The sequence below is a fragment of the Anopheles coluzzii genome, chromosome 2 (genome assembly GCF_943734685.1).
Source record: "Anopheles coluzzii chromosome 2, AcolN3, whole genome shotgun sequence".
NCBI lineage: Eukaryota > Metazoa > Arthropoda > Insecta > Diptera > Culicidae > Anopheles > Anopheles coluzzii.
The window spans coordinates 93,089,281-93,223,870 of NC_064670.1; the positions used below are offsets into that span (position 1 = coordinate 93,089,281).

At 43.6% G+C, this 134,590-nt stretch overlaps 11 protein-coding genes and 1 long non-coding RNA gene across 37 annotated transcripts in view; 7 read left to right on the top strand and 5 right to left on the bottom strand.

Moving 5' to 3' along the window:
- Positions 1 to 1,057: 1,057 nt before the first annotated feature.
- LOC120953738 (phospholipid scramblase 1-like) lies at positions 1,058 to 21,112 on the bottom strand. Of its 3 annotated transcripts, none has more exons than XM_040373955.2 (6): positions 20,772 to 21,112; positions 3,153 to 3,307; positions 2,955 to 3,072; positions 1,706 to 2,193; positions 1,465 to 1,623; positions 1,058 to 1,400 (listed from the first exon to the last, which is right to left on the bottom strand). In XM_040373955.2, the coding sequence occupies exons 2-6, from the start codon at positions 3,294 to 3,296 to the stop codon at positions 1,353 to 1,355; spliced, it is 957 nt and encodes a 318-aa protein (XP_040229889.1). In that variant the 5' UTR covers positions 3,297 to 3,307; positions 20,772 to 21,112; the 3' UTR covers positions 1,058 to 1,352. The 3 variants fall into 3 exon arrangements, with proteins under 3 accessions (XP_040229889.1, XP_049463355.1, XP_040229890.1); XM_049607398.1 differs by lacking the exon at positions 20,772 to 21,112 and adding an exon at positions 4,409 to 4,477; XM_040373956.2 differs by lacking the exons at positions 2,955 to 3,072; positions 3,153 to 3,307; positions 20,772 to 21,112 and adding an exon at positions 2,300 to 2,413.
- LOC120953739 (farnesol dehydrogenase-like) lies at positions 4,483 to 5,363 on the bottom strand. Its single transcript, XM_040373957.2, has 2 exons — positions 4,760 to 5,363; positions 4,483 to 4,666 (listed from the first exon to the last, which is right to left on the bottom strand). The coding sequence occupies exons 1-2, from the start codon at positions 5,324 to 5,326 to the stop codon at positions 4,493 to 4,495; spliced, it is 741 nt and encodes a 246-aa protein (XP_040229891.2). The 5' UTR covers positions 5,327 to 5,363; the 3' UTR covers positions 4,483 to 4,492.
- On the top strand, positions 7,938 to 9,079 carry LOC120953742 (farnesol dehydrogenase-like). Its single transcript, XM_040373960.2, has 2 exons — positions 7,938 to 8,730; positions 8,804 to 9,079. Exons 1-2 carry the CDS (start codon positions 8,164 to 8,166, stop codon positions 8,972 to 8,974), a joined length of 738 nt encoding a protein of 245 aa, XP_040229894.1. The 5' UTR covers positions 7,938 to 8,163; the 3' UTR covers positions 8,975 to 9,079.
- Positions 10,582 to 12,431, top strand: LOC120953741 (farnesol dehydrogenase-like). Its single transcript, XM_040373958.2, has 2 exons — positions 10,582 to 11,271; positions 12,138 to 12,431. The coding sequence occupies exons 1-2, from the start codon at positions 10,705 to 10,707 to the stop codon at positions 12,312 to 12,314; spliced, it is 744 nt and encodes a 247-aa protein (XP_040229892.2). The 5' UTR covers positions 10,582 to 10,704; the 3' UTR covers positions 12,315 to 12,431.
- Positions 12,638 to 14,972, top strand: LOC120953743 (farnesol dehydrogenase-like). The gene is made up of 2 exons (XM_049607401.1): positions 12,638 to 13,309; positions 14,736 to 14,972. Exons 1-2 carry the CDS (start codon positions 12,743 to 12,745, stop codon positions 14,901 to 14,903), a joined length of 735 nt encoding a protein of 244 aa, XP_049463358.1. The 5' UTR covers positions 12,638 to 12,742; the 3' UTR covers positions 14,904 to 14,972.
- LOC125906825 (farnesol dehydrogenase-like) lies at positions 15,069 to 16,117 on the top strand. The gene is made up of 2 exons (XM_049607400.1): positions 15,069 to 15,775; positions 15,861 to 16,117. The coding sequence occupies exons 1-2, from the start codon at positions 15,209 to 15,211 to the stop codon at positions 16,032 to 16,034; spliced, it is 741 nt and encodes a 246-aa protein (XP_049463357.1). The 5' UTR covers positions 15,069 to 15,208; the 3' UTR covers positions 16,035 to 16,117.
- A 2,966-nt stretch (positions 21,113 to 24,078) lies between the features above and the next one.
- On the bottom strand, positions 24,079 to 36,944 carry LOC120953737 (phospholipid scramblase 1). 9 transcript variants are annotated; one of them, XM_040373947.2, is made up of 7 exons: positions 36,814 to 36,944; positions 33,810 to 34,038; positions 31,477 to 31,500; positions 31,209 to 31,362; positions 25,895 to 26,385; positions 25,666 to 25,824; positions 24,079 to 25,594 (listed from the first exon to the last, which is right to left on the bottom strand). In XM_040373947.2, the coding sequence occupies exons 2-7, from the start codon at positions 33,942 to 33,944 to the stop codon at positions 25,535 to 25,537; spliced, it is 1,023 nt and encodes a 340-aa protein (XP_040229881.2). In that variant the 5' UTR covers positions 33,945 to 34,038; positions 36,814 to 36,944; the 3' UTR covers positions 24,079 to 25,534. The 9 variants fall into 9 exon arrangements, with proteins under 9 accessions (XP_040229881.2, XP_040229883.2, XP_049463353.1 ...); XM_040373949.2 differs by lacking the exon at positions 31,477 to 31,500; XM_049607396.1 differs by lacking the exons at positions 33,810 to 34,038; positions 36,814 to 36,944 and adding an exon at positions 32,454 to 32,606.
- Positions 36,945 to 44,470: 7,526 nt separating this feature from the next.
- On the bottom strand, positions 44,471 to 52,487 carry LOC120949054 (RNA-binding protein 45). 2 transcript variants are annotated; one of them, XR_005751008.2, is made up of 7 exons: positions 51,804 to 52,487; positions 50,547 to 51,449; positions 50,217 to 50,462; positions 49,845 to 50,119; positions 49,656 to 49,775; positions 46,813 to 48,037; positions 44,471 to 46,775 (listed from the first exon to the last, which is right to left on the bottom strand). XR_005751008.2 is itself a non-coding variant. In XM_040366025.2 (6 exons), the coding sequence occupies exons 1-5, from the start codon at positions 52,003 to 52,005 to the stop codon at positions 49,701 to 49,703; spliced, it is 1,701 nt and encodes a 566-aa protein (XP_040221959.1). In that variant the 5' UTR covers positions 52,006 to 52,487; the 3' UTR covers positions 44,471 to 48,037; positions 49,656 to 49,700. The 2 variants fall into 2 exon arrangements, 1 of the variants encoding a protein (XP_040221959.1); XM_040366025.2 differs by having other exon boundaries at positions 44,471 to 48,037.
- A 2,758-nt stretch (positions 52,488 to 55,245) lies between these two features.
- Positions 55,246 to 56,971, top strand: LOC125906750 (uncharacterized). Of its 2 annotated transcripts, none has more exons than XR_007452098.1 (2): positions 55,246 to 55,632; positions 56,847 to 56,971. It is a non-coding gene; the product is annotated as an uncharacterized LOC125906750 (long non-coding RNA). The 2 variants fall into 2 exon arrangements; XR_007452097.1 differs by lacking the exon at positions 55,246 to 55,632 and adding an exon at positions 55,756 to 56,607.
- A 268-nt stretch (positions 56,972 to 57,239) lies between these two features.
- Positions 57,240 to 117,204, top strand: LOC120951803 (protein boule). 8 transcript variants are annotated; one of them, XM_049607126.1, is made up of 7 exons: positions 63,829 to 64,130; positions 96,568 to 97,415; positions 97,579 to 97,831; positions 98,612 to 98,765; positions 98,945 to 99,173; positions 99,345 to 99,404; positions 101,419 to 117,204. In XM_049607126.1, exons 3-7 carry the CDS (start codon positions 97,731 to 97,733, stop codon positions 101,433 to 101,435), a joined length of 561 nt encoding a protein of 186 aa, XP_049463083.1. In that variant the 5' UTR covers positions 63,829 to 64,130; positions 96,568 to 97,415; positions 97,579 to 97,730; the 3' UTR covers positions 101,436 to 117,204. The 8 variants fall into 8 exon arrangements, with proteins under 8 accessions (XP_049463081.1, XP_049463086.1, XP_049463082.1 ...); XM_049607124.1 differs by lacking the exon at positions 63,829 to 64,130 and adding an exon at positions 57,240 to 57,355 and having other exon boundaries at positions 96,568 to 97,831; XM_049607129.1 differs by lacking the exons at positions 63,829 to 64,130; positions 96,568 to 97,415 and adding an exon at positions 57,240 to 57,355.
- Positions 117,205 to 119,716: 2,512 nt separating this feature from the next.
- The window catches only part of LOC120961648 (vesicle-associated membrane protein 2), a 25,053-nt gene continuing 10,179 nt past the window's right edge, over positions 119,717 to 134,590 (top strand). For 3 of the 7 annotated variants that reach the window (XR_007452182.1, XM_040385563.2, XM_040385568.2), the window contains exons 1-2: positions 119,754 to 119,872; positions 121,778 to 122,194. Coding sequence is in view for 1 of the 7 variants with exons in the window: in XM_040385568.2 (XP_040241502.1) it covers positions 122,193 to 122,194 (2 nt within the window). In the remaining 6 variants the exon portion in view is untranslated. Of the gene's footprint in view, positions 119,873 to 119,945; positions 120,045 to 121,777; positions 122,195 to 134,590 lie in introns of those variants that run through there. The other 4 variants (XM_040385565.2, XM_040385564.2, XM_040385566.2 and 1 more) reach the window with 4 other exon arrangements.
- LOC120961649 (nuclear protein 1) lies at positions 129,865 to 131,013 on the bottom strand. The gene has a single exon (XM_040385570.2). The coding sequence runs from the start codon at positions 130,828 to 130,830 to the stop codon at positions 130,642 to 130,644; it is 189 nt and encodes a 62-aa protein (XP_040241504.1). The 5' UTR covers positions 130,831 to 131,013; the 3' UTR covers positions 129,865 to 130,641.

Consider the following 134,590-nt stretch of genomic DNA (forward strand, 5'->3'; position numbering starts at 1 on the left):
GTGGGTCTGAAAGAAATGAAGATGAGTTCGTACATCGTACACAGCAAACACAAACAGGTAGCAATGGTGTGGTCACACTATAAATAATGCTCTGATTACGCTGCATACTAATGGTGGTTTATTACACCTCGTAGCATAGCACGATCGTACCTGTATCATATTTATGATTGTTAGTATTTAAATAAATTAGTCTACTATTTATCGCGCGATGAATTATTCATCGTGTTTCCGAAAACGCGTTTTGGAAAGCATCCTAACTTGGCGCAACCTTTGAAACGTGCGCGACGTTCCAGCACAGCGCTGCTCAGGCGATTGCATACTTTCAGGCGTTTTTGTTAGCTGCTCGAATGAGCGGACTCGAATTTCACTATGGACCAAATCAATGTGGCAGGTGCAAAATTGTACGTTCATTCTTTACCATTTCCTTTGCTTTATTCATTTTTGATGGCTAATTCGGTACAGTGGTATAAATATATTTAAAAAAATACCCTTGAAACCAAATTAAGTACCAAGTGGTGTTTTATTTATTTTTTTTTCTTTCATATTACAACATCGTTAGTAGGAAAGGAACATGTGCCTTGACAAGAAAGTTGTACATTTGCTGTAAACTCGTTAAGCTACTCTCGATGAAATCTAATCTCATTAGAATCCCTGTCCCAACAACAACAAATAATCCTGTTGGCAGTGTGTTTCTGTGTTGGCACTGTTCGGTAAGGTGTAAAGTTCCGTTTATTTAGTGTTTTATGAATTTTAAGCTTTTCTATCTGAATAGAAGATCAAATCGATGTTTTACTGTATCGGAAAGAGTACGAGCAGTAATGCTGCTATCCCCTTCTAATAATTCTGGTTGCGCGTTCGAGTATTTATTTTCCCTATCCTAGTAAACAATACAATTAAGCGATATTATTGTGCAGTAGCTGTAAATTGTTGATTTCGTAAATCATTCATTCTCTGACTGTAGCTTAGCTCATACAGAGAAGGAAATTAAAAGAAGTTGAAACTTCACATTGATCATCAAGTGATATTTTATAAAAAAAAGTCATCCCGAAATAGAGCCTTCTCTTCAAAATACATCTTTCACTTTGTGGCACCTACGAATTGTATATCATCTACCTTTATCTGCATCAAATGTTTAGTTTTCCTGAGATTTATCGTTACATCAATCCACTCCACTCTCATCTACGGCACGGTACGGTAAGGCAATATTTAAAAACCTGAATTGTAAATGCAAAGTTGTAGTTAAATCTCATCTCAGAGTCCTTTTGTTGAGGTTTGGCGAGTTAAATTGTAAGGCTCCGCAGCATAGCAAAGAGTTGTTTCAGAAACAATATAGCCCAACTCCAACTGACCGTTTAACGGCGTACTTTCTTGTTGTCGCTGCTCTCAAAGTACATGTAGTCCTGCAAGTACATGAACAGACGTTAATATGGTCTCAATTTCCAGCAAGCTAACGCTACCACTTACAATCAAAAACAGTGCCCCGAGCATGGTGGCCTTCACCCTCACGTCCAGATCCATCGGGAAGTTGATGCCGAAGTTGTCCGCATCGGTAAAGTGCTCCTGCACGAAGCCGGTCCACTGCTTCGTCACCTTACCGACCTCGGTACCATCCTTGGTGAACACCTGGAGCATGATTCGTTGCAAAAAGTGTAACACACACATATTAACATCTACACATCATACGCTCACGACTCAGGAAACTTACGGCAAACTTGATATCGCTACACGGACACTGGCACACCGGGCCACGGATCGTTAGCACCGTTTCGTTGTTGCGGTCGCGTATGTCAAAGACGGGCCGGCAGAGGCTCCACTTCTGCACTACCGTGCCGATCACGTTGCCGGGCGGTGCCGACACCTCCAGCTTCTGCAGACAGCACGGAAAGCAGCAGGACTTGCAGCGCAGATCGCGGCGCAGATGCAGCACCTCGTTCTGGAAGTTGTCCATGATCTTGATGTCGAAGGGGCGGTCCGGGCCGCAGCACATGCGCGTGCAGCAGGTCGTGTCCTCCACCGCCCAGTACACCTTCTGCCCGAGCGTGTTCTTCACCGTGTACTTGTTGGCCGTCTCGAACCCGGTGAAGGCTTCCAGCAGCTCGACCTGCTGGTGCACCAGCAGCTGATCAACTGCTGTCAGGTATTCCAAGCCAGGCGGACAGTTGGGAATGCCCTGCGGTATAGGCATCCATCCAGCTATTTTGCAGGGAGAAAAGTGAGAAAGATAAAGAGAGATTACAAATGAAGATCTCACGGTCACTTCTTGTTCAATTTCCCAGAACCAGTCAGAACCCTCCAGCACCTTCGCTCTTCGTCCGTTAGCAATCGCTCAAACTGTTGATCACGATCGTTTGCACACACTTCCTTCGGCTTTGCCTTCTCCGTGCGCTTCCCAAGCCGAACACTTCGCACAAAACGCCCACATTTGGCCAACTTTTGCTCCAGCACGTGCCAAACAACGATCACGAGACGGCGCGTTTGATACTGTTTCCGCTTTCCCTCATCGCGACGGGCTCGCGTCCGATCGCTTCCATCTGTCCCAGGTTCCTCGCTCACGCAAAGCCGATCGACCGAAACGCAGCTGGTAAAGTACTCCTGGGGCCGCTTCTTCGGTGTCATCCTGCGCGGAAGTCAGCACTGCAACTGGCCTGACCGGTGTGGCGTGTGGCCACCGTACCGTAGAAAACTTTGCCCACACACATACGCCTGCTATCTAGGCGTGATTCTTCCACTCCATCCCCACGCGCTAGATTCACGTACGCATCTTATCTACCCGATGGTGTACCCCCTATTGCCGATTACACCGCGACCGCGACTGTGTCGGAAGGGATCGAGGGCCCGTTATCAATTGGCCTTTTTGAAACCGTTCGATTCGATGGAAGCGCTTTTGTGTTTTGCAAAACAAAAAGGGGAGGTGTTGCTGAGTTTGTCTGTTAAAGGAAGGGCGTGCGACTTACTGACTTGCTGCTGACCGAGCACGGGCTGCATCTGCATGACGCCTGGCTGCGTCATGATCGGCATGCCGGCCATCTGCGGCACCGGCATGTAACCGGGCGGGGCTGGTGGTCCAGTAGCCTAATCGGAAGATTGAAGATGTTGTTACAGTAGGAGCCAAACAATGCAAAAACTTAAGCGCATTGGTGTTGTAAGATTACCATTGGTGCCATTGGATACCCTTGTGGATTGGTCTGCGGTAGCAATGGATTGGCCGCCTCTTGGCCGAGGGTAGGGTATAAGGGGTTGGCCGGCGGTTGCTGCTGCTTCTCCTCCAGGGGAACCTTTTCCGGTGTGTCAGCCATTGTAATGCGCTCTGTAAATGGCAAGATGATGGAAGAAACTGATGAGAAGTGGAAATCGTTACCTAAAAATTATACAATGCTCATGTTATAGAAGTTGCAATAGCTTTGAAGCCTTTTAAAGTAGAATAGTTTTCTCTAAGTAGAAGATCCAGAGTAACTAAAATGCTTGTATTCTTCGGGAATATCATCATTCATTTGTGATCATAAAGATTCTCAAATAGTTTTAACACTTTTAAAATATAATAAGATAAATGTTTTTAGATTGGCTCAAAAGAGTGTAATACTGAAATATTGCAAACTGAAAAGCGATTTTACATCAATGTTTGGTACCTGTTGAGTTAAGTCTTACTTTAGTTGGCATTGAAGATCAGTATTGAATATTAACGATTCTTTGCTCGATTATTGCTGATTATATTAACTATTTGTGTACCGATCATGAGGCGACTGCGTGACCTAGTTGTACATGCGCTAGGTCGCGGCGAAGGCTGGACATTGTTTGATCCCCATCTGGACAACCGTCCCGAGCAAAAGATGTCTATACGGTTATCTAGTACAAATAAGTTCAGAAAGCAAGTATAACGCTGACATGACTGTGTAAGTTTATACACAAAGAAGTGCAAGAAGAAGAAGAAGATGGTGGACCTATTGTGTATTCCTATTCCAACCTCTTTCATTCCCGTATACCGGTACTAGCGGCATCCAATACTAGCGCCACCTGACGGAACACTTCAAAAATTCAAACTATGAACTCTGAGGTGAGGTGATTTGTGAGGTGGACAAAAACACTAATGATCATCATTAGGAATATGAGTGTGCCACTGTGGGCCACTGTTTCCACTACAGAGTGATACGGCAGATTAGCAACTCCTATTCAGCAGTCGTTGCATCATATTAACGTGAAGTGGTTCTCACGTGTGCACACTACAGGTTGCGCAATCTAGGCATCGTTAATAGTGTAGCTTCTTGATTCTACTTCAATATTCTTTACGAGTGATTGCTCAGCACGTTCACGATAGTTTGATCAAACAAACTAGATTTCTGACTGTAAGCAAAACCACTCTACTGTCTTTGGAGGTGTGTTTTGAGTAAAAAAAAGTTTAGAAATTAATAACCTTTATTGTAATGTTATGCTTTTACACCTTCGCAGTGCAACATTCTGAATGATTGTTGATGAAAAGAGACAACTTGTTTTGAATTTAATTCGTTTCGCCCACCGGCTTGATGATAACCTCGTGCACCTGCACATGAGGAGGCGTCCCGAGCGCATACAGAATCGCACTGACAACATCGTCCGCCTCCAGCATGGGCGTATCTTGAAACTGGTCACCCTCCGGGACCATCTCCGTCCGCACGATGCCCGGGCTGATGCTCTACGAGAAACGAAACCCAAACACAATTCTCAGTATCAGTTTTCGGGAGTACATTCACATCCGACAAAAATGCGCCCGGAAATTGCCACATACCGTAACCTTCACCCGCGTACCTTCGTTGCGCAGGTCATTGCGCAACGTTTCCGTTATCGCGGTAACGGCATACTTGGATGCACCGTAGATGTTTAGGTTGGGAAAGCCGATGTACTTGTGGCCGAGGATGCTGTTAATGTTCACGATATGGCCATCGATCGAGCGGCGCTTCATCGACTGGAATGCCTCGCGACTGCACAGCACAAGACCCATCACGTTCGTGTCCAGTACCGTGCGTAAGTCTGCCCCATTGCCCGCCGTCAGCAGCGTGCAGGTCAGTTTCGACACACCGGCATTGTTGATCAGCACGTCCACACCGCCAAACTGATGATCGATCAGCGCAAAAGCGTCCACTATCGATTGCTCACTGGTCACATCACAGCGGTGGGAGTGTATTCGGTGTGCCACTTCCGGTGGGACAGTTTTCTTCAGCTCCAGAACACGCTCGGCACGGCGTGCCAGTCCGATCACGACCATGCCGGCGGTGGCCAGGGCTTTCACTGCCGTTGCACCAATGCCCGAGCTTGCACCGGTTACGATCGCCACCTTTCCGATCCAGCGGTCCATTGCGTACACTATTGGGGCGAGTACTGTGCCTGAGGACTCAAATAGGGCGGTGTATTTATGGGTGCTCATGATAGGTCTGATGTCATACGATGGGACAGGGGTGTAGTAGATATGTATCTACAGCTAATTTGCTTAACTGAAGGCGCTCGCCTCATGTACTTGAAATAAGAGATGTTTGCCGGGTTGAGAGGAAGGAGACACGACAGAGGCGCTAAATGACCCTACGTTCGTTAATGATTCCGCTGAGATGCGTTTTTGTTTCATGAATTGAAAATTGTTATGTAAATCGTTCATTTATTACTTTATTGAAAACTTAATTCGTTATGACATGATTTTACGATATAAATTTTTTTATAGATGATTTTAGGATATATTTTTTTTATAGCATACACTAAGCCTTATGCTTAGTACTATAACACTAATAATCACCTTTGCTAAACTTTAGTAGTCAGCATGGAGATCATCATACAACACCTTGGGCCAGGAAATGCCTACACTCAAATTTGACCTTCAATCTTTTAGAATACGAGTGAAATTATCAGACAGGAATGTATATTTATAACAAAGCATGGGTCAGCTCTTTCTTAAAATAGTGCTGAAAGCATGAATAAACAAATCGTTAAGTAAACATAGGTAGTAAACATCTTCATATGTAGAACTAGCAACTAATTCCGCTCCAGGGTACTTAATCATTGCACAATGGGCGCTGGTCGTAGCAACTGGTGGTAAGAATGTTTAGTAAAAATCCATAATAATGTAGTTCAAATACCCTTGGTCGTGTAGTTTAAAATTATGTTTTCATCTTCCTCTTGCTTTAGGTAGTTTTTTAAGTTAAATTATTGTACCAATTTACTAACTTAGGTTATTAAGTATGGAAAGCCTATGAATTTAGATGGTTTAAATGCTGTGTTATAGTATAATTACCATTTTTTTCAACTGTTTATAAACCAAAATTTCACTCTAATTCAGTCGAGAAAATGAACTCCAAAATAAATGCAGTGTTTGATGCACAAAACAGTGGTATCATTTATTATTTCGTAATAGATGAATAGTTTAGGAAATAAAAGTTGTGCTAGAATTGATGCTATTTTGACCGTCAAAAACATACAGCGTTTCCCAAGTTACTTTCGAATGTAAATAACATTTTTGACCGCATCCAAGATGCTTTTCAAGAGCAATCAAATGGAGTATTTGGTTCAAAATGAAATTTCAGTTTCAACACATGATTTTCAACACATAACAAAGAACTGTCAAATTCGATCCAGCTTGAGTCGTTTTGAAAATCATGCTGAAGAAATTTGTAATCATTACGATGGAAAATAAACATCAGATTGATGTGGATTAGCATGTTGCACGCGCGGAATAGCAATGTTTACATTCAAAAGTGACTAGGAAAACCCTGTAAAAATTGGTGAGAAACTATTTAGAAACAAAAAAAATATAATTCATCTAAACACGCATTCCAATTATCTATATTTTTTATGAAGAGAAAGTTATCATTTCAATTTATATCTTGAACTTTAGTAAGCAATATTTTTAAAATATTTCCATTGGATCAAAATTATCACCTCATCCTATGGAAAAATTGTCATTCCCTTTTGACAGAAAAACTGTTATACAGGGATTTCCAAGTCACTTTCGAATGTGCACATAATTATTTACCACCTCCAAGATGTTTTTCAACAGCAGCCAAATGGTGTATTTGATTCAAAATGAAATTTCAGCTTTTACACATAATTTTCAATACACCACAGAGAACAGTCAAACACAATCTAGCTTAAGAAGTGTTGAAAATTATGTGGAAGAACCGAATCATTATTATGCTACAAATACAACATTTGAAAACTGTTGAAAAACATTTCACAAGCAATGAAAAAATTTGTAGACATTGGAAATTGGCTCGGAAAACGCATAAAGGGTGTGGTTCTGTATTGTTAGGTCGGCAGACTGAAATATGTTTTGACATCGCATTAAAGTTATTAAAAATAGACCCATTTTACCACAATCTATGATCATAATTTTAATAGATGATGCGATGGAGATAGCAGCTTTACAGAACGAATTTTTTATCTGAAATTCATTGTTCTGTTGTTAGTTTTTTTTACAGAAATAAAGTGCGACTGCATGGCCATTTTGCTCCATATTCCTCTACAGAATTTTACTTCATTGAATATCATCAAGATTTTCGTTGGTAAAATAAATGAAAGATACATTTCCTTTGAAAGATGCACACTGCCACTGGTAAATGTGTTGTTGTTTGAATGTCTGATACTGTTTACATTTACAGACGAAAGTACGTACTTGTTAAAACAATCGAAAAGAAAATGTAGAATTCATAAAAATGAAGATAGGAACAACATTTGTTCATGTTTGCATTAATATAATTTGTAGAAATTTTAGCAATTTAATACATTTTAATAGACAAAATGATTGCATACGGCTGAATAGTAGAGCTGTTTTCATAAATGTTGTTGTCATGCTGATTATTTATTGACTGTATATCTACGATAATGTTGCTCCTTTTTGGACAATAATACGGCTAAGATTGTCTATACCAAGTTGCTACTGCTTCTAATACTGTTATCTCGTTGACCCTTTGTTATGTGCAACCGACTAGAAAATATAACAAAACAAAAACCAATAGCCGCTGAAGAATGCAAACGTTTGAATCAATGGCTCGAAACCACCACAGTTTCAATGTCAAGGGTGCGCAGCATAGCTACCAGAGGGTATATAAACCGACGCGTACGCTGAATCTTCATACTCGTTCATTTTGCAACCGGTTAGAAGCCATTTTTTAGCATTTTCTCAACCACCCCAAGATCCCCATCCCCATCATGGACCGGTGGGTAGGTAAGGTAGCCGTTGTGACCGGTGCCAGCTCTGGCATTGGTGCCGCCACTGCCAAAGCCCTCGTACGTGCCGGCATGATTGTGGTCGGTCTAGCCCGGCGTGTCGAACGTATCGAAGCCCTGCGCAACGAGCTGCCAGCCAACGTTCCCGGCCAGCTGCATGCCATCCGGTGTGACGTCATGCGGGAGGAAGACATCCTTGCGGCGTACGCTCAAATCGAGCGCCAGTTCGGTGGTGTTGATGTGCAGATCAATAGTGCGGGGATTGCGCACCATACGGTGCGCATACTGCAGCCGAACAACACGCAACCATTGCGCGATATCGTGCATACGGATCTGCTCGGGCTGACGCTGTGCAGTCGGGAAGCGTATCTATCGATGCAGAAGCGCTCGGTCGACGGTCATATTGTGCATCTGAACAGCATTACCGGCCACTCGATACCACCGCTCAACACGCTCAACATCTATCCGGCCGTGAAGCACGGTGTGACGGCCCTGACGGAAACCATGCGCCAGGAGTTGCGTTTTGCGGGCAGCAAAGTTAAGGTTACGGTAAGATTGAACCATATTTGGAAGGGGTGTTTAAGTAGGGAGGATTTACGAAGAGTTAACGTTCATTTTTCAGAGCATTAGTCCAGGATTGACTAGGACGCCCATCAATCCCAACAGTGACACCTACACGGGACCGATCCTCGAGCCGGAAGACATTGCCGATGCGATACTGTACGCACTCGGAACGCCACCACGTGTACAGATCCACGAGTTGACGATCAAACCAGTGGGTGAAGTAGAATGAGAAGAGTTACAAACTGAAGATCTGTTGGATCGCTCTCAAGAGGAAGCAATACACTATTGCCCAAATTTGTTGAAATAAACTTTCTAGAATGCTTCTAGAACTTTCTACTGCTCTTTTAAGTTAATTTTATGCTATAAAATTAATTATACGATCTCTAAAAATATTGCAAAAAATAGGAAAAATCCTTAATCTATCCCTGAAGACATATAGAAACATGTTAAAATCGTCAAGTTCATCATCTTCTTCTTCTTCTTTTGGCACAACAACCGCTGTCGGTCAAGGCCTACCTGTACCCTCTAGTGAAGTGAGCTTGACTTTCAGTGACTTCTTGTTACCGTAGCAGGATAGTAGTCAAGTCCTACATATGGGGGCACGGTCTATTCGGGGCTTGAACCCATGACGGGCTTGTTGTTAAGTCGTTAGAGTTGACGACTGTACCACCAGACCGGCCCCGTCAAGTGCGTCAAGCTCATACCTTTCATTAAAATCGTGGAACCTCTTGCAAATCATTAGATTGATCTAGACGAGTTCTGTGACGAGGGATATTGATATATAAATTGATGAATTTCGTGGATTCCATGATGGCACTTTAAAATTGAATGAAAGATAATAGTGTGGGAGCATCTGTATGATTATTGGCAATAGGCGTAATATGAAAAAGCATTTCCTATTACTTTTCATCGCTGTTTGAGAGGCTCAAATCCTAAACGCGAACTTAGTTGCTTTACTTTGTACGGATTCTATTCCATTTAATCACACAATTTAGCGTGATCGGCAAACATAAGAACTCTAAGTTCTCCTAGTTATAAGTCCGATATCATTGATGTATGGCCCTAATAGCCACGGACCCAGGTTGCTCCCTTAGACACCCCAGAAGTGCCATACACGATGCTTAGATGTGTTATTACGAATTGTATTCTAATACGAACGTTCGGTTAGTATTGTTTCAATTATTTCACATTTCAGAAGATCCTAGATTTTCTAAATTGGTAATAAAAATCAAAATGCGGTTAAGTTATGTCAGCTTTTAGATAGGTGTAGATAACGTCGGCCTGACTCGAGATTCCCCAGAAGTTCAAAGGCTATAGATGCAGGGCCAGGTGTACGACTCCATGATAATTGAAAACACACGAATGTTTTCCCGTTTCGAAGATTGAAACTAAGGTATTAAATGTTTGTACATTTTGGCATGGAAGACAAAGCCTCAACCAACTAAAGGGCAGTGAAGTGTACTAGACGAATCTTTAAATTAATATCGATGCTAGTTAAGTCTAAATTAATAGAAATCATTCAAAACATAAACGTTATGTTTCCGTGATCTCTTCCTATTAACAAAACCCCCACTATAAAGTCCAATGAACTCGCCAAATTGGATAGTTTCAATTTGCTGGCCACTGCCACTGATCGCGCATATCTAAAACAACGCACTCATCGCGTACTGGGCACGGTCAAATGGGTAGGTGAACGACGATAACGACGCAACCCCCTTCTCCTTCTCTTCCTCCTCCCCATCGATAACAACAGTGATTAGATTGCATCACGCGGTAGTTTCGGCGTGTGTTCGGCTTTCTAAACGGTGTTCGTCTTCAAGTTCAAACTCCAACCAAACCGTGCATTGCAAAACAGTCGCAACTGAACCGTCGAAGGGTTTGTATCGCTTCTTTCGGCGTTATTGTACCGTACTTGTGTGGCCAGTAAGTGTCAAATAGAACATTCCAAACGATAGCACGATGGAACGCTGGCGTGGAAAGGTGGCCATTGTGACCGGTGCTAGCTCCGGCATTGGGGCAGCAACGGTGAAAGCTCTCGCCAGTGCCGGTATGATCACGTTCGGCTTGGCCCGCCGTGTCGAACGGGTGGAAGCACTGAAGGACGAGCTGCCGGAGGATGCCCGCGAGCGGCTGCACGCACTGCGCTGTGACGTTACGAAGGAGGAGGACATTTTGGCCGCCTTCCGGGAGGTCGAACAACGGTGCGGCGGTGTCGATGTGCTGATCAACAATGCCGGCGTGGCGCGATCGAGTGTCGGCGTGCTGGATGCGAAAAATACGCAGGAGTTGCGCGACGTGATCGACACGAATCTGGTCGGGTTGGCGCTGTGCAGCCGGGAGGCGTATCAATCGATGAAGAAACGGTCGGTCGATGGGCACATTGTGCACATTAACAGCATACTGGGACACAAGGTGATCCCGATGAACACGCTCAATGTGTATCCGGCCACCAAGTACGGTGTGACCGCGCTGACGGAGACGATGCGGCACGAGCTGCGAATGGCGGGGACGAAAATCAAAGTCACGGTAAGTTTGGTTGATTGCTCAAGGGCAGGGGGAGGAAACAATTGCTTGTGGTTTTTGCTTATCTTATCGCCGAGAGATATGAAAGACGATGGCAATGAGCACATTGCTACCGGTAAAGCAGACTTCTTTAAAAAACGCCTCAAGTTATGCAACATGTGTAACAAATTCATAATTTTGAGGCGTCCGTCGTGTTTAGATTGCAGTTGTTTTTTGTTTATATTTTAGTCATCGTTTTAGAGCCGTATAAAGTAGTGATGAGCGTACCGGAGCGCACCTAGTAGGTTCGTTCCGTACCTCAATCGGAACGATTGGAACTAGGTTTAAAATGTTGAACCTATTAGGTACGATCAAAACGGTCAGACTGATCGAAACACCCAGAGTGTCAGTGCCGAAACTAAAACCATTACTACGAACCTCAGTGCCGCCATGAAATAACTTTTATATGTATCAACGTTCCATTCCTTTTTCAAATGAATCTGATTCTTTTCTAGAGATGGGTATACAGAAATATTTGAATTAGATTATAAGAGTCACTATAGAGATTTGAATCATTAACTCATTCTTTAAGGATTCATAAAAACAATGCACAGTCTTTTACAAATTCATTGCGGTTCTAGTCAAGAGAAGAGAGTAAGATAGTAGAATCCGAAAAGTTTGAGTAATGAAAATATTTTAATTATCTGTTCGTGCTGATTTGAATCCACATATTTACTTCTAGGATTTAACTCACTCACTCACTCTTACTCAGTGTGCACATCTGTATGCTGTTCCGTTCTTATATTTAACCTTTTTCCTAACACTCCTTACAAACACCTTCACAAAGCAACCGATAATACTGAACGATCTTTTACTTTCCTTTCTACCAGAGCATCAGTCCCGGTCTGGTAAGGACGGAGATCATCGGTAACAGTGGTGTGCTCAACGATATGCCCATACTCGAACCGGAAGACATCGCGAACGGCATTCTGTACGTGCTCGGCACCCCACCGCGTGTTCAGGTGCACGAGCTAATGATCAAACCGGTTGGCGAATCGCTCGGATAAGTCACCACGTACCGAATTTCGATGCAACAAGCGATCCCAGAAATAAAGAAATTGTTAATAAAATACCATTTGGTACATATTTCGGAATAAATAGTTCGATACCAATATTAAACGAGATATGATGTTGAGTTCTACCTCTTACTCCCGACAATCGATTGAATGACAGGCTTAAAGTGAGTCGTCACTTTACCTTATCGCACGGTAAGAAACAGCAAAAGCGAAACGTCACCACTCAAATGAAACCTCGAGAAGATAAGCAACGTCATCGTTTGAATGTGTGTACGATCAATCTGTAGCAACACCAGTGATGTACTGAAACGGCAGAAACACTTCAGTCTCGAACCGGCTTCCGAACGGAGCGGAACACACGCACGCTTTAACAGTCTGCTCCTTCCTTCGTTTCTTATCAAAAAGCCCGTCACACAGCCATGGAACGCTGGCGTGGAAAGGTGGCCATTGTGACCGGTGCTAGCTCCGGCATTGGTGCAATGACGGTGAAAGCCCTCGCCAACGCCGGTATGATCACGTTCGGCCTGGCTCGCCGTGTCGAACGGGTCGACGAGCTGAAGAAGGACCTTTCTGCCGAGGCTGCGGACCGGCTGCACAGTGTCCGGTGTGACGTTACGAAGGAGGAGGACATTTTGGCCGCCTTCCAGCTGGTGGAGGAAAAGTGTGGCGGTGTCGATGTGCTGATCAACAATGCCGGTCAGTTGAAGCGCGCGGTCAGTGTGCTGGATGCGGGCAATACGCAGGTTATACGGGATGTGATCGAAACGAATGTGGTCGGGTTGGCGCTGTGCAGCCGGGAAGCGTTCCAATCGATGAAGCGTCGCTCGGTCGATGGGCATATTGTGCACATTAACAGCATCCTTGGCCATACGGTTGCGACGACTGGCAAGCTTAACGTCTATCCGGCATCAAAGTTCGCGGTGACTGCACTGACCGAAACGATGCGCCACGAGCTGAGACTGGCGGGAACGAAAATCAAAGTCACGGTAAGTGGAAGGTGTGATGGGGGAGAACCAAACAGACAAACACAAACCATGGGTAGGGCGTACTTTATCTTATCACTGTGTGAAGAGTGCACCAGGGTGCAAATAAGTGGCATCTCGTTAGGCTGGTTTCTACGGAAGTTTGTGCTAAAATGTGTAAAACAGTATGAAAACAGGGAAATTACCAAATTGAGGTCCCATATGAACCAAGGAACAGGTATCTTCCATTTACGTTTGTCTGACGATCAAAGAGATTGTATGCTTTATGTCGAGGACCTCTAGGCTTCGTCCAAAAACTGTTGTAATCTACAAACTCTGGTTAATATCTATACTGTTTGGTGTCGATGAACAATGATCTTTTCCTTTGTCCACAATAAGTGTGGTGAGATTTCGTCTCGGCCTGGAGCAGATCCCGTTGTACAGACGCCAACTTCCTCTACTTATCTGACTGTCTATCCTGCTTATGAGTACACCAACAAATTTCAGCCAAGCTCATTAGTAACTTAGACGGACCTAGACCGACTTCAACTCGCATGTTGATCACGTTATCAACAAAGATAACAAATAATTAGGACTCATTGTTGTGTTTGCGTCCGAAATCAGAGATCCCAATTTGTCTCAAATCTCTATACTGGTGCTAAGTTCGATCTACTCTGGAATACGTCGCTTTTGTATGGTTTTGGTCAGGCTCACTTTCAACATTCATTAGGCCCCTCTTTCTTTTCCCAACCTTCTGTTGTTGCCTTCTTGGGTTACTCCCCCTTGAAGAACTATCTTTACACATCCGTTCAAAAAGATTCATCACAGGTCTCCTGTTAGTTGAAACTTGATGTTCTTCCTCTCCTATCCGACATCACTCTATATGACCCTTCTCGATGACTTCGTGACAGATCTCCCCATCCTGCCATACTCGCTGCGGTACGGAACAATCTCTCTGGAAGAGTCTTATCGGCCTTCAAAATTTGTTTCACCCGGTTTGCTTACAATGTCCCAGTGTCCTGCCTTCTTTTACATCTTCGTTACCTTTACCTCTCTCTTTTCCTCATAATCTGTACACACCTTTCTCCATCTCTACCGATCATTAGTAATACAAGGTTTCTTATGAGTTTTTGGTTATTTCCCGAAATTTGATGGATTCGTCTCACAGTTTATTAAGCGTCTTTCACACATTGTTCAATCATTTTCACGATTTATTAGCATCGTCCAAGCATTTTTGAAACAAAATTCAAAGCAATTAAACAACAAACAAAAATCCTAGCCATTCATAGCAACCAAAAAACCAGTAAGTAGCGCCATCTATTGTCGAGTGGCAATACTATCATCCCGTTTCTTCGTATTGTACATTTTCTACAAAATTAAGCAAATAAAACCCAAACCAACCGATTTGCACCACTTAACCTTGTGCTTCCTTTTGTCCCATACTCAACAGAGCATCAGCCCGGGACTGGTCAGAACGGAGATGCCGCCCAGTACGGTCTTTGCCGAGGAGCCCTGCCTCGAGCCGGAGGACATTGCGGATGCCGTTCTGTACGTGCTCGGGACACCGCCCCGGGTACAGATCCACGAGCTGACGATCAAACCGGTTGGTGAAAAGTAGGGGCAAAAGGGGCATATAAAATTATACACCCAAAAATGGCAATAAAACTCGACAGCGGAATAAATGGAATATGTTTGTTGTGTTTTGTAAGTCACTATTGGTGTGCGAAATGTATTAGGATGAAAGCATGAATCGTTATCGAATAGAATTACAGATTGATATCAGTTATCATTTAGAATGAATCCTCCAAAGTATTTAGACCAGTGCCTTGATGGATTAATTTCTAATCATCCGTAACAACACACAGCACCGATAAGATATCATCCGTTCCCAAAAAACGAACTCCCTTCTAACAGCATTCCAAAATGGATCGTTGGACTGGCCGGGTGGCCGTCGTTACCGGTGCCAGCTCCGGTATTGGTGCGGCCGTAGTGAAATCACTCGCCAACGCGGGCATGATCGTGATCGGCCTGGCAAGGCGTGTCGAACGGGCGGAGGAACTGCGCCAACAGCTCTCCGAACAGGCCGCCCAACGGCTGCACGCGATCCGGTGTGATGTAACGCGGGAAGAAGATATAGTGGACGCTTTCGACCAAATCGAGCAGCAATACGGTGGTGTTGATGTGTTGATCAACAATGCTGGTATTGCGCGAAGTGGAATCAATCTGTTCACTCCGGGCAATGCCGATCCGCTGCGTCAGGTACTCGATACGAACGTGATGGGTGTGGTGCTGTGCAGCCGGGAAGCGTTCCAATCGATGAAGCGCCGCTCGGTCGATGGACATATCGTGCAGGTGAACAGTGTGGTAGGGCATACGGTGCCCGCATTCGCTAGCTTCAACATCTATCCGGCATCCAAGTTTGCAGTGACGGCGCTGACAGAATCGATGCGCCATGAGTTGCGGATAGAGGGAACGCGCATCAAAGTGACGGTAAGGAATGGTTTATAGCGAAGAAGGTGAAGTGAGGTGATGATAGCTTATCGTTTTTTTTTTTCGTTTTGCGGTCTTTTGGTAGAGTATTAGTCCGGGACTGGTCAGGACGGAGGCGGTCCCTAGTGAGCTGAAAACGGGCCAGACACCAATACTGGAACCGGAGGATATTGCGGATGCCGTGCTGTACGTGCTGGGCACCCCGCCGAGGGTACAGGTCCATGAGCTTACCATTAGACCCGTTGGTGAAATGATGTGAAATGAAACGTACAACGCTTCAAAATGTGGCCATGCAAAAGTCAACTGGGTACTGGTAGGTGGTCTTCAAATAAAGAAATGAAGCAAGAAAAAAGCCTTTTGTGTCGAGTTTCTTAAGGAGAAATGTTGATGTTGAGGTATTTTCTTCCAGCCCTATAGTCATCTTCTTGAGTTCTGATGTTTATAATATTGTAGTACCGGTCCTAACATAGGGTTATGCATTGGTTTTGGTTGTTTTTTGCAAGGATTATTTGATACTTCCCCATTTTGTGCCAATGCAATGCCAATAAATCCTAAAACAAATGCAAAAAAACTGCAATCAACCAAAAAACGATGGGAAACCCTGTAATGAAGCCATTCACATCTCTTCCTTTATCAGCCTGTTTCTGCCCTACCCATGCGTTTTTGGTAGTGATGACAAAAAGGACGGATCGAATCTACCAGGTTCATTGAACCTTTTGCAAGTGAAATAAAAAAAAATCACAAAATTCATACAGGGCTTTCCATGGATTCTCTTAGTTGTGGGACACTATCTTGACTCTTTCTTATGGAATGGGAACTTCATATGATGGAAATTGGACTGTATGGTTCCCCTTTTTGGGTAGGCTTCTTTGGAAATTAATATTAGAATTGTCCAGCTAGGATGCTATAGAGTACAATTCTCATTACATTAAGTTTATTTCACGTTAAAAGTGACTATAAGTAACTAATAAGTATACTTAAGTGTAGACTCACAATTCCTCGCAATTAATTTCAGTGCGATATCATTATCGAAATTTTCAGGAATTTCTTAATAATTTTCGGTACAGAATAAAAGCATTGAGCATATGAAAAGGGGGTTTAATTACATTATAAATCCAGAAAAAGCCAAAGACATACAAAGAATCTGCAATCACTAACAGTCCATGAAATAGGAAGTAACTGCTTGAAAGTTGTTTCATTTCGTCCACTCGTCAGTCGTAAGAAATGTTTTTTTAGAAACTCCAAGTGTTTGTATAATTTTCAAGAGCTCATCGTATACATAAATACAATATGTTGTTTGCAGATGGTTTACGTGGTGCAGGTATGCTAATGGTTATGACATGTTTGACTGTGAAAGTCCCGATACATCCCAATATGTGAAACTTGTACAGCTGATGTGTGGCACATGGACAACAGAAGCTCACTACATTTCCGTAGTAAGCAGTGTTCAGGAAAGGACACAGTGAATAGTGTTCAGTTCCTTGCTTAGTGATCGTTCTTGTTCAGTCAGGATTGGAACGAACATCGACCTCAATTCCTTTCGATTATCCCTCTGGCGTGCCTCAAGTGAGTGTCTTGCGCCTTGTACTGTTTACCCTTTTTGTCAATGACGTCTATTCTGTCTTCCCCAATGAATGTTTCCTGATGTTTGCAAACGAGTTAAAATTGTACCTCCCGATCTCCTCCTCCACTAATTATTGTAGCTACAATGTCATCTTGATTGTTTCTCCACATGTGGTTCATCCAGTGGTCTTTCGTCATCCCTTCCTAAATGCCACTTTATCTCCTTCTGTCGTTCTCTTAGTCCTATTCTTTTCAACTATGAATGTTGTGATACGTCTCTCCAAAAGGTATCATCGGTGAAAGACTTAGGTGTATGGCTGGATGATAGGCTTACCTTTTCTTTGCACCTTGACAATACCATAAGTAATCGCTCATGGCGCTCTTGGTATCCTCCGTCGCATCGGATTCGATTTTTCAGATCCTGCACGATTGAAAGCTTTATACTGAAGGCCTAGTTACAAGAGTTGGCAAACATAAGGTGGTCTCTTTCATATTTCTCTTCCATACTTAAACTCGACAGATAACTAAAATCATTCACGCGTTTGGCACTTCGTAATATCTTTGGCCCTGGTTACCAGCTCTCTCCTTATCCCGTGCGCCTAAAGCTCCTGGGACTTGACTTGAGTCAATTTTTGTTATCTCTGTCCTGCTGTGTCCTCATCTACTTTCCTCTATAAATCTGTATGTCCCGCCCCATTTCTTATGCTATCGTCTTCCTGTTCCTAAACGTCGTACGCAGTTTGGCAACAGTGATCTCCTCCATAAAGGCCTACGCCTCTCCTCCATAAATGCCGCCTTTATTGATGTGGCCGGTCAGTTTGATTTCAATTCATCACTTGCTGCATTTAGACCTCGACTTCGATCCCATGCTTTCCCTCACCTTAAATTCCCTCGTTTTCTCGCAGTATCATCGTCCACTCCCACTCCTTACTGGGTTTACTGGAGTTTTGAGACATATTATTCGTTAAACCAACCATTCCAGACATAATAAACGACAAATAAACGAAAATTAAAAATAAAATCTCAAAACTAAAAGTGCAATTTTTACAGAAAAAAAACATTAACCAATCGTTGACGCAGTTAGTTAACATTTGAGAAAAGCAAGAGTGCGCCTTTGAACGTGCTGATAAACAAAAATAAAATATAAATAGAAAATCTACATTATTGGAACCTCAGCACTATAATTTCATTGAAGCAAAAGAACGATCCTAGTAGGTTCGGACCGATATTCCCATCACTACTAGTTGCTTCTAGTCCATAATCGCTTGTAGTGGAGTGGCAATTCCGTGCTATTTCTTAGACATTTTACCAAACAAAGACTTAATATGCTTAGCCATAGATACAATTATAAATAGAAAAATGACGCACCGTACACAAAACACATGTTTAGGAGGAAGCATATGCTACCCAGCATTGACGATCATTAGCAAGATCGCTGTTCAATGGGTGTTATACGGTCGATGTCGGTTCGTTTGATTTATTACTATGCGGCATTCAAGTGTCTCCATAATTAATGTTTCAACTGACTTAAGTTAAGAGTACTTTTTACATTCCTAATGTTAAATATTTTCCGCAGTTAGGAGATATTATTCTTTTGATAATTCTTTCATTTGCTCTAGATTACCAATTGATTTATTGAACAATCATTTTAAAGTCTTCCCCTAATCTTAATGATTGAAAATTCTAAGAATCGTTCTCTATCGCGGAGAATTGTTCTACCGAAAACTGGCTTGCCCTCTTTATGTGTTTGTGTATGTGAAGGTCAAGCCCCATAACTTTCATCACATTCCTCCTATTCCGCAGCGCCTTCGGTACGGTGCATCTGGTATTAATTTAACTTCTTAACCTCTCTCCCACCCCATGACCACCCCACACAAAAAAAGCCATAAAGATAACCGGCACACAACGTTCACGCACAAAAAAACCGTCCCACAATGCCAAACTGCCAAGTGGAAGCATCCCCTTACACGCCATTCAACCGGGGAAAGCAACGGGGGAGTGGGGGGGGGGGAGGGGAGGAAGAAAGGGGCAAAAAACAGCTCCATTCTCTCCGCCCGGCCGTACGCTCACTTAATTATGGGCCGCACACATTTTTACTTTCCTTTGCAGCTAGGAAGAAAAAAACGCATACGTTTACTATGAGGACAACGACGTCATCGAGAGACCGGGTGGCAAGTGTGTGTGTGTGTGTGTGGCCAAGGCCACTGTGTGTTCCTCCCTGGGAGTGTTTTCACGGCTAAGAGAGAGAGGCCGAGAGGGGTGGAAATAGTGGGGAAATTCTCCAATCGCAATGATTTGAGTTTCCCGACCGAGTGGGGTTTTTTTGGAATGGACGGAAAGGCACGCATAGGGTGTGGTTCCTTCTTGGCACACCCCCCTCTCCGCGTATATGACATTCTAATGGGTGTGTGGATGGGTTGTGACCATGCTTCGATAGTTGACGCGCGCATGAGACGGTCGTCATGAATTTTCCAACCGAATGAATCATCAATCAATCAATGGTTAACCTTCACACTGTCTATTAGTTGAAGATCCAACGTTGGAGATTGTGATAATACACCAAGACTTGGAAAATTGCTAGGTTTTCATTTGTAAAATACATAAATGGTAGTTCAAAGCATAATCATAAGATTAGAAACAAGATAAATAAGAAATTCATTTAAAAAAATACATAAAAAAGATAAATAAGTTAAAATAACAGCAAACAAAGATCAGAATCGTTAAATCAACAATAAAAAAAAACAAATAAAAATAGTAAATACCAAAAAGATACTGGAAAACACGGAAAAAGACAAATAGAAGACCAAAAAAGTTAAGTAATAAATGAAAAAAGAAAATAGAATAGAAAATACAGCCACCACAATACGAAAATATAAGTAAATCAAACCAATCCATCTCACAGAATATACATCACAATAATTGGGCAGTCCGTTGCGAAAGCCACATCCAACGGCTAACAGATCGTGGAGCATATCCAGCATCATGCATCTTTTGTGCACAATTCGTCCCTTCCCGGGCATGAGACTAATGTAATTGTGTGTGTATGTGAACCGGTTCCGGCATTTGTTTCGGACGCCCGGCAATGGGAGTAGGAGTCCAAAAAGTGCACAGCAATAAAAGAAGCAGCATTTGAGGCAACATTTTGCACGCTTATTGCCCACTCTTAAACTTGGGAAGAATATTTTTAAGACTGAGCGACCTAATAAAGACACTAAACTGTTCCCATTTTGATATTTATAAGACGAATTTCACTTACAATGATGCTTGCACTTGCTTATTCAATGATAACACATACAAAAATGGGACTTGATTAAACACCTAACAGTGAATTACATTGTATTTGTGTTTAGCTTTTGCAACAAACGTATGTTTTAGAAGAAAAGAAATCAAATTGTGGTAAAATAATTATAATAATGTCACTTCATTCACTTACCTTATGGAATTCACTCGCTCTCGTTTAGCACGCTTGACAAAGCTTTGTTAATGTTGCACTCGCGTCAATAAGTTTGGAATTTTTCCCACAAAAAAAAGTCTAATTTGGTCACACAATTTGGCCCCCCATAAACACACACACACACACACAAAATGTTTCACCACCTACTCGCTAACCTACACATGAACACAAAAAAGGCACAACACAGTATAGCTTCCTCAAATGCACAAGCTTTGATCGAAAAGCTGTGCATCCATCTATCCCCCGGGCATACGGAACAAAACACAACCAGCCGCCACTGCGCGATGTTCGTCTGCCGAAGCGCCACAGAACATTAATCGAAACGATGCGAAAACTCGCCGGCATGTCGCGCCGACACGTCGCGCAACCGGTTGAATAATGCTGCGAGGGGAGAGGGTGTGGAGGAAATGGGCAAAGAGTGGTCGAAAGAATTGGCAAAAAAATCAACTCCCGGCTCTAAACAAATGCCTATGCTGGTATGATTTCACCACTACTACTACTACTGCGTAATGTTACTACTACTACGAATGCAAGCAGGCAGAACTGTTTGCAAACGCCAATAGAAAACCCGGCTAATGCGTGAACATAATAATCCTTTACATGCGTCAAGCAGCATAGGGTCGTTGAAATATTTGACTTTTTTCGCTTTTTTTAATGATGACAAGAGGCGTTTATTTTTTTTATTGTTATAGTTTTAGTTTTTTTTCTTTCTAGACTTTATTTCTCATCCTATTTGTACAAAATTTATGTTATGTATCATTTATATTTGTTTAAGATTGTTTGTAAATTTATTAGTTTTTAATATATGTTCTTACATTTCAGAACATTGTTTGTTCTTTTACATAACAACTTTAATAGCTTTTTCATATAGTAAAAAATAAATATTTGAAAACAAGGAAAAGAAATGAAAATAAAACCAATTAGATGAACAAAATGAAATTGAAGTAAAAACAACAAAAACAGAAAATATTATCATAAAATCTAGGAAAAGGAAAGGAAAATATAAACAACAAAAACATGAAATATTATCATTTAATTTAATGTTAATAACATAAACTCATTTAATAAAACAAAAACATAAGCAAATTAAGTAAAAACGGTAATGAAAATGGCTTAAAACACAACAGAATCACAACATATACAAAGAGGTATGTTATCCAAGGGTTTATAGAGCATCGTTCGCGGGTGATGATCAAGTTAAGCGAAATTAAACCGGGCTCCAAAATTTGGCCATGCATGCATGCGTGTATGGGTGCCATTTCCATCCCTCCACAACACACAGGCGGGTGGGTGTGTGCGTTTACCGGTTCCAGAGATTGTTTTTATTTTTATTTTGGGGAGCAGCTTCATCTTTTCGTGTTTCATTCCGGACGAAACAATCCGCCGAATGTGTGCAGAAGGAGGGTATTGAAAGGGGTTGACCGTTACCATAAGCAGCATCACAGCAACACGCTACACAGTGCAACCCGTCGGTGGAGTCTCGGTGGACAAAATTGCGGAGGGTTTTTGGATGTTGGGAGCGGTTGTGGAGAGGACGGTTGCTTCTTTTTTTCGGTTTTTGGTTCGGGTTCGGGTTTTGGCAACGCTAAGGTCACATTCGGACAATGTCAAGAACGCGAATATGTGCACAATAGCGTGGAGTTTGCTTTTCTTATGCGTTCGTTTGAGAATGAGCGCATGAGAAACAACAGCCCGGAAGAGAAAGTAAAGAATTGCTTTTGATTTAGATGAAGAAAACATATTTTTAAAGGCTTTTCTCCCGCTTTTTTCACTGTAAGAGAAAGAAGATTGATTGTAAAACATCACTTCAAGTCGTTAGCGCAGCCTCCAGGGGGATAACCCCCCCCCCCCCCCTCCCCCTCCTTCGAGATCGTGATCATTCTCCCGTGCTGATCGACAACTTGCACCCCGAAACGATTCGTTCTAAAAACGCTGAACGAACAATCAATGCTATACACGTTCTTGGTCTACCTTTCGGGTTTCGCTCTTACTTCCTGGACCCCTTTTTCGTGGGTACGCTAACGAGGCACCCAAAATATTGCGACTCCTTCTTTGCCAATATGAAAAAAAAGAATTCATCGATATAATCACCGAGTGAAGGCAACCAGCATAAGCCGTGAATAAATAAATAAAAAATCAACCTAACAGAAACACTGAGCACAGTCAGCAGCAAGTACCTACAACAGCAACCAGCCGTGTGCATAAATACGCGCGATCGAGCGCAATACAGAAAGAGTAAATTATCTTTCTGCTCAACAAAAAAAAACGAAGAAGTTTCAAACCCCCGCAAAACCTGAAAACGGACCGCCGTTGAGAGGAGAACGGATACAGCGCGGTCAGAAAGCATCCATATACCCGCAAACCAAGCAAATAAAATAAACATTTAAAGCAGCAAAACAGAAAGGCAAGCGCGCATCGTTAATGTTTTGTGGTGGTCGAGTGTGTGTGTGCGAGTGTATGTATGTATGAAGCGCACCAGGCGCACAAGGAGAGCGCATAAAAACGCATAGGCGCGCGCGCAATACACGTTGCAAAAAAAAAGAAAGAACTGCTTTTCTTCGCGAGAGCATGTTTTTTTCCACCCCCAGAGCAAAGCGCTTGCGCAAGTGAATTTTGCGCAAGAAGATTCGCATCGCATGCGGCGCGCGGAAGGTTTGCGGTAGATGGCCGGTACGAAAAGCGAGGAAGACTTTCAAGACTTTCACTCAATAATATAAACGGTTATAGCCTTTCAAATGAAATGAAATATTCCTAAGCTGTTTTAAGGTCTTCCAAGCGTTACTTACAACGAACCTTTCCCAAAATATCTCCATATCGCCATGCATTTGTTTTTTTTTTTTGCCAAAATAGCCCCTCTCTCTCTCCCTGGTTAGGAATGAGTGGCAAAGAACAAGCGGGTGTTTGCTCTACGGTCAAAAATACAAAGGTAATAAAAATCCCATCCAATTCGCGCTCGCGCATGCATACATAATGAAGAAGGCGCACACAGAAGGGTACAACAGCAGAACAAACCTGCTTGAATTTATATGCAAAACGTTGGGAGGATGAAGAAGTCGAATGCCATTGTTTGCTCCGTTCGATAAGTGCCAATGGTGGTCACGGCGGTGTCATCACCGTTATTCTTCACTGTTGGGGTTCGTTTTCGGTGGTACGTACGCTTAAAAAGCGAAGCTAAAGTGGAAGAAAAAGTAACTTTAATTAATAATGGAAGTGTCAAAGCAAAAGATTGTGATGTTCAATAGTACCGCGTACGCATACATATACATACGACAACGAACACCGTTCATTTCGGTCGTAAGAAAAAACGTATTTCTTTGTATTTCATCACTTAACATGTAACATTCATACAGACACAGCATTTCGGTACATGGGTGGTGTGAATTGTGCACACCTTTCGATCAGCTGCAATCTAGTTCATTTCACTTTCTTTCGCTTATTAGGATTGTAGCTCCCCTTGAGGAATTCACAATTCCTACTCATCCGATAACTCCCTCTGTACGGCACAATTAGTAAAGCTTATAGACTCTTCTGCTGGAATCGTCTTCGGTTTTGGGACCAATCAATTTGGGATACACAGTCAGAGTTAAAGATGGTTGAATGTTTTTTTAGTTGGCATGCTTTTTTTTTAGTTGAACGTCCGGATGGTTTCACTAAAAATCATCCTTTTTTGTATAGAAAAATCCATCTCTCATGTCTTTTTAAGAAAAAATCCGATACTTTTTCGTAAGGAAAAACGTGCCAACAAAAAAGCACAAGTTCAATAGTTTGCCGTCTATCGAAGTTCAACCAGCGAGTTAAGGACTGTGCGTTTAAAAGGAAGTTCATGTTTACTGTAACATCCAGAGCGAGCGCTACATTGCTATTGGTTCGAAGCGTTTAGTACATTAGAAAGTTATTTAAAGGAGGCCCTAGAGCGAAACCTTCTTACGATTATTACTATTATGTGGCAAACCTTAACCGTAATTATATATCTTTTTGTGTATATATATAGGTAGAGTAAACTAGTAACAAAAAAATGTATGAGGCAGCTCTTTTGTATAGAGATGTTATTTGTTGCTATCGTTCGATGTGAGAACACACGCTTAAGTTCTTACTAGTGTATATAGTTTCACAAAATTCTTTTTTTTGTTTACACATTTCAACTGTTAAGAAGCAAATGCACTTTTCGATTCAAATTAGTGGTGCTTTTCATAACAATTGTACATTACTATCGATGTACAAACGTTTTTCTCCTGTTGCTACTCCTGGTCAGACACGAAATGCATTGCCGCATCGTCTAAATACGTTTCTTTTAAACATCGAAACCCCGGTGTTCCCTATCTCATCTAAATAGCAAACTAGGAAAGGTAGCACTATTCGTTTATTCACTGTACTGTACTACCCACTGCATTTTTAAAAACTAAATCCTACCTCTCCCTTTGGTGAAGCAGCAGTTTGATGACAAGAGGGGTTCTGTTTTGTGCATTAGATTTCCTCCTTGTACGATTGAATTTTGTGCCACAAATGCACTAAACAGGTCTAGGGCACGATTTTAAGCTTTTTTTGGTGCACAATTACGGTAACGACGGATGAAATACTTTGGGAATTGATGAAAGGATGATCATCCAAAGAAAACCACAACAACAATGCAAAAAATGATTGCAAAATGAAGGGAACGAGCGATATTAAATTACAATAACAACTGCTGGTGGCGTTTTGAAAGTAGAGTGGAGTCGATCCCAACCATCTGAAATGGAATGTGTTTAGAACATTCCGGGTCGGTCCTGCTCTTTGTTTCCAGATTTTTCAAAGAACATGTAGTCCTAAAAAATAAAGAAAACATTACATTAATACACTGTTATCCGCATCATTACTAGCTTTTATCGGCACTTACAATCAGGAACAGTGCCCCGAGCAGGGTAGCCTTCACCCTAACGTCCAGATCCATCGGGAAGTTAATGCCGAAATGGTCCGCATCGGTAAACATTTCACGGCCCAGTCCGGACCACTGCTTGCTAATCTTGCCCACCTGCGTTCCATTGGTCGACAGTACCTGTGCACAAAGAAATCGAATTTAATATCCACCCCATCGAATTTCACACCACCAAAACCACACCACTCACCTCAAACTCAACGTCACCGCAGATGCTGAACGTACAGAATGGGCCCGATATCTTTAGCACCGTCTCGCCGTTCTGATTCTTGATGCTGAACTGGGGCGTCAGGATCGACCAGTCCTGCTCGACGTACCCGATCACGTTGCCGGGCGGGGCGGTCACCTCCATCGTCTGCAGGCAGCACGGGAACCAGCAGGAGCTGCAGCGCAGCGGCCGGTTAAAGTGCAGCACCTCGTTCTGGTACGTGTCCAGTATCTTCATGTCGAAGGCGCGGGCCGCCCCACAGCACATCCGGTTGCAGCAGCCGGTATCCTCCATCGCCCAGTACACCTTCTGGCCGAGCGTGTTCTTCACCGTGTACTTGTTGGCCGTCTCGAAGCCGGTGAACGCTTCCAGCAGCTCCACCTTCTGGTGCACCAGCAGCTGATCAATGGCAGTAAGGTATTCCAAGCCGGGCGGACAGTTCGGTATCCCTTGAGGAATAGGCATCCAGCCACCTGTGAAAGTGAACAGAGAGAGAGAAAGAGATAGAGAGAGAGAGAGAGAGAGAGAGAGAAAAAGGGGAGGGAATTTTATTCTGAATATTGCTTTACATGTAAAAAATGAAGAACTATTCTTATGAATAAAACCAGTGTTGGGAAACTAGTTGTGGCGACCCAGATTGTTTTTTTTAGAACCTTGGTGCATAGCATTCCCATGAACGCGTTATCTCCAATTCAACTACACACACACACACACGCAACTAATTCAAATTAGTTACATGAAGGGTTCAACACTGCGCACGAAATCGTGCTGCGATAAGCGAATAAGGTTCTTGTTTTCTAAGCATTATTAGACAAAAATATGTTGATATTACAAATGGCCTAGAGAAGTTTTATAAAAGGCGTAGGAGGTTGCTCGCATCATTTAAACAACAACGCACAAGGCAGCCTCCTTAGAAGTATGTGAAATACTTTTTGATTTGGCTAGTTTATATGGACTGCGCAACGAAATTTCAAAGATCCCTGAAGTGTATGCCGAAATTATTGGCCTCGAAGCCCACAGACGCTGCACCCATATCAGCCATTGAAGTAATGCTGAACCCAGGAGTTCATACTGGTCCAGGTAACGACCATCAATCCATACCTGTCCTGAAACCTATCATGAACCCAAACCGGTCCTAGAACCGATTAAGAACCCATACCGGACTTGGAATTGATACTGAACCCATACTGGTCCTGGTACTACTCATGAATCCAAAGCAGTTCTGGAACTGAAAGTAAACCCATACAGGACCTGGAATTGATCATAAGCCCATACCGGTTCTGGAACCGATCATGAACCCATCCCGATCCAAGAACCGAACATGAACCCATACCGGTCCTGGAACTGATGCTGAAATCAAATCGATCCTGAAATAGCTCCCGATTTCAATTCTTTCTTGGAACTGGAATGGGACCTGTTCCGGATTCGAACCTGGCCCGAGACTGGAACCGCTACAACTCTAGTTCCAGTCGAGAAACCATACCCTGCAGTACATGTGCAACGTAGGAATAGCGCAGAAAATATCGTAGGAATTCCAAATTCGGAACGAAATTTGAGCCTAGCCTGGGTCTGGTGACCAATACAGTTCCAGTTTCGACCAAGTAACTGATTCTGCAGCGTAGGAATAGCGTAGGATTTAGCGTAGGAATTTTAGTACAATTTCTATAGTGTTTCAAATCTGACATTTCCTTTTGACAAAAAAATCTCGATCACGTTGCGCTTTTATGAGCATTTCCGGCTCTTTTTTGCACCTCACTGATAAGATAAAACCACCACTTTGATCACACGCTACCCCACCAACCAACCTGCGCTCCTCGTCCGTTACCAGATGCTCGTAGCCTTTCGCTTTGGCCGACTTGCGCACACCGGGAATGTAACGCAGCATCCGGCGTATCGTGGCCTTCCCCTGCCGGATGTGCAGCTGCCGGCTGAGATCGAACATTTTCTCCTCCAAAAAACGCAACAGAAACCGGGTACGGTACTGGTGTTGCTGTGCGCGAGCACCTTCACGATCACAACCATCCTTGACACTGCTATCACCACTTTTCCCATCCATGCCCGATGCACTCTCCGCAATGCTGACGATCGATCCAAACTCCCTAATCATGGGACGACGCACAAAACGTTCCTCCTGCTGCTGCTGGGCAAGCTGCACTGTCGTCGCACGCACCATGGTACTGTTCAAAAAGATCACTTTCTTTTGCCTTTGGTCACTACACACCACCAAGCGGGGAGCGAGTACCGAAACCTTTGACTGCACGCGGTGAAATGAAGTCTGCTCCGTTCCGGTTGGGACAGAGTAAGTGTCCACTGAGCGCGCACACACAATTGGATTTAATTTAACCTTATCATTCCCTATTAGTCGCACTCTGTCAATGGAGTAATCCCAAGCCCTGAGAAGCTCATCACCATACGGTGCTACACACAAGCGGCAGGGGTAGGACGACGATAGTGACCGTTTCTTGGCCTCTTTAAACCACTACTGCCACCCATGCACTACCTCAACGTAGGCCTGCGTCTTCTATGCTCTGCTCACCGTCGGATTCTGGCCCCAGTCTGGATTGCAAGATTCCATTTTATGGCGCGCTCGCGCGTTCACACACCCGCGATAAGAAGTGAGGAAACGGTTCACACCGCACCGACTACAACAAGTGTAAGCAAGTGCAGTGTATGTTGTGCCTGTTGATATCACAATTTAAATAAGGGTGTTACACGGTCAAAACACCGCGCTGAGACGAATTCTCTGGCCTATGGGTTTGGTGCGTTCCGTGTAGGAATCAACACACTCTCCCACCGATTCTACCTCTGCTCTCCTTGCACAGACCACTGATTAGGAGATGTAAGTAAACACATCTTGAGGCCCTTACTAATCGACTTCGAACCCGAATAGCGGGAAGAATGCATGCACACAACCTCCTAATAATCGACGTTGATGCAGCACAACGCAAGGAACATAGCTGATAGACAGCACGAACGACGCGTTCAAGAGAGTCATGGCTGCAGGGGTTAGTCGAAGATGTTGAAGGGTTATTGAACTAAACAGAGATTGCTCCTGTCTTCCTTCCCTTCCCCTCAGGAGGGTTGCTGATCGCGGCTCAATCGAAGGTCTTATCGTAGTACGCACGCTTAACACAGCATGCATCAATGCTACTGCATTCTGCGCTCATTCAACCGTGATAGGGAAACGATAACTGCGTACTGAGTGTGTGCTTGAGAGAGCGATTGAGTTTTTGCTGAGTTGCATCACAATATTAATAGCAATTGCAGCACTCCAATTATCTCATTCTTAGCTTACTTTATCGAAATTGATTTTACACTTAAGAAATCATTAAAAATTGATCATAAACTAATCTTCCCTAACAAATCTTCAGACCTTTCTGTAATACTAGTTAATTTGGCCAGATTACAGGGCTGCACAACTCAATTACAAAGATCTCCTTTACTCTTTGATAGATACTATTGTATACCGAAATTTATGGCCTCGAAACCCAATTCAAATGAGGTACTTATAACGACCCCTAAAGAGACCTAAAACCAAAACAAAACCCATGCTCCTCCTGACACCAATGCATTACTTTTTCTGGAACAAGAACTGTACTATACATAATAACGGTCCTGAATCTAACTGAACCTAAATCGGCCCTGGAACCGACACAAAATCCATACCGGTCCAGGAACCAATACTGGTTATACCGGTCCAAGAACTGATCATGAACCCATTCCGGTCTTGGAATCTATCATGAACCAATACCGGTCCTGGAATGTATCATGAACCCATACCTATCCTGGAACCGATCACCAACCCATACTGAACCTGAAACCTATCATGACCCCATACTGGTCCTGGAACAGATCATGAACTCATACTTGCCCTAGAACCTGTCATGAACCCATGCTCGTCCTGGAACCGATCACTAACCTATACTGAACTTGAAATATATCATGAACCCATACTGGTCCTGGAACAGATCCTAGAACCGATCATGAACCCATGCTGGTCCTGGAACCTATGGGAACTCATACCGGCCCTGGAACCTGTCATGAACTCATACTGGTCCTGGTACCTATCATGAACTCATATCTGCCTTGGAACCGATCATGAACTCGTATCTGCTCTGGAACCTATCATGAACCAATACCTGCCTTATGGTCTATCATGAACCCATACTGGTCCAGGAACCGATCATGAACCCGTACTGGTCCTGGAACCGATCATGAACCCACACCTGTCCTGGAACTAATAATGAACTCATACCGGACTTGGAACTGATACTGAACCTATACCGGTCCTGGAACTACTCATGAATCAAAAACAGTTCTGGAACTGAAAGTAAACCCATAAAGGACCTGGAACTGATACTGGACACATACCGGTCCTAGAACTGATCATGAACCTAGGCTGACCCACAAATAGCTACCGATTTCAGTTTTTACCAGGAACAGCACCTGGAACTGTTCCGGAATCGGTACGATACTTGGACCTGGTTCGGGTATGGATTCGATACAATTCCAGTTCCAGTCGACAAACTATTCCCGGCAGTAAATGTGCTGCGTAGGAATTAGCGTAGGAATTCAGTGTAGGAACAATAGTAGAATTTGTATAATGATGATAACAGGGGGTTTCAGCAAAGGCCTTTTGAACAGTTTTACTCTGCACTTGAGTCATCTCTTATCGATATATTTCTTAAGTCCTTTCCATTTTATCTCGATGCATTTCTCCTATACACTCCACTCCATTTCCTGTTTTCTATGGTTATCATTTGAAAATGATCGATCTCCAATCGCTGTACTTAGGGCATTGGCGATAATACTGTGCTGCAACAATGGCACCTTATCAATCCCCAATGCTGTGTTCCGGCAGAGGAAGTATTTGTGGGAAAAACAATAAATGCACCGGAAATTATGTCACCGTTGAGGCGATACCGTAAGGTAACATTTCAAATCCAATAATTACCATGAAAATTATTGTTTTCGACACACATTCTCGGCGTGCGAACGTGGAACGAAGGGGAAAGATAGGCGCCTGCTGTTAGCTTTATGTACATATGCGCCGTTCGTGTCAAGCAGCACGAACACGAACACCCTCACTTCAATGATGTGAGAAAAGGGCGACATTCCATTAAACATGTATGCGACACGAAACGAGCATACCGCGAGCGCCGTATGCGTCCGACATTGACTGAGTCAATCGCGCACAACTACTTTCTTATCATCTCTGTGGTTGAGAGGCTTGTGTGTCACTTATTGATTGTCGTGTGTATACACTTTCATACGCTTCTCGTCACGCTTCTCTTACCTGGTACCGGTTGACCCATCACCGGCGGTGGATGGCCAGGCATTCCTGGCTGCACCATGACGGGTTGGTAGCCGCCACCGCCGTACGGTTGATTTGGTGCGTACATCTGTGGCGGCTGGCCATAGCCGGGGGCAGCCGGTGGGTACGGTGAGCCCTACAATTGATTAAATCAATTAGATATTATGTTTACACGCTTGTAGTAACGCTTAAGTAATCCTAATTTTCAGTACATTAAAAATAAAATAAATAAGTAATGTGGTCCATTTACCCAATAGCCAGCCGGGGGACTTTGCTGGAGAGAAAGTGAAGTGGAATATGCACAGAACCAAACACCAAGCCACCATATTTTAAGACATCGAAGGCACACATACGGTAAAGCCAAACAAATGACCACCACCCAACACCGATGGAGAAAAGAAAAATCGGAAATAAAAGAAAATGATAACAGAAGGAAGGATAACATGCGAAAGACATTAATCTATAAAATGAACTCAAGCTCAAGCTCTCAAGCACACAAGACCCTAATCACACTCTAAATTGTCGGGCTGCTGATCGTACGTTTAACGGTTTTAATTGTGCAACAGTATCGTTATCAAACTCAATCCAATTCAGTCCATATGATATTGAGCACCGTATGAGCTAGATAACAAACGAGTATTGGCAATCGTTGTACATAGATAAAGTTAAAAAATGGGGTAATGCTGAACTCGTATGGTCGGACAAAACCGTTGTACATTTTTGGGCTGCAACAAGCTTCACCACACAGCTGGATGGAAGCGTACTTTAAAAATTGTAAAGCTAATATTTACAAAACCCATCGGAAAGATAGGTTGAAGCAAACGATACATAAAGACAACGAAGCGAGTTTACAAATACAAAGCCGGTTTGTTGAAACGATCAAACAGAACACAACACGGCACAGTAGATGATGGCACAGAAAGACGGAAACAAAAGCATATAATACATCGGAGTCAGCAAGGCTAGAATTATAACATTTGAAATAATTTCCTAGTTTAAACGTGATACTACTCTTTAAAATTGAAATGTGATAAAATTACATATACCTAAATTGTCTATGGATAGCAATGTAAAATTTATGAAATAGCGATGTTAAGACACGGTTGTGAACAAAGTTACAATGCAGAACTACTTTCCACTATTTATCGAAATAAACCCTTCTAAGCAAATGACACAAAAAAGCTCTTCCTTCAAAACCACAACTCTACTCCAACCTTAACCTCTCACCTCATTTTTGTTATTATACTCCATATCACTAGCCTGTCTCTACCAAAGAATCTGCACTGCAAGCTCACGAGCTTCTAATCCGGGATAGACACGACAGCCTTCGAACCGTTCAAAGTGAAGTGACAAATGTAACTAACCATCATGACACTCGATAAACACACTTCGGAGGGAAAAAACCAAACCCACCCAAATCGCCCTCTCTTTGTGTGTCTCTGTGTGTGTGTCTCTTTCATTTGCCACACAGTCACTCCCGGCCACCGGGACCGGGAGGAAGTATTCTTATCGTGAATTCGTTGCCACTCGTGGGCGCTCCAACATACACGCTCTGTAGCTGCGGAACGGTATGAGTTAATGGTAGGGTCCCACAATGCTACATGCTACACATGCTAGCCGCTATTATAGCCATGCATCCATTGGTCGAAATACAATGGATGCATGGCCAGTACTTTTTGGCCAGTCGAAATACAATTACTAGTACGAGTTAGCGGGCAGCCAACGGACCGTGGACAAACTCATCGCCTGTGGTGGTTTCGCTTTTCTATCGTTTCATCATGCCACACTGTTGGATGATTCATCCCTCGACAAGTGGTTTCTAAGCACCAATTCAACTATCCCCATACTCTCGTGCGTCAAACGTTCTTTCTATCATTCAGTGTTGTGCAAAATCGTGTGCTCAGTGTGTGTGTGTGTTATCAGTACGACGAATTAAGTAAGCATTACTAGCTTTCCTTACTCAGTCCTGTTACGCTTCCTCATCTGCCAATGAATGTTATTCTAATAATACGATCGAAACTGCTCGTCTATTGATATGTAAACATACAATTTTAACGTCCAATCGCTTGTTGGGATAGCATTTTAACCTTGTAGAGCTTTTTCATCGGGGATTACCCGTCCTACCACACACATACGGAACGCTTGCTGCATATAAATAGTGCATCTCATTACAGCAGACACTCGACCTCAGTGATTCATTTGGGCTTGCCTTTTCTCGCTGCCGCCCTGCCATTGTGCTATTACTCACTGGCTAAATATGCTCCTCCGCCCAAACACGTCTTAAAAGAACGGAACGGACGTCGTAAAAATCGTATTTAAATGAACATTCAATATATACAGCTTCCATCCATCTCTATTCTTTCTGGCGTTTCTAAGCGTTTTTGCAAAACAAAAACTAATCGATGCAGCTTCACGCAGAATTATCGACCACCTTCACCTTCTTATCAACTAACAAACTTAGTAGATGGTTGCTAAAAATTAAAAAGAAATCATTAAAAAGCACAACAAACACAAGTGCAGCTAAAAAGAGTGAAACATACACAAAGAAGCAACATAAAATGGGAGAGGAGCGCCACAACTTACCGTTCCCGGGGGTGGATAGGGTGCTGGTGGGTAGCCACCGCCACCGGCCGGCGGATAGCCGGGCTGGTCCGTATAGCCTTGGTACTGGGGCGCGTACGGTGCGTACGGTGCTTGTGGCTGTTGCTGTGGATTCATCTTGAATGTGTCCGCTCGGTAATGGGACTGGACAGATGAGCGCAGCTACAAGCGGCTGCTTTCGAGCGACTGAAGTTGCTTTAAAACTGAAAAACTGATGTAAAGAAACAAGAGAAAAGAGAAAATGGGTATCATTGTTATCATTCGTTATTGGTGTAATAAGCAAGCTGATATGAACGCTGATAAAAGTGGTGTGTAGAAAAAAGGGGGGAGAATACGCCAAGAAACATTTCGCCGATAAGCCTCTGATAAGCATACTGGACGCTGGCGAATTGTCTATAAAAAAAAGGTGGTGGGATAGATGATGAGGGAGTTTTCACCGAACTGTTATACTTTTTTCGCGATAAGCTTGTTAAGCTTAACTCTTGTATTAAGCACGTGAGCAAGAGATAAAAAATTAAAATGTAATGCATTTTTTAAATGATTATATGCAACAAAGTAACGACGTTTATCTTGTATTCGATTTTTACACTCCCGTTAGCTGCTCCAAACTGACCAAGCCTCTTTCTTCATTAAATTAAGCGTCCACCACCACAGTAGAACCCTTTCCATTTCTACCTCACCAAAAAAAAGGCCACCAACCAACGAAGATTTGAATGAATTGTGTGTATCGATCCAATTCCGCGCTTCCGTTGCGTGTTACGAACGTGCAGCATAAAATGACTCCCAAAATCCTCCCCATCACATCCCACACCACCCACCACCCCGAAAGCAGAAGGCGAAAGTGATCAAAAACTCGACATCCTCCCCCCTCCCCTTTGCCATCAACATTGAAACCCGCGGCGAATTGGCGGCGCCATCGTCTTACGTCATGTGACCCCCATCGCACGGTCATGCGTCTCGTTGCGTTCTCGTTGGGCTTGCCGGGCGAGCTGACACGACTACACGCAGCAGCACATCCAAAACAAATCACTAGTAGCAGCTTTACTAGCTAGCTGTAGGATAGGTTATATACCTTTTTTGTGTTTTGTTTTGCTGTTGAGTTCTAACCCCTCACACCAACGGTAGCGCTTTGCGTGTTTAGGAGGGGACGAGAGAAGCTTTTGCTCCATGCTCGTTACTTAGAATTGACCTTCGACACGCACCGCACAGCAATCCGCTGAGAGAGGGACATTAGTAGGTTGAAGTTCCATGGTCGAGGTGAACCATTTCGCGCCATTATCCCCACAGGTGAACCACATTAGACGGCAGACGGCGGCGGGGGTAAACGGTTTGAGCAATGATTGAAAGTGCACCCCCTCTGATTTTGCTTACTGAAAAAGGTCAATTTCTATTCAAGTAAACTGTATAAAACCTTTGAAATCTAAACCATTTTTGTGGAGTAAAAATCATTAAAAAAATATTTTAATGATCACGTGCGTTGCACAGCGTGCCTTATCGATATCTAATGATGGGAAACAGTCAGCCCTCCCGGGGACGGACCGGAAGGAGAAAGTGGATCATTTTACGATAAGGCATTTTACCAACCATACAACCCAACCAACCACACACACACATACACACATACGGTTTCGTGCAATGAAACGCCCCCACCACCAGTTGAACATGCCAGCGTGAGTGGTGGTATGTTCGTTTTGGTATCGAAACATTCCGTAAACTTGGGTGGTGGGTGGGTTAGAGTCTTAGGTTGTGTATGCAATGTCGTCATATTAGGCTCGAAAAGACGTACATAAAGTGGGAAGTGAAAGTGACACTTCTTGATTTATGGCCACTTCAGACATTGAAGGCAAATCGTGTGGCAAATATCAAAACGATTTAGCCAATGTGCAGACTTCTCGTATGTACAAAATCAAGCTAAAAGCGTAACGTATTTAGAAACGTTTGATGGTGTTGTATTTCTGTGGCCACCAAATCGATTGCGAACAAAATACAATCAATGTTGCTGCACGTTCACGGCTACGGAGATTTTGCCGTGAGTCAGCAGAAATTAAAACTTAACAAAAGCAGGGGACAGAAAGAAGCGCGGACGTCATTTCAAATTGCTGATGAAACTCGACGCCGCTTTTTGAGCAGCCGTGAACGTCGTACTGGAAGCCCCCACTGGCAACATAAACATTCTCGCCTCATGTTCGAGACACGTCCGTTCCAGAGGGGACCTGTTTTTGATTTCATAAGAATGGTACTTAATTGTTTGCTCAAGCAGAAGATGGCAACGAGAGCTAGGGCGAGAGTGTTTCAGGAAATTCTTCCAAGCGAATCATTTTCAGCGGTTCGTGTTCTGTTCAATCTTCGTTACGAATGCAAGCTTATTGTTCATCGTTTAAATTCAATGCTTATTGTTCATCGTTCAAATTGAATGCTTTGCTCATTTTATTCATTTTCTGAAACGGAAAAGAAGAAAGAAGAAATGAAACAAAATAATTTCTAGCGAGAGGGCTAACGTTACTGCAACACTTGTGCACGCCCCGCCGCTTCTGGCAAGAGAGTCTCACACTTTCGAAGGCCGATTTTCCCTCTTACGATCCTATACGCGCAGTCAGTCCCACAGGGGGTCCCCTAGTCGGCTAAATAAGAAAGTTCCTACCAAACAAACAAACAAAAAATACCCGGCTAGTACACACTGGCGTTATATTTTTAGCTCCGGAACTGAACTGTACAGTCACGCACGGGGCTGTTCTTCCCTTTTGAGGATAAATTTAAACACTTTAATCACCACCAATGCAATGCTTGCACACAAATGCAAACTCCACAAGTGATTCGCTATCAATTAGCATGCACATAACGCAACGCCACTTGGTAGCTGCGAATTTCTCAAATCACAGAAAGAAGCACCGATAAGAAACAGCTCGTGAGCCCATTAACTCTGCACTGTGATAATGAAAACAAAAGGGCAGCACAAATACACATGACCGGCAGGGGATTTTCTTACCCTGGAAGATATAACTGCTGCAAATCACAGCTGCTACTCGAGTGCACGCAATCACACTTCACTGGCCATGTGCGTACGGTACGAGGGAAACAACTATACTATTTAGCGAGAAAATCTCCCGACTGCATCCATTCCGACTGGATGCCAAATATAGGTAAACATTGCACGGATTAGAGGGAGGGGGGCAAGGAGAGGGGTGGTTACCGTTGAAGTTAATTCAGTGCGTTTACCAGCCCACGTTGAGAAGTTCGACGTACAGTGGCGGGCATATCTTGGCTTAGTTTAATCGGCACGTCGTTAGAGAAGATGAAATTTTCAAAATTTTTTGTGATTTAATGCACATAAAAAACATTGTTTTTCTTTGGATGAGGCTCAACATTTGTTTTATATACTATTCTGTGCAATAAATAAGGTAATATTCGATCTCAAACGGCGATCTCAAAGAAATTGACGATTTCTTTAGTGCTGTCAATAGTAGCATTCATCCGGGCAGGAGATATCATTTGTTTTTTGAGCTGCTACCCGTATACTTTTCCCGCTGTTGCGTTCTGGAACATGGTTTGTTGGTTCCTTTCCCCCTTGACGCCTCTACGCCCTACGTTGTGTTTTGTTGTGTCGTCTTCGATCGCCAAAGGAGACAAAGTAAAGAACACGTCCGGCTCGTATCGAGTTTCATGCGCTAGTGCCGCTTTATTCGCACACATACTTAATCACAAATTGTCGATCGGCAGTGCTGCCAGAAAATACATTTAACTTTTAATTCCCAACTGACAAAACAACCGCAAACAATTCAAAATGACCGTTTCATAACCCTTACATTCCAACATAGCGGCCACCTAAATTTACCAAATTTACCTCTTTCCATTACTTCACAAAATGCCTGACTTTATGATATCTAATTCACTCTCTCAAACGGAAGAAGACTAATCCTATTCGCTGGCCTCTTATACAAGCCGTTCCTAGTCCTGATACTAACGACTCTCACTACGCCATCTGGGCCAGGAAATACCTCAGCAATCCGTCCCATTGGCCAATGGTGAGGAGTCTTCCCATCCTCTTTCAACAGGACCATTTGTCCTACCTTTAGCTCTACTACTGCCTTGCCGCGTTGATGTTCGTTATGTAGTTCGCTAAAATATTCCCTACGCCAACGCGCCCAATGATTCTGTACCACTCTACGCAATTCCTCATACCGCTTCAATCTATTGATTGGTACATCACCCACGTCAGGCTCCGGTAGAGCGTTCATCGGAGCCCCGATTAGAAAATGCCCCGGCGTCAATACATCAAGTTCTTCCGGATCCTCCGACAACGGTGTAAGCGGTCTGCTGTTGAGTTGAGCTTCCACTTGTGCCAGTACCGTCGACATCTCCCCAAACGCCAGCTGCCGATCACCAACAACCTTCAGTAGGACGCGTTTTGCCGCTTTTACCGCTGCCTCCCAAAGGCCGCCAAAGTTCGGTGCATGGGGTGGGATGAAGTGCCACTTAACGCCAGCGCCAACAGCATACCTCGATATATCCTCCACCGCCGAATCGCTGTTCATCAACGTGTAGAAGTCATCGATCACCTTACTCGCTCCTTGGAAGTTGAGACCGTTATCGGAATAGACCTCGCTGGGCAAACCCCGTCTTGCCACAAACCGACGAAACGCCGCTAGAAATGCATGAGTTGATAGAGACTCCACAAGCTCGATGTGAACAGCCTTTACTGAAAAACACACAAAGATTGAAATATATGCTTTTTCAGCTGCTGCTCGGCGATGCACCGGCTTCAAGTAAATGGGTCCACAGAAATCAACCCCTACGATCGAAAATGGTCGAGCTGGCATAGCACGCGACACGGGTAGCTGTCCTGGTGGTTGTTGAACTAACGCGGGATTCATCCTGAAGCATACCAGACAGCCTCTGCAAACACTATTGACCAAAGATCGTCCTTGAATTGGCCAAAATTCTCTCCTGAGTGCGCTCAATGTTGTAGTTGGCCCACCATGAAGTGCCAATCGATGATAATATTCTGCCATTAGCCTAGTAAATCGTGACTTCTTGGGTAGCGCCAACGGAAATCTGCTACAAACTTGCATAGCTTTAGCGCGATGCAAGCGGCCACCAACTCGGAGTAAACCATCACCGTCCAAAAAAGCTCCTAATGTCTTCAGTGATGATTTGGGACGTACCATTTGTCCAGCAGACAACTCCTTGATCTCAGCCGCAAAGTAAATCCGTTGTTCTCTTTTCACCAGTCGAATTTTCGCCTCTGCTAGCTCGCTCACCAACAAAACACCTTTGTGTTTAGGATCCAGCTTTCGTTGGCAACAACGAATAAATCTCATACAATACGCAGTGATCCGCAGTAATTTGTCATAGTTGGAAAACCTATCACACCAATCATCGCTCTCGCTACTTACTGCGGCCACCAATGAGCTCTTCCTTCGTTCCAATAACTCCTCTTCGGGTTTTGCCAACACACCGCTAGCATTCTTCTTCCATTCTTCCTCTGATAGTTGTAACCACCCTGGACCATGGAACCACAGCTTCGATGCTAACAGCTCGCTCGGCATAGCTCCACGCGATACAATATCGGCAGGATTGTCAACGCCCTTCACATGCATCCATTTGTAGCCATGCGTCAATTCCTGAATTTCGGATACCCTATTCGCTACGTACGTAGCCCAAGAATGGGATGGTGCTCGAATCCAATGCAACACGATTGTCGCATCAGTCCACATAAAGGTTTCCACGTCTGGAATTCTCAACGCTTGGCGTACCACTTTCTGCAACCTTGCTGCCAGTAATGCTCCACAAAGTTCTAACCGGGCCAAACTGACTCTTTTCAGCGGCGCAGGACGAGACTTTGCAGCAAGCAACTCAACTACCACTTCCCCGCTGCTACCAATCGTTCTAACATACACGCATGCCCCATAAGCCGCTTCAGATGCATCCGAAAAGCAATGTAGTTGAACAGCAACAGGATTATGCACAACAGCATGGCGCGAAAACTTAACCTCCTTCAGCAACCCGAGTTGTGATTGAAAAGCATACCATCGTTCTTGCATGACAGCCGGTATTTCTTCATCCCAGTCATCAGTTGCCAACCACAACGATTGCATATTTATCTTGGCCCAAGATGTCACAGGAGCCACCAGCCCCAAAGGGTCGTATATACGTGCTACCAAAGAGTAAACCTTTCTACGGGACCAGCTCTCGTTGTTCATCTGAATGTTCGAGTCTATGTACAGTTGGTCCGATTCTGGTAGCCACGCGATACCTAGAGTTTTTATTGGCTCCTCTGGAACTTCAAACATTTTAACGTTGGATGTTGCTCTGTCTTCCGCTGAAACGCTAGATAAAACATCTGGTTTGTTAGAATTCCATTTAGTTAGATGAAATCCGCCCTTTCTCAACAATAGCGTCAGCTCAGCTTGCAACCTAACTGCTTCTTCTTCGCTAGAGGCACCACCAATGTAGTCATCGACATAGAAGTCCTCTAACAACGCTTGTCTCGCCAAGGGAAAGTTTTCCCCTTCATCAATTGCCAATTGCTGCAGTACTCGAATGGCCAGAAAGGAAGACGGGGCAAGTCCAAATGTGACCCGCTGCAACTCGTAGACTTCGATGGACTCAACAGATGAGCCTCGCCATAATACACGTTGAAAACGAGTGTCGTCGGGATGCACCTTGACTTGCAGATACATCTGTTTTATGTCTGCCACTAATGCCACGCTCCTCATCCGAAATTTCAGCAACAACGCCAACAAGTTCTCCTGAATCACAGGACCAGTCATTAACAAATCATTAAGAGACTTACCACCGTCGGTAGAGGCCGATCCATCAAACACAGGTCGTACCTTTGTACTGGTACTGGACGCCTTGATTACCGGATGATGCGGTAAGAAATAATGACCATGCGCTTCCTCAGAATCAGGGTTCGCAGCCACCTTGACTAAAATCCCTTTGTCGATGTAGTCGTTGATAACCGCCGTATACTTTTGTTTCAACCATGGGTCCCGATTGAAACGTCGTTCTAACTGCAAGAACCGTTTTCTCGCTATCGCACTGGACGGTCCCAATTGGTTCTGTAAGTCACACTTAAATGGCAGCTTCACTATATATCTCCCTTCACTATCCCGCTGATGAGTTTGCACAAAATGTGCTTCGCAATCCCTTTCCTCCTGACTATGTTGAAGCGGCTCACGTATTTCTTCAATAATCCAAAAACGCTCAATTAAATCGTCCAACCTAGTACACGTGCCACAAGTAACATAATTGCTACCTTCAGAAGCCAGCGGAACTTTCCCAGTTGCAACCCATCCAAAAACAGTGCTAATAAATGTTGGGAGCGCTGGTAGCTCGAGCCTAATTTTACCACGGTTGTCCGGTTTCAAAAAAGTCGCGTAAAATTCGGAGCCCAACAATAAATCCACTTCAGCATCATTATCGAAATTAGGATCCGCGAGCACAAAATTCATCGGGAGATTCTGCCTGCTAATTTGATTTCCAGTTACCGGCCTGTAGCTAGAAATTCTCGGCAACACTAGAAACTGCATACGTTCTTGATAGTTACAACTTTTGGAACGTATGACAGTCGTTACCGACGTCGTTATGTCCACTTTCGAATGTCCAACTCCCGATAATGCCGTTTTACTTTCGTACTGCGGTAACTTAAGCCGCGCAGCCAAGCCCTTTGTCATCAGGTTCACCTGAGACCCACTATCGATCAATGCTCTTGCTGACAACCATTTGTTACCACACGCACGCACACTCACTATCGCCGTTGATAATAACACAGAAGTGCACTCTCTGTTCGATGACGCGTTCACCACCACATTTTGCGTGCCACTGGTAGATGGAAGTTCTTCACGAACCGACGGACCGATCGTTTCACTTACATTTTCACCGTGTAGAAGGGAATGATGTTTACGATTGCAGATATTGCATCGCGCACGTGACCAACACTTGGCTTGAAAATGCCCTTGCCTCAAACAATTAAGGCAAAGCTTCTTAGCTTCAACCACTTCACGACGACGCGGCAACGTTAAACTCCGAAACGAGTCACAATTTTCCACCATGTGCGATCCATCACATTTTGCGCACTTTGCTTCTGCAGCCACATTAGACGCAACACGACGTTCATTTGTAGATTTGCCCGCCGCCATTGGCCTATCCACTGCAAACGCGTCCATTATGCGCGTCTGTGTGCGCAAAAAGTTTAACAAATCCGTCACCGTTTTTTGCTCACTTTCTTCAACGTGCCTTTCCCACTTTTGTTGGGTGCTTTCGTCCAACTTTGAAATGATTATCTGAATAATCAAACATCCCCACTGTTCGGTCACTTCACCTAACTGCTTTAGAATTTGTAAGTTCCTTTCGAAACAATCGATAAGCCCATGAATACCCACCGTGTTCATAACTTTCATCCGTGGCCATTGTAGCATCGCGTTAACATGACGCTTTTTCAAAATATATTCGTTAGAATATCGCTTTTTCAAAGCATCCCAAGCTACGTCATAATTCGAATTGCAGGCTTGCAAAGTATCCACCACCTTCAGCGCTTCACCTTTCAGAGAACCCTTCAAATAAAGCATCTTTTCAACCTGCGACAATTTCTCGTTCTCATGAACAGTAACAACAAACATGTCGTGATACGGGAGCCATTCGTCATATTTTCCGGAAAATTGAGGAAGCGTCAACTGAGGCAAACGAACACTATTATAATCATCGCACACGCGTTCCTGTTTCACACTCGGTATCTCCGCTCCAGCCCGCAGCTTTCCCAATAATTTTCCTTTCAATAGCATGACTTTGTCTTCAATCTCACCATAAAGCACATCGTTATCTTCACTGTAATCTTTTGCGCCAATATTTCGAGCCAAAGCCTGAAACTCCCTCCAACGCTCGTTCAATAGATCGAGACGAGGCGTCAATTCTGGGAAATCACTCTCTTTGTACTGCGCCAAAAACGTGTCGATTCTTGTCAACGATTGCACGACTCGGTCGCGCTCGCGCTTTAGGATAATCATATCCAGATCTTCTGCTTGTGTGTATTGCATTGTATTGTTCGAACCCGACGCGTCAGAGAAACCGGCAAAATCTTCACTAACCGACATTTCTAATACGCGACACAAAATGCATACACACGCAAAGAACACCCACTAGCACAATGATTTCTCACGCTTTCGCGATTTTTTCTTATTCAGAAATCCACCACGCTCGATACGGAACTTTCAGATTTCACACGCGTTACGCGAATTTTGCCAAAAGAAATCACACAAAGTTCTTCACTTTAACCAGTCAAACCAAACTGCAAATATTAGACCATCCTGGTCACGGCACCAATGTTGCGTTCTGGAACATGGTTTGTTGGTTCCTTTCCCCCTTGACGCCTCTACGCCCTACGTTGTGTTTTGTTGTGTCGTCTTCGATCGCCAAAGGAGACAAAGTAAAGAACACGTCCGGCTCGTATCGAGTTTCATGCGCTAGTGCCGCTTTATTCGCACACATACTTAATCACAAATTGTCGATCGGCAGTGCTGCCAGAAAATACATTTAACTTTTAATTCCCAACTGACAAAACAACCGCAAACAATTCAAAATGACCGTTTCATAACCCTTACATTCCAACACCCGCTTTTCGCTTTTCTGCATCGCATACGTTAAGAATGGTACAGAAAGCCTTTGGGGATGCAGCAATGAGTAAAACAATCTATACAAGTGGTGTAGTGCATTCCGGAACGGCCGTGAAAGCGTTGAAGACGAAGAACGTCCTGGGAGACCGAAGACCTCAACCGACGTTGCGCACGTCCAAATAGTGAAGGAATCGGTGTTTAACGATAAGAGACCTAGCCGTTGAAGTTGGCTTTACCCCCGGGTCGGTGAAAACAATTTTGAAGGATGTTTTGGTCAAAGCTCGAAGAACGAATACCGTGCCAGGAACAGTATTCTTTGATTGCCGTCGTGTCGTCTATTATGAGTTCCTTCCCCCCCGGGTCAGATTGTGAATAAGAAATATTATCTGTACGTCATGCGTCGATTGCGAAACGCTATCCGCCAAAAGAGCCCGCGATTGATGGCAAAACAACTAGTGGTAAACTGAAAAGACCGCTTCGGGGATATCGCTTGGAGTCTATTGAACGGATTCAAGTCGCAATGAGGCCGGAACTGAAAGCCATCTCTGTAGCAGAGTTCAACAGCTGTTTCGAAAACTGAGTAATTTGTTGTAACAAGTGCATTGCATCAGGAGAATACTTCGAAGGAGACGAAATCGATTTGGCGGAATAAGAGCACAGTTTCTGAAATAAATGCAATGTCACCTTATTTTTTGACCACCGTAGTATTTTTTTAAAAGAAAACTTACCCATTTTATAGATGATTATTATTGCTAAGGACTGATGATGATGAATTTCGCGTTCCATTCCATTCCTGGTGATTTTCTAACCAACGGTGAATTCTCAATTTTCCTCAAAGTACAACAGTCAATTTTGATACAACCTACTTTAGCGGCAGTTTAGCCACTTAACCAAGAGCATAAAATTTGCCAATTTCTACGTGAATATCATTTCTTCATTCCAGTGAAGAAATTCCCAACCAATGTTTGTGTCTACAACTTTCTCAATATCGATACAACACCATTGACATTAATCGCACCATCATTCTACGAATCGTGGTAAATATTGGCAATTTTTATTTTAATCTTTCACGGCTGTTGTCAATTATATTCTATTAGATCCGAACGCTCGAATCAATCAAATCTGATTATCGGCCATCATCACACCATCTGCTGTGTCTGTATACTTGACTAAAAGCTATCGCACATATAGTGAAAAAAGGGGGAAAATACAACTTAAAACAAAAAAATATATATAGGCTGGATCGGATACACTGAGAGAGTAGTAGTAGCGGATGGTATAGAAAGTAAAAAAAATGAAGGTACGAACAAGAGGAAAAAAGTACACGAATCTTGTTCAGGATATAACATCCTTTCAAGTTCGTGTTGTGTTCGTGATTTTAGAGCATAACCAGATTGTTTAGCTGCACCCACACATCAGCATTTTTTTCCATGGCTAAGATAGAGAGACACAATTGCGAGGGCTTACAATACTACACAAAAAAATGTTACAAACTATATGAACTAACGCTACACAATTGGCAATTCCAGCCCGGTCGGGCGTGGGACGTTGCGCTCTTATTAGCTTAGATTGTGTTGTGGTGTTGTGCATGATCAAAAGATTGATATACAAAACATAGCAAAAAGCAAAAATATTTAAGCTAAGCTAAAGGATGGACGATAATAGTAAGCTATCCGAGATTTTGAGAAAAACAAGGAGTCGCATAAAGACGGATAAAGTTACAAAAATCAATTGCTCTTGTTGTGTATGCAATGTAGTTGGGCTGTAAAAGGAAGACAACCCGGAAAGAGCGTATGCTTCATAAAGCGAATGAGTGGTAAATAAATTTCCAAAACAACATCAGGATGGCAAACGCGTGATTATCATGCTCTTTACATATCCAGGCACAAAAACTCATTTCAAGCAGCAAAGGTGAAAAGCCAGAATGAAATTTTTGAATCTGCAAATCTGCTTAACAGTCAGTTGTTATGAAACAGTTTCATACTAAAATACATCTAAAGTATAATGCAAAGCAAACTCTACCTGTACAATTTGGGCTATTTTTTACTGTCTCTTTCACTCTCAGGCGACTTGACGATGAATTTATGTACCTAGTTTGGCGCGATAGGAAAGAAGTAGTAGTCGTAATCCTACAATTAATTTTACACACTAGCTCTAGTCTTTCTAAAATGGTAAAACAAAATTTGTTCGAATGGTAAGGCGCCAGCAGGAAATCTCAATGTAAGAATTGTAGCATCTTGTTTTTTTAACGTTCACAAATCTAAAAAAAAAGTGAGCTTAAAAACACAAACAACTAATCGCCTCTACTTGTGCGTCTGTAACTGAATCTCTTCGTGTGTTGCTTATAGAAAAATATAGATATGTCTAAAAAAAAGCAATACAATTATGTGCTCTAATTTCATGAATCGACTGACTTCTTCGCGCTTGACTCTACTCGTTGTGGGGGTTTCCACTAATCCGCGATCCTTGGTAGAGAAGATGTACCAAACAAAAACTACTCGCATCTATAGAGAGGAGGTCCTTTGGTCTTATTGAAATTTCAATAAAGGACCGCACGTTACACTTTGAAAGACCAAACGCATATGCAGCTAAGCGTCAAACAAACTTTGCGATCACCTCTTGAGGATACAGAGAGATTTTTTGTCAAAAGCCCACCCTGAACAGCTTTGCCAAAGACAACTCTCTGCCGCTTTGGGGGTTGGATTAAATCCGCCATCATATCATGCACCGGCAATCACGATTGTCTTTCCATCACATTACTAAACGGTTGTACTAAATCCAGTACACAAACATCAACCATCGCGCATATATGTACACACATTTGCTTTACACACGCACTAGCAGATCTCGGCCCCAGTGTAAGTAGTTGCTGTTTTTTTTTGCATTTAAAAGTTAGTGTCAGAGACAAGGCAACGAAGCTCCAGAAAGTGGTACGGAATAGTGTTACAACAAAAGTAGCTAAAACACTCACTTGAAAGCGAAATGTAAAATAGGTGCCTAAAGGTAATTGTCATGTAAAACAAAAAAGAAATAAAGAAAGAACGTCCTTCGAAACCGGTATCTCATCCTCTTTCTGTCGTCGCTCTTCCATTCAACGCAAAACCCTACATTCACACACGATCGCGTGCTCACCAGTACACGTCTCAGTCTTCAGTACACTTCGTTTTCTTGTATCGTTTGCCTTCCCAAAAACGTTCACTTCCGATCATTGTCTTCCTGTGTCCGCCTTTCGTTCTTCTCGATCGCATACGCGCAACATGGTAACACCACCACCACCCACTAGGTGGCAGTGGTAAAAGGATCGTCCTTGTTCGTCCTTGTTCGTTTATGGTTCCTGCTTGTTGCGTTTTGTGTGTATTTTCACAGAAGCACACATTGACAGTGTGCGCCTTCTAACTCCGTGAGTCCGTGTTCTAATCGTTTGCGATCCGCCGGCGTGTTTCTTCGTCCCAAAAGTGGTCGCTGTTCTGTGTCCTCTTTGCGTACTGTTCAGTGTTTCCAGTGCTTCTCTTTTTCTCTCTTGCTCTGTTTCTCTCTGTATCGCGTGTTACAATGTTCCAAACAACCGTCCAGTGTCGAAACGTGCTGTCGTCACAGTAGTCTTCCGAGAGCGTGGTGATGGCGTGCTGGTTGGTTCACCACACCCTGACCAAGTTGGCGTTGTGGTCCGTCCGTACGAAGGCGTCCAGGGCATGACAGGAAATGAGGGGAAAGTGTGATGATGATGGTATAATTGAATGCATTAGGGATGCTTGGTACGACGATTGTGATGGTTACGTTTTCCGTTTTCGGTTTGCTCCATTCGATTTTTTGCAGTCGCCAAACACACATACACACCCACACACACCGTCTAGTGATGTCGTCCACAAGTGTCCATAGGTTCGGAAATGTCCGGGACGAAAAGGGGAGGAAGGAGAGTGAGAGAGAGACCTTATCAAGTGGAAAGATCCTCCACGCCCTTGACAGTCCCCTGCACGCCCACGCAGACCTTAGAGAGAGACGGAAAGTGAGAAAGAGGGAAAGGAACGGAGGATGGACGGTGGTGTATTGTGTATTAGCGAGTAGCAATAGCACAAAATCGGAAAAGCGCTGCACATCGTCAGTTTTCCCTTTCTTTTTGTTTTTGTTTGCTGTTTGTAATAGTGTACACACGTCACGCACATTTTCTCGTGTGTCTGGTGGATGTTTGTTTCGTTTGTTCTTTTTCTGTGTAGGATGCAGGAGAAGAGGTGTTTTCTCCAGCCTGGTGCCAGAAGGATTCGTATCGTAATGCTGCGCGCGTTCTAACGTTCTTTTCGTTCTTCCTCTCTCTCTCTTTGTCCAAAACCGTTCTCTTTCGGGTGTAGGCGTCCAGAGTTCTAGTAGTCGTAGGTACGGTAGTGTACGACTGCTGGAGGAGGTCTCCCCATACCTCCCCCCCACATCCCGTAGGTGTATCGTTCAAGGTATATAGAGTATAAGCTAGGTTATGCTACAGTACCAGTACCATCGTATCGTTTCAGTTTGTTTCGCTTCTGTGTTCACATTCTCTTGTACCAGGGAGGGGGGTTTGTTTCAGTGCGTCTCTTTGCTGTTCGTTAAAAGTAGTGTGTATGCGTTCTGTGGAAAACAAATTATGTTAAAGGTGTTAACAACGTCAGCTCAAATCAGGTAGGGGAAGTGCAATACGGAACACAAAAACAAGGAAACAATAGTACATAGAGCCACGGAGGTTTGTGTGGGGGAAAGAGTATGCATACCGCAAGCCATTTAACATGTACAGCGAACGAACGATCGGTTACCTGCATTGTTTGCCCATGGGGGTTTTTTTTTGCAATAAATGAATGTGAAATGTGGACCAATATTCTGAGATGTGTATAGCAGTAGCTCAATAACAACGCACAGAGTTGAAAATTATTGAATTAAATTATACTAAAACATCATCTTTTTAAAATCATATGAGAGCTATTCAAGTAATGAGTATGTCTTTGATTTGTGAATGATATTTAGGTTCCGACAGTTGAATGTTTTTTTAAATGTTTTTCTTGCAATGATTGGGGAAGAAAAGTGTGACGAAATGTATGATTTAGTGGTAGGAGCTCGGAATCGGACCTACCCGATTCCGATTCCGTGTTCAGAATCAATTCCGGAGCCGAATCCCATACTGGGTCGATTCCGATTCCGGAGCCGAATCCCATGAATAATCGATTCCGATTCCGGATCCGATTCCTAGTTCAGAGTCGGATCGGGAATCAGAATAGACCTGGGAAGCGCAATTTGCGGTAACGGAATCGACCTGGGAATCGCAACTTGCGGTAACGGAATCAGAATGGACTCCAAAATTGAAATGAGCTCCAATATGAGAATCAGTTCTTGTATTGAAATAAAAAGTCTCGGAAGCGATATCAGTCCAAATCTCCATGAGAATGGATCGGTTACAAGTAAATTTTGATTATTTATGGCTTTCAATACGTACCATCATTGGAACTAAACGTCTATTCTTATAAGGATGCCGAAACCGACTCCGACTTCGGAGCCCATTCCGATTCCGGAGCCGATTTCGATTCCGTAACCGATTCCGATTTCGGAGCCGATTTCGATTCCAGAGCCAATTACGCTTCCGAAACCGATTCTGATTCCGGAACCGATTCCGATTCCGAAACCGATTCCGATTCCGGAACCGATTTCGATTCCGGTACCGATTCTGATTCCGGAACCGATTTCGATTCCGGTACCGATTCTGATTCCGGAACCGCTTTCGGAGGCGATTCTGGAGCCGATTCCGATTACGGAACCGCTTCCGGAGGTGATTCTGGAGCCGATTTCGAAACCAATTCCATAGCCGATTCTGATTCTGGAAAATCATTCCGGACCTACTATCCGGAATCGATTCCAGAAAAAAAATCGGAGCTAGCCGGAATCGATTCCGATGAGAACTTAATTTTTCCCATCACTAGTAAGATGCAAGTACACTAGCCATCACAACATGATTGATCCGTTATCACAGCTAAAACGTTTCCCATTGGAAGACAGTTGGTATGGCATACATGAAAAGTTCTCAGCTCTATCATACCATATCGCGGGACAGTGGTGCACAGTGGTGGCAAATTCCGTCCTTTGAAACCCTCTCTCTCTCTCTCTATCCAACACAAACAGTTAACTTTCACTCAAAGAAAAAAACGATTCTAGTTATACTGGACACAGCTCGAAAATCTTGGAAAGGCATTTGAATATTTACCTGTGCACAGACGCGACGCTTTATTCCACTGGCAAGCGGGCAGAGTTACTCATTCTCCATGCGCTCATCGTGGCGCATTCTTTTCCTTCGATCGTTGCTCGGTTCCTCCGCCTCCAGCACCTGAAAGAGGAGCAAGAACCATTTAGCCAAAAAGATTTCCAACAGAGCGCTCCCCTAACTAATACGCACCTTCAGCCGTACGTTCAGAATGTCCGCACCGTGCAGCTGCTTGATCGCTTTCTTGGCCGACTCCTCGGAGGCGTACTTGGCATATCCGCAGTTCTTGTTCGGCAGCAGGTAAACGTCGATCAGGTCGCCGAACCGGCAGAACGTCTGCTTCAGCACGCTCGTCGGCAGCGCCTTCGGAATGCACACGATGAAGCAGCGCTGGGCAACCTCGGCGTTCGCGTTGGCCAGCGGTTGGGGCGGCGGCAGAGGCACACTGCAAAACGCCGCCTCACGATCTGTGGCGAGGGAAGAACGGGAAGAAAAAGGGTCGATTAGCGGCGCACCGGTACGGAACGAACCCCGGCCCTGCTAAACCTCCTCCACCGCCCATACCGTTTCCGTTGAATGGTTCGACCGCACCGCCTCCGCCGACTCCGACGCCCACGCCTCCGACACCGACTCCAACACCACCGACGCCCCCTACGACACCTCCGACGCCCATCGTGCCGACCGTTTCGTGCCCGAGCCGGATGATCAACCGCTCGCCGGGCGGATACTCCAGCCCGTGGATCTTGTCCCGCGCGTACATAGCCGACTGGCTGTTGTTGTACACGACCGTTGCCGTCACGTTGCGATTGTCTAGCGGGGGATGGTTAACAAGAAAACCGAACCAATTAGCATCCTGGGGAAGGAGAAAATCGCACCTCCGAACGCAACACTTACTGAAATCATTATTGATCTGGCAATAGTCCAGCCCGGGAATGATGTCGAACAGGCGCCACAGCTGGTCCTGGTTCAGCACCGGGCTGCACAGCACGGTCAGCATCGTTTCGTTTCCGTTCGGCACCATCGCACTGTTGCCGCCCGCCCCACCGTACCCGCTGAAGGCGCCAAAATCGTTGCCACCTCCGCGCCGGTCCACGGCACCGCCCGCCCCCGACCGCCTATCGTTGCCGCCCATCGCGGCAAAGCCCATCATCGCGCCGGCCCCACTCACACTGCCGACACCGCCACCGCCCGGTCCCACCCGCCGGTCGTCGGCGAACCCGTTCGCACTGTTTACCGCACCCCCGAACACACCGGCCCCGGCGCCTCCTCCACTACCGCCACCACCGCCGGCTCCACCACCTCCACCACCACCTCCACCGCCACCACCACCTCCTCCGCCACCACCGCCGCCACCGCCACCCCCGACAAAGCCGCCAAAGTTCTCGTTCGACGAGACGGACGCGTTGCGGGGCGGCTTCGGCTCGGCAAACACGGCCTTATACTTCGGATCGCAGCCCTCGAACGCTTGGGCCGCGTGCAGAAACCGGCCAAACTTGACGTACGCAAAGCCCTTGCCCTCCTTCGTCACCTTGTCGCGGATGATGGTGACCAGATCGACCGTGCCGTACTTGCCGAACTCCTCCCGGAGCGCCTCCTCCGTCATGTCCTTCGGGATGATGACGAACAGCCGCAGGTACTTCTCCTCCTCGTTCTCCGTCTGCTTGCGCGACCCCTGCTGCCGGTTGGCCGCCACCAGCACCTTGATCGGGCGCGTATTGTCCCCGACGCACTTGCCGTTCATCTCCTCGAGCGCTCGGGCCGCGTCGGACGTTTTCGCGTACTTGATGTAGGCGACACCTTGGAAAATAGGAGGAGAAGAAAAAACCACAAACACACACGGTTTAAAAGACGCAATGAAAGGCAAAATGCGCGTGGATGTGGGCGTGAGCAGGGTGGTTGCAAAAGCGAAAGGGAAAAATTCAATAAACGGTAACACCCGAAACATGTTCCGTAATCGTCATAGCTTGTCCCCTTTTTTGCAGTAGGCGATGCATTCGCCACCTTTGTGAAAAAGGAAATGCAACCCCTAACCTTACCCATACACGCACGCACAAACCCACACACACACATCAAACACGAATGCTCGCATAGAAACGCATCTATCACGACGCGCTCCCTCTTCCTCCTCCTTCTCGAGCTGTTCGGTAATACCTTTGCCTTCGCCCGTCGCCCGGTCCTTGACGATCCATATTTCCTCGATGTCGCCAAACTTGTCGAAGTGTTCGCGCAGATTTTCCTCGGTGACGCTCTTGCTGCAGATGATAAACAACCGCGACATTGGCGGCGTGTCGGCGGAGCTTTTCTCCTCGGTGAAATTGTTGCGGCTCGTGCCGCCCGACCGTCGCTCAGCCATCGGTCCGCCCTTTAGAAACCTTTAGCACCTCACACACTGGGGGGAGGGGTGTTCTGTAGCCTTTTTAGCGTGTGTCGGTGTGTCGTGTGCTGAATCGTCGTCTTCTTGCCGTACTGCACAAGGAAGGCTCTTTTCTAGTCGTTTCCTCGCACCAGCGCCTACTGCAACACACGCACACACACGGTGACTCCTCGACCAAATGACCGAGGGTAGGCCGTGCGTGGGGAAGCGAGCAGGAGGTGAACAAGCTGGCTTGTGGTGCGTTGCTTGGGGTGGCTGTTTTTTCTACTCTGTTTCTGTGCCTTCTTGGGAAAATGATCACAACGACGACACACACACGCACACAAACACGGGGATAATCGGGAGGGAAATTAAGAGCACGGTTTACATCACACGGAAAAGGAAACACACGCAACGTTTAGAGGAAAATCGTACGCGATGCCAGACACCAAAACTTCAGCTCTGATCAACAATCGGACAGTGACAGCCAGTGTGGCCAGATTATTTTGGCGGTTTTCGGTCGGCGCATCAAAATTTTATCGGTAGTTTTCGGTAGGTTAAAACTCAAAACATAACTGAGTTAAAAAAAAGTAAAAGCGAAAGAAGTGTTAAGTGGGATGGGGTGGGGGGGGGGGTGGGCTAATGCGCAAAATGAAAGTTCCATCTCACGAGAATATGCATCCTCTATCTAAGATATGGATTAGATTTGGTTCAGCGGCTACACAAATGAAGGTCTTTCTGAAGTGTCGATGTGAAAATTGTACTGGGAATTCTAAGCCAAAGAAGAACTAAGATGCACATTATTTTTCTCAGTGGTGGCAAGTTCTTTTTCTCGGGGCTCTACCCGACCGCTTAGGGCCGCAGCAGTGCTTCATTTGATACAACTTTATCGTACGTGCTGTCATTTGATTTTCGCTGGATTATTTAGATTGAAATGATTGTTTGGCTGAGTTTTATAGTTCAATGATTAAAAAAATGAAATACTAGATATATATATATATATATATATATATATATATATATATATATATATATATATATATATATATATATATATATATATATATATATATATATATATATATATATATATATATATATATATATATATATATATATATATATATATATACATCAGTATTTCTGGTCACTTTGCCAACAGGGCAAGGCGAGCTTTTTGGCGGCCACCGTCGCAAAACCGTCGCAAAACGTCAAAACCGGCGTCGCATGTACTGCAAACCGACGTCGCCGGCGAGCGAAACTCGCAACGATTTCGAGGCGCTGGCGACGGTCGTTTTTGACGTTTTGCGACGGTTATTCAAGGTGTATGGATATTAGGAGGTGAAGTGCTTCAGAGCAAATTGACATTTCACGACTTGACATAACAATACTGGGGGCCAAGGTGTGTTTATTAAGGAGGTGAATTGTTAGCGCGTTTTCCGGGCGCCATCATTGAGTATTGTTATGTCAAATCGCATACAATTTTCTATACCCCCCTCCAGCCCTCCCCGATTTTAATACCGGAGCATCCAGTATTGTTATGTCAAGTCGTGAAATGTCAATTTGCTCTGAAGCACTTCACCTCCTAATATCCATACACCTTGCTGGGGGCTCCGGTATTAAAATCAGGAAGGGCTGGAGGGGGGTATAGAAAATTGTATGCGATTTGACATAACAATACTCAATGATGGCGCCCGGCAAACGCGCTAATAATTCACCTCCTTAATAAACACACCTTGCGGTTATTGACCTTTCGAGCGAGCTTTTGCCCTGCGAGCCAGTGTGGCCAGATTATATTGGCAGATTTCGACAGGAGCACTGTTGAGAACGCAACCATTTAAATTTAATCAATTATTTTAACGATCAATTTCTTCTTCATTTTCTTCAATTTCTGAGGAAAATACAATGAAACAGTGCGAGCGAGCGTTCTTTTCAGTGGCACTCACTGGCGCTCTGCCTCGTGCATTTTAAAGGCATGCAATAGAGCGCATTCTCTCCGTGAAGGCGCTCCATCCGCCATTTTTAATTTTCAGCCCAAAACAACGGACTTCGAATCCGATCTTGGGCCGGAACCCCACCGTGTGTTTGTATCTACCCCTCGACTGAAAATTTAATTCTCTTTTTCTGTCAGGTGAGCTTAAACCGCGGACAGCGAGATTCAAATTCAAATTTAAATGATTTTCTTTGACGAAAAATTCTCGGAATCCACGCAACTGACATTTTCTACTTATTATGAACATAACATTTTAACGGAGAAAAATAAAAAGTGCCAGGCAAACAAACGTGCTTCAGCGCGATAAGTAACAAATCAGGTTAGCAATCATTGAAACAGCAACCCAAGCGCCAAAGATTGAGCTGAAACGACTGAAAAATCAAATATCTGTGATTTTCGGTAGGATAAATGGAAAATCGGTAGTTTTAGGGCGGTCATCTGTGAATCGGTAGGCATATAAAAAATCGGTAGGAATACAGATAAATCGGTATTTCTGGTCACTCTGGCTGCAACAAAAAAAAAAGCGATGACAGCAAACGACACAAGCATAGCACAGTGGGAGTGCCGAGGGTCATCTTACTTATGTATTTATTTCTTTATTTTTCGTTTTCAAATGCAAATTAAGACTGAACTTCATACATAGGCACAATCAAACGTTCCTAATCCCTTTCTGTATGGATGTGCTATTCAAGCATTGCAGAAATTTTGGTTTGTTTTGGTTCGGTTGGTGGTTACAGTGCTGAACCAAAAAAGGCAACGAAGCAATTATTCAATTTATTCGCATCAAAGGCGTAGTTTTGGTTTTAAATCTTATTTTTTAACTCGAAAATCAAGCACACTATTAAATATAAATAAACCATCTCATTCTTTGAATATTAAAAAAAAACATTTTACATATATGATATTAGAGTAAAAATAAAAAAGACACCGCTTTAAAGGACCAACAAGAGATGTAAATAAGAAAATGTGTATCCTTTCTATTGAAAAAAAAGAAGGGCCAAAATATGTTTAAAAAACCCTGTTCATTGCAGATGACCATCCGCTTACCCTCGGTGCGCAGCAGAGCAGCAGAGAGTAAACAAAAAAAAAGCAAAACCCGTGAGCAATTCGTGGAAAGTGCACTCAGCTGTTCCTGCTTATTGCCCTTTTCTGGCTTTCTGTGTGAATCGAAACCGCTCCCGTTTGGCCTAAATCATTCGTTCCACAGTGTAGCAGCAGCATACAACCAAGTGCTTAAAGGTACGGTCTTCACTGTTGGTCAATTGGTGCTATTCACGAACGGCAGTGAAAATTGTGTCGAAAAAAACAATACAAAATCGTAGTTTAATGTACGCGGAGGAAAGCAGCCCCCAGTATCGGGGATCTCGCACTCTCGCGCTCTCGTTCTCGCTCTCCCTTTACTCAAGCGCGCGCTCGCACAGAAGTAGCGGGACGTGCTCGTACTCACTCTCGCTCTCTCTCTTTCTTTCGCTCCTGCTTTATCGCTGGCACTTTATTGTGGCACACCGACCCAAACCCCCGGGCCCTGTCGCGAATTTCGTCAAGTCTTCTATCGTCAAGCGGTGTGTGTTGGTGCCTGCTGCTTTTCTGCTGCTTGCTCTTCCGAAGAATAGTTTCGATTTTAGTGTGCTGAGGTAAAGAGTGAAGCATTGACAAAAAGTGTACCCCAACATTCTTCTGGTGCTGTTTATTTTTTCGTTCCCAAACTGCGTGCATTTTGTTCTACACTGTGTGGCCCCCGAACGTGCAGGTGTATTGGGTGAAAAGCGCGATTTAAATTAGTAAATGGTTCCGGTGGGGGGTAGAGAGACAGCTGCAGCGATATCAGAAGGAGGTGTGCGTGCGTGCGTTCATTGAATTTTGTGTGCTGTGGATTTTTTTTGGCTGGTATTTTGCTGCCTCTGTTCACGGTGTACAAAATGGATGCAGAAGAATGTTGTGCACCTCACCACTTGCGCCTATTCCGTCTAATTGTGTGCCGATTCGGTCTATGGCCGCTTATTCCTAGAAAATTTCTCCTTTCTCTCTCTCTCGCTCTCGCTCTCGCTGGGTGCTTCTGGTGTGTTTTTCATTGCTCGATAATCGCACACCATTTTCCTCGTTCTTTTGGGCTGCTGCTGGTAGAGTGTGGGGGAGATTTTCAGCTACAATTTATCCATTTTCTACCCAGCACGAAGAGCACACGCACGCACGCACTTGCACATGCCATGAGTGATTATCGTGAGCGATTTTCTCTCTCCCATCTCTATCTCTCTCTTTCCTTTTCGTTTTTTTTATATCGACGTGCGATAAAAATCACCACAATTGACGTGTGCGTGAGACAGACATAGTGCGAGAGGCAACAGTCGAGCGAGAGCGTGCAGAGTGCAGCCGAGAGTGAGTGACACAGAAAAACGCACACACACACACACGTGCACAGGGAGTTTCGAGAAATTTTCCACTCTCTCTCTCTCTCTCTCCCCGGATTTTGGTTGGGCACACGCGTTGGGCGAGAGTGGGAGTTTTCGCCGTCACTTCCGTGCTAACGTTCTTCGGGAAAGCGTGTGTGTGCGCGACACTGTTAGGGCCATCATCTTTCTCACCCAAGTGCTGCTGACCCACAGAAAGTTGTAAGGAAAATTTTGGGCCAAAAGCCACCCCCCGAACCTTATTTCCCCTCACCAGAAGTGTGTGTGCCTGTGGTATTGCAGCAGAAAAACAGTCCCGAAAAGTGTGTGTGTGTTTTGGCCATCTTTGCTATTCTTGGTCTGTCATCCGTAACTGACAGATCAGAGATCTGCCCCCCACGTCCCCCTCCGAGCCAGCTCATCCGTAGATACTAATTTTATTTTCCTTCCCTTCTCTTCAGCGATCCGCCGCATCCTAGTGACCCCTGTGCTCTGTGGTGGTGTAGTAGTGTGTCAAAATACGTGCGGTTGTGTGTATGTGTCTGTTTGTCAGTGTCATCAGTGCTGTGCGTGCGTGCTGAAGGGTTCGTGCAAATCTCAAGCAAAAGCAAAAGCTCAAAACAGAAACCTCTCACCTCTTTGCTTCTCCGCGTTTCTGGGTGCGTGTTGGTGCAATTGTGTTTCACACTGTGACCACAGAACCTCCGGAGAAACCCCCGGTGCAGAAAAAAATAGTGACACACCGTGACAACCCTGTGCAAGAGTGTTTTAGTTGGTTGTTTGGTGCACCGTTACACTGTGCGGATCAAAGAAGACGAACGACGCAAAGAAAAGGAGATCGAGCGCCAACTACAACCTCACACACACGCAACTACTTCCGGTTCGCTTGCCATCGCCGAGTCCCTGTGTTTTCCTCTCGCACGGTACATTGTGTGCCTCCTCCTTTCTGTGTGTGTGTAGAGCATTTCGAGTAAGTATTTATTGCCATTGTGTGTGAGCTTCTTGTTGTGTCCTCCTCTCTGTTCCGGAAGATGTTATTATGTAAATAACATTACACATTTACACACCCATCCAATCCCCTCCTTCTCCCCCACATTTATCCGTCGTTATCAGGCAGCAACACCTTTTCTGTCCCTTTTAGTGGTTTTTCTGTTTGGTTTTGTTTTCTTAATTTTACTCTTTCCGTTTTTAACGTCCATTTAACGACCCCGTTCCAAACCTCCATCTTCTTTCTATACACAAGGCGAAATGTGAAATCCTGCCCGTTTCCACTGGTAACCCCTCAGACCTTGGGATGTTTGCAAAAGTTGTGCCAAAAGCAAAGTTTACCTACTTGGATCGGTTTTGCCTCCACGGGGTAATGGGAAAATTACAGCCCACACACACACGCACACACACAACGGCTCAAACACATTTAAAACGTGCACATTAAAAAGTGGGTGGGGGCAGAAGGGGCAAAGGTGCTGTCGACTAAAGAGTGTGTGCTTAATCGAGAGTAAATTCATTTCACATCGCCGACAACATTTTAAACAACACACCCCCTTACCACCCACCCCCACACACACATACACACGCATCACACATTTACTACCAGTCGGGAAAACAACCTTTTCCACGAATCGACCCCTTTTCCCTTTGCCCCGGGTTCTCCTTTATTCGTGCTCTCTTTCTCTCTCTCTCTCTCTCTATCTCTCTCTCTCTCTCTCTCTTCTCTATGGAGTTTGGCAAAAAAAACATGCTTTTACTGCATCCTGGCGCTTTACTTCCGGTTTGTTTGTTTGGCAATTTGTTTGCGGTACGGTTGGCGCACGCGGTCTGCATATCCGGCTCCCCCTCTACCGTCCTGTCCCGGGACCCGGGTTTGCTGTCTATGCCTTGGCTGGCCTCCCTCCAAGTTTCAAGGTGGTAAAACCCCGAAAAGGTCCTTGGTACATGTAACTTACACATTCCTCCCAGTGTGTGTATGTGTATGATGCAAAGAACTCCAAAAGGGGGAAAGCTAGACGAAGGAAGAAGGTGTTTAAGGGAAGAAGGTCGTTTTGTGCCAACAAACCAAAACCCAAAAAAAAAAGAATCATCTAATGAGTTTTCTTGCCTCTTTACCGGTTTTTGGTGGCCCTGGTTTTCCTCTTCCTTCCCATTTTCCCTTCGCCAAGATGTGTGTGTGTGTGTGCCCTCGGTTCGGTGCGCCAAAATTCATGGATTTCTGCCTTTGCTCTGATGACCTCGAGCACCAGAGGGTCCTTCTTTTCGAGGGTTTTTTTTTGGCAAATGGGAACGCATCGTATCAAAACGGGAGGGGAGGGTTGCACATGATGCACGGGGTGCTGCTGTCGGGAACTGCTTTTGCCTTGCCCTATTGATGTGACGTGCTGCGTTGAGCCCATGCCCCCATGATGAAGGTATGCTCTCGAATTTCCGATACGCAAACGAGTTCCCCGTGGCCGAAAAGTGCATCGTGGCGGAATTTTCGCTCAGTACACACATGGGCGCACACAGTACAGCAGCGCGTCATCATCAAAGGCTCACAGGCTCTTCAAAACAGGAAGGGTTTGTTTTTTGGCTTTTAGCTCTCCTTGTTTGTACCGTTTTGGTCGTCATACCTTACGACAACTTCGTACAAAAACAGCAGGACCTGGGAACGACACATTTGTGCAAAAGATGGACACCGAGTGGTGTGTGTGTCCTACATGAAGGGGTGATCTAGCTTCTCACAATGCTTAGCGAAGGGTGGTTGTCTACACCGTATTTTTTGCCACACTCTCTATTAGGTGTGTGCGTGTGTGTGTGTATTGGGAAACAAGGAGCTACTAATTGCTTTTCAATTGTGCTTTCTGTGGAGAGACAGCGACGGGGGACAAGCGCAAGCTAGAACCTGATTCCTGACCGTACCGGAAGACTTGGCTGTGTTTGGTTTTTAATTGTCCAGTTGTCTTTTTTGCCTCGCGATGCTGTGAAGTGCTGAGGTGTTGTTTTGCAGGTCCTTTAAATTGCCGATTGACGGAAGAAGCGGGGAGAAAAAGCGGGCTGAAACTCTGGGTGAAGGGGAATAAAATCATTAACAGTCGTGCCTTTGGCAAGGTGTGTTGCAAGGAGCTCTTTAAATTTCAATTTCAAATAGCAAATCTCAAAATGAAGTGCAGTTTTCGTTGTGTTGGTAGCTTTATTTACTATTCGAATGGTTAAGAGGTTCTCAGCCACAGAGCTTTTGTGTTGAATTGTCAAATATCGATTGGAAATCTTGCAGAATCTTCATTACTGTTGTTCGTCACGTATTTTCTTATAAAGGAAGAACATGAAGAACGTACATTTTTAACCAATTTTTCAGTAATAAATTATCTGCGGCCACGGCAAAAGCCGGAGACGTTCCTTGAAGCACTGAATCGAGATGTCGAAGTTGAAGCAATCCGAGACAGTATTGAAGACAGCCCACATGCGGAACATAGGGTCATACCGACCAGCGCTGGAACGAAGTTGAGCGACCCGTACAGTCTCTCTAGACCTAAGAGTTCGGGATGGTGCATAGATATCGACTCGATGCAACAAAGGCGATGAGTCGATAGAGCCATTTAGCAAACCAGCGAGGAAAGAGCACTATGCATTGCGTCTTCTAACCGAAAGAGGTTCAAGGCCTAGATCAAGATGTTGCAAAATGATAAAATTTAAATGTTGAAAAAATAAATTCTAACAATAGGACCCTTGATGATGATGATGATAAGTCCCACCTCTTTCCCCAACATAGGTTTGAGAAGGACGGACGTATCTTTACGATAATATTACTCTGATAGGTATATTAAAATATTTTGTACGAGCAAGTGGTGGCATCGGAAAACTCTCAGAGAAACTGTTCGAGTCATACACACACCCAAGATGGCCAACAGCTGACATCAAGAAAAAACGGGTCATACTCCATCGAATACAATGGTATTCCCTAGCATCCTTTACGTAGCCCGCCAAGAACCAATAAATGGATCTGGCGCACCACTTATCAGGACACAACTGCGAAATGTATATGGCCAGTTCCACTAGTGCCAACCGCTGGCCCCAGGGTCTCTGGCACCAATTGCAGGCTCCAGGGCACTACCTTCCGAAGCAGGAGAATCTAATGTATCCCTTACGTAGCTCGCCAAGAACCAACTAATGGATCCGGCGCACTACTTATCAGAACACAACTGCAACATGCATATGGTCAGTTTCACTAGTGCCAATGATTGGCTCCAGGGCACTACCTTCCGAAGCAGGTGAACCTAATGTATCTGGAATTGGCCACTTACAATCATCAATGAGTGAATCCTGTTGTGACCTCCCAGACCGTGTGCAAACCGTAAATTCCCCCAAATAGATCGATTATAGGGCAAGCCCTTCACGATTATAGGGGCCCTTCACGATTCTTGTCAGTTTTTTGTATGGAGTTTGACAATTGAAGGCTGAATTCATGTAAACACTCCATACAAAACCACACACAAAACTAGCCTGCGATTTTCAGTCTAGATTATTGTAGCCTCAAAGCTAGAATTAGATTCGAGTACCTGCTAAAAAAATGGAAAAAAACAAGGTGGTGTTTACATTTATCCCAAGGTGCATTAAAGAGATCTGGTGATGGAATCCAAAATCAAGGTGTATGTAGACCAGGTGGTCTCCTAACCTGTTTTTTATAACCAAATTTGAACGTCGATTTTCTACAAGACTTGCTCAATCTCAATCAAGAGGGTGAAAACTTGCTCAATCAGGCGTTCTGGTAGCTTGACGAATATACAAAACATTCTTAAAATCTTCATTCTGAAGCAGAAGCGATAAAAATCAACCTTCTACATACATACACCTTGGGATAAGCCCACCTGTATATTATACCCACTTTGATAGCTGCACGAAAACTGCTATACAATACAAACAGCTGCCAGGCTGAAATTTCAGCCTACGATTTAAAAACCGAAAGGGGCCCAATGTTGAGATAACTTCTGCCGAAAGCCATCGCAGATGAGTGGAAGTTAATTCATAATAAAACATTGATTTAGAACCAATCTCTTATACAATATTTTCAAAGAAGCTTGAGATGAGAGCCATTTTGACGTTCACTTTAGCTATTTGGTAAAAGTTTAAATCTTGCTAAGAACATACTCACTGCTTCTATCAAATGTGTACATTTTTCCATTCTTCTTCTTCTTCTTCTTCTTCTTTGGCACAACAGCCGCTGTCGATGAAGGCCTGCCTGTATCACTAGTGGACTCGCCTTTAAGTGACTTATTTATTACCATAGCAGGTCAGACAGTCCTACGTATGGGGGCACGTTATATTCGGGGCTTGAACCCATGACGGGCATGTTGTTAAGTCGTACGAGTTGACGACTGTAATTTAAATTACTCAAATTACTGAACTGTTCAGCTTAACAGTTATGAAGTCATCACAGGGCGCATTATAGGCTTTCGAAGGCCGCATGTGGCCTACGGGGCTTGGTTTTAGATCCTTGTCTTAGAACATTTCAGGGCGCCTTGATGGACAACTAGAAGTAACTAAGGAATGCTAGACAAAGATCCTGTGTAAATACATAAAAAAAACCACATGTAGCTTTGCCGTAAGTCTTTTCTCGTTTAAAATACTGCTATGGCACCTGTAAAAACGTATAAAGAAAGATTTCTTCCCCAATACACTGTATAGCTTAGACATTGCTCCTTGGGATTACCGTTTATTCTGATTGGTGAAGCATGGTTGTCTCGTTGTCCAGTATTTCTTGAATTACGATGAAGTCAAGCCATTTATTCTAGTATGGATATCGACCAAAGCATCGTGTTTTTACTGGGATCTAAGCTTATTGGTACATAAAAGCAAGAATATTGATACATTTATGCAGGTAATGTTAGGTAGACATTATCCATTGGTAAACCATCTTTCACATTGTAGTATTTCGACACGGCACTAGGTCGACGATGTGCAGAAAATCAGCCAGAATTTAATCGATAAATAGTTTTGAGTAGCATAAAATCTGCCGTCATTTCAATCGGTGAAATCAAACGTTTTAATTGGCCTGTCAAATTAACGTCACTATATCGAACACGTACCAGCTTGTGTGTGTGCTTCAGCGAGCAAAAGCCAGCAACGGTTAGCCAGCCGATAACGGATAGATCAAACCAATATATGTATGCTAGCGAGAACTTCTTGAAAATACAACCAGTCACGCACCAGTATTTGCTTGCACTATGTTGATGTGGCGAACCAGACGATGAATACCATCAACATTGTGCATTATGTTGATGAAATGAATGAATACTTCCAACAAAACGCTCAATTCTGCGCAAATGATGCATATGATATTGATTTCGTAGCATCTTCCTTTCTTCTGTTTCGTAATACCAATCTGCATCAGAGTGCACATAAAACGCAAATTTCCAATTCCCGAAGACGACCTCAACTTTCCGCCCATCGTCTCATCGGGATAATAGCACCCACGATCAGCTCCAATCAGGTTAAAGATGCACAGACTTTACCTACCATTTCGAATTGATATGTAAAATCAGTTCTAGATAAATGGAACTCCGTGCTCTTTCTCTTTCTTCCCTTTGGCGAGATGTGAAAAACCGATCTTACGCAACCTTGTGTGTGTGTGTGTGTGCCTGCGTGCGCCATAAAAGGTGCAATGAAATGCAACACACAGTCAGCGGTTGAACCCGGTGGGAGAGGAGGAGTTTTTAGCCTAATTAATCGCTCCCGCGCTAATGGATCGTGGGGATACGAGTCACGATGGCTGGTAGTAGTACACTTACTAAAATGGGGCTTACCTTTCCTATATTTTCAAACTCCTCCACTGCGTTGTTCTGTGTGTGTGACCTACTTTCTTTGGTGGGCGCCGCCTCCCCGTTGTAGAACAAACCTCCCCAAAATGGACTCACATGATGCGCTACTGCACTCGGAATCGAAATCCCTCCGATTCGAAAACCAATCATTTATTTCAATTTCTTAAAGAAAATCGTCTTGACACAGGTGCATGGTAGGGAGCAATGCCACTACTTTGTTGTTGTCTATGCTTGGGACTGCGAGGAGTCGCTGTGTCAGTGGCTTTGGCCGTTCGTTCATTCACCACACACCTCTCCGGTACAAGGAAGACTTTGCTGATGATGACGATACTGATAATGATGATGATTGGGTGAAAAAAAAACTCTAATACACCGAAAGGTCCCGAACGCCCGAAGGCGCTCGTGCGTGCGTTCGTGTGCATATCCTTTTTGGCGTGTTGTTTTTTTTTAGCTTTGTTTGCAACTTTTCTTTCCCCTGGCGTGGTGCTGCCCAAATGTCAAAGCGGCGCGGGGTGCTGTAGTGTTGTGTGGGTGTGTGGGTCGTCATTTTCCACATACCTACACACGTACAACACTGCCCGGTGCGCGCGCGAGAGAGAGAGAGAAAGAGAGCGTCCGCGCGATGAGTGATCATCTAAGTAGCTCTCGCACCCCCACAGCCCGCGCGAGTGAGTGCCGGTGAGTGGCTAATGGTTTTGCGAGTCGGGGCTGTACGCATCGGATGCCGTTCGCACCGCGTTTAGTACCCAGTTTGCCATTGTATCGACCGTTTACTGTGCGCGCTCTAGTTTCTCTTACCGTAACCTCTGTCTGTGTTTGTGTGCGTGTTTCTATAGCTAGACCAGAAACAGAAATTCTGTGTCTCCGCGTGCGTGCGTGTACATGCGCTTTAGTGTGTGAAGCTGCGTACCACCACCTTTGCATACGCGACTAGGTGCCGACGACGATTTGCTTTAGGTGTGTGTTAGTGCTAGGGTTAGTTCGGTTTTTTGTAGGTCCTATTTTTGATACATTTAGGTGTGCTTTCGTGTGTGTGTGTGCGCCTGGATTGAAGATTTAATGCACACGCTTTTCATAACGCAACGATCTAAAGTGTGCTGTTGGGCACGCGTGTGTTGGAAGACTGTGTTCCCTCCGCACATACACATCTATTAAGCAAACGGTGTGCTGTACCTTTTTCAAGGGTATCCCTTTTTCGTGTGACGATTGGGTGTAGTAGTAGTAGTAGTAGTAGTAGTGGCGCTGTGCGTGCTCTTTGTTGCCTGTATTGCTCGTTGAGACTCTATTGACAAATGGTGAATTCTTTTTTTGCTGCTGTTGCGTGGGTGGCTCTTCACCACGCGACACACACACACACAGCTCGCATTCCGTTAGTGTGTTGTTCCCGGCTCTCTGCTACACACCGCGCACGACGACAGCCGAGTCGTGCATTATTTGCTTCTAATATATTGCCTTTTATGTGTGTGACGTGTGGTCGCGGTTTCAGTTGAAGGCGTGTTGTTATTACAATAAGGGAATGGAATTCGGGTTTTTTATTACCGTGCGCGCGTGTTGCGTTACGACTCGATTAACGATAAAAATGATTTAAAAACTCCAGTAAACAAAAAAAAAACCCGAGGGTGGTGAAACGTCCATTCTATCACAATCCATAAACAATGTGTCAAAAGCAGAAGGGTGTATCTGCATATTTGCATAACGTTTTGGAATGGCGAGCAAAACCGAAAGAGGAAACATTAAATTTGTGTGAAAAAATTGGAAAGAATAGCACACAAAGCGGAGAAGAGTTAATAGTAATGGATAATCATAAATAATAGGGCAGCTATATAATTAACAAACGTACAAAGCGCGCAAACCCCTGCGGGTGACAAATTGGTTAAACAAAACTGTGACGCCCTCTGCCAAAACAGTGGTCAAAATGGAACGCGTGTGGAGGAGCAAGCTTTGCTAACAAAATGTGGAGCAAAAGTGAGAGTGGTTTGTGTGTGTGTGTGCGCGTGGCTCAAACAACAACAAAAACGCCCAGCATGTGCTTTTTTTTTTGGTTCGACGGACGGAAATATCATTTAGTGATTGAAGATGGATTTTTCCCACCGAAGGCCCCGAAAGGGGAAGAGGAAACATTTATAATATCCGCACAAGCACACAAGCGCACACTTACACGGGCGGAAGTGATGCAAAAGTAGTAGTCGCTCCCAACACTGTGTGTGTGTGTGTGCACAGGTAACAAAACGGCAGCAAAACGGTCTTGTGAGTGTTTTCTTTTTCTTTCCCTCGTGACGTGGTGCGGCTGCTGGTGGCAACGGTTGATGTTGTTGTTGATGATGTTGTGCTCTCTGTGATGCATCCGATGCGCGTTTACCACCACTTCCAGGTGCAACAGCAGCAGCAGCATCGCGATCTCGCTGCGATAGTTTGCTTTCTTCTCTCTCTCTCTCTCTCTCTCTCTCTCTCTCTCTCTCTCTCTCTCTCTCCCCATACCCACACACACACACCCCTTTCTCTACTTTTTCCCTGTGTATAAAGTGTTTTGTTGCTCGTGCCAGGTGAAAGTGAAGACGGCGAACTTGTCGGCAAACGTCGTCGCTGTCTCTTGGTGTGTGTGTTGGTATTCTATGATGCGCGTGTGAGGTGAGATGAACGATAACACGAACCCTGTGCGGTTTCTAACCAGTTGAGATGCTGGTGTGTGCAGTTGCTGTAATTTGCACACATCGGTCATGTTCAGCATCTATCGCACGCTCTCTCATCCCCTGGGCACTGTGTGTGGTAGTGCGTTTAGCGCCTACAAACCTTTTTGTCGCATTTGGCAGCGATTCTGGTGTGTTTTTGCTGCTACCTGATGGCCGCCTCTTTGCTGTTGCCCTTCAGCACCTTGTGCTGATGTGTGTGTACCTTTATGCGGGTTGCTTTTGCTTTTGCTGTATTAATGTAATAAACATCCCACACACAGAAGACTGCATTTCGGCCCGAAGTGTGGCTGCCTCCGGATGTGCTCTTAGTACACCACTACTAACACTGTCGATGCGACAGATGTCGCGCTCTCTAAAGTGTGTTTGTTGCGTCGTTTCAACCGTGCGCCTACTAATACACACGGGTCCCCGACTGTGGCTGTGTGTGGTGCCCTCCCGGGGTATTGCAAATGCGGAAGGGCGGGGGAGAGAACCCTTTTCGATCTTACGCCATGTGCATTTTATGACCGTGTGTGTGTGTGTTTTTTTTTGGGAGGGTGTACCACAGTAGCAAAACACATTGCAATATATACGCGATGGATGGTTTCGTTTGAATTACGCAGCCTAAATGTCTCGATTGCTATCCATCTTCGCTGTTTGCTCCCGGTGGCGCCGCACACCACTCAGGTGCGTTGGCTAGAATATGTCAATCACTACTCACGACTCGTGTGTTAGTTGCGGGGGTCTTGTTTGAACTTTGAAGCAGGCCGGTCTTTGTACCTGCCTTGCCGCCAGTCCGTGAGGGTCCGGGAGAAGGGGTGGGTTTTAGAGCAAATAATTAAACACCAAAGGGCCAACGCACCGAAAAGCAATAACGTACTATCGAGCACAGAGCGGTAGCAGTAAAGTAGTGCATATGGCGAGTTTGATTAAGAGATTTGAGTCAATGTATTTGAACTCACCAGTGTACCAGAAGGTACTTAATGAGTTAATTAGTCCTAGTTGTCAAGAAATAATTTGTTTACGCTATTACGATGTAGTAGTAACGAATTATTTTCGCCCCTTTTGACATTTGACAATTTTGACATTCGAGAGAACTCACTCGAACGATTTTTGTATCGTTTGACATGTTGCATTCCCGTTGGAGTAAAGGTTGCTAGATTCTAGTTGATGAATCAAAAATTGGCATCGTATCTCGAATTGAGTAGTCAAATTAGACAGAGTTTCTGCCGACCACTTAAACAGGCGAAAACGCGCCTCGTACGACATAACAACATGCCCGTCATGGGTTCAATCCCTGAATAGATCGTACGTAGGACTGACTATCCTGCTATGGTAACAATAAGTCACTGAAAGCCAAACTCACTTCACTAGTGGGTACAGGCAGGCCTTAACCGACAGCGATTGTTGTGCCAAAGAAGAAGAAGAAGAAGAAGAAGTTCAAAACATATTGGTCCAGGTTTTTCCCGCGTTTTCTTGGATGCTTCATAGCAACACACTAGTTTTCCTCGACATGAATAGCTCTCTAAGCTGATTGTTCCTTGAAGAATCACTTTAGAGAGATTTCACTGTATATCAATAGACAAATTTAATACATTTCCAAAAAAATTATGTAAATAGTTCATTTCAAATAGGTTTTTACTTAATAAGTTTAGTTTACATGCACTCCATCCGCCGGTTGCTCTGACCAACTGCCAACAATTCTAAAACAGGTACAAAAAAGACAACAACGAGGTATACGAAAGAGTACATAAGTAGTGTACATAAGTGTACATATATACCTACGGTAATGGATGAATGGAGAAGTTACTTCGAAGAGACATATCAGACGTAAAAAGCAAATTTTACTGTCAAGGACCTATTTTTGTAGCTATCTAACTTATTAAACTAAGTTGAGAGCTTATCAACTGCCACTTTGAGAATTGGTTCGCCATAGCAATTATCAATATGTTCCTATTTCTTCGGAGATATTGCGAGATCTTTCCATTCGAACAGCTAAATTTGCTATCATAGTAAAACATTCTTACCATGACCGTCAGCGCCATCTGGTGCAATCAGCAAAAACTAACCGGTGTACTATTCTTAAATGTAAACCATTAAAATAAATGTAACACATTCACTTTCAACGGCTCTGTTGTACTCGTCGGTGCCGGTGGTCTGGTGGGCGATTACCATAGATGGCACGAGCATTCTGCCCTATTCTTGACCCTTCATTTATTAACTGTATCTGGGCAACATCTTATACATTGACGCGGACCCTTTCGGTCCACCATATTCATCGCCTTCCGTGGCACTCACTCCACAGAGGAGTCCGCTTTTCGAATTCAGTGTACGATTGCGGTCGTGCGCCGTGTGCGATGATGTCTTACTTGAATTGTGCGATGAGAGAGCGCTGGTTCGCGCCCGCACCCGTGTGTCCCGGCCGATCATCACACTTATTGTCCGTCCCATCCCCATCTCGATGCAGCTGTGAGTTCGTTAGCTCCCTTTGCTTACCCTCCTGCTTATCCCCCCCCCCCCCCCCCGGTACGATGTGTGTACCCACCCACCTCCCCCGGGTTCGTTCAGTGTCGCTGTTTTTGTCGTCCATCGGTGTCAACCGAAAACAAGCGAATCGCCAGCACCTATTTTTAAAAACGAAATTAGCCATAAAAGCGTGTGGCATACAAGACAGAAGATGCAAGACAGGGCGCGAGCGCGCGAGCACGATCTCGCTCGCGTTCCTCGCGGATAAAGCGTGGTGTGTAAAGTGGCCGCCCCCCTGTCCGTCCGCGTCGCCCGCACGATGAACAGCAAGATGCGGACGAGATACAAACAACCACTTCCCGTAGGTGTGTGCTGAAGAAGGGGAGGGAGTGTTAGAGAAAGGGGTGCTTCGGTGGGGGCTCTGATGAGACAATCGGTTGATATCTCAGAGTGTGTGTGTGTGTGCTTGTTTTTTTCGGTGACTATTGTACAGGGGACTATTGCGCGGGATGTCACGGGATCGAAGGGCAAAAAGAGCTCTAGAGTGGGACGGGGATGGGGTAATTTTATGCGAAACAGAAATACACACACAATAGAGACACTCTCGGCAGGAGGTAGGGTGGTCCTGGTGCCTGGTGGAATGATTGGTGGGATGAAATTATGCTTTTTTTACTGTTTTTGATTCAACTCCCTTGTCCTTCCCTACCTTCTACATTGGACAAAGTTGTTAGAGAGGAAAGAGGGCTGCTTGAAACGTTAAAAAAGTAATTCGGAAAAAAACAACAAGAAATAGGAAATAGGAAAATAAGATAGAGCAAGCGAGAAAGAGCGTGAGAGTGAAATGCAAGGTGGATCGTTCAGCAAGACCGCGAACCCCCCCGGGAAAGGGTGGGTTGCGATGGAAATCTATGAGTGCTTGATGCATTTTCGTGCACAGGAATGCGTGAGCACCACTCACTCTTTTTTCCGGTCTCCCAACTCACGCTCTCTAAACGGAGCTCTCTCTCTCTCTCTCTCTCTCTCGTGAGCAGTGAGCGAGAATGAGTGCCCGCTTTTCCTCGGAACGAGCGAGCTCTCATCTTCTCGTTGAGCGGGGTTGGGAAACGTTAACAGCGATGCCCGTTTTTTCCTCTGCCATAATTCGCCACAAAGGGTACGCTTGCAGCACACTTTTTTCCGACGTTTTTCCTCGATAATTGTGTGTATATAGTTTCCGATTTCGGCAAAAGGGAAAACTTGTCACCAAAACGATGATGTTATTTCATCCATCGCTTCTCTCCCTCTTTTTTATGCTTTCTCAACCGTTTCCAAAGTTTAACTAAAGCGACTGATACAACAGTTAAACGGATTAGGTGGAGAAATGTATTTCTGTAGATTTGATTTCGGCCCCATTCGGTTCTCGCTTTCCTCGCTTTTATTTTATTAAATCAGCGCTCGGCGTGGTCACACATCCATGCAGAAAAGGATAAAAATTATGCTAAATGCTTCCCCACACGGGTTGGATTGGACGAGTTTGGCGGGCGAGAACGTTCTAGCCCCCCCCCCCCCCCCTTTTTTTAAAGCGTTTCCTCGTCCCGTGTGTTTCCCCGTGCACGTGCAAATCGTACGGCGGAAATCCAACCGATGAAACGCGGACTAACTTTTCGGGCAAACTTTGCTGAAACTATGCGATACATTTGCTTAGCTTCCTCTTCAACACCCCCGTCCTAGTACCGCGTTTTCCCCCTCTTTCACACACCCACCCATGCAGCACAATTGGATATGGAAATTCCAACGGTGTGTAGAACCAAGCGATCGTGTTCCAGGTTCGTTGGAAAATTCTTCGCTCCTACCACAGTTCGGTTGGGAGGATGTGATGGTGGTTAGAAGGCGGATTGGGGGTCTGTGGAGATTAAAAGAGCGAAGTGAGGATCGGTTTTCGCTTCCAGTTTTTGAACAAAATGTAGGGCAAAGTGTCTCGGGCTGGTGGTGGTGGTGATGGTACACGGTGCTACGATAAGTGAAATCTCACTGGAATTTCTCCAGACACACACACACGCGCACACACACAGGACGCTCTAGACTGTGCGGTAGACCGGCTGGCCTTTGAAGACGTCGCTGTGCTGTGAGCAGCATTATGTAAAATTATGCATTTTATGCAATTATCGTCCCACATCGTTACCGGTGGTGGCACACGCTCCACACACACTCTCAGCGACACTAACCTCCAGTACAAGGAGACCGAGCACGATCTGTCTGCCTGTCCGGACGGGGTGCGGCGCCTGCAGGGGAGACTCTCCGAGTAATAATTAAACGATCGTTTTCTGGTTCTGAACGAGCGTCTCGTGGCAACTTGACTTTACACTCGGGTGTATGCTTTTCCGTTGCCGACGGGTTGCCCTGGACACAAACACACACAAAAAAAATACAACCAACAGTTGGTGAACCTCCTGTTTGAGAGGATGTACTTGTTTGTGTGAAGTCAAGCCGGCTGACGGAGTAGATAATTTGATGAAGGACTCGGAGAAATGAGTGAATTTTGCTTCGAAAATCTATTTGCAATTTATTCAAATTGCATGCGGTTCAACGCAAAGAAGGTGCCCTTTGTAATGAAGCATTGCACAAAATTAATCAACCAGATGGTTACGACGTTGTGGATTTAGAATGAAATGCTCTTGTTTGACTTTCGTTGTTACACCCAAGTCATAAATATTTCACTCCAAGTCAACTGTTTTGTTCAGAATGTTTTATTTTGATCAAACTGTTTGTTCCAAAACTCGTCAATTTGAGTCACACAATTTATAATTTTTTACTAGAGTAACAAGAATATTATAATTGTGAATGTTTTAATGAAGTCATTTACATTGTTATGCATTCTCAGGAGTTAAAAATGCTTCATCAGTTTTTCCTTCAGTAACAATGAAGTTACAGGCTTTAAAGATCTTCTAAAATAACATAAACCTGGTGAAAATGGTTGACTTACAGACAAAAATAGGTGTCTTAAAGCCAAAATGTAGCCACAATGCCTGTATCTTGTACGGATGGTGGAGGATGTGTGCTTTGTGTAAATGCTTTTTTGCGTATTAATTCATACTTCTACTAAGTATTATGAAGCTGCACAAAAATGTGTAATTTTTGAAGTTAAACAACTGTGTTTTTTTTTTTATTCATTTCAGTTCAGTATCATATTAGTATATTTTCAACTACTGTTTATTCGTTTCATAATACTAATTTCTCTAGTACCTCCTTGTAGCAATACTCAAATACTTAGCAATGCCTAAATACATTTGATGTTTGATTATTGCTCGATCGAATAGAAAATGGAGTTGCCAGTCCACCAATACTGGGCCTTATTGTGTAACCCAAGCTTCGATAATTGGGTCCTCCCCGCGAGTGTGTCCTGCTGGTTCTACCAGGAGCGCACCAAACATAACCTACATTTCTCCATCTCTCCAATCGCTCGCGCTCTCGGTGGAAAACTGTCCTTTTGCTTCTTCTCCCCGTTTATGACAACCCTCGCCAATAGTTTTTGCGAGCACACAACACTCACGCTGCCGGGACACAGATGTGCCGTTCTAATCGATATTTTCTCAATGGTGTCCAAGACTGGAACAGCAAAGGCACGAGATATTCTGCATCCGTCAGCAGATATTCCGTACTGCTCTTTGTAGTACTTTTGTGTGTTCGCCAGTGTGTTCGATATGGACAGACTCCAGCATCCTGGCTCAGATTGGAGATGAAATGGACGCTTGTGGTTCGCGCACGTGAGAAATGCGCTTTGTTTTTATGATGCTTCTTCTGTATGATGCTCGCTCACCTACCTCACCAGGTGGTAGAATGAATGAGCTTCCAGCGCGCTCTAACCGAATTAATTACAATCAGGGCCATAAACTGACGATTTGTTGGGGGTAAACTGTTGTTTACAGTAATCTTAAAAGTTGCTGATAATGGTGCCGAGTGAGACCGGTGGACGACCCGTCGGGAAACGATATCAAACCGAAAGGGAGGTCCTTTGATAATGAACGCGACCACCCCTCACTGGTATCGTTTGAATGAACCGGGAACATATCTTATCACATTCGTGTGTACACTGATAAACGGCATAATCTTTCCCCATGGGGTTGGTCAATGCTGTTGTGTCCGACCGGTTAATTTTTATCATTTCTCTGCGACAGTAAGCCTGGTGGTGGAATGTTGATTGATACGTTTGTTTTTGTTTAAGCGTTGTTGCATTCCCGTTAGTAGCTTGAAATTCTATTCTTAATAGGGAGTTTTGTGACCCAAATGGGAAATTTAAATGTAATTAAAACTGCATCCAAACAACTGTGCTAATACAAGGTGTATTAATAGTTATGGATCTAAGTGGATAAAAAGTAATTTTTTGCACAACTTAGATAGAGTCCTTAGAAGTTATAGTCAGGCAATGCCACCATTTAGTAAACAAATTGCAAATAAATTAAATTTAACATGGACTTGAGTTCATCCAATAATTCCTGAACAGCATATTAAGATTTTTACTTTATTAGGAGAGCAAAACCCTTTTTAAAAAGACGTTTCTAATTCCAAACGCCCTCTTTTGGCAAATGTCAAAAGTAAAGATAGGACGCTGTTTTACATTTAAAACCCCTTTCCCATTGGTACATTCCTTACTCTAGGACAGATACTAAATCCATGCAGACTTTCTTGCCAACCATGCATAAAATTCGTTTAAACCCTTGCATGAGCAAATTCATTCTAAATTAATTAATTCTGTGCATTTCGTAATCCTTCCGCCGCGTCTCGCTCCAAAAAAACATGATTTGTTGGCGAGAATGATACGGAACGAAACGGAACTTACTTGGAAGTGTAGAAACTCAGAGCTTTTCTTCGATTTGACTGTGCCAAGAGAAATTCCTCTCAAGTTCCCAATTCCTCCCAAGTTACCCCTGCACGACTTGCAGCATCATAGGTATGTTACGGATCAAGCCGCTTTTACGGGGAAACATTTAAAAGCGAGGCTTGGATTTACTGCAGTTGAGTTGATATCAAGCGGTTGTCGTTTGTCTGCCGCCGCTGTACGCGACGGTAAGGAAGGAGAATTAATCATTGCTTAATTTTGTGTTCTCGCACGGCTTGAATTATTTTTCTTAAGTGTACATTTGCACAATTACTCTTGCTTTAGGACTGTAACAATTTTGGCAACGAAAGCTATTTGCTTTATATATTGTTAAACACCTTTGCCGAAGGCTCTTGTGTTTACTAGGTACATTACTGTTGTGTTTGTGTGTGTCTTTGGTAAGAAAGTAGTTGCAGTACTTGCTGTGCAATTGATAATGATAGGCATTGCTGCAATTTTTGACCCGAAATGAGAAACGAAAACAAAAAAACATATAACAGCACACGAAGAAGCTACACCATTTGTCTGACAACATCAAGTAGAAAAGAACCGGGAAGAAAGCAAATGAATGCATGTGTAGCAGAGACGGGGTACACTTCGCTGCGGTGTTGTGGGATTGTTTTGCCCATTTACCAACCCCATCACGCGACGCTCTTCCGCTCAAACGGCCGTGTTGTACGCTTGGTTTTGTGTCAACTATTGGTCGGTCGGTTGGTTGGTAGCGCTGTGGGCCAGAGGCGCACGGACGAGCGACGAGCGGGAATGATAATCACTTTTTGGTTGATTTTTCGCTCGAACACAATTAAAAATAGCCCTTGTGAAAATCGTCGTCCCCACCATCACCTCATTGCAGCAGATTTGTGTCGTTTGCAAAAACTTCTTCGTCCTCTTCTTGTTCTGCGCGATCATCATACACGGGTGGTGTGTTGCGGCGCGAAAGGGAAATGAAAGTGGCTTCTTTTAATTCTATTTTGCGGAATCCGAATCAACGCCATCACCACCGTTACCATGCTCCTGTAGTAGTTCCCGCGGGGTGGTAGGTGAACCTTTGGCACGAAGGTGATGAAAGAATAAAGAGATGAGGAGTAAATGGCATCAAACCTAGGCGGCACAACAGTCACAGATTAAATTGTATCATTTAAGAAAAGCTACAAAACGCTTAATGGGTAGCAAATATGGTAAGAGAGAGAATTTAATAAGAAGGTGGAAATATGGAAAGCGGCAAGTTTGTTGAATTAAACGCACTTTTTCGTGTATTTGTGAGCAAGGGGAGGTCTGAATAAATACGTTGGGTTCAAGAAATGATCAAATTAAAAGTGATGCATATAGCATTTTAACCACCTTACTTGCTGTTGGCGAAGACGCGAAGGTAAAGGGGAGAGTGAGCAGTGTGCGATATTTAAACTGTTTTCCCTCCCGGTGGCCCTGTAAATGTGTATGTTCGGTTTGGCGGTCCATCTCCTTCCGACACGCGCCACCGAAAGGCTGGTTCGCTCGATGAAACATTTTTCCCTATTTTTTCTACTACCCTACTCCCCGAAAACCCGCTTGCAGCCGTATTATGCACAACCATTATACCCGCAGCATTTGCGGTTGCTGCTTCAGAGTGATGAAAATTTGCTGAAATTACGACTCGTATATACATACACACTGTTCCATCTCTCCCTCTCCTGCTGCCTTGGTGTGCAGTTGGCTTGGTAGAGAGGGAAAGGTTTGGTACAGATATTGTTTAATTCAACTATAATGACACATTTTTTGGCTCATTTAAAGGAAGAAGAGCGTGCTGCCGACCGCCGGAGAGATGGTTTCCGCATTTCTTCGGCGAGAAACGAGAAGTATAGAGATTAGTCAAGACATGCTAACAGGTTTTTTCATACAGTCGGGTAGACATTTCCCAACAAATATTCTCTAAACAAATTATGTTTTGCTTTTTAAATTGGCAAAAAACCATAAATTGATGCACCCAAGTCAGAAGGAGTATGTGTTATACTGATGTGTCGTGTGCTAATTTGTGTATCTTGTCAAATCATCTTCAGACACATACGGATTCCTCTCCGAATGTCGAATAAAATTGTCATGTGTAGTTGACATTTGCGGCTTTAAATTATCGGCCTTATTATTTAAAATCTGTTTCTTTGACACGAGGGACGGTTTGACGATGCTAACTAAGTAGTTTTCAAATGTTCCATTATCTTTAACTTCTACCAAATCATGGAGAAATGAATAAGTTTTTAAGAGTTTTTCTCAATGATATAAGATGGGATTCGATCGTTTGACTTCTGTTGTGCTTGACCAGCAGCATTTACTTACGGCTATTTATGGCAGCGTCAAGCTGTGCCGTTTAATTTAAACCATACTCAGCGTAAATAATGTACATGATTGCAACATTACCACAGCTATACAGCTTTGTGGGTTTGTTTTGTAAATTTGGTTAAAGAAGGTCACTCCCGGTTCTTGAAATTTAATAATAAAATATCTAATATCATTGACGATACACTTGAAACTTTAACGAAGAATATTTGTGACGCGTGCTTTACATTTTATTAAAATATTTGCATAATATTTCACCGACCACCGGTAACAGTTACCGACTGCTAGCAAAACTTAACTTTTTTCCAAAACAATTGCTAACATTGTATCTAGCGCAATGCGCTTCGCTTTTTTGTTGCTCACTTCTGTTCTTCTAAAAAGGCATAATTTCTTCCGAGCCGCCGCCACTACCACCATCCGTTATAACTTTATCCAATTCATCACAGCATGAACCTCTGGGTTTTTTTTTCTTCTGTTCTTGCCTAACCGTACAGTTTGAGATTCGGGAAAGGTTGCCTACACTTGCCGATTACCCTACGGGCTTTCCCTCCTATCATCTGACCTTCAGCATTCATTACGCGCTTTATCAGCAGCGAACCGCAGCGACGGCGTCGGCGTTATCGCCGGTTGATTTATGTTGGAAAATTGTTCACTCAAAATTTATTTCATTTGAAGCGCTTCTTCGGGAGCAGGGAGCAAAAGAACCGTGTAGATTAACTATGTGGGTGTGTGTGTGTGTGCTCTGCTATCACGCAGTTTATAATGTTTATCTTCAACTCTATGAAATTGGATAAAAGGCGGCATGCTTAAGATTTTAATGAGCGTGTGTTTACATTGCTTTCGCGCGTACAAATTTGCCAATCAAATTAATGTGTGTGTGTGTGTTTTGGGCAAACTTTTATCAAGAATTACTACATCAAGCTGCATAATTAGCAATTATTTTCGGATGAAAATGATACATCTTTAAATATACGCCGAGCAGAAGCTGGGAATGAGTCACCGACACAAGAAAGCAAATGCCGGAAACACGTTGGCCACTCTCCTCTGGCGGTCGCAAACCGTTTGTCAGCCAACTTTCATCGCACTTGCTGTGTGTTTGTGTGCGTGTGCGTAGTTTGTTGTACAGAATGGACCTGTTCAGGCACTTGCCCTCGGGTTAGGGCCCCTCGGGTTAGGCGGGATGAATGCCGCCTTCTCCTGGTCATCTCACAACCATCACCACCGTCAGCTGATGATGGTGGCGACGGGTGACGATGGGCGGCGTTTGCCGGGTGAAGTGAAGCTTTCGCACTCGAATCCGACCTTAAGTCACTCACCATCCTCCTTCCCTGTCCCGTGAAGCGGTGAGCTTACGAGTCATGTACCAATGCAAACGCTGTTGGCGCTCTGCGGACACTGGCGCGAAACCGGCGGAGACGGACGGCAGAAATTTCTCCTCGCGGCCCAAAACAGACCTGTGTGTCGACTGCGTTTTTTTTGTGCGTGAGTCGCTGTGTAGATGTTGTTAAGTGTGTGTCCCCGCTGTGCGAGTTGGTTGGAGTTGGTGTGATCCGGTTTTTGATTTTAGGTCGTCCGCTTGTTGAGAGTTAAAACTGCGAGAGTTTCAAGATACTCCCAAGAGTAAGAGAATGACTGAGGGACACCAGCCGGAGTGTGTGTGTGTGAAGGGTTTAAGGGGGTGTCCTCTGTAGTATGATTAGTTGGGTAGCTTTATTTGAAGATTTTATCAAGCAACGGCAGGTGCAACAGCAACAGTGTGTGTTGTGCGGACTTTATCGCACAATATCGTTTACAAAATTGCGCTGCCGTGGCACTAATTGCATTTGATGCATTTTTTTCTCGGAGGCGTACCCAACCTTGAGTGTGGGTTTTTTGTTATAAAACGCTTCTAGAGATTGTTGTTACATTAATCGTGCTGTTGGCGCTACAAGCTGAATGGTGTATTAGCTTTAATTTACACTTTAAACGAAACGTCAAGCTGAACTATTCAATATTGATCATTAAATGAAACAAATGCTGCAATATTATTTACGTCTTTTACTCAAAATGTATAAATTTTCTGGATAATAGTTGCGCTTGAATTGAAAGTGGCAGTCATCTACATAGCTCTATTAACCGTTCCGACGATCCAAACGATGCTTCTGTGCATGCTGTAGAAAATCAATAAATGCGAATATCTAAAATATTTGCTCATTTAAAAAAAATCTTCCAATCATTCGTAATTAACATTCCCAGCTGATGTTGTTACACGTCAATTAATGAACGATTGGAAAGAGTGGGATGGAGAAATGCCCAGCATTCTCTCGATACAATGTTGCTGAAACGTCTTCCTCGGGGGAGGGCGCCGATGTTACCTACATCGCATGCTGATGAGCGCATTCGTATCGCACCGTATCGTTCCATCCTGAACAGATCGCATGGAGCGCTGCTTAGGCACACACTCCCAGGAATGCAATGCTTTACGTGTTCACGATTACCCTCCGCTGTGGTGTGGGTTTGTGTGCGCGTGAGTGGTCGATTAAACCGAGCAACAGCACACAAAAAAAGCGACAACGATCAGTATTTGCTCAACAGCAGCATGCACGCGCGCGCGGAGCACACGCGAAAGCTCGACGCGCGTCTTGAGCGCTTTTTTGCTCCCGCTGTCCCAGCCCTTAACGCTCAGCGTCTTCTCTCCCCTCGCGCTTGACTGTTGGGGAATTTGTTTGTTTGATGGTTTTGCTTGCTTTGCCCCGTCTTCTCTTCTCCAATGAGCGCCCAGTTGCGCCCGTGCGTGTGTGTCTTGCGCGCGAGAGAGAGTGTGCTTCCATCCTTTCACTTTCCACCTATTGAAGCGGCCCACTGCCTGGATTGGATGCCCCGCGTGTGCGTGTACTGCCCGCGGGCGATTAGGCGAGCTCCCAAACGGGGCTGACTGATCAGGTCGATCGCGGCCGGTCGGTGGCCCTATAATTCCCCGCCTTCCGAGACACGATCGGATGATGAATCAGATAAGGAGATGATGTTAATCTGTATGTGCGTTTGAACGATCTACACTAGCGGGCAGGAACAGTTTCCTATAATTATGAAGTTAAATAATTAATGCATATTTCCTCTAGTTTTACAGTCACATAATCCCTGATTAATTTTGTTTAGTGTGCCTCAAAGTTAATCAAAAGTTGTTTGGGGCACTACTCTCATCACTTTGATTTAAATGCTGAAGCATTTGCTCTGGAACTAATTATCCTGGACCATAATTTTAATCACACTTCCACCACTGCCCACAGAAAACCTCACGAAAACCCTTGGTGGACAGTAATGACTCTGTAAAAGTAACATTTTACTCCCCGAGGGGAAAAAGCCATAATTTAATAAGAAAATTTTAATGTTTTCCTTATGTCTATGCGCCTTTCCAGCGCTGCGGTCCCGTTCAGAGGACAACAAAGCGCCCCCAAAAACCGTTACATCGCGTCCATCCTTCAAACCACCCATCAATGAATGTCATTTTCGAATGGACCGAATATTCTGATCCTAAAAGAAATCGAGAGAGAAAGAGAGATAGAGTGTGGGGTTTGCAGTAGAAAAGCTTTTCATTTCCTCGACTGTTTTTTCCCCAATCGCCCTTTTCACATCGTCTTGCGTCGCCCGGTTGAAGAAGCTTGTGACCGTAAAATAAGGCAATTAAATTTTCATATTTTCCTCCCTCATGCATCCCAACGGGGGCAGCATACGACAACGGTTCGTGTGTCTGTGTGTGTGATGGTCGTGTTTTATTATTGTCATTAAAAAGCCTTACTCGAAGCGCGGTGATGTTGTGGGTCACGCGCATGGCTACGAGGATGGGACAACGGTCCCAGAAGGACCTTTTAAGATTTTTCTGACCGTCTAATTTTATTATGGTTCATTCTCCATTCTCCTCCGGCCGAATGGTGTACGTAGTTGGCTTTCCACTTCTGCCGTCTCAAGAACTGGATGGGGAAAAGGGGAATGAAGGATGATGATGATGATGATACGGGTCTCTCAAATCGAAATCCCCTGGATCGGATCATGGGATCAGGAGCGAGCGACATACAACAAGGGGAAGGAGAGAAAAGGACTGGAAGAAGAAAGAGGGGAGCATTGGGATTGTTGAGGCCAAAATTCTATTTACATTTTCCTGCCCAGGCCAGTTTTCCTCTCAGGCAGGGAGTTTTGATGTCGTAACTCCATTTTCATTCCCGGTGTAATAATGTTTCCATTTACCTTTTCGCCTCGTCGGTGGTCGTCGTTATCGCAGGTTTTAGTGATGCCCGCATTCGCGTCGCAGATATCCTTTTCCACGGTGTGCTCTATCTGCTTGGTTTGCATAGGGGGAGGGTATAGCAGGGTAGGATAAGGAATGGACTATGTTAATGATGGGACAAAATATTGACCATCTTTTATTAATTACGTTTACCTTGTTGGCATTCTTCAGCGCAGTGACGGGTTTGGTAGTTCCTCAATGTGTTGTGCATGACGCAATGGAATGTTATTCAAGAATTCAGGAAAATAGTGAGATCCTTGGCTTTTGAGAAACGGCCGCTCTTGCTATAATGTGAACTCAAGATCTGTTCTTGCAAGTTCTTGTATCTTTTTGTGAAGCACAACTTCTCTACGTCTACTAGAGTGTGGTATAGGCCCAATCATATCTCTTTCGACAAGCTCTTCTCCAAGACTCCCAATGTATAAATGCTTTGAATAATCCATACCAAAGTCTCCGTGCTTTTGTTGTACGTCTTTGTATCCCTCCCCGGGGGCTGTATCTTAATTTTCCACTCGCATCCATCTTCCGCCTCTTATTTTGACCCACATACAAATGCTTCTACCACTCGATAGAAGCACTTTTTCTTCAATCTTCAACCATTGTGCCTAACAGCACCGTGCGGGGATCGTCGTACGGCAGCGTTTTTCCAACGACTCGGATGCGTTGTTCGCATTCCTGGTTGGAATTTCTCTCTGTTCCCATATCTTGTTCACCAGCATTTGGTTTACACGGAGGCGTGCAATGTTGGGACAGAAAAGTGTGTATATTGAATAAAAATGGGATGACTTATTGTATATCTAGCAGGTTATAATACATTTCCTTATTCTTACTTTTTTCACTTACATAATTTTCCTCAATTTTGTACAATCGCGCACAATAACCGTTTGTGCCTACTATTACGCTCATCAGTGTAACATACGCGTGTCGCGTTCACTTGCTCCCTCTTCGACTTTGCCATTCAGATTACGCTGACTCTGGTTAATGCGCCTCTACATACATCCCCACCTACCCGCTCCCGATCGACAGCGTTCTTCCTCGCACCAGCCACCCCTTCAAACAACCCCCGTCACGGCCCTTATTCGTTCATGCGTCCAAAACTTTCTTCCGCCGGGGGTCGCCTCGTGGCCATGGGGAGGGTTTCTCTTTCCTCTTCTTCTTTTTTTTTGTCGCTGCTTGGGCCCTGTTCAAGCTTTCGGACTCATTCATCTCTTCACTGTTTGTGATGTGTGTGTGTGTGCGTGTGTGTTAGTGATGATGGTGGTAGACTACCAGCAGCAGCATCAGTGAAGACTTGCTGGCGGCAAGTTCATTCCAAGCGCTCGCGCGCGTGTTTGTGCGTATATATTGAAGGGATGAGTGTGAGTGTGAGATGGGGCGGGGGAGATCAGGATGTAACTTTTACTTTCCACTCTTTGTTCGTTCTCTCCCTCTACTGCCCTCCCTCCACCAGGAACATTACTATCAAAGTTGTTTAGTTGGGATTTTGTTTTGGCTGTATCTCGATTGATTGAACGAGGTAGCCCCTCCACCCCACAACCCACCCACTTGGCTGCCTTTGTAGTAGTTGGTGGGGGTCGTAGCAGTGTTGCCAGTGCTGTGCTTCGTTTATTGCACCTGTGTGTAACGGGAAGGGCGATAAAAACAAAATGCACACGGGGCCCCGCCGAGTGTGACAGTTTGATGAGCTTTTCTTTAACCTTCCTGCTTCTTCTTCCGCTCCGTGAGCGATAGGGGGTCAATAAATGTTTCTTTTTGCGTTTTCCCTTTAAAGTTACATTCGCTGCATTAAAGGAAAAATGGGTGGTGGTTACCTTTTCCTCCCCTAACAAAAAAGCTCTTTTCTCTTTTTCACCATTTCCCCTTCAATAAGGGGACCAGATAATCGGTTCATGTATTCCCTTGGGGCATTTTCCATCTCCCCAAATTCCTTCCCCTCGTCCGCCTTGCCAACCACAACTTCCGGGTTTTGTTTTTGTTCCTCTCTGGAGTGTTGCGTTTGTTTTTCTCTCTTTATGTTTTATTTGTTTTCGACCTTAACACAAAACCTCAGTCGGGGAGAAGTGGTGGGATATGGTGGGAGGTGGTACAATCTTTTCAACGTGCTGTATCTTTCCGTTCTATCACGGTTACAACATTCGATGAAATTAGCATGTTCTGAATGAAAAGCGCCCAGCGCGAATCGGACGAGTTGGGAGGGGGAGGGGGGGGGGGAACGAGCGCAAAAATAAACCCCATTTTCCCCATTTGGTGCTCTCTCTCTCTCTCTCTCTCTCTCTCTCTCTCTCTCTCTCTCTCTCTCTCTCTCTCTCTTTTTGCACCGAGCTGGACAGAAAATTGAAAAGAAAACGACCACCCAAACGGGCGGGTCCCCCACGGGTCTCACGGACGGAGAAGAGAGGAGGGTATTATCTGTGTCCCTAAATGTGCACATCCAAACAGAAGCCTAACAGAAATCTTTTTTTTTTAACTTTTTTTGTGTCCTTTGTTGTGTTTTCGTGGGTGTTTTCGTTGTACGCTGGTTGGTCTGCTACGATACACGGGGAGTTTCTGTCACTGTGCGATTTTCGGTTGAGATAAACAAAATCTCATTGAAGGAGAGGATGGAAAAGCCGTAATGGTCTTTCGGGTGGAGCCGTTTTTCTCTGTATGCCTCCTCCAGTGTGTACTTGCAGTTAAGTTAGTAGGAATAGTGAAAACTTGTTACGGCTAAAGTGATATGACTTTTACGCCGACAGTTTTGCTAAACAAATGCGTAATAGGAACAGATTTTGTAGCTATACTCAAGCACTATTGTCTAGAATTTGGTTGGAAACGCCCTAAAAATTGTCAAACAGTGCGTTCAAAACACTTTCAACCCTAAAACAAAACGCGCTGCCACACTAAGAATGCTCTCTTGTCGAAGAAAATTACGTCCGATCCCCCCAAAACTATCCGAGCCAAATCCGAGCGTAATGAACAGTAAAATTAAACATAAAATTCCACCACGAAAGTGAAATAAAGACTCTCTCGCTCTCTCTCTATGCCCATCGCCGCCGCCGGGCCAGCTAAATGCGTGCTCTCGGCGATTACGTAAAAGCATTCCGGTACGTGGAGCCTCCAAGCCTGGCGACAAAAGGGCCGTGCAAAATGGAAGAATGAAAAAAAACGAACACCAAAGCACTAACTGGGCTCGCCCAAATCTCGCACAGACCGAAAAGCAGTCGCCTTGCACAGCGCCTCTTAAACCCTTCAGAATGATGATAAAGCGAGCCAGGAGTGCGAGTTGTTGTTGTTTCTCGGGCGACAAAGAACGGACGGGCACGACGACGACGACGCAAAGCTTGGGAAGCCCAACGAGAAAAGGAGGTGAGCCTTTTTTCGCTCCCTCTCCACGTCGCGCCGATCTGCTTTTGTTCACGGAGCGACCGACGGTTCGGCACCGGAAAAATGGCATACCGAAGATATGTTACCCCGGGACGGATGTGTATGCGAAGGGGGGGAATGGGAGGTTTTTTCTCGTCCCCCGGGGGGGGGGGGGGGGGGGGGTCGCTCGGACGCTCAGCATCCGTGTTCCGATCAACGAAGTTTCGTTTGCCTCGTCCCTCTTGACTGTGGTTTTTCGTGTGGAGCTTTCCGGGACGGGCGGAAAGAACGCCAGCAGTCACAACCACCACGAACGGCATTTGTTCTTCTTCATACCACCAGCAAGGGGGCTGATTTAATGCTGCTACGGTGTAATGTTTCGACTTGTTTCGGTTCCGGCCGCGTCGCGTGCAGCGGCGTTGGAGTAAAGAGATCCGAGAGCGAGAAGAAGAAAAAGAGAGTCTAGTGGAGCGCTAGAAACACGCTGTGTTGGCGCTGGTGGTGGATATGATTTTCCGATCTCTATCGTTGGCTGTATTCCCATCCTGGGAGGGAAAAACTAAGCCACACTCACACACACACACCATGATTGGGAATAGCGAATTTTTGGGCTCGTATCCATTTCCCATCAAACAAAAACGTGCAAACGAAAGAGGAACTTCGAGAACTAGAGAGAGAGCGAGCGATAGAGCGGAAAGTTTGGAGAAAAGTTACATCTCACATTTTCCAACAACAGATTGGCTAGAACGTCTAGTTGGGAACGGTAATAGGTTAGAACGTTCGTGAAGAAAAGAAGAGAAAAGCGTTGCCGAGATAGAGGGCAATGGTGTGGGATACAATAGTTCTTTTCCTCACGTGGCCTATCCTCTCTCTCTCTCTAGTACTTCCTTTTCTACCCTGTAGAGGTAGATCGGGCGGGTGGGTGGTTTAAAATATCGATTTTTCCTGCCGAGACGACCGGGTATGTCCGACGGTGAAGGAACTGCCGTTTGTAACACTTTCAAACATTGACGCCGCCACCACCCTTTTGCTTCATTCGCTGTTAGAGCCTTTCCTTCGAGGAGTAGCTACTACTACCACAGGATATGCTCTACAATGTGCTCTTCTGTGTGGGAGAGTTGTTAGCGCAGTTGAAGGATTTGCCTAGTGCGTTCTGGCGTAGCGCGTAGACCAGACCCAGGCCAAGGGACCTCGTCGCGAAGGCCATCAGTACCAGCAGCAGCAGAAGACGTATCCCTGCTTGGTGTTATTATGATGATTTATTATCTACCGAGCATTACATCAACAAGAGAGCACATTAGCCTTGGCCGGGTCTGGCTCTTTAGCCCACCTCGGTGTTGTTGCCAAAGAAGGTGGCAAAGGACGATGATGATGGTGTAGCGAGTTTTAGTGCCACCAACGCAGCACTCTTTCGCGCTATCCGTGTCCGAAAGCGGTGGAAGGATGCCGTCGAACAATGGCGAACAGCGTTTCTAGTGGAAGAGTGCGCAACAATTCGCCATCCCCTTCTGGAATGATGCTTTGTTTGTTTCGCGAGAAAATAGGAATTATCACCCTTGCACGCGTGCCGGCTACGACGATTACAATGCAAAGTCGTACTGGGGCACTGGGCCGGTTGTGCCTTTTGGGCTAGTCGTGGATATATATCTTTATCTCATTGTATTGGATCGCTGAGGAGCATTGGAATGAGAAGAGACGGGAAGCACATAACGAGATCGGATAAGAATTTTTTCAGTTTTATTTTTTTTAATTCAGGAAGGAACTCCGTTAATCTGGTAGTTCTAGTTCTGTCAAACGCTATTTCGATTCATTTTCCAGATTTTTTAGATGATTTGAATAGTTCAACTATAATGATTGTTTTTGTGTTCCTACAAAGCATACACACCAGATGGATAGATTCAATGGTATTCGACGATCCGAAGGAATCGATGATTTTTTATTCCGTCGTATGACGAAATCACACATTCGACGTTATCTGTCTAATCCCATACAAAATTTTGAAAGCACGTCCTATACAAGCGTTCCGATGGCACACAGACACCACCATTATTCCGAACTGTCCGTAGAACGAACCTAGTGACGATCAAACGAATTTGATCGATCAAATCAAAGAACTAGAACGAACCAAGGATGCAATGGCCCAGTTAATGTTTTAATCCAGAAAACTAAAATTTCAGCCAGTCGGTTGCAATATGTTCATCACTCAGCCAGTACTATTGACCCTAGTGAGTGGCGATCCGCCAAATTGGATTTTGATGCATTATTCATCACACAATCGCTTGGTTTTCCAATTTTAGTGAAAGAATAGGGTTAAACAAACTTTTATAATATTGTAAAACATAATTCATAACTATATTTCATCTTATTTGATGAAATATTTGTGAACATTTTATTTTACTGCATACTGAAATAACCTTGATTGAAATTCTGAGGTTTGGCGCGTGATTTTGTATGTAGTGTGGACATAATTTACCACTGACAATTGTCAAACTTCATACAAAAAACTGACTAGAATCGTAAAACAACCCAATGATGAAGAACAATGAACATTTGGCTGAATGCTCTTCAATTCTTTGGAATGAATGATCTTGATCGTTAAAGTTGTTGTTAGAAAATGAACCATTTTTCCTTATCAAATTAGAGTTCATATTCGGGAGTTTACTGTTTTGCAAGTTCTAAGACTCTTTGTCACATTTTGGCTACATTTTTACTATTTTTTTAAATGAGCAATTTGAAGTATTTCATAGTTCCAATCATCTATACGCTGGTTTTCCCATTTTTCAATGAATTAATTATCCTCGTTTGCTAGCTGACTGCCCTACTGGCAAGTGACTGTTTTCTTCTCCCCCCTACTATGCTATTTCCAATTTAAATGTGTCCATCTTTGTGTAATGATACATTTCCGCCCCAAAATCGGGGAGGATTAAATTACAACAATTCCCCGAACGCTGCTGCATCAGCGTATCGCTGCTGATGTAAATCCGATCCTGCTTATCTTGTTGAGAGACAGTTCACCACAAACCACCAGAAAGATCGAAAAGAAAAAGAAAGGAAAAAAAGAAATGCTCCGGAACTTCTCAAAGTGACAACGAAAAATAACAACGCGGAAAACCCAAACGGCCGCCGACGGAAAAAAGACAAATGGCACAAAAATTAAAAGCCCTTCGCGTCAGGACGAATTATTAACGCCCGCGCGGGAGGGTGGGGGGTGGGCAACGCTTGCCTCGTCGCTAACTGGTTTTTCTTTTGTTTTGCTCTTGCCTTTCCCCGTCTATAGTCATTCCGTGGGGGCAGCCTGTTTTTCTGTCCGTCCTGTTTTCGCCTTTTTTTGCTTGCCTCCTCTGGTCCATTTTATTTCGTTAACGCCAACGACGGGGATAAAGGAAAATTCGATTTTCATTACCGTAACCAACAGCGAGACCTCAATATAAGCGGCGTTTGTTGTATGTTTTTTTTTTTTCTTCTTTGGCGCCTTTTCCTCCAGTTCTCCCCGCCTTTTTTGGCATTAATTTTTGGCTGGACCAAAAATCATGCACCACCTGCCTGCCTGCCAACACGAAGGTTCACGGCTTTTTTTTTTGGGCTGCGCGCTCCTTCATCGTTCGCGGGTGATAATTACAGCAATTACCGGTGTCGGTGTTGGGAATTTGCCGAGCTGCCGCAGAACTCAGGTGCGAACGAGAAGTTTCGTTGTATGATTTGTTGTAATTGTCGCCATTTGTGGAAAATTAATTTTGGATGACGGTTGGGTGGTGAAACACTCCATCATGGTTTCATCAACGAAAGAAGAACGTTTTATTTATTGCATTTGCTTTTAAATGTTTTCTTGTTCTATTTTGGAAGATGTCCAACCTATTATTCAAATTAGGTGAACTGAATTCTACGTAAATTAAGTTATGTACAAGAAAATGTCTGCCGTAAAAAAGCAAGCAGCTGCCGTTCAAGAGATCACTAGGATTAAAGCGCCATCTGATGGCAAATGCAGTAAAATAGGTTATACGGAAGGTTATAATTCTGGAGTGTTACTGAGTAGGTTCACTCTATTTTTGCTATTTCTCTTTGCTTTGCGCTCATATTTAACATTTAAGGCCTTTCACTATACTGTCTTCTTCTTGGTATGTGTTACAATGTGCCTAAAGGATTCATTTATTTGCAATGTTACTTGGAAATGCTAAATAGTACATCATACCTTTTTGCGTATATCCTATTTCGCTTTTCTCAAAGTTTGCCGTTTGATGTGTAATTTCCCGTGCTCTACTGTACACGTTAAAATTCCCCAAAACTCCCTAGTTAGCGCTATTTTCTCAACTTTAGGCTTCCTAGTAACAAAAAAGACTTTTACCCCTACTCCACACATTCTAACTCTCGGCAGCCATGCTTGCGTTCATGCGAATTAAAAGGGATGTGCGGATTGTGTGTGGTTTTTTCCCCCCGCGCCAACAAAACGGACGAATCCCGCTTTTTGCCATCTGATGCCAACAATGTGAGTGTGGCGCAGGTTTTCGCAGTGGTGGAGAGTTAATTTGATTCGATTTGGGCTTCCACTACTACTGCTACTACTGCCGTTGCAAGTTCGCGCCAAATTTGCCTGGCGAAAAGTTTGGATTTGGCGAGTTTGTGTGGGGTAAAGCTAATGTGCAAAAAGGGCTCGCCACCACACACTGTTCGAACAGTTCCAACCACTCACCCGGAAAGTTACACCGAGCCCCGTTGCGGGCCACAAATTTCGATGAAATGTGATGAGGATGGTGTTGGTAGTGGGTAGGATGAAGATAGCCAGCTAATTCCATGAATAAATAATCCTTACTCCTAATTCCGTCAACTTCGCCCGGATCGGATGGACCAGTCGTTCGCCCTCCCCCGGCCGGGAGTGTATGTGTCCGGATTAGGATTAGGCGGGCCAAAAACAGTGGTGTGTGTGTGTGTTTGCTATCACATTTCGTGCTGGGTGTGAATTATGTCGCACCAAATACCCAAACGATGTCATTCTTTGAGCGCTTCCAGTTCGGCTGGAGGAGTGTATCAGTATCATCAACTCTGCTATCCTCAGGCCGCTTGGTGTGAAGGCAATGTGGTCGTCCGTGGAGCCGTTTGCGATTTGTACTGGCAAAGTGTGAAGATTAATTTTTTAAATATTCATTTACGAGCTCAACTCTCTGGCTTGGGTTGGGCGAGGGCGCGACACATGCTTGCGAGCTTTTCTCCGCCACGGCTCTCCATTCGAGCATGTGCACACACGTTGTTCTCGAGCGTTTCGTCGCCTCTCGCTGCCAAGGGCTCTGGTGTGAAGAAAGTTTTCATAAACTAACAACATTTGATTAGATTGGCTATTCCCTCCCCCTCCCCGAACTGTCCGCATTCCCGACAAAAACGACACTCTGCGGAAACGACGTTCTTTTGCTTCCTGCGCTCATTTACGACCCCAAAACGCGCTCGCAAAAGTTATGCTCCGGCGAATGTCGCTGGTCATGGACGACCGACCGAGCACGCATACCCACCATTCATTCGCCAGCTCGAAATCGATCGGTCTGTGTGTGTGTGAGACTGGGGAAATCGTTCGCAAAATTGTGGCACATATATCGAATGAATAATTCATACTTCTCATCTCGCGCTTTTCTGTACACTCTGGGCCGGCGCGCAATGGTGCAATGGGCAATATAAATATGGTTCCCTGCCATCCCCGCTACCTTATACCTACCCCGCTACGTCCGCAATATACGGCCGCGAATCGTTGTAGGATGATGTACCTAGAACAATTTTGCACAACAGCTTCACATAACCTTTTTTCTCCTATGACACGGCCATTTCCTATAGCACAACGCGCGGGACGCTTCGAAAGGAGGCGACCATTCAAATTGGACCATTGGCAATCGTCAACCAGGACATTTTTTGTGTCGCTTTATTTCGATTTTCAGTTCCCCCCTCCTTTGGAGAGAGGGTCCTCAAGGTCGCCTCGATAATGGACTGTGTGCGGAATGGTTGATGGCCGCCATGTTCCTGCCGGCTTTGGAGGAAAAATGGTACAACGGAAAAGCCCTTTGCGCGCGATGTGGTCGTCCTCCTTCCCCGCTGTGTGTCATAATAATAATTTGATCTTGGGTGGTGCGCTCGGTGGTGTGCCCTTTTTATGTACAGAGATTCAAAAAAAAGGAACCTCCAATCGGTATCAATTTTCATTCGATGAAGCTTTTTTGCTGTGTTGTTTTATTTCCCTCTCCCATTGCTGCAGAGAGAGAGAGAGGTGGTTGGCTGAAGTTTGTATCCAGGGCGCGCACCAACCACGATGGAGTCTGTTCCATTTTTATCCCTTGTTTTCCAAAGAGTTCAATTGTGTTTGGTGTATTTATGACAATTCTCGCCGGTTTTACCTTCGATACGCTTCCTGTAATGCGACGAGGCGTCCTTGTTACACACCGATGCAAAGTATAATGCCTAGAATGAGTGTATATGAGTCAGTATGGGTGAAACTACTCGTAAAAAAGTGACATAATGTCATCGTAAAAAAAATTAATGCAATAAAATGGGAAACTCCTGCTCTGTTTTTTTCCACTAGACGAGTGAGTGGGGAAAGAAATAGGAGCAAAGAGGAGTGGAGAGCGAGCCATAAAACAGTCCATAGTTTGTCGTATGTTGTGTATGCGCTTTGTGGACATGGGGTTAGGAGAATAAAATTGTCGATTGAACAACCATATAACGGTTCTACCACTACTCATGTGTGTTCGGGTGGGAGGGTAAGCATATTAAACTGTGCAAATTATATTGTCACAAGATGTAGTTCGCATCAAGATGTGTCTGGGCGTACTGCTGCATGAGATTGTTCATCGTGCGAGACACAAGAAGTTCAGGGTGAGGGCAGAGTTGACTTTAAATTAGATTGTTCAAGAAGTATGTTGATTTTGATGGATGGTTTTGATTGGATTAGCTATGAGAAACCAGAGTAGCTCAAAGTATTGAAATTGAATGTCTTTAGTGCTATCGGAATTATTTATCGTCCAGCATTAAAGTAGATATACAAATTATAATTATTGTTGTGTTCTATATATATACTGCAGTACCTCTTAGTAAGCAAGTGAACATCATGACTACATTTAGTATTTAGTATTTATTGAGTTTGTTGATTGGCCATTGAAAAAGTCTTCTTGAACTAGGTGTTGAAAAGCTACACGGGACGTTACATTTAGTTTAATTGACGAACACGCAAACGCTCACGGCATGCAGATCGAGATATACTAAATGCTTACAGATTGTAAACTTGACTGAAGACGACTTCCATCATGTTTATAGGATCTGACTGATCGAAAGTCACGTATTTGTTGGTTTTGTCTGAGAGTCCTAGATGGTGCAGAGAAATTTACAGCGCAGAATAGGTTGGGCGCATCAATTTCGTCACAAATCAAACCTGCCACAAAGAGACGTTGGGCGTTCGCACGTCTAGTTGAGAGAGGTTCCAGACCTAACAGTAGGCATCGATTGGCGTAATTTGGACGTACGTCACCATGTCTCTATGGAAGGAGCCTTATAGGCATAACGCGTTGTTTTTCTTTTAATTGCTTCAATAAGTTGAATCCAAGCTGAGGGACATCAAAAAATACTAGCGTATTCTTAAACAGACCGGACTTTTGAACAAAAAGTCCTTGTAATGCGGGTGATGGGGTCACGAAATTCTCCAGTTACCTTGATAATAGTCTCTAGCTTGCCGATTATGATAATGCTCGAATGATAATGCTGGTCATATGGCGATCTACTGCTGAGAATTCTGTGGAGCAGTATTCCTAAATCATTTACACAATCGGTACGTTACAGCACGTTATTGCTGATTTTATAGCTCAATTTGATTGGACTTATGGCCCTCGAAAACCTGATATAACCTGACTGATAGTGAGAGTAAGTTTCGATCACACTAGTAACTAAACACGTTTAGACTAAACGACTAGACAGAGGTAGACAGTCATAGATGTGCTTTCAAGGCGGCAAACAGCTTAACATCGTTAGCATATATCACTATCTTATGGTGGTGAGTAGTAGGGCGATATTGTTGAAGTATAACAGGAATAACTCATATTACTATCCTTTATCCACTCCTGTGTTACTGTTAAATTCACGTGATAAATTGCACCCAATCTTAACGCGAGAAGACCGATTGGAAAGATATGATTTAGTCCATTTAACCACGTTTGTGAAGTTTGGCAACCAGAATTTAAGCATTTTGTAACGTCTGAAGATTTGAATTTTGTGAACAAACTTGTTCTCCTGTAAAACACAAATTACATAAGCTATCATCGACTTCGTAGACTTTTGACGCAACGAAAAGAATTTTAATTGTTCATGTTAGTATACATTTCACTTAACTTATTCCAATTCATCCGTAAACTCAACCTGTGTCAAGAAATGAGTACCCTGAGCTGCTCAAAAAACGTCAACGAGTGATCGTTACGGCCAGAAGAAGCCGAAGACAATTGTTCAGTGTTGATAAATAATGTATTTTCTTTTAAATGAAGCTATAAATTCCTGAAGAAGAAGCACATTAGTGATACCGGCAGCACCTTCGCTGGCAAAAACTGAACACGTAAGCAGATTTTTTTCTTCCTGCTGTTTTGGATTGTTTTGCTTACGCCCTGCAATCGTTAGTGTGTGTCTCAATGTCCGTTGATTTCGCAACGGCTATACGGCTGCTAATGTCCTTCCAGCAGCAAGGTAGAAGCAAAAAAGGAAGCGAGTGAGCGCCATTCTGTCGATTCACCATTGGGAGCGCGAGCTTGCCAACCATTCGATCTTAAAGCGCACACAAAAGCGAACCATTGTAATAACAATTGAATGAACGCTCAGGAGCAGAAAACTCATTATGAGCTTTTTGAGTTGTTTTTTTTTTTTGTTTGGTTCGAGACACACGCCATAGTCCTATGTTTCGCTGTGTTCAACAGGACTCACCGCCACGAATAGGAGGGGTAGGCGGTAAGAAGCGGACTCCCGTTTCTCTTAGTCGATTGTGACAATATTTTCTCCGTCTGCCTTCTCATCAGCGCTTCGCCGTCTTTCCGCCACGTGGCGCTGTCTGTTTATGTTTGCAATATTCCGTCTTTTTCCTTCGCAAATGTTCCTCCTGGGGGCACTGGCACTGCTGTTTGTACGTCCGTTCGGTCGTCTACTCTCCCTGATACCTGGGTTCTATTTCTGGCAGGCATCTCTCGCCCCCGGGCTTGTTGTCGCAGCACCGTTACTAGACACATTGTCTCCGGGCGGTGGGGGAAAAACTGGTATCGTGCGGACGATGAAAAAAGCCATTGAGGCTGCTTGTACAAGTAGCGTCTTCATCGTCGTTGGATCCTATTAGTTTTAAAAAAGTTGTGTGCCTGCCTGCTGGTTTCGCGCTCTGTCCATTGACGTCGGGAGTTCCCTGTTTCTCCGGTTCGCGTAGGCAGCTTTCGCGTCACTGTTGCTAGAATCGATCGTGCACATAAAAGCCGGCCGTCTTCCAAGGCAAAAAGCTCAATTGCATACACTCATCCACCGGGAGCAGAAGAAAAGAAGGAGGCAGGAACGAAATCGGTCGCTTAAATTGGAAAATTGTGGAAAATCTATTTGCGCGCCATCGTGTGACCAGAGAGGGTGGGTAAGAAGGCAGCTGGTAAACGACGATGTGACGTGACCCCCATCCCTTTTGGTCGGTCGCCCCGTCCAATCAACGTACATTGGCAGAGCAAACGTTAAACATACGGTGGCACACTGAAACACACGAGGCATAGAGCAGCAAAGCACCAGCAGCAACAACAACAAAAAAGTTATTAAATTAGTCTTCCGTTGGCACGGTGCCTTCACTGGAGCCGACCAACATCACCCCGACAGAGGGATGAGTTTGAGGAGTGTATGTGTGTGTGGAGATTTTGCATGTCCGGAAGTGAGCATAACATTAACCAACACACACACACACACACGCGCTCGAAATAGAGCGCCTCCATTTAGCGCGGTTTTATGTGCTGGCTTGTGCTAGTATGCAGATGGCTCTGCCGCATACTGTTCAACAACGGCCGGAGACACATACATACAGTCGCCAATGAACGCCTTCCCTGCGGCGTATGACATCCTGGTATCGGAATTGGTGAACAGTTGTTTTGAGTGTGTCTGTGTGTATGTGTGTGTGATTGTTTAGAAGGGAAATGGTCGTGTGGTGTGTACACGGTACATGAGCAAAAACCAAAACAAGCCCTTCGTCTTTTCGCCCGAACACGTTTGACCAGGCCCCTGCACAGATTTTGGCAATTTATTGGCACCCACCGAACAAAAAAACACCTCAAAACACAACGCCTGCTTTTAAAACGGACGAAAGGCATCCAGAGTTGGTGCGAAATCGATCGATTTGGAACTCTCACTGTATTTTGTTTTTGCTCGCCTTTGGGGAAATGGGAAAAGCATTAGCTTGACCGACCCGATTGCTGTTGTGTGGATAATTCAGTTATATCGTATCACGTGTGGCTGGATAACGGCATCCTGCTAGTTTTTTGTTCTCCCTGCTCAAAATTCCGATGTTAATCCACACCACATTCTTCATTGGGGAAGGTTATTAAGGCATTGTCGGCCGAGTAACGGCTATGGGAAAAACAGGCTAGAAAAGTGCAGATTTAACTCTAATCCATGTTTCAGCTCCCACGTTGTGATGGGTCGATCGATCACTGGGAATCACTACTCCTACTCCTCCTCCTCATCCTCCTGGAGATGTGTTTTTGTGCCTTGTGTCTTTTCCTGTGCACCAGAAGTTTGAACAAAATTCGGGCTCCGAATCAGTATTCAGGCTCAGCGTAGCACAAGCGAAAGCTCTGGCCGCCCCCAACAGTGACATCTTCTTTGCAGATGACGTTTGGGTGTTGTGTTGGTGCCGCGCTGTTGTGTGCACTACAGGCGCACAGACGCATCCTTGTGCCTATGACCTAGTTTCTCTCTTCATCAGCAGCCAATTGTTTGTTTGCTGGAGGGATCGCAGCAAATTCTGGCCGTAGAATTTTAACCAGCTCTACAAAAACACACACACATACACAGAGAGACCTGATGCAGCATCGCATGAGCTTTTGGGAAGATTCAGCTTCTTACCGCTCAGAATGTGTCACCCTTTCTCCGTTTAAACGCAATTAGTGTGGCATTTTTGGTGGCTCGGTACAATAAATAATACTGTTAGAGTGGAATAAGACAGAAAGGAGAAAAGAAAAGGGTACAAGGACACGTTCAAGACCGTTCGAGACATGCCCGGGGATTGAGCATCATCAACATACGCGGTATCGTCCTGATTAGCTCTCGTTTTGGGTGAGAAATGGTGTACACATTTTTCGGGGATCCGACACCAGTTTCGGAAGGATGTTGGGAGTGGAGTGTGAGAGAGAGAGGGCATTAACAGATGGATCGGATCATGTGATGTGAAACGGGTAGACATTGACACATGATACGGCGATCGGTGCGGAGGTGGGGGTTAGTCTGTGATGAGGCTTGGGTAATGCAATTAGAGACAACCGGCCCGAACGAGACGTGCGCTTGTTTGGTGTGGGACGTGCAATTAGAACCCCGACGGTCGAAAGAGCCGGCATTAAACATCAAAGAGAAAACGTTAAACTGTGCATGGGAAAGCCTTAAGTCTTTGATGGATTGCGTAATCTGTTATCTTATTTGTCGTGCTCATGTGTTCTTACACAGCGGGCCACACTTTAACTGTGTACACAAAACGATTGACAAAAAGGCACTTGAGCATTTAATGATGTTGTAAGCTTGTGGATTGGAAGTATTATTTTTACTTTGTTAGTTGAGTTGAGTTATTTGAGCTTCTTTGAGTTTGTTAAAGTTTTAGCAAAAAAAATGGAAAACACTTGAACTGGTCAAAAGCATTAATAAGTAGAAATAATTTAAAAACTTTATATAACAACGTATGGGAAGAAGTAGCAAAAGTATAAAATGAGTTAAGAATTAAGGAATATATAATGAGCAATAATTCAAATTCATGAATAGAAAGAGTATCAAACGTAATAAGTAAAGAAGAACAAGTAGAAAGTTGGGAATACCTCGAGATAAAAAGAATAAGAAATAGAAGAAAAGACTAAGAAAAAGTAATAATAAAAAAGAGTAATGAATTGAAGAAAATAGTAAGAAGAATAAACTATTAATAAAAAAGAGTAATAAATAGAAGAAAAGAGTAAAAAGAAGTAATGATATAAAATATAGGAAAAACACCCCCAAAACTTCAACAGTTTCTAGCTGTAAAAGCTCATCCTGCACATATTTTGTGTTTTTTTTTCTGTTTTACAGTGTTCTAAAACAGTTTTAATTTTACTTGTTAAATCTTTAAAACCCCTTTCTGTCGATGAATTCATTTGACCTAATTTCTTGTCTTTTGTCTAAAGAACGAAACGAGTGAGAGAGAGAGAGAGAGAGAGAGAGCGAGAGAAATGAAAAATTAGTTTCCTTTTCTTCTCTAGCGTGTTTTATAGAAATAAAACTATCCCATCTATCGCTTCTCATAACGATGGGTACAGATGTTTGTTACGTGTGGGTCTGTGTGTGTATGAACTAGCCATTTGTTATGAAAGCTTTCCTTCCTTTCCGCTTCGGACAAGGGGAGCCTCTTTATCTTTTCCTTCAAAACTCCTCCTTTTTTTAAGAATAAAAGGACTTTGCCGGGAAATAGTTGAAACTGCTGGTGGATGTATTTTATTCCTTCCTCTCTATTTTTCATTCCGTTACTTTCTGCATTCAAGTGGGCATCCATCAGCATGGAGAAGAGAAGAGGAAACACATCACCACTGCGCCTCCTCCATTCGTAGGAGGTGTAGTGGCTTATTTCCTCGATATGCAAATAAGGATACTCCCAGGCGAAGGCGCGCTCTCTCTCCCTCTCTCTCTGTCTCTAAATATGACACTGCTGCTGTTGTTCCTTTTTGTTTCCTTTCCAATGTCGTCCAACTGGTGCGCGTTGCTGTGATTTGTTTTGCTATGTTAAACATACCGATGCTCCCTTGGTACATGTCCGATGCTCCTTACCTCCTTCACAAACGACTTTCGCCACTTTCCTTCCCTGCTCTTGTTTATATATTTTACTCCCTTCCCACAGCTTCCTCCCCTTCCGCAGCTTCCCATGCAAAAAAAAAAAAAAAAAAAAAAACAACAAAATAGTAGTCATTAGTCATGGTGTTTTCTTGTTGCGTTTTTTGTTTCAAATTGTTGCCATTGTTGCTGCCGTTGTTGCCGTTTTCTTGTTACACTGTTTCTTCTCATTGCTCTGTTTTAATCGTTGGTTGTGTTTCTTTTACTATTGTGTTTCTTTTTTCTTTCTTTTTCTTCCATTTCTTTTCTTTCACCTCACCACCAACGCCCTTTCCTCTACTCTCTCGTATCAACGTAATTTGCAAATAAAAAAATTCTCTCGTTTTGTGCTATGTGCGCGCGTGTGTGCGATTGTATCCGCGTGTCTTACTATGTATGTGTGTGTGTATGTTGCCACTCCTTCGCGCTCAGTAGATAAACTCCGGAACGTATAAATATAAAAAAGCGAGCCTTTTTGTGTCCCTTGTCGGGTGCATAGTGTAAGCTCACTAGCAGCAGCTAAAAAGGCTCTAACTCTTTGACGTAGTCGGAAAGGAGATAGCGGTCTGACCTCTCTCTAGGCGCAGAGCAAACATTTTGGTGTGGTGCAAATTGAAATTAACGGCTTCGCAAAGTTGCGACAAAACAACAACGACGACGACGAGCACAGAGAACGCACAGAAAAATAAAAATAAAAAAGTGCTCACACACACACACACGACTGCATATCCTCGAGAGCAAACAGGAAGCAAAACACGACACTAAAACGCTCTAAGGACGAACGCTCTCGACGACGACGGCCGTTTGTTGTGTTTTTGCTTTGCAGGTGAATGTATATTGTTGTTTGTTGTTTGTATCCACCCTCCAGAGAGCAGCCAGAAAGCAAGTCTAGCAAGACAAAGGTGGTGTGACAAGGTGAAACCTTCCAGGAAGTGTACCGGAAAGCACGAGATTGTCCTGCGGAAGTTCCAGATTCGAGCCATAAATCAGGGCCAACTGCTGTTGTTGGTTGGTTGGTTAAGGAGAAAGAGAGAGAGAAAGCACGAAATAGTAAGGAAAGCCGTTGGAATGAATCAAATTCGTCTGCTGTAAAAATAAAAGCAGTTGTTAAGCAGTCGTGTCCCGGTGATTTGTACAACAAGAAGAGGGAAACGTTCTTCAGTAGTCCATTTGTGGCAAAGCAAAGTCGGCCAAAAGAAGGAGTGTGCATGTGCTGCATTAAAACCACTGAGCACACTTAAGCTAGCCGGAGCAGCAAAAAGCCTTTCCACTACTTCCTTCGAGTAAGCTTTTAGCTCCTACAAATAATTATAGAAAGCGGGATTTAGCGACCCACACACACACACACACACACACATCCATCTAAATCAAGCGCACGCACGCACGAATACACAAACACATCGAGAGAACAAGGATAAAGTGCGCCACAACCTTTCCGTCTCTTAGCTCTCGAACCCGGTTCGTTTCTGGTTGTGGGTTCGCCCAACGGCATCCACCACCACCCCCTCCTCCCACCTCGGGCATCAGGCTTCTTCAGCGTGCAAGGTAAAATCCCCCCCGGCCTCACGACGGATCCGTACCCGGCAGCACTGCACAAAATGTCCATACCGACCCCGGCTGGACAGCTTGACGGGGCGGCCCTGGCGGCCCCCAAGTACGGGACGCTCATACCGAACCGGGTGTTTGTCGGTGGAATCAGGTAAGTGTGCCGCCGTTGGCACCACTCTTTACTACTACTCCTGTGTGTGTGTGTGTGTGTGTGCGGACGCGTATGTTACTCAACCACCAGAGAGTGTTACGCGTTGGTTTTTTTTTGTTCCGGTTCCGGTTACACTGTTTTCACGTTCTTGTTGCGTTACTGCGTTTTTAGTTGATCGTTCACACTTACTCTGTTCCTTTGCCCGACGGAAGACCCATGGTTTCACGTTCGTTTCGGGGTTTTCTTTTGTACATTTAAGCTCTCTTGTGTTCAGAATTAAAGTATCTTTCCCTCACTAACATTCACACACTGAATGGCCGTGTTCCATGTGTAAGGTTTTTTTTTGTACATTTTAATTAGAAGAAAAGTTAACAAAACATGTAAAATGTCTTAAAACATTGACGGACTAATGTTTAAAGATTATGGTCAGTTAAGCTCCTTTACTTTCTTGTAAAATTGTCAGATGTAAATTAAAATCGACCTCTAGACTCTCTTCATCCATTTTTTTTTGAACCGCTCAAGGCTATGGACAGATTCATTAAAATCACTCATCACTGGTTTAACAACAAAAGAGAAAGAAAGTAGATTCCTCATTGCCAATTAAGAAAGGAACAACCCACACACACTAAATCGAATGCAAAGATAGAAGCAAACACATACAACAGGTGTGCCTGTAGAACACTTTATTAGTTCTGCTCCTCCCGTACGATCTAACCATGCTCTTGCTCTATTGTCTTTTCCGTTTCCCCCCGTTTCCCTCCCCCCTTCTTTCTTTCCCAGTGGCGATACGACGGAAGCCGAGCTGTGCCGTCTATTTTCATCGTACGGTAACGTCAAGTCGACCAAAATCATCGTGGACCGGGCCGGCGTCAGCAAAGGGTACGGTTTCGTGACGTTCGAGACGGAGCACGAGGCACAGAAGCTACAGAACGATGTGAGTTTGCGATGCGTATCGTGAGGAGGGGACATCTTACCCCATAACCGATCTTACCCCAAAAGATGCAAAGCCGTTTGTTGTGTCTCTCTCCTTTTGTCCTTTCTTTTTCCCATTTCTTGTTTGATAACGCTCTTGTTTTTGATTTGTGTATTTTCCCCCCCTCCCTTCTCGGCCAGTGTGATTGCATTGTGCTGCGGGACCGCAAGCTAAACATTGCGCCGGCCATCAAGAAGCAGACCCTGTGCGCCACGAACGGTGCCGTGTACTATGCTGCCACCCCGCCAACGCCAGCCATCAACAATATACCGATCGAGCAGTTCGCCACAGTCTACCCGCCCGGTGTGCCAACCATGTATCCTCCCACGTTGCCGTATCAACCGTTCTACCAGTACTACAGTGTGCCAATGGTGAGTGTGCAACGCGAGCAAGAGGAGCAAATGCCCTTTCTCCACTTCCACAGGCAGGCGGCTGTGTGTCAAGGGGACAGGAATCCATCCTTCCCGCCGTCCCGTGTCAGATGCATTTCGGTTGGTCTATATTATGTTTTTCTTTTCTTGTCTTTTCTTTCTCCCCCACTGGTCCCCAATGCTTTCCCCCCACAGAACGTTCCCACCATCTGGCCTCAAAACTATCAAGGTAAGTTGAGTTAGAAGGGATGGCAATCTCCCACCGGTTTCCTTATTCTCGTATGAAGTATCAGTAAAATAGTACGAACACAACACATTGCATAACTTCAGGCGTTTAGTTTTGGAGCAAATTGTAATAAGGGAATGTGGTGCGAAATGGTCATGTGTGGCGAAGCGAAATGGTCATCTGCGTTATTGGTAAATGTACATGGTTAAAATGACTTCTAATGGTTGAAATTCATTATGTGCAGAGTATAATGCACATCATTAACGAGTTCTTCCCTAATATTTACCAATGAATGAATAAATTAGGGTATACAGTTAATGATTAAATTGATGCGATTTTGACTTTCGAAGTGTCGAAAATAAGCTTCGTAAGAACTTGGCGAATTGGCACAGAAAATTAAGGCTGTTTATGCAAACCAATGATACTGTATGTTGGATTTTCGTAAAAGTAATAAACATTTAAATTGTTTTATGGGCTTTTGTAATCCATGTTTGTGAAATGTTTCCATTAGAGTATAATGTCTTCTTTGTGCTGGGCCTAATGTCCAGCTGTCAAATGTAAAATAAATTGAATTATTGTTCAACGTTTGAAATGAACGCTAAAAAACAGAAATATTTTTTTTATTTAATATGTAATTTAATGCATAAAAGTATTTAATTAAATCGAAAACCCCATTTTCCAACAATAATCTGGCTGAAAAACGTATTGATGTATTGATTTGTATATATGTATATATATGTATGATTTGTATATATATGTATGGATTTTCCTATGTAAACTGTGCACATTTTCACTCACAAAAACATTTTAATATTAAGTTGCAATTATTTTTTATCCGTTTTGGTGTGCAAAGAAGTCCAAAAATGTTCATGCAACAGATAAACATGAAACAAATCGATTTGTTTCTCTTGCAACAAAAATGTTCCCGCAACATGAGTTTGACAGTTCGTCCATACGATTTGGCAACACATGTTCCGGCAACATTTTCATAGACCCGGGCCTTGTTCGACACACGCGAAAATTTGAGTTACGCAAATGTCTCCGGTACGCATTATTTGTCTAACTCGGAGAAAGACTGTACAGTTAAATATCTCTAAGATGAAGTCACTAACTGTAGGTCCCTTGCAAAGTCGCCTTAACTCTTTCACTGTTATTAGGTTACTTTAAAAACACGTATCAAAATAACAGAGACAAAAGCAACCCATGCGTATGGAAAACTACTACCACAGCATCAAAAAGCCATCCATTTACCTGATAGTACGAAATCATTAGCTGGGACAACGAAACCTTCTTTGATGTTGATGCTTATTTTGCCGCTTTGTTTCGACGCTTGGTAATTTTGGTAATTTTGGATGATACAATAATGTTGCCTTACATTTGAGGCTTTCTGAAATCTTTGGACAACATTAAATTGTTTTAGATTCTGCTATTAGTGATATCTCGTAAATAAAGGGTTACAGCAACCATTATTTTTTCATCTCCATTTGGCACAACAACCGTAGTCGGTCAAGGCCTGCCTGTACCAATAGTGGGATTGGATTTCAGTGACTTACTTATTAGGCATAGCAGGATAGTCAGTACTACGTATGAGGGCACGGTCCATTTGGGGCTTGAACCCACGACAGCATCCGTTACTGTCTAAAGACCAAGGTTAAATCATCTACTCAATGAGATACAGAGCAAAATTCTTAACATGACCATTTGCCCCATGTTTCGCTAAAATTCCAATAGTAGATAACATACCTTGCATAACTTTAGGCGTTAAGCTTCATTTTGTGGAGCAAATTAAATAAATTAATGTTTGCCACGCTCTTCTCACGTAACGAAACTTATACGATCCTATGGGGGACCTTGAAATACTCCTTAATTTACCAAAATCATTATACATGATGTTTATCTCAATATAAATTATTAAAACACACATTATTAAAGCATCATATCTCCTTTCCAGTTATATTACCTTTCTTTTGTTTTGTTTGTGAACGAATTGAATCTGAAATTACTTTTATATCCTCAGGAATCTACCCGTGCTAAGCGACAGCTGCGGCGTGCGCGTACGTGGACGACAATGAAGCATATATAGAGTAAAGAAATGATATAAGACTATAAAGCGCGAACAGTTGACGGGTGAGATCAAGTCTCATCATGCAACGGAATACCGGTGCCGAAGTAGGAAGCGGACAGGCAGCGCAGCAGCAGCAAAAGCAGCAGCAGCAGTAGCAGCAACAACAACAGCAACGACAACAGCAGCAACAGCAGATCGCGAACAAAACAAATCTTATTTATTATCAGTCAGTCACATTTATACCGACTGCGTGGAGGTTGTAGCGCAAACCAGAATAAGAAGAAAATTACAATCGATGTATAAACAGTATAACTAGAATCGGCAGACGGTTAATGGAACCATAGGATAGGCGAGCGTGCCATGGAGCCGCAGTACGATAAGCACGAACAGTGGAACTATGGGCGGAACGCTAAAGTACTCCGCAACAAAACAACGTGTGGTCAATCGAACGGTGAAGCAATAACGTTACAAACGCGTCGACAAAAATCGGTGAGCTTATGAGTTTGTTCTTCTGTACTTATAGCGCAGTGCGCATGTAGGATGGAACCGTTTGTTGTTTTGTTCCGTTTTTTTTTTTTTGTGGTAGCAGGATACGGGCAGATACACGTCTGGCCCCTGTCGCAGAGTATTATGTCGTACGAAACAAGAACGCAGCGTACTATCAAAACCCGAATGCGTAATAAGCAAGGTGGCGTTAAAAGCTAGTCTTTCTACCATGACGCGCGCTGTGTCACGCAGCGGATACTTAGCGAGTTGCATTCAGCAGTGTAAGGAGCGTCAATTTAAGCGTGCGATCTGTCGCTGGGAGGTACGTGTGTCATAGGGTATCTCTTGTACGAAAACATCGCATGCTATAATCCCCATCCGGAAGGGAAAACACAAGTCAACAATGCTGTCTTTGCCACACACACACACACTCTCGCACACGTTAATGGTCCCAACAGCCGTCGCCAATGTCGCCGACGTTGATGGTGTGAATGCGGATGATGATGATGTGTGGAAAAGTTTCGATATCAATTCTCCTGTACATGGCGAACGCTGCACGTTCTTCGTCCCCCGGGTGCAAGCGAAAGATACTGTGACACCGAAATGACTCGTCGATGGAGTTGTGACTAAAGATCGAGGGAAGGAGTCGTCGATGCGCTGTCTCATTATACGTTAATATCGTCAGGCACGTAAGACACACACACACACACATGCACGAAAGCAATGGTTTAGAGAAGAAAAAGGATCAGGCTGTGAAGAGAAAGGAGAGATTTCTACCGGTTAGGATAATAGCAGGGCCTCGTGACCGTGAGTAAGCGAAATGCAAAGGATGTTGAACATCCCGCTCCTTCTCGCGCTCCATCGTTAGCTTTCCCCAAGAGTGTGAATACAAAAAAAGCAACGGTATTCGAGAAAAGGAAAACAATATGATCCAACTAGAAGCCATAGGAACAAGCAAAAAAAAGGGGCAAGGCTTTGCGCTTCCATTTACATCAAAAACTCATCGCGGCACAACTCCACCGTTGGGGCGGGCGAGGGAATGTAGCGTAGCAGCAGCGCACAGACACATATTCCATCACGATTCACTGCGCTCACATCACACCGAATCGAAGTAATTCAAACCGTCAGGGCAAAAAGTAACATTCAGACACGTCAACAAAGGAGAGCAGGAAAAAAGGCAAACCAGGAGCGGCGTACAGCATTAACATAGAAACACACATTTTCCTCGGCGCACAAAAGAAGGCATCGGGTAATAGGTAAGCAAAGGATAATATGCCTCTCTAGTCATCTAAAGAGCGCAAAAGGAAGTGAAGGTAACTCGGTGGTGTATGTTGCTTTCTGCGTTGGGTACGGCGGAAAAGTTGTATCCACACCAACCGGATATATATACATTCAGGCAGGGCCAAACAGAGAGGAACGGTAGGGTGTGATGCGCAAGTAAAACAAAAGCGAAACGAACTCGCTGTCTCGCGCTCTCTCTCTCCCTTGACACGACGGAAGTTGTACAGGTTGAAGCGCTCACCGAAATATATACGCAAGCAGGCGGCAGAAAGATAGCAATCCCCTTTGCATTTTCCGGCTTGTAGCTGCAAGTCGCGAGGGAATTCGCCCGCACCGAAGAAGAAAGGGACCTCTTATGCATTTGTGTGAACATTTTTTCTGGATGTTCTGACTGTTGGGTGCATCGTGGTAAGCCCAGAAGTAAAATACTACCCGCAGGTCCATCTACTTTTGGAGCGTACCTCCCACGTGGTACATCGTTGTTCATCTTTGGGTGTGTTGCGTGTTTGCGCTCCTTCCTTTCGTGGTGTTGTGGAGATTGTTCTATGCCAAAAATCAAAACAAAACAAAAACTTCTCCGGAAATATCTTTGGCTCTAAGGCTTTGCGTACAGCAGGGAAATTGAACGAACTTTAGTTCCTGCGCAAAAGTGAATATAGAAACTTTATGTGTTGCGCGGCCCGCGCTTACTGTTGGTAGACTTGGACGCTTTTGCAGTAGGACGAGCGTAAGATGTGAGAATATACTGAGCAAGATTCTACGCACAGGAGTGTTTGATTGACGGATCCTGACACCTAAGGCGATAATAAGATTTACATGAGTGAGAGTAGAAACTGCATCATTGCAATATTTGCTTTAGCTCGTACCCGGTTTTACGTGCGCCGCGCCCCCATGTGGTCCGAATGTGATATTCCGATAACCGAGCAGAGGAAGAAGCACGCGCGATAATATACATATACTACGTGGTGGTGGTTCCCCATTCACCATTGGTGGGTGTGTGAGCGTGTGTGTACGCTAGGTACGCAGCAGCCCCAGTTACTTATATTGTGCACCGTTGATGTCTTACCTTGTGCCAGCGACGTGGTCAATGATGATGTCTTTTTAAGCCGGTTAGAGCAATGGCAAAGTAATATTAGCAGGAAGATGGGGGGAAAAACCCAAATGTATCAGCTTTTATCCGTTTTGCATTACCTTCTTCTTGATGTGTGTCTGTGCGTAAAAGTTGCGTTAGCACAATGTAATATCAAAACTACAGAGAGATGATTTTACCGTAACCTATCACAAATAGCAATAGTCGCAGAACGACAAACTTTCACACAAAACTAATGTGCGCTGTACGGCGCCCTTTTTGTAGTAAAGAGAAACCTCCAATAACTCAATAACCTACCTAGCGTGTGTAGTGCAGATTCGTAACACAAGCCCCATTATTAGTATTGCATTCAATAAGCAGAAGAAAAAAAAAACACAAAGACGACCGATATGTTGTGAGCCTAAAGCGCATATTGTTACGTTTGGTGCTAGCATTTTGGACGCTATTTTGCATGAAAAAGAAAAATACAGCCACGCAAAATGAGCTTCCGGCGTCACATGCCGCGCGCATCGGAAAGTGATTGGCGAAAGCGATCATCCATCAAGCCGACCGGACCCATAAGGCGCCCTTTCCATGGAGATGCCCATTAGGCTGTCTTGTACGTTCTTGTTCCGCCGGGCTGCCTCTCTGTGTGTGTGTGTGTGTAACGGGCTGGGCAACTTTTTTGTGTGAGGTTTCTTTTTAAAGCTGTTTACCTTGTGTGAGCGGGGGGAAAACCCCGGTCAATGATTGATGAGACTTATTACATCGAATTCGGAAACTGTCGGCGCTTGATTTGATATGTGTAGCGCATATGTACGCCCATATACGCGGCACCAGGTGGCTGAAATATTAGCAATTAAATAGTGACACAATTCTAACGGGGCACAGTTACTTAAAGCGCGGAAGCTGGTGGTGCCTAACGACGCCTTGCCGTAGATGGTTTATAGTTTCAATTCAGTAGGATCTCTTAGACACCACCGGCCAACGGTGTACTATAGCAGAGGAAGGCGTTTAGGATGCTAATTCCCTTTTCCCATTCGTTAGCCCGTGCATCTTGCCTGACGTGTACTTTCTTGCCACCTCAGTTCGATGAGTCGAGATTGCCGAAAGCCCCCAAATAGTGTTTAGCTGAACTGTACTTGTTCGCTGCTGTGTGGTGGTGGTAACGTTACATTCGTTCCTCCCGCGCAGCATCCTTCCTCATCTCCCGTAGCTGCAGCAGTCGTCTTTCGTTCAGTTTCTGCTAGCCACCCCGCTGTGAGGGGGTATGGTATGAGTTGAAGCTTTTTTTGATGTCGAATTGCCGTAGTGATTCTGCCCGATTTTGACGCCAAATCGGAAGGGAGGAGATAAGCGAAGGATTAGCCTGTTGCCAGAGCTTAGGTGCAGCTGTGGTAATGTGTGCGTGTGTGCAGCAACCGGTGGCGCAATATTTCTGCCGTCTGGACGCGGCGGACCTACTTAAGTAAGACAAATAACACTCTCAAGCAAAGCAATTGTAGCAAATTATAGCGGTAAGTTGCGCGTAGCAAATGGGTCTGGAAGACTACCAGGCTACCTCGGGTGAGGATGCGATAAAAAGGGTGAGGTGAGGGGTCACACCCCACACCAAATAGTGCTTGTGTGTTTAATGATTCTCTGCTGCCATGCCACACGCTGATAATCAGGTTTCATCAGTTTAAAATCAGTTTAGTTTAGTTTAGTCACTTTGTTATCGATGGTTGCGATCGAACCTCCCCTCCCGACGACCCCCCCCCCCCCTTCGTTGAATAATCATTAAAGCGCGGTGCATTGTAGCACCATTTGTTAACTCGTTTGTCCCAAAGACAATGTTGAAAATCGATTGCGAATTAAGGTCGCGTTAGTGCGAACGTTATATTTACGCCAATGACAAATCGTTATCTCCTGCTGCTAAGAGTTTTCTGTTTTAGTTGTTGTGGCGGTGAATATTTTGTTGTTTTTCTGTTTTTTTCTGTTTTTCTTCCTCGTCCTTGCTTTGATTTCACCCTTCAGAGTGTGCGAATGACATCGAACCGCCGTGGTGCACACCACGTGGTGAACGGTATGCAAAGCACACTCGCACAAGCAATTGTTGAGCATTTTTTTAGTTTCCACGCTAACGAAACATTGCTATTTTTTGTGTGGGTTGTGGGGTAAAAGTGTGGTAATTGTTCAGCTGGGAAAGCAAAGCATCAGCACAAGATGGAAGCAATGTTCGGTTCACAACAACTACATTGCGATAGTGAGACTGCGTCAAACGTGGTAAAAAAATAGCACGAAAGACACAATGCGGAGTTGGTAAATGTAACAAACAGCAAAAAAGAGAAGAACACAAGCGAAACAGGCGGCAAAGTTTTGCGGCGAGCGCAAACAACTCTTTATTATTTTAAGAGCAAAACCTAAACGGGAAATAAATCTATTAAAAAGAGGATAAGAGTGCATAGAGGGAATGAAGCAACTGGAAAAGCAAACATAACATAACAATCTAGTAAATAAAAAACATACTGTAGCGAACCAGATATAACAAAACAATCTAAACTCTTAGCGGTAGGACACACAAAGAAAGTGCAACACATTAGAGCAAACTTTCAGCGAGAGAAGAAGAAAAAAACGGATACGAGACAAATAAAAATACAAATAGAAATGCAATATAAGCAGCAGTAAAACAAATTTAATTACATCCTTAACAATCTCGTTAATTGGCGAAGGTGAAAAGGAAAAGTTTTTTCACAATTACTAGAGACAGAAAGAACATAGTGCTCTAACCAAATGGCGTCTAAACATCAATAGTAGAAACAAAAAATGGCAAAAAGATTGCGAGAAAATGGATGAAACAAATATTAAAGCGTACCGATAGCACACAACATCACATCGAAAAAGAAAAAAATAAAGTAGCTAACAAAAAAAAAAAACCGTAGCAAAACCAAAACAAAGCACCTTAATAGAAGAGCATGATGCAAATGATGCAAACAGATTGCAAAAAAAACCGCGTAACGTCAGCAGATGAAGCCATTCCCCGCCTGATGCAAGCACATCCACCATAGTGTGTTTGACACCATGTGATTGAGCTGGATGTGATCACAACTACACGGATAGAACAAAGTCGATTGAAACAGCTAACGTACACTAAATGAAACTAATAAACCATGAAAACCACCTCCATCAATCGCACACAGTACAGATCACGTCAAAATTTCACACTCACATACACAGTACAGTACATAAAAATGCCACACAAAAGGCGTGTGCGTGGTGCACAGTTGAGAAAATGTATATCAAAGGTTTCAAAACATGCAAAAGTGCGCGAAATGTTTTGATATGAAATTTATTGTTATTGTTGACACAGAGCAAAGGTGTGTTGTGTGTGTATGTGTGGGTGTGTATGTGTGTTGATGTGGTAGAGAAAGGGTTAGAGAAATGCTAGATAAACCTGAAGAATTCAGAAGAATAAAAGCCTAGGATGGGCCTAGGATTCCGATGGGAAAGATGATCTCCAACACATCACATAAAGCATAAGGTCAGGAAAAGCAAAGATCTTGACTGCAGGAAAGGATGGTCGGTTATAATTAATTGTTGAACTAAGATCGCTCAATATCGCCACACACACACACACGCGCGCGCGCGCACAGGCACACACTCACACGGACACTCTTGGAGGTTGTTGATTAGTGCATTGTTAGGAAGAAGCGGTTCGTGTGTTATTATTTCTTTTTTTAAAAAAGGTGAAACGAAACGTACTCAAACACACATGAATTGCAAAAAGGATCTCGCCGCAATTCAGAGCGAGCGATTCGCGATAATAGGGGTTGGAAAACAGAGTAATGAAGAAAATGGGCGCGCTCAGCAAGAGAGAGAAAACAAACAACAACAACGCAAACAATGCAAAACGATTGGAAAATCCAAAAGTAATATTTGTGATATATTTGCCAAAACCAAATGCAAAACAAAACTGATAAAAGAAAGCAGCACAGCAAAAGAAGTAATAATTGTTTAGTGAACGTGCTCCTCCTATACCCGGCAAACGAAAACCCCGCCCGGGCGGTATTGCTGTCAACTAGGTTAGGTTTGTTGAAAAGGCCCCTTTTTGCTGTGTGCAACATTTTGTGGATACTCTTTTCTTTGTTCCGTTTTTTTGTTGTTGTTATTTTTTGGATAACAAAATACGATGGGAAATGAAATTCTTTTCCCACTACGATTCATGCTCTCTTTGTCTAGTACATATTGGCAAATCAGATGGCTTCCATTAGAGACACACGGTGATCGTTTGTAACTGAAGTGTTAGGGACATCCTTTTTTTCGTCAAATATGATCATCAAAGTTCAAGGATCGTCAGAACCTCTGATCAAACTCTCTCTCATTCATTCGTCATTTTCATGCACGCTTTAGTGGCAAACGAGTTTGGCAATTTGAAGAGAGCTATCGGTAGAAGTATCTGTGCTTTGTTTGCAGCTTATTCATGGCTATGGGAAACTGTTCGACATTGAACATGATATAGCATACGGTTTGTGTACTTTAATTGCACCTTAACATTACATATGTTGGCCATCATCATGTATCATCTGTTTGCGCGCTTAGCAGTAAATTGCTTGGTTCCTAATTTGTTGCTTATTTGCTTATTGTCATACATTCATAAAGTCAGCGATTTAACGGGTTCGTTTGGTTAAGCAAATTGCAATCGTTACCATGATTAAAACGTCTCTGCTTACTTGCTGTTTGATGCGAACGCTTCTTCTCTCTTGCCAATCGTATCACCACGAACACACATCGGACGAACTGCTGTTGCTTCATCTCATTTCACCAATGATCAGTGACGATAGAGGGAGTAGTAGAAGAAAAACAGAGAACGAAAAAAGAAGCAACCCCATACAGAAACGTATAAAATCATCCATGTTATGGTAGATCATCCATCAGCTACAATGCATGGTCGTTGTTTGTGAGCCGATTCTAGCCGGTAGACGAAAAGATATAACTCTTAATTGCCCTAAATCTAATCTAGTGGATCGCTGATGGTGGCGGTTGGCGAAACGAAAAAGGACATTTTAAAACGAATATATATAATGTGCTCTAGTACGAAAACCTAAACATGTAAGAAAAACCTAAGTAAACAAATAAACAAAAGAAGAAGAAGAAACTACACACATACACATTAATAATATTATCTCTATTGAGATATAAAAGCATACATTATTTATTTAAAAACAAAACGGCTAGCGGTAGATCAACGGCGCGGACAAAAGGAAGGAAGAGATAAAGAATAGCAGAGCGAACAAAACAAGAAAAAAAAACATGACGAGAAAACAAGAAAAAAGAGACAACGTGCACGCGCAGAGATGACATAATATTGAAATGGAAAATCTAGCCAGACGAGAACGTGAAAAGAATGAACTAAAGTCTAATTTATTTATATATAATATACTATATACAGATAAACGTAAGCAATAAAAAAACAAAAGTAGAGAAACTGATAAGTCAACCCGACAATGGCAAAGTAAAACTGGAAACGAAATTTAAACCATAAATTAGTCGAAACGGTGTGAAGCATGGCAAGCGTAAAACAGAACAGAACAGAAAAATAACACAGAAAAACGTGTGAGATGCATTATAAAAAGAGTATAATAATCGATATATACCAACACTTATATATATATACATTAAATATATACAAAGTAAACGAACCCTAGGGTGTAAGGTACTAGTGAACAACACAAAGAAAACACAAAATGAAAGCACATTTTATTCCCCATCATTGGGAGGGGGAGAGAAAAAAAACTCATTCATTACGTCAATCTCCATACCTCCTCATACGGACACATTTCACGTCACACGAAAACACTCTTAACCAAACCACTCCCTTAGATGGTTAGAAATGTAAGGAAAGACACTGGAGAAAGTAAAAGAATAAACAACTGAAAATGCATAAAACTCACTCAATCTTACCATACAACTGACACAGACAGAGACAGAGAGAGAGAGACACGTTATCTAATACATCATGTATCGGCAGGATGCCAACGGAAACGATGATATTTTTTAAAAATATTATACCTATACACATGCCGCAATGGAGAAGAGAGCAAGGAGGCAGATATTGTAACGACAAATGAATTGGTTTGGTTAGGAAAGGCCAACGGTTAGACAATGATATGAGTGTTTGTATGTATATGTGTGTGTGTGTGTGTAAGAGAATGGGCACCGATGGAACAACACCACCGTAGTGGAACGTCGGTAGAAACCCACACACACACGCATTATTGAATAGTAAAATTGGAAAGACGGTAGGGATTGGGATGCCAATGGCTATGATGAAGTGAGAGTAATAAAATAATTAGGAAAATGAAATAATTTATACAATAAACAACCCGATAGCAACGCGGTGAAACATTTGGAGTGAAATCTAAAACAGTAGAAATTGAAGGAAATAAAAAGAAGGAGAAAAAAAACATATATGATATATACAAAATAACGAATAGTAAGAAAAAAAGAGAAGAAACAAAAACGAAAAAATAAAAAAATAAACACACACACACACACACAACCTTTAACAAACTCTCTTGTAGATGGTGCAAAAGTAATGCAAACAAAACAGACAGCCACACACCATTCTCTTATACAGAACATAACACACACGCATATAGTAATGTAATACAGAAGAACCCTAAAAACACAAACACAAACATAATGAAGAAACAACCTAACGGATGAAATATATTCAAACTGTCGGTGATATTTTTAGATTATAGATAATACGAAAGAAAGAGAAGAGAGTCTGTCAAAGGCAACAAAGACGGGCACGGTAATAGTGGATGGGAGTGAGCAAAAGTGAACCAGTATAACACATAATAATATTAAAGTAATTGATAGCAAGTAATAAATAAATGAAAATGAAAAGGTGAATAAGCAAATGAAACGAATGAAAAAAGAAAAAGAAAACCCCTCCTCCTACTAATTATACAACACAAACACAGATGCACACACTTACACAACAAAAAAAAAAACACATGGAAGGAAAAATTGTGAAATGAATAATTGAAAAGGAAGTGAAGTGGAATCGAAGAAGACGAAAATAGTTGCAAAAAAAAACATCTAAACAAGTTGTTTTTTTCTTTTTCTGATTGCTTCGAGAAAATCAGCGAAAACAAAGGCATATAACTGTTCCTATCGTTTGAACTGGGAGACGTGTTTCCCTTTTGATTGGTTTGGCAACATAAATACGCAAACAGGGCAGTACTAAGCTGAGGTGCTACTATTGTACGGTATACAATATTGTTCAGCTTTGGTTTGCAGCTCCTTTCGTAAAACACCTCGAACGTCGTTATTGTTTTCTCTTCTATTTTTCTATTCCTTTTGTTTTGTATCTCTTTTAATCAGTCGTGAGAATGGTGGTAGTGATGGAGTTTATTACTTCAATGTTTTATCGCTTCTAAACGTTTAGTTTAATTAATTGCACGTGCATGTGGTTTCTATTTTGTACTTTCATTTTAATCACCCAAAAAACAAAGAGCGAGCTCAGCTCAGCAAATTTTATCAACCAATGGACAATAATGAAGGGCAAAAGTAAAGGAAGAAAACGAGGGAAAAACTTAAAATCGTGCATCGAAAACTGGTGGTTAGACACACTTGGACACTTGGACACTATAATTCGGGGAAAAAACGGATCTAAAACGGTCTTCTAAAAAGCAATTCGATACGGAATAGTTTTATTTTTTAGGTATATCGAATGTTTAGGAGGGAACTAGGTTTTACACCAAATGCAGCTACACATTAAACACACACACACATACACAAATTCAAATACATACACATAGTTCGTTAAACAAAAATAGACAAATCTACACACGCACACACATACAAACAAACACAAACTTAAGTGAAACAATTATACACATTTATAGGAATCTACTATATGTACGTATACAAGAAAGTGGAGCAACTAAGAAAAGAGAATAAACAACAACACAGCGAGAAAGAAAGAAAGAACATGAAAACATTGTACTACTGATGATGATAATGTTGCGGGTTGCGAAGCATGCTATTCTTCTTCCACCATGACCCCATCATGCATTTGCCATTGTGCAGGCATTATTTCACATCGATGTTGGTTTCTTTTTATTGTTTGTATCTATGTTCCCGTAAGACGAAGTACATGTAGCTCAAATTGTTGCTATTATTCTGGGAAAATTGGAAATTAGAATGTGGGACAATACAACATTGCGATGCCAAATTTCGTTCGAAACGCGCGAATGTTATCTTAGCGTTGAGCGGTTAAGTGAAAGGAGTTACGGGGAAATGGGAAAATGTTTAATAACAGTTGTATTATAGACGACATTTGTGAAGTAAAAATGGGTAAAACAACCATCGATAAGAGGGAAAGTAAGGAAGTTGGAAATAGCAAAATTTGAAAGCAAGTGCAAGAAAGAGGGTTTTATTTTCATATAGAACAATTGAATGAGGAATATTATTAATGACAGGGCAACACATTGACACACATACACACACGCACACATACACGCAGGTGTAACTATGGTTTTGTAACAGGAGCGATAAGGGAGCTAATAATTTATTATAATACCACCTTACTAAGTCGTCCCATTACTAACTCGTTCGTTAAACTTTGCGAGCTTACTGCCCGAGACGACTGATAAGAGTACTGATGACTTGAAGAAATGAAAAAAAAGAACAAGAACAACGCCCAATATCTAAAGAAGGAAAACAAAATACTGGTTATTATTATGTTTAAATCGATAACACTTCGTTTTAGTCCGAAATTTGTATTGTTCACTTACGTGCTTTATTGTTTTGTAATAGTGTTTCCTGTTGTTTTCCAGTTTATGTTTTTTTGTGTGATTTGGTTTTCATGTTCACTGGTATGTTGTTATACATTTGTTTGTTTTTATTTTCGGTTTATTTCTCTAATGTTTTTCTTTTTCTTTTTAGATGTGAAAAGAAGATGGAATAGAAGAAGGATACACAAAATACAAAACATAAATACACACACACACACACACACGCACACTAAGTCAATCGAAAAGCAATCCAAACTCCTCATCCTTCATTATATCTCTATTATTGTAGCTCTGCGTAAGGTACGCTACTAAGGGATGTGAATCGACAAGGCCAACGATTCGATGGTGCGCATGGTATAATCGAACGGCTGATGTTTCACTGTGTGTTCAACTTTCAAGGTGAAAAGTTATGCCTATGCATTAGAAAGACAGAAACGTACATTGCAATAGCTGGAACCGGATCGTGGAAGCTGCATATAAACTAAGCACGATCGAAAAATGGTGCATTTAAAGGCGTATCCCGCACCGCACATCCTTCCCTTACTTTCGGAATAGTTGAAGTGAAGAGCAGAAACACATAAAGTACATATGGTTGTGTCAAAAACATGAAACTACTCACAAAAAGGATGAAACGCGAAACCGCTACAGCCGTGTATGTGTGGTAGCTGCACGTATTATCGTAACATCGAAAGATCACTTTCATCCTATAATCAAACATCAAACTGGATTGTAGAGCAGTCCATTTTTTCGACTGGTTTTGTAACAGCTGAATAACTAAACGATACTGATTTTATGTGGCATTAAAAAAAAAACAGGAGCAGTCATATCAGTTTGAGTGTATGCAAAATGAAAAAAACGAATAATTAGTTTGATGAGTGCGTTATCTTTCAACGCTATTGTTTACCAAGGCCAAGATTTGAAAGAGATTTGGTTTAATCCGGGAAAACATCACACACACACACACAGGCATGTTTATTGTATTGTGTTGGATTAATTTAGATCCTTCGTTTCGTGTTTTCCATAGCAAAGCATTACCATTCACTGCGCCACTAAAGCAATACCTTGAAAACTACATCCAATGTGCTGTTTTACATCCATATTTATATATATACACAAGAAAATACATTAAGAAGATCAAGCCTTCCATACCTGTTGGCCATGTAGCAAAAGAAAAGTCGAACGAATAAAAAAGTGCGAGAAGGAGAGAGAGATAGAAAGAGAGAGAGTATAAAAAACCTTAATATAGTAAGGCAACTATGAAAGATATATATATATATTAAGGGCAATAACAGCCCGCAAGTGTAAGGCCAGGGCCTTTTCTTCATTTTACTGTGTCTTCGTAGAGCGTATATTGTAGAAGATGAGGAGAAACTGTGGAAAAGAAAAGAAGAACAAAAAAAGACGAAGTTAGGCAGGTGACGATTATTATGATCGATTATTATGATTATTATTGCTATTAAAAATAAACCAGAAAAAAGAATAATGTGATAGATTTAAAAATATATATATATGAATATATATACATACCTACTGTACTGTATATGTACTGTCGTGTATAAGTATAAGAAAGTATGAAAAAAAAACCGAAGCACTAAAAGGTGGGAGGAAATACAAACAAAAATCTAAAACTGGTATATATACACAAGAATAGGAAAAAGAAAACAAATATATATTAATAATGATAAAACAAACCTACAAAGCAAACCGAAACATACATACATACATACATACATACATGCAGTACGTAGCGGATAGGAAAAGGAAAGCAAGAATGAGTGAAACAAAAAACAGCAAACAAAAAGAAGAGAGAAAAAGCTATATTTGTCCCCGATATAGCCGAAAACCATTTTACTTCTCTAGTATGAACAGTGCGCGCCACAGAACAGAAGAATCACACGTGCAGCACACGGTCTTGCGCCCAGTCAACTACAAGCTCTCCTTTACACGTATTATATACATAGATATATACACTCATAACTAACACGCATAACAAGAGAAAGGAAACGAAACGTAGCGTCAATGATATCTCTACACATAAATCTTAGATAAAAACAGACAAACAAACAAACAAACAAACAAATGACATAAGAAATGTGTTGGAAATGGAATATCTGCCCAGGCATAGGAAAGCAGAACGAAACAAATCACCCATACACAAGCACGCATACATATTAACCAGCGACACTTTCACTACTTCCCCACTCTCGATGTAATATCAAAATAATGCACTCAAGCGAATGGTAAAGCCTATAAACGATAACCCTAAGCGTATGAGCAAACTATCGCAGCCAGTTGTGATACGGTGCATGGAAAGTGTCGATACAAGACAGCGGTTTTATTTGATCGTTAGCTTGCTTGCTCAATGTGCTTTTTCGTCATAATTCCTTCATAAATTTTTCTTTCGCAAACAGCAAACATAGAAAGTAAAAAACTCTATTGCTAGAGAAGAAAGATCCTAACTTGTGTTTTGCTTTGATTCATTTGAACATTAAAAAGCGAACGAAGAACAGAAATAAATCCTCAGAACAGAAAGAAAGAATTAGCGAAATGAAAGAAAGGAAATAAACAAACAAAAGCGTAATGCATAATGCGTAACGAAAAAAGCAAACACTATCTTAACAAAACAAAACCATTGAAAACGTAAAATTATATCAATTATTCAGAGAAGCCAAAACAAACATAACAAAAGCAAAACAAGACTTGGAAACGAACGGTGGCAATTAACGCTCCTGTAATAAAAGCAATTACTACTTCCAGCGACGATGGGGAAGTAGCGATTTTAACGTGAGCAATTAAACCTAATGCAATTACACTACTTTCACCCTCTCCTCCCCCCCTCTCCTCTCGCCCCCATTCTCCCCTCGCCACTTCTGTCCACTTTACTACTGTATAGCCTGCTCAGTCAATATGATAAAATGAAACCTCTAATCGCATAAACAAAAGCACACGTAGCTACGTAAGGGAAAATGACGAACAAAAGTAAAAAGTCGAATCGAAACAACATCACGAAACCGAAATCGAAACTACTGTAGTAGGTGTGGGAAAATAAATGAAAACAAACAAAAAAGAAAGGTAAACGAAAGAAGGAAAAAAACAAAACTAAATATCAACTTAAACTAAAAGGAAAATTGATACAATAACAAACACATAGAAAGCAGGAACATAAGAACGACGGAGGGAAGGTAATAATGTTTGCATGCAATAGAAGCGGGTGACAAACTAAAATGGCATAATCAATCAAAATCACTAGGTTCTTACTGGCTCCTAGCAGCAGCAGCAGAAGCAGTAGCAGCTCCATAATATCAAGATTTACTTCGCAAATATTCTTAGCTCTTATTTAGCTCTCTTCTAACTTTGCGAACAATGGCTACACGTAAAACTACATGGAAAAAGGAAATGATGATACAGCTTACCCTATCGCTATTAACTCAGTATGCTTTGCTCTTGCTGGTGTTTTGGTTTGAGCACGTTTGTTCGAACTCTCTTTCTTGTGATTACTCATGTCAGTCCATGGCTTAGCTTTTAGTTCAATCTCTTTTCTTTTCTTTATGCAACCTTCACTTTTCGGTTGTGACTGAAAAAAATTTTTTTTATCATTTTTTTCATTTTCTTTACTAAAGTATTTAAAAAATGTGCGTTCTAAAATCTGTTTCTACAAACCGTTGCCGAAAGCAAGAACAACACATTACTGTGCTACATAGCGAAGCAAATCATTATCGAACCGAAAACATCAACAAACCCCCTACTCTAAAATAGTAACTCTTAATGCTCTTTAAACTCACTGCACTGTCAGGCTCTTTTAATCTACACTTTTAAACAAAACAAAACAACAAAAAAAAAAACAAAACAAAAATGGCGCTACACAACACAAAAGCACTAACTTACAGTTCTAGAATACAGTTGTAGAGCAGAAAACAACAAATGAACAATGAAAAAAACACAACTCGCAAAAGCCACTTTCTAATGATGATAATGAAGAGAAGAGAATTGCAACAAAAACTAAATAACTAATACACATCTACAAACAACAAAACACATAACACCGCTGTGGTGAACAGTGGTGAAAAGAAGAAATAAATCAAAAACTAGTCTGTCGAAATGAGTCGAAACATTTTAGGTTGGAAACGAGAAAAAAGAACCGGAGTCAAGCAAGTAAAGATTGAAAGTGAAAGCTATAAAACTTGGTGACGCTGTGTACTGTGTTTTCCATTCTTTTTTGCTCCCCCCCCCCCCGGAGTGCATACACGCGTTTGCATTTATATCAGTCTAACTAGCAAAACACAGCAGCGGTCTCGACAATTGTTGAATTACACATTGAACTACTACCCCGAACAGCACCTCAGAAGCAATCCAATCCCCAATACACCCAATATCCCCAAAATGTAGCGATGGAAGCTACGAGCATCGCATTGCTTCAGTCGATTAGTTTACCCCGATACATAGACAAACCGAAAAAGGGCTCCTTGGTATGATTGAAACGAAAAGGTGCTACTGAACGACGAATGAAGATGGTAGGAGAAGAGCAACGAGCAACCAAACAGACAATTGGTATCACGTCAATGATATATCAATGGTTTTACGTTTCTTCCTTCGCCTCAAAACTACTTCTACTTCCCCCCCGTGTGTGTGTGTCAATCAACAATTTATTTCAACTGTCGACAAAACAAAAGCTAAAATGAAAGCAGAACTAATTGTTGCATTCTTACACTTCAGCAGGAGAGTATGTACACAGAATCAAAGTGAAACCCGAACTAAAACAAAACAGGCCGAAATAAAGAGCGAGATTAGTGAAAGGGAAGGAAGAAGAGTAAAAGTTAAAAAAAGAACAAGAGGACAGTAAAATAACAAAAAAAAGAATATTAAAAAATGAAATACACTTACACATAAAAAGGCTGTAATTTTAAGAGGTAACAAAAAAAAAGCAAAAGAAAATGTAGGTGTCGTAAAACAACCCGATTTAATAATGAACAGTCAAAATCGAATTGGAGAAGTGTGTGGTGTGGTAAGTGTGGCAAAGGAAATACAATAAATGAAAATTATATATACATATAGATACATAAGCCTATAAGAAGTACTATTAAAGCAGTAACAACAAGACAAGAAGAATAAAACAAGAAAAAGCGACAACAAAACCTAATAAAAGTATATTGAAAAGAAGAAAAACCAAAACAACCACTGTATGAGTGTTTTTAAAACTCTTTTACCATTATTTTATTTTACTTTATTTCATTTTTACAATCCCAAGGGTTTTTTTCGAGAGTGAAATGAATTGTAAAATTTTAAAAACATGTTTTTCCAAAATGTTTTTTTTTACACTCTGTGTTGTCTCACGGTGACGTTTCAAGACACTCTTTTTGGTTTACTTTTTGTTTTTTTTATTTTTTTTTATTAAAACAATACAAATCCGTAGATTTACAGACAAACTATTCCCTAACTTATCATCTTCAACCTTCAACGTGTTTTTATTCGTTATTTGTTTTATTTCATTATTTTCTATCAATTCTATATAGTTTATGAAAAGACTCATGATTTTTTTTGCCATTTATTATGCCAATTATGCCTCTCAGTTTGGGTTTAGATAATTCTTTGAATGCAAGAGGTTGTATGTGGTACGATTCAATAATTTCTTTAAACATTTTCCAGTAATCTTCCATTCCTCTGCAGTTTTTAAATTTGTGTTCTAGTGTTTCAGTAATTCCGCAAAAAGAGCAATTTGGACCGTTAACCGATTTGTAATTTGGTTTGAGCTGAGTTCATTTGAGTTAATATTTCGCCATATTTTGTTCCATTTTAATGCTGGATATGTATTTTGGGTAAATGAATCACTGGGCGTCTCCATGTCTGTGCTTTGTATATAAATATTTGTTTTTATTGCTATCCACTTTTATTTTTATTACATATTTTTTGTAACAACACCCTTTTCTACCTTTTATTATTCATCATGGCTTGTCGAACTACGATGTTTCGTATAAATGCTTCAAAATTGTCTTCATTTTTTTTCTTGATTTAATTATTTTCCGTTTAAACATAATTAATTCCCTTCTCAATCATTTCCCATAGTGTGTGACTTTCCGAGCAAAAGCTGCCCAAAGTGCTCACATGACGTGTGGAAAGCAACAACAAAAAAAAAAGAAAAATACATCCACCATTGAAAAAAGCTCTCCAATCAACCCACTTTTCTCTCAACCCCAGCGAGTAAATTCATTTGTTCGACGGAAAAGCTGAAGCTTTTTGCCCCTTCCTCGACGGGCGCAGCTAAAGTCATTGAGGCGTGTTTGGCGTGTGAGCGGGTAGCTTTTATTTCGCTTCCACGAACTCCTCGTCTTCCCATTCATGTCATCTGGCAGGCGTGTAAAAAGAAGCAAAAAAAAAACAACTCTCCTTTGCTGGCCCCATTGATAGATCGCAGAAGGCGTGTTGGACAGAAGGCTTTCCCAGCGAGATTGGCCGCACGCGCTGCAAAGAGAGAGAGAGAGAGCGCGTCTCGTGGGTGAGCTTTCGCTTTTCCAGCAGCCCTTGTGCCTGTGAGCATGCGCCCGGAGAGAGCAAGGATGAGAGAGAGAGAGAGCGAGCGAAGGTCCAGCTCTCTCGGCCCGACGCTCTTTCTCTCTCTCTCTCTCGCTCGCTCTCGGGTTTCGGCGACAGGCGAGCAGCGCCTGTTTCATCGGTGGCTTTTCGGTAGCAACCGTCGCTTCGGACACATCAAACGCCTTTTGGACGTCGTCTGGTCGAGTGAGGTGAACAACGGTTCAATTTTTCCGCAGCTGTGCGTGTGTGTGTCCGTGTATGTGTGAATCTTAAAGCAGCGTTACCACCCCGCTCCACAGCACCTTTTTCTTGAGCTGCTTTCACTCTCTCTCTCTGTCTCTCTGTCTCTTTCTCGCATCCTACATCGGACACCTCTGTACGTGTGCAAGTGTCAGCGTGTTTCATGAACGTCTGTATGTGTAGGCTGTGTAAGTGTGAGCCTTTTTTATTGTCCAGAAGAAGGCTTCACAAATTTGAATCGTTTTTTCCCTTCTGCTTTTCAATATCCCAATTCCCTCTTGCCCCCGTAATGTGTGTTTGTGTGCCTCCATCTGACGCAAAAGTGACATAAGAAAACGGTGGCTTTGGTGGAAAAACGATTCAACGGCCTGTAGACGCCTCCTACGATCGCACCTAAGCGCGTCCAACGCAAGTGTAGTTTGTGCCTGTGTGTGTATGTGCCGTTGTAGTGTGTGAAGGTGTGGACATCATCACATGCTCCATCCGTCAGAGCAGTGAAAAATATCCTTCCAAATGGCATGAGCGTGTGGGAGAAGTTTGCAGGTTGCTTTTTTTTTGTTCCTTCAATCGATCGAACAAAACCTGGTTGAAGGTGGGCGAAAATTCGCTGCTGTTCCTGCTGCTGTTCCTGCTAACCCACACCACACGCTCGGAAAAAAGGACATGTGAGCCCCCCCGCCATGGAGGGAATGGAATTATGGAAGAAACATCAAGGACACCGAAGGACCCTCGTGTCCCGTCCAACCTCATTTTACCCAGTTCATCGCTTTTTCAGTGTAATGAAGCATTTGCCTGGAAGGAAATGAAATCGGAAAACAATTTTTTCCCCAAAGCGTTTTCCTTCTGTGTAAAAAACTAGACCAACTGGACCAACATACGTGTGTGTGGGCATGTGTGCAAAGTGTGTGAACACGGCAAGCAAAGAGGGATCGAACGAAGCTATGACCATCTTTTCCAAACGGCCCCGTGTGTTCACGTGGCTTCGCTGTGGGGTTTTCAACGGGAGCGTTTTTCCCATTCGCTTGCGTGCGAGAGAGCGAGAGAGTGAGAGAGTGATCGAAAAGGAAAATTGAGAGCGAAAGAGAGCGCAATAGAGACACAGAAGGAGAGCGGAACGGATGTGTATGTGTGTGTGTTCTTTTTTTACTCTCTCACCGAGCGCTGACTGCTGTTGTTGACTCTTTCCCGCAAAAGGATCGCTTCTTCGCAGGGTTTACACATACAACTCAAGTTTTATCCGCATCGTCTACCCACACAACTTGCTTCGCTGCTGCTGCTGCTGCTGCACAATGATATCATTCTGGTCGGTGCTTTGGCAGACAGATTAACAAAAATTAACCAAAATTCACATAACTCACAAAACAATATTCAGATTTATTTTATTTTTTCAACTATCGAACGTCATTTCGGTTGCGTTTTTTGCGTAACTTTGCTCGCACCAGTGCGATGACATTTGGCTACGTGTGACGGTTACGCCATCTCTCACGACTCACGGCTCACTGCGAACTCACGTAGCTCAGCCGCTCAGCGTGCGTTGTGGTTGCGTTAGCTACCAGGCTGCTCCATCGTGCTTTACGTTTACTGTTCCAGTAACGCTCTTTGCACAGTTTGAAAACTTATTTTCTTATAAGAAAAATGCACACACATGAAGAGTGGATGTTTGAGACGATTTTTTTTACGCAGAGACGTTTTTTTAGAGACGTCAAAGTCCTCTGACGCAAGTGACTCTTGCTGTTGCTCATCGGAATCGGTGTTTGGTAGTCCTTCTCGCTCCTGCATCATTCAATACACACACTGTCCTCCTCTGTGTTCAACGATTTCCGTTCTCTTTCGCACACGCGAGTTTTCCTGTACAAAGACCTAACAATTCCTTAACATTTCCTCTATTTTAATCATTTCTCGCCGGTGCATATATCCTTAGTGCGCGTTCGTTGAAGTGAGTGTGTCACCGTTCCCCATATCCATCACACCCTAGCGCAGTGCTGCAGAAGAGGTTAAAGTGTGACCGAGGCTGGAAAAGAAGGGCCGTTTTTAACAGGCAAAGTGCAGCCACCCAGCCAGAAGCGTGTGTGTACGTGTGTGTACGTGTGTAAGCCAAACACCGTTAAGGAAGAAGTACGCCAAAAAAAAGGTCAGCGTGTGCAGGTGCTTCTAAGTGCGTGAGTGTGATACGACGGTTGAGTGCGTGCGTGTGTGCGTGTGTGTGTCGATAAGGATAAGCCTGATAACCTCCCTGCCTCTTGGAGCTGCCTCAACCTAGCAGTACCTGCACTACCACTACTACTACTACGACTGTGACCGAGCCCGTCTAAAACCCACAGAAAACAGCACAGAAAATGTAAGTATGCGGCTTGGGCGCGGGCAGTTTATGATTTCCATGATTCATCCCCATTATGTGTGTGTGTGTGTGTGTGTGTGTGAGCTTTGGTAAAGATCGATGCGATACGAAGAACGTCAGATGCACGGAAATTCAACACTGCAAAACATTCACCTTTACACACACACGGACACATTGAATTCTTCACATTCTCATCAGTTTTATTTTATTTTTCGCATCATCATTTCCCATCAAAACTGTACCGAAAGCATGGGAAAACGGGGAAAACTCGCTACATGGGTACATCGAAGTGTGCCTCGATGCCACCGATCGATGCTTTCGTGTGTGTGCTCTTTGCGAGTGTGTATGTGTGTTCGATAAACCCGCTACTGCAAGTAGGCTGATGGTAGGGGGGGGGGGGGGGGGGGAGATACTCTCACTCCATACTCTAAAGCCACCATCGGTAGTGACGAATGTAAGGGAAATTGTGCCCATTTTCCTCTCGATTTCTCTCACAAAAACAACAACAACAAAAACAGGACGAACGGCATGTGAATGTGCAGTAATCTTTCTCTTGCAGCGTATCCTTGCTAAAGGCGAGAGAAAGGAATGAGCGAGAGAGTTGTGAGCAAGAGAGAATACATTGCAAAAGGATCTGCCCCTACGCTCCGATGATTAACCGATCGCCCTCTCGTTCGGTGTCGGTTTGCCAATCGATAGTGTGTGGAGAGTCCAGTTTTTTTTCTCAATAAATTTTGTTCTTTAAGAAGAACAGTACAAAAAAAAAGGTTTTAGCACAATAAAACCCTTTCAACAACCGTTTTATCAAAACGCATTTAAAAGAAAAGCAGGGAAACATCCAAGTTGGCAACGGGCCAACACAACGGCTAGCAACGACGGGAGAGGAGAGCCATCTTTGTGCTTCTCACCGTTGAAGTCACACACACACACACACAGTGTATCGTATTGCTAGTGACGTTGCTTTAGTGTGCGATTGCGCTTGCAGTAAACGGGCTGCTTTTGTGATGCACACGCGCTGGTGCGGGCTGGCACAGGGGATGCACCAGGGGGGTGGGGGGGGGGGGGGACTGCACGACGATGCAGCATTTCTGCATCCTTCGGGAGAGCTGGATGAAATGAGGTTTTGTGGAGGAAAGAAATAAATAGAACGAACCCTTGTGAGAGCTTATCAGAGAGAATGATGAGAAAATCGGGAGAAAGAAGGAGAAGGAGCAAAAGGCTGGACCGTCCCTAGAATGTGGAGTAGTGCTTGTAGAGTAGTAGGACACACACACACACACACACAGATACACACGACCTCTCTGGAGCTGTTTGTGCTACTTAGAACAGAAAGGTGGTAATAGTAATAGCTGGGTGTCAATGGTTTTTTTTTGTTGCTCTTTACAATTGCCCTTGAGAACAACAATTCCAATTCTAGTGTGATTATCTTGCTCTTTGGTCTTGCCATGGTTTTGTGTACTATGTACTAAGTATTATCTACTATAGCACCATGTCTTAATCAATAGTATTTCTTTTTTTAAAGAATTTGATACTAAAAGAAATATATTCACTTCACCTAAATTGTATTCAAATTGATTTAATACGTTTATATAGAAGCACAATGGTATTCGGAAGAAGTTTTCACTAAATTATACAGCATTTGGGCCTGGCAAGTCGTTCAGAAAGCCTTTACAGGGTTAACGATGGTGTTTTGGATGTTTTCCCCCAATGTGTTTGGGTTCGTGTTACGCTTTTATTATGTTTAATACGGGTATGCTTATCGATCTTTGTTTACGAAAATAAAAAATGTGGGACATTCTATTGTTAGATGCAGTTATAGCACCGACGAACCGACGGGACACTTGAGCTACAAAAGTGTCCCACACGTAAGCACTGTAATTTGCTATTGAGGCGTTCACTTCTGTCAAAATGAGCTCTGTTCGCGGCTGCTTAGATGTAAACAACTTTTCAAAAAACAAATTGCGAAGGAAGTGTGAGGCACGATTTTGTGAGAATAATTAAACAAAACACGTAGGAGATTCATTTTATGGGTTTTCAAATAACAACAAAGAGGTAAGAAGTGGATAAAACTTTGCGCGTTGGAATTTGAAGAGGAAACAAAACAAAAAGTAGGGCTAGCTGGTTTTCGCTAGTGTCAAAGTTGTAAGCGAATCATTATAGAGATGGCGCTACTGTGTAACGTATTTTCATTCGAAATAAGGAGACAACTTTTAAAGCTGATTTTGTTCGAAATTTCACGTCGGTTTATCGGTGGTTTCACGTCGGTTCTGGCTTTGTGATGCATGAAGTATAAAAATAATTTCAAATGACCCGTGTTTTAGCGTGTAAAACGACCCCTTTAATGAATTATTTAATACGTTTGAAAAAGAAGTTTAAGTCAGTTGAAATAAAGTCAAAATGAAAAAAAAATTGTTTAGTTTACCAATTTGATTTAAACCAATTTTCTTATTGATTCTAGTACAAGCGAATGGCCTTAAGTGTTCCTTTGCTTTTTTTTTTGGTTTTTTTAAGCATTTTTAGTTTTGATCTCATGCTTAAGTGGTTCCTTTGTATGAACTGGAATCATCCAGTGAGATCAATTGTTTCCTCTATTTTCAAACCTCTTTCTTGTGCCTTATGCATTTCTTTGGCAACGCTCCTTGCTTTTCCAGTATTATCTTTGTGTATACTTATGCACAAGACTATCTCTGTGTATAATCGGATGTACAGGCCGGAGGACATTGTCCGTACTCGCTAGTGTAATTCCGATTTTCATTAGTGCATCTGACGGCGGCTGGTGGAAGCTTTTTTTGGTCATCGAGGGAATGCCGGATCTCAAATTTAAGTAGTTTTTTAACCGCTTTTTATGCGGAAATGGCTGAAATGTATTCAGAACATGAAAACTTGTCCAGTCCAGTTTAAGTAAAAAAACAAGGAAAAATAACATATTTTCTGAAGCGGTTCCAAATTGTTTGGCAAAAAGGCTTCGGTCAACCACCGCCAGATGCACTAGAGAAAATTTAAATTACACTAGCGAGTACAGACCATAATGACCTCCTCCAACGACCAAAGCCTGATGTTGGTCTTTTTCGCCATAAAAGAGGGTCTTAAATACGATAACTAATGATGTATTTTATAGCCTCATTTAACACTTGTTTCGTGTAATTCCAGTCAGAGTAGTTTTTTTTGTATGTTCTCTTTTAAGTAGGAGTTTCAATACATTTGAATGTCAAAAATTTGCTGCATAAATAGTCGTTCGGATCTCTTTTCTAACCGCAGGGCCAGACGAGGTGAAATATACAGCAAAATTAACTATTTGACAGGTGAAATATCTGTCAGATAACGCATCACAGCAACCAGCTGATGTGCAATATAAACGAATAACGTGTACAAAATCGCAACTAAATCCATTAAAAAAACTTCGCTATCAAGTATTTCGTTAATTTTCAGCCAATAATTCACCATTTCTTCCCATTTGTAAATGTTCCGTTTAAGCAGATACTCTATTTAAGTGATTTTCGAAGACGGACGTTGTATCTCCCCAACCCTTTAGCTTTACCTGTTAAATATGTGGCCTGTCAAATAGTTCATTTCGCTGTATATTTCACTTCGTCTGGCCTCACGGTAAAGCCTTGTAAAGAAGCAAGATCATTATTGTTTTGAGAGAAAATGTAGTTTTCATAGATTGCTACCTGATCAAATCTGAAAACTCTTTGCCCTGCTGTTCATATCTAATATAACCCTCATCCCCCACAAAAAAATGCCCTACCAAGACTGGATGGATGCGTTTAAATAGTTTCTAAAATTATTCCCACACGCACACACACAAACACAATGATTAGCTCTGCGCGTTGACTGCGACGCGTGTGCGACATCACGTACGCAACGGCAACGGCACAGTCCATTGCTACTTTGATGCTTTTTTAAATTGTGTCGATTTGAACCAAAACCGCAGCTCAGCCAACTCGGCTGATAAAACAAGCTAAACAAACAACCGATGCAGCTTATATCGCGGCTGGGAATAGGCGGCACATAAAGAGATTCTTCTCGAACCTTATCGAATGTTTATGTGTGTTTTGTGGGTATTTTCCGCGGTTTCTTTCTAGTACAAATGGGATTATTGTTGCAACACACACACACACACACACATGAAACAAACTTCTTTTTCTGTCTGCCCTTGCCACTTCACAGCTGCTCACATGCCAGAGCATGACTCACAAACAGTTGTGGGATTTTCCTACTGCCCTACAGCTTTCTTATTGCCTGGAAGCAATGGAACATAAAAATGAAACTATTAGTTTGTTTCATGTTTTGAGTTAAAACTGTTGCTTCAAAATGAAACCGAAACAAAACCATACAACAAACCAGCTTCGATTTGCAAACAACATTGCATGGCACACGCACATCTCACACCATGTGTGCGTGTGTGTGCAAACCTTGGCAAAAGCTTTTGGCGCATGCGTCAAAAGCTTTTGGCCCAATGTTGCGCATGAAAAAATGGCAAAATCAAGTGGCAAAGACACCAGAAAGGCCACCGAAAAGGGAACAACCAACGCACAAAGGGAGGGAGAGAGAGAGTTCTTTGTTGTTTTTGTGGTCGTGTTTTTTGTTTTTTTTCCTAATTGTTGTGGGCAGCCGTGCGTGCCGACCCCTGGACTTGCCGTGGCAGTTGCGCTGCCACCGGTCAACGTCCAGGGGGACAACAGTGTGTACACGCACACTGTCGCACACACTAAGCGTGCAAGGCTTAGTGTGTGCCGAGCGCCGAGCAGAGTGTGCACGAAGGCCGATCGAGCAGGAGCTCTCGGCAGGGGCGCTCGGTGCGGCTGGTGCGCGGCCCATACAGTATACGTTTAAAGTGTTTGTTCATTATGTATTTTATTTATATCGTATGTTTAATAAGTGTTTAAATAAAGCAAAAGTGTTTAAACATAACAGTGGCGACGAGGATGGGATCCTCCTGCGTAAGGGGGATCCCAGTACGAACCCGCGGACGCCATCGCGATTGTGCATGTCTTTCGCTGCATCATCGCAGCAGCCATCGCGATGGCAAAGGTCCGGGAAGGATTGGGCCGCCGCCCCCGCCAAGACCGAGGCCCCGGATGCCGTCCCATCAAGGGGACAGCATGGGCAGCGCTGCACACTCTCGGCGACGTGTGAAGGTCGCCAGGCTGCAGTCCAAGCAACGCCGGCAGCGTCATCGGCGAGGAAGCTTTCCGCCTTGCTGCTGGGCTATAGGCGAGAGCGTCATCCGCCAGGCTGCAGCCCCAACTTCAGCGGGCGAGGGTCAATGCCGCCCAGCAGTTACAACAGCAGTCGTGCCACTGTGTCCTAAGAGGGCGAGGGATCTATGCCGCCCTGGATGCAGTGTGGAAAAGGGACGGGGACCCATGCCGTCCCGGGTGCTGCCCTGTACTATGGGGGCGAGGGTGTCATGCCGCCCCGGGGGCAGCCACAGTGTCCAAAGAGGGCGAAGGTGTCATGCCGCCCTGGATACAGCACTACGAGCAACAGCAACGCGCAAAGGAAGGGCGAAGGGTCATGCCGCCCTGGCTGCATCGTGACCAAGAGGGCAAGGGTGTCATACCGCCCTGGAACAGCATCATCAGCATCAGCCCCAGCTTCAGCGGGCAGCAGGAACGTGTAAAGGAAGGGCGAGGGTCTATGCCGCCTAGCATCAGCATCAGCAGCAGAGCGCAGCAGCAACAACAGCAGGAACATGTGAAGGAAGGGCGAGGGTCCATGCCGCCCAGCATCAACAACAGCAGCAACAGTGTCCAAAGAGGGCGAGGCCGCCCTGGATGCAACAAAGCATTCGCCGCCGCAGCAGGGTTGTCGTCGTCGGCTCGGCTCAAGCACGACAAAGGGCGATAGCAGGGTGGAAAAAGGCGACGAAGGCGTACGCAGCATCGCCACCGCGGCAAGTGATCGTCACCGTCGTGGAACAAACGCGAGAAAAGGGTGAGAGCGAAGCCGATAAGGGTTTCGGTATCCGTGGTATACCGAAAGCGCTCGCGCCACAGCATCCCCAGTATTCATCAGCATCGGCCGGAGGGTGTCACCACACCGGTATTCCCTCAGTGGAATATTCCGTGTCGGTTCGACCCCTCCGGATAAATAAAGGGGGAGATGTTGTGGGCAGCCGTGCGTGCCGACCCCTGGACTTGCCGTGGCAGTTGCGCTGCCACCGGTCAACGTCCAGGGGGACAACAGTGTGTACACGCACACTGTCGCACACACTAAGCGTGCAAGGCTTAGTGTGTGCCGAGCGCCGAGCAGAGTGTGCACGAAGGCCGATCGAGCAGGAGCTCTCGGCAGGGGCGCTCGGTGCGGCTGGTGCGCGGCCCATACAGTATACGTTTAAAGTGTTTGTTCATTATGTATTTTATTTATATCGTATGTTTAATAAGTGTTTAAATAAAGCAAAAGTGTTTAAACATAACACTAATCTTGTACCTTTTATTAATTGCAACCTTGCGACAGGAAAAAAACAGTGTACTGATACAGAAGCACCAATAATGCTGATACAAGGGAAGTAAAGCAAAGCGCCAGATAATGAACGAACCGATCGATCAGGTGGGAGATGATAGTGGAAGACCAAAAATAGGCCAACCTGTGTGTGTGTGTGTGTTTGTGCCGATTTCAGCAGCCTCTGAGGGCATGTTCGATAGGGCGTCTTGTTTATTATCAATCCTGGTAACCATCGCATCGGTGGGGGACTTTCGAAGGGCACACCAACCACCGGCGAATGGAGCTGCTCTTGCCAATGCCGGTGGAGAAGAGAAGAAGTGTGTGTTGAACAGACTGGACGGCATAAAAACAAAAACTCGTTTTCTTCAGCTTATTATTAACACGATCCTGTGCTCGGTACACTCTTCCGATAACTTTCATCTCACCTTTCGAATTGGAGTTTGATAAGCGGATGGAATTCTTCATTTTTTCTTTTTATTTTGTTCCTCCCCCAAAACTTGCTGCGTTTGTGTGTGTGTTTGTGTGTACCAATGGGGGTTTGTTTTTGTTTTCGTCTAGTACCGGCAAAATAACCCCCACCCTTCAACCCCAAACCAAGCCAAGCTTCTTTTTCTTATGGTTGCTTCGATGGAAAAAAAAGCTGACGCGCAGTTCGATTTACCGGTTGCGCAGGTTTTTTTTTTGCTTTTTTACCACACACGCTCTGTGTTTGTTATCGCCCCAGCGGCGTGTGCAAAACAAGAAGAAAACGAAAGAAGAAAGAGCGCGCCCGTGGGGGACGGAGGGAAAATGCGCTTACAGAAAGCAAAACAAAAACACACGCTTCAACCCGGCTTCTTCAAATTATTGTTGTATGCTGCTCTCGTATGTTGGGGTGGTGGTGGCTTTACACCACCTTTCACCCTTCCTTCCCTCACCCACAGCAATGGTTGATGATTACACACGCCGTTGTTTACTTATTGCCGCATGGGCGCAAGCAGTACCAGCACCAGCAGCAGGCGTAAAGGCGTGAAGGAGAACCGGACCTCCGGTGGGGGGGCGCTGTTCAAATAAAGCTAAGACGCAGTAACTCGCTCAGGCTTCTTGAGCGTGTTGTGCTTGGGAATGGTCCTCCTTCTTTCCCTTTTCTTCAACAACAACGAAAAAAAGCAACAGTTGCTTCGGAAGGTGTCATCGTACACAGGAACAGAACTCGACAAAGAAAGCTAAACTCGTATTAGTAAATTTTAAGGAATTATTTTCGTTTCTTTTTTATTATTTAGTAATAGTACATTAACTTGCAGCTATAATAATTGATCACACACGCGCGCGCGCGTTCACACTCACAAAAAAAGGTACCGATAATTGTAATTCATAGTTTAAAAACAAGCAGGTTGGGGTGGTGGAGCAGTTGGTTCCGGACCTACACCACTCCCCCTCTCTCCACGCACTCCAGCCCTTCTCAGGAGGGGGGGATAGGTGGGGCGGCGGCGGGGTGACTTTGGCCTTCTTTTTTAAAACAAAGTCTAGAAGTAAGGACGATGGCGCACACACACACACACACGGCACGGTGCACAACATAACACCCCACCCCACCACGTGTGTGTGTGTTTTCTCCAGTTCTTCTCCTCGCCCTTTTATGCTGCGCGCAGTTAGCAGTCCGTGTGCGTGCGTGTGCTTGTGTTTGTGTGTGTTCAGCTTGCCTTTGAAGTCACACAGGGTCATCCTCTATTGCGTATTGCGCTCGGACACAACACAGCACACAAAAATAGCAGCAAAACCGACGGATGAATGGTTGGATGCATCTCTTCGCTCTAGGCAAAACAAGGAGGAAGTTCTACCTGGTAGTGGTGGTGGTGGTGGTGGTGTAGTTGGCAGGGTCGTTTGTAATGTGCGCCGCCCACCCCGTACCGCCTTTAGAGATCTCGTTTTTCGTTCGCATGGCGCGCTGGCCGGATTAGAACCACTCACTCACACACACCACATTCGCACGGAAGTCACACTCCTGCCCCGTGAGCTTACTTCGGCGGTGACTTCTTGTTCGATTCCGTGTTTTTCAGCTTGGTCACAATCTTGCGCGAATGGCCGCTCGGATCGTAATGGTTGGTGTGGTCGCTTGCCTCCTTCTTGCTGCGCTGCTTGCCACTGTGCCCCGAGTGGATGTGCTTCTCCATCTCGAAGTCGTACTTGTCGTAATCGTCCGACATTTTGCGCTCGCTTCTTGTTTGGGGCTTTTGTAGTTTACTTCCGTTTCCTGGGTTTAACTCCTTTGTAGAGTGAGCTGGTGCTGGTTGCTAATTCGAACAACTGGGAATAGAAAAGTTTGTGTCGACCAATGTCTAATGTACGTCCGCACTGTTTAACTGCTGGTGAAAAACTCGTTCTTTTGTTTGGCCTGCAGTGCCCTTTTATAACTGCGCCCGCGCAGTGTGTATGTGTGTGCGTGGTGCGCACACACTAACGAACCACCATCATCACCACGACTACGATGGTCGTGCTCTTCGGGAAGCAAAACATCAATTACGCTCTCCCTATCGGCGCTGTTTGGCTGTGTGTGCGCGCGTGTGTGTGTATGTATTTATGGATTCCAATTCCGATAGTCACTGATTGCACTGTTAAATTGTAATCATTATTACACTCTAATGAGATGCCAAAAATTAAGGTGAATCATTTAAAGCGCATTTTAATCTTACGATAACACAGCCACAGAGCAAATCCCCTTTCCGACGGCAGTGCTTGCGGTCGTCTCTGTTGGGTTCGTCTGCGCATGTGTGCGTGTTTTGCAGCAGCACCAATACACCTAAAGCAGTAGCAGCAGCAGCAGCAGCACCAGCAGTGTACCCTCACCGTCCCTTCGTTTCCTCCTTTGCACCAAAAACATTTGCCCTGTTGCCACCTCTACGTCTTTCTTCAACAACAAAGCAAGCGTGCGGATGAGATGGGTCGATGCAGTTGGTGGATCTCGCTCTTTCTATTCCGTTCGCTGGTCTCTCTCTCTCTCTCTCTCTCTCTCATTCTTTCTAACGTTCTCGTGCGCGCACGCTCTCTCGCTCTCGCTCTCTCGCTCTCGCTCTCTAATTCTCATTTTATCGCTGGGGGTCGTCGTCAGCGGTGTAGTGATGGGCACAACACCCTAACGATCCAACGATGGAGCGATCTCTGGCACTGTATCACACAGTGAGCACAGTTAAACACTTTACTTCGAGAAAGTACTCGAAGCTACTCGAGGGGCATGTTCTGCGGAAGGCAGTTTGCAGAAATTTTAGGGATGTTGAGTATTATTAACTGGTTTTATGAAGTCCAGTATTTGCACTGGTCTGAACAAACGTTTCCTGAAGCAGGACTTGTACTAATAACCATGTCATAATCATAGCTGTATACTGGAATGGTATATTAGTAGAATTAGTAAAGTGTACATCAAAACATAAACTTCATTCGGTTCAGTAGATCATTGGTTTAATTCATTGGCTTCGTATTTTAAGCGGATTATTTCTCAAACGGTCTTACACCTGTTCTCACTTTCCTCTGAATCGTTATCCGGTTGCTATGGATCGCAATCCTTGAGAATGGATCGCAATCAACTACGTCTGAATCGTTGTCAGCTACGTTTGGATCGTTCTCAGCTACCTTTGGATTTTACGGTAGCTCGCGCAAATTTCGTTGCGGCGCAAAGTTTATTTAGTGGCCGTTTGGCGTACTGCACATCATAACAGACGATATGAAAAGCAACAATTTCATATTGTTCTATGTTTGAACCCAATGGAGAACTTGTGTTGAAAAACCATTTTTAGGCAATGAATAACATTTCACAGATTTGTCGGCTTCTACGCATCAGAATAGATTCCCATCCAGACCGCCCCTCCATAGCAAAGCAGGAATATCCGACTAAATCTCGAAAACATGACAGGACAGCCTAAACAGGATGACCACGTAGGTCGTTACGTCAAAAAGAAGAAGATTGTGCAGGTTTTTTTGGAAAACTTGGTCAAATAATCAATGAAGTATGAATGGTGATGTAAGCCTCTAATAAAAAATACGATTAGATTTTACAATTGAATGCATTAATTATTTAATTCTTTTCTTGGCATGCAAATGTGTCCCGCGGTCACTGAATAAACGGTTGCGCTGCAATGAAATTTGCGCGAGCTACCGTAAAATCCAAAGGTAGCTGAGACCGATCCAAACGTAGCTGAAAACGATCCAAACGTAGCTGACAACGATTCAGACGTAGTTGATTGCGATCCATTCTCATGGATTGCGATCCATAGCAACCGGATAACGATTCAGAGGAAAGTGAGAACGGGTGTATTTCTCAGAAGCGTTGGATCATTTAATTGGCATAAAATGTACTTATTTTAAAATGGAATTTCAGTCAAATAATACTTAAAGAGTAGAAGAATATAGCAAATAGCTGACGATGTGTAAATAGCAAGGATTTAATGTTAAATCTCTTGAAATCTTACCGTGATCAAGCTGAAGCTGACTTATTTTTAGAACAACGATGAAATGCGTCAAGCGCAAAGGATTAAACAATGATGTTCTAAAACAAAGGTGTTTCTAGTAGTAGCTTTTTAGATTACTTAGTACATTAATTTTTAATGCTTATCAAATATTGCTTATTAATTCTGTGTTGTTGTGACCATATGAGCGTTTTATTTGGATTAGTCGAATTTGGGCCAAATTTAATCTTAAGTTATCATAGAGTTCCTCATGGAGTATGCATAAACATCCAATATGTGTTTCTGGAAGCATATGAAAGAAAAACAGCCGTTATCTAACAAGGAATAGAGCCGCATGCTTTTCCAAGTACTTAAGCGATCACTGCTATAGACAATAGTTGTATAGACTTAAGATTTTGTTTTTCGATTGAATTTAGCCCTTTTTAGTACAAGAGGGTTTAGGCTTCTAAGAAGCGCAACTTGAACAATTTGAGACTTTTTCTTGAAGCTTTTCTTGAAATTCTACTTCAAATCATTTAAAATACATTTCTCAACACCTTTGACCTTTATTGTTGCTTGTTGCCAATCATATGCAACAGCATGAGATAATCATAAGTAATTACCTTCATTTTTAAAGGCTTCTTGAGTGCTCACCAGAAGTAACAATCTTACCTAACCTGATCACTCCACTCGCATCGATGAAAGGTGGGACGACTAATAACCGTAATTGAGGACTAACTTTCTTAGAAAGTCAAAAGAATATGGTTCCAAAAATAGGGCTCCGCAGCACAATTCCGTTCAGCGATCTGTTTGAGTAGGTCAATTTTATGTTGAATTAATGATGAACGAGCTGGCTGAAATAAACTGCTGGTAGGGTGGTAAGGGTGCTACTGCTGCTGCTGCTGCTGCTACTGAAGGTACATACAACCATTCGGAAGCTCGACAAAACGCCAGATGCAATGTAAATATCGATTTTTCCATACCACCCGGGGGGTTGGGGCTCATTCCACTGTCCATGACGCCCGCGTCCATTTGCGATTGCAGGGTTTGCGTGCGATGGCGGCGACGCAGCTAGTCTTATCGCGTCATGCAGCACGCAGCAGAGAGCTAGCTTACAACGGAGCCAACCCCGGCAGTGGACAGTGGAGAGGGAAACAATGGCCACGGTGGAGTGCCGCCTGACAGACGAGACACACACCACAGCAGATAGATAGTCAATGTCATCTGCAAATATCCTTGTAGCAATCGGTCCGCAAATAGGACCCAGCTGTGACAATAAATGACTGGCACGGATGGCACGGGATCTATCTCTCGTTCGTGCACGATGAATAAAACACGGTGGAAACAAACAAAGACACAGCACTAGATCGGGACGTCATTTCCCATTGGATATGATGGTGTGGGCACCTGTCATTGCAAAAGTCACGAGCTCTGGCGGGCACGAGTCATCGTGATTTGGGGTAATTCATTAAACCGTCATCTCATCCTCTTCAGTAGTGGGGATAATTGTTTTTATCAAATAGTTTAC

Coding starts and splice junctions, on each gene's coding strand:
- LOC120953738 (XM_040373955.2), bottom strand. CDS start 3,296: ATGGCTGACACACCGGAAAAGGTTCCCCTGGAGGAGAAGCAGCAGCAA. Junction 3,073..3,152: donor GGTATCCAATGGCACCAATG/GTAATCTTACAA, acceptor TCTTCCGATTAG/GCTACTGGACCACCAGCCCC. Junction 2,194..2,954: donor GCTCGGTCAGCAGCAAGTCA/GTAAGTCGCACG, acceptor CCTGCAAAATAG/CTGGATGGATGCCTATACCG.
- LOC120953739 (XM_040373957.2), bottom strand. CDS start 5,326: ATGGACCGCTGGATCGGAAAGGTGGCGATCGTAACCGGTGCAAGCTCG. Junction 4,667..4,759: donor GTACGCGGGTGAAGGTTACG/GTATGTGGCAAT, acceptor CGTTTCTCGTAG/AGCATCAGCCCGGGCATCGT.
- LOC120953742 (XM_040373960.2), top strand. CDS start 8,164: ATGGACCGGTGGGTAGGTAAGGTAGCCGTTGTGACCGGTGCCAGCTCT. Junction 8,731..8,803: donor GCAGCAAAGTTAAGGTTACG/GTAAGATTGAAC, acceptor TTCATTTTTCAG/AGCATTAGTCCAGGATTGAC.
- LOC120953741 (XM_040373958.2), top strand. CDS start 10,705: ATGGAACGCTGGCGTGGAAAGGTGGCCATTGTGACCGGTGCTAGCTCC. Junction 11,272..12,137: donor GGACGAAAATCAAAGTCACG/GTAAGTTTGGTT, acceptor CCTTTCTACCAG/AGCATCAGTCCCGGTCTGGT.
- LOC120953743 (XM_049607401.1), top strand. CDS start 12,743: ATGGAACGCTGGCGTGGAAAGGTGGCCATTGTGACCGGTGCTAGCTCC. Junction 13,310..14,735: donor GAACGAAAATCAAAGTCACG/GTAAGTGGAAGG, acceptor CATACTCAACAG/AGCATCAGCCCGGGACTGGT.
- LOC125906825 (XM_049607400.1), top strand. CDS start 15,209: ATGGATCGTTGGACTGGCCGGGTGGCCGTCGTTACCGGTGCCAGCTCC. Junction 15,776..15,860: donor GAACGCGCATCAAAGTGACG/GTAAGGAATGGT, acceptor GTCTTTTGGTAG/AGTATTAGTCCGGGACTGGT.
- LOC120953737 (XM_040373947.2), bottom strand. CDS start 33,944: ATGAATCCACAGCAACAGCCACAAGCACCGTACGCACCGTACGCGCCC. Junction 31,363..31,476: donor GTCCCCCGGCTGGCTATTGG/GTAAATGGACCA, acceptor AATCAATTGTAG/GGCTCACCGTACCCACCGGC. Junction 25,825..25,894: donor GCGGTGACGTTGAGTTTGAG/GTGAGTGGTGTG, acceptor CTTTGTGCACAG/GTACTGTCGACCAATGGAAC.
- LOC120949054 (XM_040366025.2), bottom strand. CDS start 52,005: ATGGCTGAGCGACGGTCGGGCGGCACGAGCCGCAACAATTTCACCGAG. Junction 51,450..51,803: donor GGCGACGGGCGAAGGCAAAG/GTATTACCGAAC, acceptor CTATTTTCCAAG/GTGTCGCCTACATCAAGTAC. Junction 49,776..49,844: donor TTCTGAACGTACGGCTGAAG/GTGCGTATTAGT, acceptor CTCCTCTTTCAG/GTGCTGGAGGCGGAGGAACC.
- LOC120951803 (XM_049607124.1), top strand. CDS start 97,731: ATGTCCATACCGACCCCGGCTGGACAGCTTGACGGGGCGGCCCTGGCG. Junction 97,832..98,611: donor GTGTTTGTCGGTGGAATCAG/GTAAGTGTGCCG, acceptor TTTCTTTCCCAG/TGGCGATACGACGGAAGCCG. Junction 99,174..99,344: donor CCAGTACTACAGTGTGCCAA/TGGTGAGTGTGC, acceptor TTTCTCCCCCAC/TGGTCCCCAATGCTTTCCCC.
- LOC120961649 (XM_040385570.2), bottom strand. CDS start 130,830: ATGTCGGACGATTACGACAAGTACGACTTCGAGATGGAGAAGCACATC.